The sequence below is a fragment of the Amblyraja radiata genome, chromosome 5 (genome assembly GCF_010909765.2).
Source record: "Amblyraja radiata isolate CabotCenter1 chromosome 5, sAmbRad1.1.pri, whole genome shotgun sequence".
In the NCBI taxonomy this organism is placed as follows: domain Eukaryota; kingdom Metazoa; phylum Chordata; class Chondrichthyes; order Rajiformes; family Rajidae; genus Amblyraja; species Amblyraja radiata.
Genome location: NC_045960.1, coordinates 36672878 through 36801423, shown reverse-complemented (window position 1 = coordinate 36801423; position 128546 = coordinate 36672878). Strand labels below are relative to the sequence as shown.

General features: G+C 42.4%; 2 protein-coding genes across 2 annotated transcripts; both read left to right on the top strand.

Moving 5' to 3' along the window:
• The first annotated feature begins 8159 nt into the window (after positions 1–8159).
• On the top strand, positions 8160–60452 carry LOC116973193 (desmin-like). The gene is made up of 11 exons (XM_033021028.1): positions 8160–8442; positions 16495–16639; positions 18869–19018; positions 20627–20746; positions 23586–23681; positions 27676–27807; positions 35478–35588; positions 41529–41639; positions 49559–49683; positions 56040–56183; positions 60180–60452. The coding sequence occupies exons 1-11, from the start codon at positions 8216–8218 to the stop codon at positions 60208–60210; spliced, it is 1392 nt and encodes a 463-aa protein (XP_032876919.1). The 5' UTR covers positions 8160–8215; the 3' UTR covers positions 60211–60452.
• A 16168-nt stretch (positions 60453–76620) lies between these two features.
• On the top strand, positions 76621–87551 carry prdm13 (PR/SET domain 13). Its single transcript, XM_033021027.1, has 4 exons — positions 76621–76892; positions 79069–79200; positions 79313–79433; positions 85239–87551. Exons 1-4 carry the CDS (start codon positions 76752–76754, stop codon positions 86723–86725), a joined length of 1881 nt encoding a protein of 626 aa, XP_032876918.1. The 5' UTR covers positions 76621–76751; the 3' UTR covers positions 86726–87551.
• Positions 87552–128546: the final 40995 nt, after the last annotated feature.

Below are 128546 nucleotides of genomic sequence, written 5' to 3'. Positions count from 1 at the left end.
TTCCCGTCTCCCATTATTCCAAATATATTCATTTCAGTATTAGGTTTCATTTTTATTTTAAATAGATTTGTGACAGATTTTTATCTTAAACACATTTATCACTTCTGAGACTTTTTAGATACCAAAGGAATCAAGAAAAACCACAAATAATGCCTTACTGTTGATGAAATGCAGTGAGCAAACGCAATAATTCCCAATATTTTCAATTCCGATATCTGCACAGCCAATGTTCGCCAAGCACTTTAGCTGTTGTTGTCCCTTCAGCTCTCGCTTCTCTTTACCTTAATTTCACTTCACTTTTGGAATTCTGAAGTTGGGTACATGTCTCTCACACTTACCCTGATTTCCACAATTTTTTACAGCGCAAAAATTCAACATTTTGGCGGTTTTTAACAGGTAGGAAAGTACGTATTTCTTGCATTAATAACATATACCGGAAGTTACGGATGTCCTCCAGATGGATTGAGCGGCTCCGTGCGTCAAGCCCTATGACCCAGTGACCTTACGTGCACACCCCGTATTGCAAGCATTACTTTTGATTGGAATATAGAACAGTATAGTACAGGAATAGCCAACCACGCAAATACCGTTTACATGCACATTATCTAGGTCCTCCAATCCCCTGCCAGTCAAGTCAAGAGTGTTTTATTGTCATATGTCCCAGATAGAACAAGGAAATTCTTGCTCGCTGCAGCACACAGAATATGTAAACATAGTACACTGTAAATAATATGATAAATGAGAGAGAGAGAAAAAAGTTCAGTGTGTATATAAACATGCACACATACTCAAAAAACAAACAATAACTGCAATAATAATAATAATCATCATCATAATAATGATAATATTAATAATAATAGTCTATTGTAGTTCAGAGCTTATGAGGTTGTAGTGTTTAATAGCCTGATGGCTGTTCATGAGTCTGGCTAAATGCCACTTAAATGTTATTATTGTATGTGCCTCCTCCACCTTACTTGGCAGCACATCCTTGGTTTCTACCACTATGTAAAAAAAACGTGCCTTGCAAATCTCTTTTATACTTTCCCCCCTCTCACCTTGAATCTATGCTTTCTAATATTTAACATTTCCACTGGAAAAAAGGCTCTGCCCAATGTATGCCAAATGCAATGCCAAATAATATGCTCCGTATTATGGAAGTATGCAAAGGCAGTTCAAGTCATATGCCTGTAGCTACCCCTGGTTCAGGGTTGGAATATTCCTCCCACTCGAAAGACTATCGGAGATGGTGTCACAAAATATGCTCCGAGTTATGGAAGCATGCACAGGCAGTCCAAGGCATACGCATGTGGCAACGCCTGGTTCGGGGTACAGTATTTCTCCCACTCTAAGAGAGTGTCAGAGATCAGTATGGAACTGACTCTGAACATGACTATGTGCCTGAATCCCATGCTTTAATGCATGATGTGCGAGAGTCGCATAAGGAAGAGCTGCCTGCTCTTGCCTCTAAATTTGCTGTTCCCTTGGGGACGGACAAGCTACTACAAGAGGAGTTGGCCAGCAGCATCAGCTATCTAACAGAAATGACAAGCATGACAGACAGGGTCTGCAAATGGAACCTCGCTGAAGCTCCAACAAGCAAATCGACCCGGGGTCAGAGATGCTGGCAAGTAAGGTCTCATTATTAACCTCCGTAAACTCCGAAATGGAGCAGTCTGTCAGCCCAGGTTTAGGTTTACTGGCAGCAAGGGCTGTCTAGTGGTTTTTCACTGTCTCTGGGGTAGATCAGGTTGATGTAGAAACATTGGCAGAGTGCCTTGCATAGTAACCTCTGTAAGTTCCAAGTAGGAACAGTTTGGTTACCCTGGTTCAGGGTAGACCATCATGGAACTGGCTAGCCATATGGGTCATATTGACCAGGAAAGCACTGCCTCATCATCTGTGATTGAGGTTATCAGACTGCTCAGTAGAATGAAGTAGTTGAAGTCTTCCTCAACACATGGTTTATTTTCTTCTCAGTTAGTAGAGTAGCCGGTTCATTGGAATCATCATTGCCATCATCTCTGGGATAGGTAGTTACCAGCAGAAAGCTGGTCTGGCATATAATATAATTTTTATCTGACCTGCAGGTTCATGTTGTGAATCAACAATGTATTTATAATAATCCATAGGCTCCCAATACCAGTATTCCTGATTGAGTGGCGGGTCAAAGAGATTGTGTTGTGCACTCTGGCGACTCAGACAAGTAGTTTCAGTCAAAGGACTGCGAGGCAATTCCTGATTCAGGCTTGCAATATATTAATTTCCACTCTGGGGAAAACGCTGAGTATTCGTGGTGACTCTTAGTCAAGAGTTGACAGGGAACTCGTATTCCCACATCTAAGGGAAACTGTGGTTTCAGCTCGTCATAAGGTTCTGATTATATGTTATCAGCGAAATGTATGAATAACTAGATAATGCATCTTCTGCGGCAAGAGAAGCCAAATATTTCCGTCTGTATGGTCAATAGAGGAACAGGGGTTCCGAGTGCAATCAGTGATAGCTCATCCGAGGATGAGTGGTCTGGCCAAGGACTAAAGGGGTATATTTCTGATACTTCTCAAGATTACTGAAACATGGTGCAGGCCGAATCAGGTTAGCATTTGGCTAATCTGATCATGTGTTTAGTTACCCAGTTTAAGATGGATGATTTGCTTTCAGCAATTTAACTGATTCAGAGAATCAATCTTGAAGTTGCATACTCCGCCATATCTATACACATGAGGCGAAGATTCTGGTGTTTTTTGATAACAAAGCTAGTGGTAGAAGCCAATGCTGCCCAACTCAGATTAAAGGGCATTGTGTCATCGAGTTTTAGGTAATATGCAAAATTTGCAGCTGATAAAATTAGGGGTTATCAGTAGATACCTTTTGCGATATTAAAAATGAGGCAACATGAAATTTAATAGTGCCAATTTTGCCTATTCATTCACACCATGGTAAGGTGGCTGAAGCAACTCTTATTTACTCAGTCACGAGTGATGGCTGGGGCAGCCTGTCTTCTTGGGCAGCTAGCTCTGCACGATTGTATGAGAAGCTTGTAAACAACATATGTGAGTTACTTTTAAACAGAAGTAACAGAGGTTTGTGTGGCTTTCAGTTTGAGCCTAGAGAAGCGTTTATGTGATAGCACAATTGACATTGCTTGTGCTGCTTTGTCATTCTCTATAGTACCATAAGTGGGACAATAAATGATTGGTTATTCACCCGCTGTTCACTAACATTATGCAGGGTGTCTTTTATTTGACCACTCTTATAGCCTGCACTCATTGTAGTGTGCGATGTATATCAGTAAATTATCATGCAAATATTCTTCTACTATATTCCTAATGGGAGCAGTATTTTTTAAATGATTATGCTTTCAGCAACTGATCTCAGCACAAAGAACACAGCCTTTACTCATTCTCTGGCTTGGTCTCTAGGTCATAACTGACATTAGGGTAGCTTGTTATGGGAATTATCTCATGAGCAACATGGGCAGGATTGCGTACATTTGAAGTTGACAGCATACCCACCAGAGCAGAGATCGGGGGTGTCATTAGGTATACAAGTGCACTGCGTTTGCTAGTACCTATGAGATGAAACATAGTTTCTTTTTTGTTATTCAATAGTCTCAAGATATTGCTGATGGCTCATTAGCAGCCAATAGAATGGATTTTCCCTTTCATCATACAGCAAGAGGCTTACATAGTGCGTGTTAATAAATTATAAAATTTGGTTGAATATGTCTGGATATTTGCAGATAGAATTCTGCACAGTGTTGCATGAGTTATTGTCTAACTCAACAGTCCATTTGGGACTATGGTCCAGTTAGAACAATGCAAGTTAGCATAATGATATTAATAACCCATGTTTTTTCTACCATTAATGATTTATCTGTTTAAGTGTTTCACACACAGTTTGGGTTACTGCATGAAACCACAGAGCTTTGAAGTCTTCACGTGATTCACATGACTTCAAAATAAAATAGAAAGATTAAACGAGAACTTACCGTTTGATCTTTATTTTATGAGAAGTTGAAGTGAGGGAATATGTGCCCTCCACTCCCAACCCTACTTCTCATAAAGACCATTCGGTAGTTTAAGCTCGTTAATCTTTCTATAGCTTAGGTCAGCAACTATTCTGTGGTTTCATACAGCTGCTCTAAAGATTGACGCGCATGCGGACAGGCGGGCTCTTCACGTATTCCCTCACTTCAACTTCTCATAAAATAAAGATCAAACTTCAAACGGTAAGTTCTCGTTTAATCTTTCTATTATCCCTGCCATTTACTTATTATGACATAGAAGTTAACCTCCAAAACCTCATACTGGTCTGGATTCAATTCTATCTGCCATTGTTCCATTTATCTTTGCAGTGGATCTCTGTCCAATTGTATCTTGAGGTACCCTTCTTTATTTTCAATGACTCCACCAATGTTTGCGTCATCTGCAAACATACTTATCATACCCCCTATATTCTCATCATAGTGATTTATATTGCAAACAACTAAGGTAACTGCACTGATCTTTGCAACACAACACTTACTACATATTGCTAGTCAGAGAAGTACCCATCCACCATGACCCTCTAACTTCTATCATCCACCCAGTTTTAGATACAGTTCACCAAAATATTTCAGCCTCTTGGTACCTAACCATGTATACTAACTGACCATGAGGGAACTTGTCAAAAACCTTAGTGTAGTCCATATAGACCATGTCCAGTGCCTTTTTGTAGACATAAAACTGCCAGTATACATATCAATTAAAATTTAATCTACATTGTATCCATTTATTTTCCATCAATATACCCACATATAAAAGTATAAAATCACAAATGCCAAAAGTTAAATATATTATTAAAATAATACAATGATATAATGATACACCAAACCAGGCTTGATGTACAGAAATATTAGCACAAGCACCAACCTCCACGACATTCTTACACATGAATACCAATGAAAAATGTTAATTTAAGACCTTGCCCATATCCCTTGGCTCCACACATTGATTTCATCTATGGTTCTTAAGGTGACATTCATTATTTAGCTATCTTCTCACTTCTAATATACTGATAAAAGACTTTACACTCTCCTTAATCCAACTTGTCAAGGTCACTTTGTGGTCCTTTTTGGCCCTCCGAATTTCTTTCTTGAGTTCTTTCTCCTATATTCCCTTATATCAGGCTCTTTCCTGTTGCCCTATGATTAAATTTACAAGCTGATATGTGTAACACACAGTCTCTTTAAAAGTACAGTAGTGCAGAGAAAGGCTGTTGGTACATCCATATCACCAACTTGCACCTCTTATACTCACATGCTGATGCCTCTTTTACTGGACTAAAGTTTTGTGTTTTGCCTCTTAACTCCGGGAATTTCAAAAACAAGGGTGGGTGCTTTATAACGTATATCAAACAGTATAGTTTTGGATTGGATTGGATTCAATTTATTGTCATTGCACTTTTCAGTGCAACGAAATTGTTTAGCCTGCAGTCATAACATAGAATAAATAACAAACACTCAACACAGTTTAAAGTCCCAAAGTCATTGTCTCTTCCCTCCTTGCTCTTCCTCTGCGCTGAGGCAATCCAGGCCTCCGATCGAAAAGTACGAGATCAGGCTCTTCAGCTCACTATGTCTGTGCCAAACATGATGACAAATTAAACTAATTTATTCTATTGATAAATATTTTATGATAGCTCTATTGAGGAGTATACCCATGATGCTATCAGTAGGATCTACAAAGAATGTATTTACATATTATACGTGCACAGAGTCTTTTGCTCAGAGTAAGGAAATCGAGAACCAGAGGGTTTAAGGTGAGGGGGGGGGGGGGGGAATTGTATAGAAATCTGAGGGGTAACTTTTTCACAGAAAGGATGGTGGGTGTATGGAACGAGCTGCCGGAGGAGGTAATTGAGGCAGGTATATTGCAACGTTCAAGAAACATTTAGACGGGTACATGGACAGGTTTGGAGGGGTATGGGGCTAAACACAAGCAGGTAGGACTAGTGTAGATGGGACATGTTGGTTGGTGTGGGCATGTTGGGCCAAAGGTCCTGTTTCCACACTGTATGACTAGGCCACTAGGGGCGCCGCATGAAGGCTGCCTCTGCCTACATTCTGTCTGTTTTTTCCATCTCTTTTTTATTTTTTAGTTTGTTTAAAAGTATGTTGAGGAGGTTTCTTTAGCTTTTCGATGTGGGAGAAGGGGGTAGGGCAAGGGGGAAACCGTCTCCCAGTCGCCTCCTGGCGAGGATGCGATTATTCGCCGAGTCGCGTCCTCGCCCCCCTCCTCGCGGCCTACCAACTGGATTGGCGCGGCCTTTGCAGCCTGGGACCGAACCAGAGCTCCAGCAGTGGCGGCGCAGCGCTGGATACATTGCAGAGCGGGCGATGCCTCACCTGGGATCGCCGTTTGAAGCTCCGGAGTGCTGGGCCTGCTACAACAACATCGCGGGGCTGTGGTTTGAAGAACATCCAGCGCGAGCGGCGCTGACTTCAACATCGTGGTGCCCTGGGGCCCTTTGTCGAGAGCCTCCAGCGTGGGTCTCCGCTCGGCGCAGCCTGTGGACTTCGGGAGCCGCAGACCCCGGAAGGAAGTGGGCGATTCGGAGGTCCAAGCGCTGAGGTTGTTCTCCCGTTCCGACATCGGAGTTCCATCATCCCGGCGAGAGGGCCTGAGCATCGGGCCGTCCGTAGCGGCGACTACGGAGGGCTGCGGAGGGCTCGGGAGGTCCCGACCATGGGTGTACATCAAAGAACATCAAAGAGGAGGATGACTGAACTTTAGGTCTTCCCTCACAGTAGGACAGGGGATGTTTATGTTAAAATACTATTGTGTTTTGTTATTTTTTTATTCATATGGTGACCCCAAATTTCACTGTAACAATTGGTGCATGTGACAATAAATGCCTCTTGAATCTCTCTTGAATCTATACATGATAGACACAAAATGCTGGAGTAACTCAGCGGGACAGGCAGCATCTCTGGATAGAAGGAATCGGTGATGTTTTGGGTCGAGACCCTTCTTCAGACTACACTCATCATGAACATACTGCACTGCATCCACTCGTTCCATTCAAGGTCTCAGCTGCCTCTCTTGTACTCCATCTCCATCTGGTAGCCATGCCCTCCTGTGCAGTGTTGGAAATACATCTTTTACCATGTCTTCCAGTAACTCTGGGGTGTATAAACGCATGGGGTGTATAAACTCTGGAACGAGTTTCAGTTCATATTTCATAGTCCTCTACTTGGCATGGCAACTTAGACTAGCTAGAGACAAAATTTAGCTTTTTGCAGATGCATAGAAGATAGCCTCGGCATGGCACATAAGAACTTAACGCGCATTCTGCACCTGATGGCACGGCATAGATAATCACAACATGATCCCAGGACTTATCAATTTTGCTCCCTATAGATTTTATGAAGATAGATTGCAAGTTATTGTTAGGCCTAATAACAAACGAAATCTTTCAATAGGCACAAATATTTAGTTATTTCAGGTCTGAGAGTCTGACGAAGTTCATAATTCATAAGTTCCAGGAGCAGAATTAGGCCATTCGGCCCATCAAATCTATGCCGCCATTCAATCATGGCTGATCTATCTTTCCATCGCAACTGCCTTCACCCCATAACCCCTGACATCCATACTAATCAAGAATCTGTCAATCTCCGTCATAAAATATCCATTGACTTGGTCTTCGCAGCCTTCTTTGGGTTCCTACCCAAAACGTGGTGGTCCATTCCTTCCACAGATGCTGACTGAGCCGCTGTATTCCTCCAGCACTTCGTGTTATGTTCAAGACTCCATTGTCCCTTCTGTCTGAATAGCGAAGTTTTTTATTTATTACAACGAATCAAGTACAGAAATCAAGTACGTTAATATCATACACGTGTGGCCTCAACTGTTAAAAATATATTTATAATAGGAAACATCTATAATAAATACCGTTCATGTTCCACTTTCTGAGCGATCACACTTCAATGCATGGTAATTACATCAACGTGGCGTCAATGTTTTATTTTAAGACCGTCGTTCTTTTGTGCTTTTTCACACAACTGTGGCACATATTAAAGGGGAGGCCAGCCCAAAAAATTGAGCATTGGTAAAACATTCCAAACAGTCCCATGTGCTGATCTGGCATCGCATGGGGTGTATAAAAAGCCGCTTCATGGAGATGCACATAGAGAGTCGTCGCCGCAGAAAGAAAGATCAGTCAGCAGATCGCCACGATGAGTCGCAGCCCGGAAAGGATGTCCTCGTACCGCCGCCACTTTGAGGAATGTACTGCCAGCAGTGCCTCATACCGCGGACGGCTGCCCAGCCTGTCGCCGCCCCGCCGCACAGTGCGGCCACGCTCCGCCAGTTGGAACCGCACCTCCGACCGAAATGTACCAGGAGACTGGACACGGGCAGGCAGGGGGACCGCCTCGGAACTGTTTGGACGTCGCATGACAAGGTGAGAACCAGAAACTGACTTATTTAATTCAGTTAAAAAAAAACCCCCACAAAGTGCTGTAGCAACTCAGCGGTTCAGGCAGCATCTCTGGGGATAGACACAAAAAGCTGGAGTAACTCAGCGAGACGGCAGCATCTCTGGAGATAAGGAATTGGTGACGCTTCGGGTCGAGACCCTTCTTCAGACTGGAAACATTGGATAGGTGTTTCAGGGCGGTACCTTCTTTTCAGACTGAAGAAACGTTGCCTATTCATGTTCTTCGGTGATGCTGCCTGAACCGTTGAGTTACTTCAGTACTTCACGTGATAAGAGCAGAATTAGGTCATTCGGCCCATCAAATCTACTTCGCCATTCAATCATGGCTGATCTTTCTTTCCCTCATAACCCCATTCTCCTGCTTTCTCCCCGTAGACCCTGACATCCGTACTAATCAAGAATCTATCTATCTCTGCCGTAAAAATACCCATTGACTTGCCTCCACAGCCACCTGTGGCAACGAATTCCACAGATTCACCACCCTCTGACTGAAGAAGTACCTCCTCATCTAAAGCAACGCCCTTTAATTCTGAGCTATGACCTTTGGTCCTAGACTCTCCCACTAGTGGAAACATCCTCTCCACATCCGCTCTTATTTTGTAAACCAGCATCTACAGTTCATTGCTTTTTATATTCTTTCTCGTTCGTGTGTAAACCAAATGGATTGCGGAAGATATTTAAAGAAATGATTTGCTGTGAAAGAAAGAAAACACACCAACATCAGTCAAACCAGAAAACATCTTCATACTAATGGACTGTACTTTACTAGTGTAGCGCTAGGAAAATTTCAGCAAAGTAAACAGCATTAAAATAAATAATTAGTCTGTTTTAATTTAAGGCATTAATATTGATAAGGACCTGGAGAGTATTCTCGTGTTTGACTAATTGCAAGGCACAGCATGGAAACAGGCCATTTTAGTTGAGAGATACAGTGCGGAAACGCCCTTCGGCCCAACGAGTCCGCGCCCACCAGCGATCTCCGTACACCAACACTATCCAACACATGGAAAGCCCACACAGTAACGGGGAGAACGTACAGACTCTGGACAGACAGCACCCATAGTCAGGATCGATTTATGGGTGATCTATACCCGTATGATGTATAGATCACCCATAAATGCTTGAGGGCTTCCTTTCTTTGATAAGACTGATGTTAAAAAATGGCAATCCATTAAAATAGCGTTATCTTTAGAAAGTTGAATTATGTACAGTATTTGAATATATCAGTGATAACTGTTTACAGGTCTTTGACAATCGAGAGGCCAACTGGGTCAAAACGTTCAAAAAATATACTAAGAGTTATTCTTGGGGACAGAGAATTGAGTGTGAATCGTAAAGATCCAACGTGAATACAATGCAGTGGTGGAGATGATGCGTTCATGCATTGGGTCTTTTCCACGGTTCATTTGCCCTGAGTTATATCACGCTAGCATTCTGGGACTGAGGAGGAGGGAGGGTGGAGCCAACTTCAATGCAAATTATAACAAAAGTATTTCATGAATAAAAGCATGAGAGGAATAGATTGGATAGATGCACAGAGTCTCTTGCCCTGAGTAGGTGAATCGAGGGCCAGTGGACATGGGGTTAAGGTGAAGGGGAGAATATTAAATCGTAAGGGGTATATTTTTCACACAAAGTGTGGTGGGTATATGGAACAAGCTGCCAGAGGAGGTCGTTGAGACTGGGACTATCCCAATGTTTAAGAAACAGTTAGACAAGTACATGGTTAGGGATATGGACCAAACATGCGCAGGTGGGACTAGTGCAGATTGGCCAGTGTGGGTAAGTTGGTCCCAAGGGCCTGTTTCCACACTGTATCACTTTATGACTCTAATAATTCCTAGATGATGGCACAGTGAAATCAAGAGTTGGTCCGTTTTTAAATGCAGATGTATTTTCAATTGCCAGTCTCTTTCTTGATTACGAGCAGATGGCTGGCCACATTTTACCCTCTAATATTGAAAGGAAGAAAGTATTTTGTATTTGATCCAGAAGGCTGTAAATTTTCTACATTTTGTACAAATACATATATACAAATTATATACATACAGCACATCTTTTGTGTCAGCCAATTAGGACTGCAGATTGTCATTTAACGGTTCAGTTTGATTCAAATATTAATTTAATGTAATTTCAAAATTACAATATGGATTCATTTTAAAGTGAACAAACACTGCAGTCAGAATTGAATTGTAATTTAGAGTGCATTTGTGTCACATGATGAGTACCTTGGTACCTTCCCTACGAACGTGGATTGTGGATTATGCCGGTCGATTGTCTTCCTCTCTCCACTAATGTCGATTGACGAGTGGAATCACCAACATGATCTTCCCACTCCCTCCCCACCATGGGAGTACACAAACTCCCATGCCCACACCACCCACCATTAAAGCTTGGACGTGAATGTGTGACCGCGTGGGTTTTCTCTGGGTGCTTCGATTTCCTCCCACACTCCAAAGGCATACTGGTTTGTACGGTAATTGGTTTATGTACATTTGTGCAGGAGAGCTGGCCGGCGCCGACTGTTGGACGAAGGGACTGTTTCCGCGCTGTATCTCTAAAGTCCAAAGGGTGATTTAAAATAAAAACAAGGCAGAATGAGGTGCATTCGAGGGTTACGGATTAATACATCCAAGTACATTCCATAAGGCTTTCTTTGATTACCACGTCTTAGGTTTCGGGAGGATTTAACTAGACTGATAATCGCAGAATTGTGGGAGAAGATGGAGGCAGAAGCATCGACAACGACTATATGATTGAGTTGAATGTCATGCAATATCGCAAGAACAATAATTTTACATACTCTGGAAAAAACATTCTAGGGGGTTATATTTTCCCACATTCGCACTTACTTCAAAAGTTATTTGAAAGCATCAATGAATAATTCTACCCTCCCTTGCACTGGGCAGAACTCTTGCTGCCAGAGCGCCAGCAGATACAACGGTGTGTGCCAGATTCCAACAGAGCAACAGGCAAAATATGTAGGAAGGAACTGCAGATGCTGGTCTGAAGAGGGGTCTTCCATTGCTTCTATCCAGAGGTGCTGCCTGTCCCGCTGAGTTACTCCAGCATTTTGTTCCTTTCTTCACAGCAACTGACAAACTGAGTGAACAAAGTATTTTCCTTAAAGCATGGGGCTAAGATGCGGAGGGCTGGTATCAAATACATCAACACTAAGCAGAGTACAAGTGCATTGATTTATTTTTAAGATGTATTAATGTTTTCACATAAGAACATAAGAAATAGGAGTAGGCCCTTGGGATCTATGAACTGCTTATGGATGATCTACCTCCGTACCATTTTCCAGCAGTATCCCCACATCCCTAAACTTCTTAAAGTTTAGAAATCTATGGATCCTTTTTGGGGTTGAAAGCAAAACTAAAAGCAGCTTTAAAGCCCTCAGGGGTAGATGATTGCAAAGATTCTCCGCGCTCAGAGTAAATAAATGTCTCCTCATCACAGTCTTAAATGTCCAAATCCTTATTCTGAAACCGTGCCCAAGACGTCCATGCCTTTGCCACGCACCCTACATGCAGCGCGGAGTCCTTTATGAATTATGTATACTTTGATGCTGGGGCGGAAATCCCGGGGGGGGCCACAGGTCCCTCCTCTGTTTTGAGAGGTGGGGGACATCCCTCCCCCCCCCCCCCCCAAGTTTTTGTAATCCGGATTTTAAAACCCGGTGAAATCTCCGCTTTCCGGGTGGGACTGCTGATCGAGGGCACTGTTTGGACGAGAGAGACGTCGGTCAGCAGGCAATGGGAGCGGGACATGATGATTCAGCATGATCATTGGAGGAGGGAGGAGTAGGGGGGGGGGTGGGACTGAGGATAGAGAGCGGTGATTGGAGGAGGAGACCTGCGCCTCATCCGAAGGCAGGATCGATCCCAGCTAACCGGCCCTGTCTCGTCCGGTCCCACCCGAGTGCCCCCCCCCCCCCACGTGTGGCCGGAGAGGTCGGGAGTCAGACAGAAGCTGTACCTCCAGGCCCACAGCCAGCGCAGAGAAGCAGCGCAAAACCCAGCTCAACTCTGCATGTTCCGCCAGGTTAACCTACAGCCCTGCCTGACTTGCGGGAAATATGGCTAGCGCGGAGAAGCAGAGCTGGTGTCCCATCAGTCCAGGCAGGGCTGTAGGTTAACCCGACAAGACAAGCAGAGTTGAGCTGCATTTAACACTGGATTGAGCCTCCGAAGCCTCGCGCGCATTCGTGTGTGCGCGTGCGCGCCCGGCCGCCAAAAAATTGTGTCCCCCCTGTTTTGATGAGATCTCCTAGCAGTCTTCTAAACTCTAGAGAATACAGATCCATTTTACTCAATCTGTCCTCAAACTTGTCATCTTTTTGAACCCATGTGATGAGTCTTTCCTACACTCACATTATGGGAAATATGATGTTTCTTGGACTAGAACTGCATACAATACTCCCCAGGAGTAGTTTCAGCAAGGCCTTGCGCAATTGCGATAGGACTTCATTACTATTGTAGTAATCAAGACGGCACGGACAAGTTGGACCGAAGTGCATGTTTCCTTGGTGTATGACACCATGACTCCAAGTTTTTACTACACGGGTGCTGGTTGTGCCAGGAACGGCTGTCGCGGCACGTTGTGTAGGCAGATGTGCAGTTTAGTTGTCATCATGGTCGGGACAAGCATCGTGGGCCAAACGGCCTGTTACCGTGCTCTACTGTACTTCTATGTTCACGTAGACCTTCATTAATTCTCTAATCATCTCGCAGGCGTTGTGTGCCTTCTTTCGGAAAGACACGGGGAAAGTAATTGATTAATTCTTCTGCCGCTTCTGCCTTCTCAATTACGGGCTATTAAAACATAAACTAGATTCTGTTGGAGAGATCTTCCGAACATTGGAAAAGGAATGGCGAGAATCTGTAGCAGAGATGTTAACTATAACGATTGACAATCTGACAGCACCTCGAAATTTGACATCTATTTATAATATCTTTGGTCACATGAGGAAGAGTCTTTGCAGGTATCCTCAATCTAAACTGGAATTCAATTGTAATGCTTTACTGTCACATGTACTCTTGAAATATCTCTATGATTACCGGCGCAAAAATACATTGTCAGTACTGACATGCGATTAGAACTGCTTCTTGCATGTTCAATGGTGGTTCGACTATGTCAAGAAATTTTTAAATTTTGGTATTTTAGTTCTGTTCATACTGCCATAAAAAAGGGAATTGATTTAGCAAGGAACCATCGGCTCGTACTGTTAATGATGTACATTGCCAGAAAGGACAGGAACATTAACTGTAGCTTTACATCATGCTGTCAAAACTATTGTCCTTTTCTAATTTAATGAGTGATTTGTGCACAGCTTTCTATTACTGTCACTTTTGGAATTTCTGGAATAGAGCCGAATGGCATTGTCTACAATCACACATCCGGACAGCATTGCCGTTACAGGTCATGGAACCTAAATTACATGTAGGATTGGAATTCTGCTTTGGCATTGATCACTTAAACCAGGAACCTCCTTCTGAAAATATATCAAATTCTTCCAGAAAATAATAATTAGTTAAGTAAACAGCTGCAAAAAACAGCTCAAATGATGCGAATTAAATCGGTAGTGCTAATATGACACAACCCTGAGTATTAGCTTATATCATATATGGTTTTACATGACAACCCAACCACATAACCATAATAAAGAAAAGTTCTCCTCATTGTTCGTTTTTCGTATATTGAAAATATTACGCACAAAACTGCAACAACATAATATATTGTAGGTAATGGATAGCTGCTTTAAAGGGTTGAAGTTGCCGTTTATTTAAGGCGAAACACAAACATTCCAGCTGATTTTATAATTGTGCCTATATTATTGTGCTGGGTAGTGTTGTAGATCAGAGGGTTCTATGAGTACAAGTGCATGGTTCCTTGAAGGTCGAGTTGCAGGTACATAAGGTGGTCAAAAAGGCTTTTGGCACTTTGGCCTTCATCAGTCATAGTATTGAGTATAGAAGTTGGGAGGTCACGTTGCAGTTGTACAAGACGTTGGTGAGACTGCATTTAGAATATTGTGTTCAGTTCTGGGCACCATGTTATAGGAAAGATATTGTCAAGCTTGAAAGGGTTCAGAAAAGATTTACGAGGATGTTGCCAGGATGAGAAGGTGTGAGCTATAGGGAGAGGTTGAGTAGGCTGGGTCTCTATTCCATGGAGCGCAGGAGGATGAGGGGAGATCTTATAGAGGTATACAAAATCATGAGAGGAATAGATCGGGTAGATGCACAGTCTGTTGCCCAGAGTAGGGGAATCGAGGACCAGAGGAGATAGGTTCAAGGTGAAGGGGAAAAGATTTAATAGGAATCCGAGGGGTAACCTTTTCGCACAAAGGGGGGTGGGTGTATGGAACAAGCTGCCAGAGGAGGTAGTTGAGGATGGGACTATCCCATCGTTTAAGAAACAGTTAGACAGGTACATGGATTGGACAGGTTTGGAGGGATATGGACCAAACACAGGCAAGTGGGACTAGTGTAGCCTCGACATTGTTGGCCGGTGTGGGCGAGTTAGGTCGAAGGGCATGTTTGCACATTGTATCACTCTATGACTAGGATTTTAAAGGCACATCGGAATGGCATTTTGGTTGGCATGGGCAAGTTGGGCTAAAGGGGCCTGTTTCTGTGTTATATTACTATTATTAAGGGGCGGCACAGTGGCGCAGCTGTAGAGTTGCTGCTCTACGGCGCCGGAGACCCGGGTTAGATCCCGATTACAGGTGCTGTCTGTAAGGTGTTTGTACGTTCTCCCCGTGAGCTTCTTCCCCACAGCCATCAGGCTATTAAAATCAACTCAAACAAAACTCTGAACATTAATAGCCCATTATCTGTTTATTTGCACCTTATCTGTTTTATTTATTCATGTGTGTATATATTTATATAATGGTATATAGACACACTGATCTGTTCTGCATTCATGCCTACTATATTCTGTTGTGCTGAAGCAAAGCAAGAATTTCATTGTCCTATCTGGGACTCATGACAATAAACTCTCTTGAATCTTGAATCTTGACCTCCGTGGGTTTTCTCCGAGATCTTCTGTTTCCTCCCACACTCCAAAGACGTACAGGTTTGCAGGTTAATTGGCTTGGTATAAGTATAAATTGTCCCTAGTGTGTGTAGGATAGTGTAAATGTGTGGGGATCGCTGGTCGGCGCGGACTCGGGGCGCTGAAGGGTCTGTTTCCACGCTGTATCACTAAACTAAACTAAACTAATAATGACTGTTACATATATGTGATATTTCTAGCACTTGCTTTTTTTTACAGTGAAGGATTATGCAATATTGCTTAACATAGAAACATAGAAACATAGAAAGTAGGTGCGAGAGTAGACCACCAGGTCCGTCGAGCCCGCACCACCATTCGCTCATGGCTGAACACTAAACAGACACACTTACCCACAAACAGTAGACACAAGACACAGAACACAAGACACTACCCTCCCCTTTATACCGCTATCACCCCTCTCCACCCCAAGAACCGCGTGATCTCCTGGGGGAGGCAAAAAAACGGATAAAAACCCAGGTCCAATTCGGGAAAAAAATCCGGGAAATTCCTCTCCGACCCCAATCCAGGCGATCGACACTTGTCCAGGAGATCACTCAGGTCTTACTATACTAACCATACCTAGGTCCATATCCCTGCCCTCTCCCCGTAGCCCCTTATCCCCTTGGCAGCTAAAAAACCATCTATTTTAGACTTAAATATATTTAACGTTTCTGCTTCCACTGCTCAAAGGGGGGTGGGTGTATGGAACGCCGATGTTGGTGCTCGTTTTCTTTCAGTATCACCCCATTCCATCCTGCCTCGCCTTCTCTCGAATATCTTATATGTACTGTAAACGTCTGAAATCCAAACGCCTGAAATCCAAATGTCCCAACTGCTGGAGAAGAGTTGGACAAAGCATTTATTGTTAAAGATAAAGAGATTGACTTGAGCCTCTTGTCAATAAGGTGCAATGGGAATGTTGTTAACCGCCTGGCCTTTTGTCTGTCACAGCTTGGGAACGATATACCTGGCTACAGGGCCTACTCTGGATCTGGACGCCGCCACCGCCAAAAATCAGGAATTCATGAGCACAAGAAGCAACGAAAGGAAGGAGATGGTGATTCTGAATGACAGGCTGGCTGCTTACATCGAGAGGGTAAGAAATGCTGAACGTGGTAGCTAGTGTCCGAAACACAAGTCAACTACTTAACAGCACTTTCCCACCAACACCCACTTCAGCCAATAACTCTTCTGCAACTTACATCTGCATGTTAAAGGAGAAATGTCAAACATCTTTTAAGAAAAATAACAGTTTTTACTCCACTAAACCTATGTCCAAATTTAAAGGTGCAAAGAACATAATCAGTCTGAAGAAGGGTCCCGATCCAGAGATGCTGCCTATCCCATTGAGTTGCTCCACAACTTTAAACCAGTTTCCGCTGTTCCTTATTTCTATGATCTTTATTAACTGTTCTTAGTTTAGTTTAGATTTAGAGATACGATGTGGAAACATATGTAGAATAGATCATTGTTAGCTAGGAGAAGGTGATAACAAAGCAAACAGAGATATACAGGAAGTTTTGGTATTATTGTGCCGGTCCTAATGGAACAATATCATGCGGTATTTGTGAAATACAAAGCAAATACTGGCATGCTTGGTCCCTGCATTGATTATAATTCAGCATTTTATTAAATTTAATTAACCTCCTTGCGACTATTTCCGTCGGCTGGTGCTTTGCTTATGAGAGGAAGCATGTTGTCTCATGCAGCATGGAAGTGCAATGGGAATGTTGTTAACCAGCTGACCTTTTGTCCTTCACAGCTTAGGAATGATATAACTGGCTACAGGGCCATGTCTCTGAAATAGCCAGGGAGCCAGTAGGGCCCGGTCTCATGTAGTAGACGGAATCAAGGGATGTGGGGAGAAAGCAGGAATGGGGTACTGATTTTGGATGATCATATTGAATGGCGGTGCTGGCTCAAGGGGCAGAGTGGCCTACTCCTGTGCCTATTTTCTACGTATGCAATGCATTTTATGCATCCTGTAACCCTGCATTTAATGCCGGGATGTTCAATCTTGCGTAAATGCAATCGTCGTTCATTCAGTTTAGTTGCAACAGTGGGACGCGTATGAACATTTTGGTCTCAGTACTTTTTTTAACAAAATGGAACAGATTGCTGGTGGTGATAGTTAAAGTTGCACAAGGTTTCACCCTGTACGTTTATCAATATATTTGCTTCTGCGATTAATAAGATCAGATATACATTACCACTCCGAGACAAATAACTATCGAAGAAGAGTCTTGACCCGAAACATCATCCATCCTTTCCATCCAGGCATTTTGTGCCTATCTGTGGAGTTCAAAGTACAGTCTGCGAGCCGAGGAGTTTAAGGTAGCACGCTACTTGGATTTAAGTTGATGGCTCTTTTTAAAAACAGCCGGACGGTGGTCGGCTGAATGAATGATTCCCTCTTGTGCTCCTACAGAGTTGGATCCAGTCGATCCTAATCAACTCTCATCGCTGGTTTCAGTGAAGTGAAAAGTGTACAATGCACGAAGAACCATTATCTCACAGCTTAACAATTACTTTGGGGGAGAGATCACCTCATTTATTAACAGTGTAGGAGCCAGCATTCATGTCCTCAAAATTTTAAAGAGAAACAATGCTATTATTTTAAAACTGGGAGAATTAAATTCCCTACCAACATTTTAAATGTCTTCTTTGCTCTGGTTTCAAATTGGTTTAGATAGTTTCTTAGCACTGCTGACTTGATTTGCTTCCGATTTAGATAATGATTGGGAGCTTACCCTTGCATTATAATACCAGGCTGATTATTTGACAAGTTGGGCTGAAGGGCTTGTTTCAATGCTGCATGACTCTATGTCCTCAGGAAAATTATTTTATATAATCTGGAAAATGGATGACAAGTTATCCGGGTTATGGTGTCGAAACAGGAACTGCAAGTGCTGGTTTATATCAAAGATAGACACAAAGTGCTGGAGTATCTCAGTAGGTCCTATCCTATCAAGATCATACCTCTTAACATTGATTTGTGTTACCACAATCTCATCAGCTGTCTGCTTTATATTGTAAAGCAATGCTAGGGGATTGTTCAATTCATCTCTACCGTATTGAGGACATTGTACTTTGTCTAAGGAACTGATGCCCTGCAATGCACTACAATGCTGAGAACTATATTCTGCACACACTATTTTTCCCTTTGCTTTATCTTTGTACTTGAGTTTGAACGGGTTGTAGCTATGTATGGTATAACTGATTTGTTGGGATAGCATGCAAAACAAAACTATTCACTTTACCTTGGCAGGTGTGAAAATAATAAACCTAAACCTCGACTTAAACCTAAATAATGTGTATTTTGCAGGTGCGGAACTTGGAACAGGACAATCGGATTCTGGAGGCAGAGGTGGAGACTCTGAAGAGTCAGTGTCTGCCTCCACAAGGCCTGAGGCTTCTGTATGAGGAAGAGCTCTGTGATCTACACCATTTAGCTGATCAGATGAAAGCTCAGAGGGTAACACGTAACTGATTCTTCACAATAAACACTTTACAGGTTCATTGTACAAAATTCAGTCAAATACAACCCACTTCTGTTGCTCACCCTTGATAAAGTCTGAAGAAGGATTTCAGCCCGAAACTTTGCCTATCTCCTTCGCTCCATAGATGCTGCTGCACCCGCTGAGTTTCTCCAGCATTTTTGTGTACCTTGATAAACAATTGCTCAGATGGGAAATTAATGTACAATTCCAGATCTAAAATCATTGATGATGCCTCTAATCCGCAACAGGTCCTACAGCTCATACATTCGGCCATGATAAGGTAGTGCTGGTGGGGAGGAGAGTGGAGGCTTCTGCAGGGACTGGAACAAGCCTCATTCATGAAAATACTTTAAAAAACTTTTGTTAGTTGGCTCAGATATGCCCGTTGTTTATGCCCAGTCAAACATTCAATACAATTCTGTAGTACTCTGGTCACAAGACTGTGCATCGACCTGATCTATTCCTCTCATAATTTTGTACACCTCTATAAGAACCCCCCCCTCATCCTTCTGCGCTCCATTGGATAGAGACCCAGCCTACTTAACCACTCCCTATAGCTCACACCCTCTAGTCCTGGCAACATGCTTGTAATTTTTTTCTGAACCCTTTCATGATTGACAATATCTTTCCTATAACATGGTGCCCAGAACTGAACACAATATTCTAAATTCGGTCTCTTCTTATAATTCTTACACAACTGCAACATGACCTCCCAACTTCTATACTGTGATTCAATACTGACTATTTCCCCTCTACTCATTCAGTCTAGAATCTAGATAAAGGATCTTGATATGAAACCTCGACTGCCCTTTTCCCTCCACATATGCTGTCTGACCCCAACTTTGTTTACAGCTTATGCCCATGGTCACCCCGATTTTACGCTACCAGATACATCCACTCTCTCCCACCCACGCAGCAGCTTTACAAGATTATTTTGTCTCCTTCTCAATTGTGATGAAGGGTCTTTGGCCTGAAATGTTGGCTCTGTTTCTTTCCCCACAGACTCGGCTTGACCTGCTGAGTATTACTAGCATTTTTCTTTCAGATTTCCAGAATCTGCTGATTTTTGATTTTTTCTCTTTTACATGGCACTTGAGGTGGCTAGCAGTATGAAGTCAGCATTGCCCTGGTCAGAAATAAATATATTGGACTCAGATATGTCTCAGATATGAAGCTATTGCAGCCACAATTTCTGCTTCCCCTTTAACTGCTGCAGGGACGGCTTCTGGATTGAAATGGTTACATTGTTTGGAGCTTTCTCTGTGGCTTAAATTGTTTATAACCTGGGGAAATAGGATAAATTAACGCAATATGAGATTATTACTCCTGAAGGCAAGTTCAAGTTAGAGGAAAATCCAGCCATGATAATATGATTATTTTATTCTTTTAGCAAGACCATGTTTTTTTTGGTATTAATTGTATGAATCCCGAATATTGTCATTCTGCAGAATATGCAACATTGTCATCACTTTATAAAGGTTAAAATGTAAACAATTTGTAGGATAGAATAATATGCGAATGATGTTATTCAGAAGAAATATTATTGCACGAGATAATAAAAAATATTGCTTTTATTGCCACAGGATATGACATTTGCTGCAAGAGATGCCATGACTGGTGAATTGGAGATCATAAAGACGAAATATGAAGAAACTGTTGTGGCTCGGAAGAAGGCCGATGATGAAATTGAGGCATTCCGCCCAGTAAGTAAATTGCCACTGTCCATCTTCCAACCTGCATGCTAAGCCAGAGTAAATACCTACTGATTGCATAACCATCCTAAACAGTGCTTTTAGAGTTGAAAGATACAGCAGGGAAACAGCCCCTTTGCCCACCATGTCTGCGCTGACCAGCGATCCCCGTTACACTAGCACAATCCCACACACTAGGGACAATTTACAATTAACCTACAATCCTGTGCATCTTTGGAGTGCGGGAGGAAACCTGAGCATCCAGGGAAAACCAACACAGATACGGGTAGAATGTACAATCTCCATACAGACAGCAGCGGTAGTCAGGATCGAAGCTGGGTCTTGCTGGGTGTAAGGCAGCAATACTACCGCAGTGCCACTGTAACTCCCCAAGGTGGCCTGTACTTGTTTACCCTTTTCAATCCAATAAGGCTCAGTATTCAGATATCTACATTTGAATCTGGTCAAAGAAACTTTAGTGGAAGAGTCAGTAGAAACCCCAGAAAGGTTGTGGCAATGGCATTTCCATTACACATTCACTGCAGTTCAAAAAAACTGCCCTTCAATAATTTATACAAGCATATTGATTAAAGTTTCTTCAACCGAGTTCTGAACTGGAGTTGCTAGCTCAGCCACAGGTGTTACCTCAGCAGTCTCTGGTCTTTGTCCACCCACCTGCCCATCATAATATTCCCCTCATCTGTATCCACTTTTCACTCGCCTGGCTTTGTCCTGCCCCCACCACTTTTCCAGCATTCTTCCCCCTAATACAATTAGTCTGACTGAGGGTCCCAACCCAAAATAGCATATATTTATCTGCTATCTATATTTTATTTATCTATATTTTATTTATTTATCTATCTATCTATCTGTCTGTCTGTCTGTCTGTCTGTCTGTCTGTCTGTCTGTCTGTCTGTCTGTCTGTCTGTCTGTCTGTCTATCTATCTATCTATCTTCTATCTTTATTCTTCTATATTTATTTTTTATTATTATTTTACATAACTAAAACTCTGATCTTGCTATCTTCCGGTTTGCACTGTTTATCTATTTGCACAAAAATGGTTCGCGATAGCGCTACGATTTTTGCCAGTTCACTCACCGTTCTTCTGTGCTGCAAGTTCACCAAGTTTCGTTCCAATTGGAATGTTGTAAAAGTTAGCGAGGTTTAAAAATCTTAAAAAACGCACGTATGCAAATCGATCTCTTCTCCAGTCAGTCAGCGCGCGCGGATTAGTCTCTTCCCCTGTCACTACCCGGGACAGTCTGCCCCTTCCTGCGCCATCGCGTCTTTACTGGAGCTGAGGGTGGCAGGTGGAGGTTTCCAACCAGACACAATTTTCGGAGGGACCCGAAGCAGCCCAGCCGCAAGCAGCCCAGCCCCAAGCAGCCCAGCCCCCAGCAGCCCAGCCCCAAGCAGCCCAGCCCCAAGCTGCCCAGCATCAGAGACCCGACCCAGTCCAGACTTGAGACCTTGCCAGCCAGAGTCTGAGACCTTGACCAGACCAAGAGTCTGAGACCCTGCCCAGACCAGAGTCTGAGACTCTGCCCAGACCAGAGTCGGAGATGTTGTCAATGTCGCAATGTCACCAAATGGAGAACGGAGACTCTGATCCGGTGGTGGAGTTCGACCAGCGACCAGTGGCCAGCACCTGCTGTGAGTCCCCATCGCACCGCCAATACCAGCCACTATCCCACTGGACCCTCTTGCTGGCTCCTCCCCCCTCCGCTGTGATGCCCCCCTCTCCCTCATGGCTCGTCCCCATCTTTTCTCCTTCCTCCTCCCCCTTCCACATCTCCCCCCTCCCCCTCTCCCCCCTCCACCCCACCCCCCACAACTCCGCCCCGCCGACACACCTCTCTCCCCCAACACACACCCCTCCCCCACACACCCCTCCCCCACAATCACCCCTGCCCACACCCCCCCCCCCGCCCACACACACATCGTCTAGTACTTATTAAAAGTCTGATCTTGTACGTGTGTATATGCATATATGTATGTGTGTGTGTATATGTGTGGTTGTCTTTACATCTTCGCAAAAACACTACACGGTAACGATTACATTTTTACATATTCCGATTGATATTTTTCCCGTCGAGGCCGGGATCACATCTGAACATTTCATGCTTTATTTCTCATTACTCATTACTGATTAAAAGCCTAAAAAAGTCAAAGACTTTGAAATTAAAACCACCATCTTCAAATGATGACGTCACAATGGCTCAGCTAGCAGAGACCAGCCTCAATGAAGATTTCATCTTTTATTTGACGTTATTCGCGATTAAAGCTTTGAAAATGCCAACTTTCACAAGATTTTTCATATTCTGATTCACATTTATCCCCTCAAGGCAGAGATCACATTCACTGAACATTTTATGTTTTGTTTCTCGACATTACTGATTAAAGTTTTTTTTAAATCAACATACCTTGAATTTCAAACTGACGAGCTTCAACTGATGATTCTTTGAATTTGACATCGACCAGCTTCAACTGATGATGTCACAATGGCTCAACTAGCAGGGGGAGGGCGAATTGCTATTGCAACACGCAAGGCAAGTGCAATTGGAATTTTTTTTAAAGATCACTGCTGAGGGATCAAGGGATGTTCTGGAATCTTACGTTCGGGAATGGCTTGAGTTGGAGGACCACGCCTCCCGTGGGGGCGACAGGTAGGGAACGGGTGCGTTGGGGCAGCAGACCAACGGGTCTGCACTTGGTCTAGTCACCTATAAATGTTTTTGTGTGATGTTGCCTGAGCCACTGATTTACTCGCTAGGTCACCGTGCGGCCCTATCTTCTTATACACATTTATTTATATCTAACAGATATTAACAGACATTATTTTTATTTTAGGTTGTTGATGCTACCACTACAACATGTATGGACCTTGAAAAGCAGCTGAACAACCTAGAAGCTGAACTAGAATTTCTGAAGAGATTGCACAAGGAGGTATATAATAAAATAATATAAAGTATGATTGATAAGTTCGGTATTCATGATAGTTTTGAGATTTCTATTTATAAGAGATAAAGAATTTGAAATGGAAAACTAGAAATTGAGTGATGTGGAAAATAGAATGCACAATGATAATTGTGATTAGTTGAACTGTTTTAATTCTGCAGCAATTGTAACACAATGTATGTCATGAAACTTAAACCGTTGTGTATCTATCTATATTACTAAAAGTCTGTTCTTGACCGGTTTTGGCCATCTGTGCTGCGATTTCCAAGAGTACGCCGCCACCTACGGCCGTTATTTTTGGCCACCTCGCTCAGAGCCCCCCTCCGCCGCATGTGTGCCGAGGATTTTTCCCGTCGATTAAAAATGACAGGGATATTAATGTTTTTACAAAATTCCCCATTCTCTCTACTGCCCCCGCTGGCGGCAGGGGGGAGGAACTATAAAACCAGGAAGTGGTGTGCCACACAGTCTCTTCAAGATGGAGGAAGGCAGAGGGTCACGTTTCTCTGAGCTGTGAATAACACTGAACACATGTCTACTCAAATGTAAATGCCCTTAGTGGTTCCAAAATGCTTGCAGAATGTGTCTATTGGATCTAAAGCTTGCAAAAAATGTCTATTGGTGCTAAAGCTAGCACAAAAATGTTTATTGGTTCTAAAGCTTGCAAAAAAATGTCTATTGGTTCCAAAGCTTGCAAAAAAAGTCTACCGGTTCTACAGCTTGCAAAAAAATGTCTATTGGTTCTAAAGCTTTCAAAAAGTGTCTCTATTGGTTCTAAAGCTTGCAAAAAATGTCTATTGGTTCTAAAGCTTGCAAAAAAATGTCTATTGGTTCTAAAGCTTGTAAAATAATGTCTACTGGTTCTAAAGCTTGCAAAAAATGTCTATTGGTTCTAAAGCTTGCAAAAAATGTCTATTGGTTCTAAAGCTTGCAAAAAATGTCTATTGGTTCTAAAGCTTGCAAAAAAATGTCTATTGGTTCTAAAGCTTGCAAAAATATGTCTATTGGTTCTAAAGCTTGCAAAAAATGTTTCTATTGGTTCTAAAGCTTGCAAAAAAATATCTCTATTGATTCTTAAGCTTGCAAAAAATGTCTATTGGTTCTAAAGCTTGCAAAAAATGTCTATTGGTTCTAAAACTTGCAAAAAGTGTTTCTATTGCTTCTAAAGCTTGCAAAAAGTGTCTATTGCTTCTAAAGCTTGCAAAACAATGTCTATTGCTTCTAAAGCTTGCAAAACAACGTCTATTGGTTATAAAGCTTGCAAAAAAGTGTCTCTATTGGTTCTAAAGCTTGCAAAATAAATGTCTATTGGTTCTAAAATGGTTCATACTAGCGCTCCAGAAAGCGCCCCCCCTCCCCGGGTTGGTTTGGCTTGGGTGTGTCTTGAAATTGAAAGGCACTACTTACTGCAAATGGTAGCATGAAGTTGAAAGGCACTACTTACTGCAAATGGTGGCTTGGGAACTTTGGCTTGAAGTTGAAAGGCACTACTTACTGCAAATGGTGGCTTGGGTGCTTTGGCTTGCAGTTGAAAGGCAGTACTTACTGCAAATGGTGGCTTGGTTGCTTTGGCTTGAAGTTGAAAGGCATTACTTACTGCAAATGGTGGCATGAAGTTGAAAGGCACTACTTACTGCAAATGGTGGCTTGGGAGCTTTGAAGTTGAAAGGCACTACTTCTTGCAAATGATGGCTCGGGTGTGGCTTGGAGTTGAAAGACACTGCAAATGGTGGCATGAAGTTGAAAGGCACTACTTACTGCAAATGGTGGCTTGGGAGCTTTGACGAAGTTGAAAGGCACTACTTACTGCAAATGGTGGCTTGGGTGCTTTGGCTTGCAGTTGAAAGAGTACTTACTGTAAATGGTGGCTTGGGTGCAATGGCTTGAAGTTGAAAGGCATTACTTACTGCAAATGGTGGCATGAAGTTGAAAGGCACTACTTACTGCAAATGGTGGCTTGGGAGCTTTGAAGATGAAAGGCACTACTTCCTGCAAATGATGGCTTGGGTGTGGCTTGGAGTTGAAAGACACTGCAAATGGTGGCATTAAGTTGAAAGGCACTACTTACTGCAAATGGTGGCTTGGGAGCTTTGACTTGAAGTTGAAAGGCACTACTTACTGCAAATGGTGACATGACGTTGAAAGGCTCTACTTACTGCAAATGGTGGCTTGGGTGCTTTGGCTTGCAGTTGAATGGCAGTACTTACTGCAAATGGTGGCTTGGGTGCTTTGAAGTTGAAAGGCACTACCTGCAAATGATGGCTTAGGTGTGGCTTGGGTGTGGCTTGAAGTTGAAAGACACCACTTACTGCAAATGGTGGCATAAAGTTGAAAGGCACTACTTACTGCAAATGGTGGCTTGGGAGCTTTGACTTGAAGTTGAAAGGCACTACTTACTGCAAATGGAGGCTTGGGAGCTTTGGCTTGAAGTTGAAAGGCACTATTACTGCGAATGGTGGCTTTGGTTGCTTTGGCTTGAAGTTGAAAGGCACTACTTACTGCAAATGGTGGCTTGGTTGCTTTGACTTGAAGTTGAAAGGCACTACTTACTGCAATAATGGCTTGGTGTGGCTTGAAGTTGAAAGGCACTACTTACTGCAAATGGTGGATTGGGTGTGACTTGAAGTTGAAAGGCACTACTTACTGCAGATGGTGGCTTGGGTGCAATGGCTTGAAGTTAAAATGCATTACTTACTGCAAATTGTGGCGTGGGTGCAGTGGCTTGAAGTTGAAAGGCACTACTTACTGCAAATTGTGGCTTGAAGTTGAAAGGCACTACTTACGGCAAGTGGTGGCTTGGGAGCTTTGGTTTGAAGTTGAAAGGCACTACTTACTGCAAATGGTGGCTTGGTTGCTTTGGCTTGAAGTTGAAAGGCACTACTTACTGCAAATTGTGGCTTGAAGTTGAAAGGCACTACTTACTGCAAGTGGTGGCTTGAAGCTTTGGTTTGAAGTTGAAAGGCACTACTTACTGCAAATGGTGGCTTGGTTACTTTGGCTTGAAGTTGAAAGGCACCTCTTACTGCTAATGGTGGCTTGGGTGTGGCTTGGGTGTGGTTTGAAGTTGAAAGCCACTACTTACTGCAAATGGTGGCTTGGATGCAATGGCTTGAAGTTAAAAGGCATTACTTACTGCAAATGTTGACGGGTGCATTGGCTTGAAGTTAAAAGGCATTACTTACTGCAAATGGTGGCGTTGGTGCATTGGCTTGAAGTTGAAAGGCACCATTTACTGCAAATGGTGGCATGAAGTTGAAAGGCACTACTTACAGCAAATGGTGGCTTGGGTGCTTTGGCTTGAAGTTAAAAGGCACTGCTAGAAGTGGTAAGAATCTGCACTTGAATTTGGTGGCCTTATACCCTGCTTGAAATAGAATTTCAAGGATTAGCCGTGAGTCAACTACCAGCCCACCAGCCGTGAGTAAGTGAGTTGCCAGCACAACAGGCTTGATTGACTGAGACGCCAGCCCAAGAATCCATTTGGCGCACAATTTGCATACTAGCCATCTGGAAACCAGTCCCTTCAGCCCACAACACCCATACTAGCGCTCCAGAAAGCCTCCCCCCCCCCCCCCCCCCAAACTGGCCACCAATATTAGAATTGGTGGAGAGGTGGAATATTGCGTTGGATGACCAGCCCTCCTGTGTGATGCTGGGACCCAACGGGTCCCACTTAGTCTAGTATAATATAGAAATCTCTGCAAGGCAGACACAGAGAGGTTTTGCGAAATGTTTGAATGAACTGTTGGAACAGGTGAATATTTCACCCCGTGAATTACTACTTTGTTAACACCATGCATACAGAGATTTATAAGATACATATTCTTAACACCATGCATACAGAAATTTATTAGAGTGAAATATTGGACCATAAGTAGGAAAATATTGACGGCAGGTTTTCTTTTCTGGTGCAGTAAGTAATTGAGCTGAATGATCTTGTTTGTGATATACCGTAAAATGTGAATCATTATCTGTTGAATAGGTAATTGAAGAACTAATGAAGCAGATCTATAACATTGCCAGTGTTGATGTGAGTTACACAATTCCAGATTTGGCTGCGACTCTTAAAGATATTCAACTTCAGTATGAAGAAATATCAGCAAAGAATTTGCAGGTATGAAAGTGTTACCAACCATTGTCTGGATGACCTTGCATGTTTTGCATACAGTATTTTTTTAGAACTTTAGTGAATCACATCTTTAATGAGATTCTTATAAAACACATATTTCAGTGAATTCATATATCTACTTTGCTCATATTTAATTTTTGAATATAAATCAGTTTTAATCTGACTTTCAGTGATTGAATCTCAAGTGCTAATAACAAATAATTTTTTGACTAAATGGGAAAAAAGGTGACACATAAGGTTAACCTTTCTGAATTGTCTGAAGCACTTTACGACAGATATCGAAAGGGCTTTGATCTGTAACGCTGACTTTTTTTCTCTTTCTGCAAAGGAAGCTTTAACTGTTGAGTCTTTCCAGCATTTTCTTCTTTTATTTCAGATTTGCCACATGTGCATTTTAGTTACAACTAATGGCATCCGTTTGAAGTGTGATCATCATATATAAAAAACAGCAAACAATGTATTCACAGCAAGGGCACACAAACAGCAATGTAATAATGAGTAGATAACATGTCTCAGTCAAGTTTACGTTGGATAAATATTGTTCAGGACCCTTAGGACCACACCCTAGTGTGGTAATGAAGTTGTTTCATGTCATTGGTACAATGAATCAAGTCTCTCTTTAATGTCCCATTGAAAGACAGTACAGTTGTGCTGGTGTCAGCACCATTTTAATGATCGAGTCAATGAAGTGGACTGCACACAAAACTTGTGGTAAGAATCCAAACTACTCAACCATTGCTGAGAACCAACTATATCATCTCATTTGAACACCTGCTCACATTGCCAGACATATATGGACCTAGAAATTATGAAAGTGGTGAATTGGAAAGTTGCATTTAAGATAAATGAAGAGACACATTCAATGGGGAATATCTGATGGGGGACAAATGTAGAAAGTATTGAGATGTGTGAGGAGGTCATTTCACCCATCAACAACTTAAGTTTGGATTTGAGTTTAATTTATTGTCACGTGTACCGAGGTACAGTGATAAGTTTTTGTTGTGTGCTAACAAGTCAGCGGAAAGACAATACATGATTACAATGAGCCATCCACAGTGTACAAGATACATGATAAAGGGAATAATGTGAATAATATTTTGTGCAAGATAAAGCCAGTAAAGTCTGTTCAAAAATAGTCCAAGGGTCTCCAATGATGTAGATAGTTCAGGACTGCTTTCAAGTTGTTGATAGAATGGTTCAGTTGCGTGATAACAGCAGTGAAGAAACTGTGACCTGAATCTGGAGGTGCACGTTTTCACACTTCTATACCTTTTGCCCGATGGGAGAGGGGAGAAGAGGGAGTGGCCATGGTGCGACTTGTCCTTGATTATGCTGGTAGCATTGCCAAGGCAGCAAGAGGTCAAGTGGGAGCATTGGTCGTTGGAAGTGCTAACTAAGAAGTGAAAGGCAAATATATGGAACCAATGATGGGAGTCAAAAAGTGAGTTTGTGGTAAATGATTGTTAATCAGATTGGAGACACTCAAGGATCAGTGCTAGAACCAACAATTTTTAATCCAACAAAATGTTAGATCAATGGGAGAGATAGCTGAATGGATAGAAATATGCTTCATGGAAGGAAGCAGAGGGTGATGGTGGAAAGATTGCTTCTCGGACTGGAGGTCTGTGACTAGTGGTGTGCCTCAAGGTTCGGTGCTGGGCCCATTACTGTTTGTCATCTATATCAATGATTTGGATGAGAATGTACAGGGCAAGATTAGCAAGTTTGCAGATGATACAAAAGTGGGGGATATTGCAGAGTGAAGATGGTTGTGAAAAATTGCAGCAGGATCTTGATCAGTCGGCCAGGTGGGATGAGGAAGGCTGATGGAATTTAATACAGAGCAATGTAAGGTGTTACATTTTTGGAAGTCTAACATGGGCAGGACCTACACAGTGAATTGTAGGGCTCTAGGGAGTGTTATAGAGCAGTGAGATCTCGGAGTGCAGGTGCATAATTCATTGAAGGTGGAGTCACAGGTAGACAGGGTAGTCAAAAAGGCTTTTGGCATATTGGCCTTCATCAGTCAGAGTATTGACTATAGAAATTGGGAGGTCATGTTGCATAAGACATTGGTGAGACCACATTTATGGTACTGTGTTCAGTTCTGGGCACCATGTTATAGGGAAGATGTTGTCAAGCTGGAAAAGGTACAGAGAAGATTTATGAGGATGTTGCCAGGACTAGATGGTCTGAGCTACAGGACGAGGTTGAGTAGGCTGGGACTCTGTTCCTTGAAGCGCAGGAGGATAAGTAGATTATCTTATAGAGATGTATAAAATCATGAGAGGAATAGATCGGGTAGATGCACAGAGTCTCTTGCCTAGAGTTGGGGGATTGAGGGCGTAGGGGAAAAGATTTAATTGGAAACTGAGGGGTAACTTTTTCCCACAAAGAGTGGTGGTGTATGGAATGAGCTGCCAAAGGAGGTAGTTGAGACAGGGACTATCACAATGTTTAAGAAACAGATAGACGGTACATGGATATGACAGGTTTAGAGGGATATGGACCAAATGCAGGCAGGTGGGACTAGTGTAGCTGGGACATTTTGGTCGTTGTGAGCGAGTTGGGCCGAAGGGCCTGTTTCCACACTGTATCACTCTATGACTATGACTCTAAGTGACTTGGATGTTGGATTATTGATGAAAATATCAATTTTGCAGATGGTACCACATCTGGAGATGTGGCAAATGGAATTTACAAGAGACAAGAGACATTTATTGTCACATGTACCAATTGGTACAGTGAAATGTGTGGTCACCATACAGCCATACAAATAAAAAAGAGCACAGAACACGATAGTCTTTAACATAGACATCCCCACACAGCGGAATCAAAGTTTCCCACTGTGAGGGAAGGCACCAGAGTTCAGTCATCCTCCTCTGTTGTCCTCTGTTGTTCACCCGTGGTTGGGGAGCTCCCGAACCCCTCACTGTTACCGCTACAGGCGGCCCGATGTTCAGGCCCGCTTGCCGGATGATGGAACTCCGACGTCGGAATGGTAGAACATTCTCAGCGTCTTGGACTTCCGAATCGGCCACTTCCTACCGGAGACCGCAGCTCCCGAAGTCCACAGGCTGAGCTGGGTGGAGATTCAACGCTGGCGGCCCTCGGCAAAGGGTCCCAGGACTCTGCGATGTTGAAGTCAGCGCCGCCTGCTCTGTAAGCTCCGCAAACCACAGCTCCGCGATGTTGAAGCAGCAGGCCCAACACTCCGGAGCTTCAAACGGCGATCCAGGTAAGGCACCGCCCGCTCCGTGGTGAATTCAGTGCTGCACCGCTGCTGCAGCTTTGGTCCGTTCCCCGGCAGGAAAGGCCGCGCCAATCCAGTTGGTAGGCCGCGAAGGGGGGCGAGGATGTGACTCGGAGAATAGTTGCATCCTCGCCAGGAAGTGACTGAGAAACTGTTTCCCCTTTACCCTACCCCCTCCCCCACATAGAAATACTAAATATATCCTCCAAAACATACTTTTAAACAAACTAAAAATTAAAAAAAGGTAGAAAAACAAACAGACTGTAGGCAGAGGCTGCCATCATGCGGCGCCCCTACAATTTAATGCACACATTGTGAGGTGATGCATGTTGGCAGAAGAATAGGGAGAAGCAATGGTACCCAAGAAGGCAGTTCTAAAGAGTGTGTGCAGGAATCTGGAGGTCCATGTGCATCGATCTTTGCAGGTGACTATCAAATTGAGAGAATATTGAACAAACTGTGCTTCATACGTACCAATTGCAAAATTAGTGAATGATATGGAACCTTTTTAAAGCTTTGTTCAGGCCAAGACACAAGTGCTGCATCCTGTTTTGATCATCACATTTAAGAAGGATATGATGGACAATGAAATGATGCAGAGGGACTTTGCAGAATTATTCCAAGAACAAGGGACTAGCTACATGATTAGGTTAGAGAAATTGGATTATATTCTTGGAGTAATGAGGATTGAGGGGAGATATGATAGTGGTGTATCAGATTGTGGTTGATTTGAACAAGATAGAGGATGAAACATATGGCAGTTGCATGGAATTATAAAATGGACTGTTTCATGTTTGATTCTGGGAGAATGGAGGAAGATATCCTTCATATTATTTCCCAAATCAGATAAGGCCGAGAGACATTCTTCGCAGGCTCGACTGTACTCATTGCATGGAAGAGAAAAACGGAACCAAAATTGCAGATAGATGGCAGGCAGAAATTAGCTCTTCTGAGATAAACAAAACATAAGACTGAGTTGTAGAAACAAGGAGCTGCAGATGCTCGTTTACACAAAAGAACACAAAGTGATGGAGTAACTCAGTAGGTCATGCAGCATCTCTGGAGAACATGAATAGGTGATGTTTCGGGTCAGAACCCTTCTTCAGATTCGGTGAGAGTTACCTGGTCAGAAAATTTGCTATTGTGTTTGGAAGATTGCAATTTATCCAGACAGAAGATGAGGCGATGTTCCCCAAACTTTGATCAGTTCTCAATGTGACTGTGCAGGAAGCCACGGGCAGATATGTCATAGTGGGAGTGGAATGGTGAGTTAAAGTGGCAAGCTGTCAAAAGCACCAAGTTGGCCCTGTAGATTAAATGCAGGTATGCAGCAGAAGCAGTGACCTAAACAGCATTTAGTTACTTGGTTTGCCTTTAGAGAGCACACTGACAACACTGAATGCAGTATATTGCATTGGTAATATGCAAATGTGCAAATGGATTGCTGCTTCATCTTGAAAGATTGTCTCCCTGGATGGTGAGAAGTGAAGAGGTGCAAGGATAGGTGTTGCATCTACTGCATTTGCATGGGGAAATGCTGTAAGGTGGGAAGTTGTTGGTGGGGACATGCATACGTTATTTCAGAAATGCAATCGGATACAGCAATATCACCCTTATTTGTTTACAAAACATTTAACACAAATATATTCTGCATCTTTATTAAATACTCACGCTGCCTCGGCAAGGCCAGCAGCATAATCAAGGATGAGTCGCACCCTAGCCTCTCCCTCGCATCGGTGATCATTTTCCAATGTTCTATAGATTCAGGATCATTTCTTGTGGATTGGAGGGTAGCTAATATTATCCTACTTTTTAAGAAATGTGGGAGAGAGAAAACAGGGAATTATAGACCAGTTAGCCTGACATCGGTGGTGGGGAAGATGCTGGAGTCAATCACAAAAGGTGAAATAGCGGCACATTTGGATAGCAGTAACAGGATCGGTCCGAGTCAGCATGCATTTACAAAGGGGAAATCATGCTTGACTAATCTTCTGGAACATTTTGAGGATGTAACTAGAAAAATGGACAAGGGAGAGCCAGTGGATGTAGTGTACCTGGACTTTCAGAAAGATTTGATAAGGTCCCACATAGGAGATTAGTGGGCAAAATTAGGGCACATGGTATTGGGGGTAGAGTGCTGACATGGATAGAAAATTGGTTGGCAGACAGGAAACAAAGAGTAGGGATTAATGGGTCCCTTTCAGAATGGCAGGCAGTGACTTGTGGAGTACTGCAAGGCTCGGTGCTGGGACCACACCTATTTACAATATACATCAATTATTTAGATGAAGGGATTCAAAGTAACATTAGCAAATTTGCAGATGACACAATACTGGGTGGCAGTGTGACCTGTGAGGAGGATGCTATGAGAATGCAGGGTGACTTGGACAGGTTGGGTGAGTGGGCAGATGCATGGCAGATGCAGTTTAATGTGGATAAATGTGAGGTTATCCACTTTGGTAGCAAAAACAGGAAGGCAAATTATAATGTAAATGGTGTCAAGTTGGGAAAGGGGGAAGTACAACGGGATCCGGTCCTTATTCATCAGTCAATGAAAGTAAGCTTGCAGGTACAGCAGGCAGTGAAGAAAGTGAATGGCATGTTGGTCTTCATAACAAGAAGAGTTGAGTATAGGAGCAAAGAGGTCCTTGTGCAGTTGTACAGGGCCCTAGTGAGACCACATCTGAAGTATTGTGTGCAGTTTTGGTCCCTTAATTTGAGGAAGGACATTCTTGGAATTGAGAGAGTGCAGCGTAGGTTTACAAGGTTAATTCCTGGGATGGGAGGACTGTCATATGCTGAGTGAATGGAGCGGCTGGGCTTGTATACTCTGGAATTTAGAAGGATGAGAGGGGATCTTATTGAAACATATAAGATTATTAAGGGTTTGGACACGCTAGAGACAGGAAACATGTTCCCGGTGTTGGGGGAGTCCAGAATCAGGGGCCACATTTTAAGAATAAGGGGTAAGCCATTGAGAACGGAGATGAGGAAATAGGTTTTCACACAGAGAGTTGTGAGTCTGGGGAATTCTCTGCCTCAGAGGGCTGGTGGAGGCTGGTGGAGGCCGGTGGAGGCCAGTTCTCTGGATACTTTCAAGAGAGAGCTAGATAGGGCTCTTAAAGATAGTGGAGTCAGGGAATATGGGGAGGAACAGGGTACTGATTGGGGATGATCAGCCATGATCACATTGAATGGCAGTGCTGATTCGAAGGGCCGAATGGCCACCTCCTGCACCCAAAGTCTATGATCTATTGCCTTCTCCCCTCTCCCATTTGACAAAAGGGTCAGTAGTGTGAAAACGCACACCTCCAGATTCAGGGACAGTTTCTTCTCAGCTGTCATCAGGCAACTGAATTATTCTACCCCAACCAGAGAGCAGTGCTGAACTACTATCTACCTCGTTGATGTCCCTCAGACTATCCTTGACCAGACTTTGCTGGCTTTACCATACACTAAACATTATTCCCTTATCACTATAAATGGATTGATTGTAATCATGGATTGTCTTTCCGCTGACTGGCTAGCACGCAACGAAAAGCTTTTCACTCTACCTCGGAGCATGGGGCAATAAACTAAACTGAACTGAACTGAAATAATTGTTTACGTGGACTGCTAAATGCATTGAAAGATTCCAAATGACATTGGCTCTCATCAAAATTCATTTTATTTTAACATGTTATTGAAACATAGATTAATACACAGTAAAGAAAGTAATGTTGTTAATAATGTTATTTATGAATGAAAGATATATATGAAGACCTACAGTCCATTTAAGTTTTCCACAGTTAAGTTGAAGAAATGCAAGCAATTCGAGGAGATCTTATACTTGGAATCACGCCCGTGCCATACCTGACGAGAATGTTGTTTTACTGTATACCATTAGGGAGTGTGAAGTAGAGAATGTTCCATTCTGCAGCTCTATCATTCCTGACCTTGAGGAACACAATAAACCATCTGGTTCTATTCAAGCGAATACAGTTACTTGTTAGGCTATTCACCGAGGCTTTGAATATATCTTTGCATTGCATTTGTTTGATGCACGTTCAAGGTCTTTCTAGGTGGTGTGCCAGGCTGACAAACTGTACATGCTGACAAACTGTGTATAAAAAATGAAAAGTATGAATAAAATTGTGAAAACATCTTTATTTCTAATAAAACAGCAATAGAATATATTTTTGATGAAATGGCCATGCTGTCAGCCTGCTCATTGCTTTGCAATTGTATTGTGTTTGACATCAACCTATTTTCTTATTTGTGACCATAAAATGCCTTAAAATCCAATCACTAATAGTAACTAAATATTATGAAAGGCACTGCAGTTATGAACATATTCGTATTTAATCATAATTGCTTATTTCCCTTTGTTTATATATTGTTCTTAATGTTTATTTCTTTTAAGGAAATGAATGAATGGTATAAAAGCAATTTTTTTGATCTGAATCAAACATCTGCCAAACACATAGGAAACATGCGAAGTTCACGGGAAGAACTTGCAAAATATAAAAAAAATGTAAGTAGGCATTAATGCAGCTATCCTTTCTTTTGCTGAAAAGTTTAAATAATTTCTTATGTACAGTATGCAAAATACCATGTATGATATACCTAAATGCTTACTATTGGAACCTACCCATGGAAGAGAAGGGAAATCACATGATCAATCACTTGCAGGCAATTGTAAAATGTATCCTCCCAGAAAATTACAGATTGAATTTAATGCAGAACATTTAATGGGAAATGGTCTGAAGAAGAGTCTCGATCCGAAATGTCACCTATTCCTTTTCCAGAGATGCTGTCTAACCCAGCTTTTTGTGTCTATCTTCAGTTTCTAATATACTCTCTTTCCAGCTGGAGATATACAGTAATGTGAAATAAAGGGAAATAAAAGTATGCTGGGGTATTAATGGGAATAACGTTCATTTATCTTGAAAATCTGTCAATGTTCAGAGCATCACAGATTATCAGTATTTTTCTGAAGATGGTCCAGATATTCAAATAAATCTTTAAGGATAAAAAGGAGTAAAATGATAGTCATTTAAGAAAGGGAATTCTAGTTTGAGCTGAGGGCATATCATCACAGGTGGAATGATGGAAATCAGGGTCGTATGAAGATCCAACATTGGAGGAGCACAGAGATTTTAGAATATGGTGGAACTCAGGGAGGTTATAGGGGAGGGTAAGGTCATGATTTATAAATTGATGTTTTGTTGTATCAGGATCTAATGTTGGTTAGTGATCGCAGGGGTAACAGAGATGGAAGTGGGTAGTTTCCCTTTGCTGGCTACGTAGGGCAGGCTATGCTGCTTGCATCTCCAATACTAGACTCCTGAAATAGGCATTCGGGTTCTTCAAAACATCATTGAAGAAGTCACTTGTTCAAAGCTCTTCAAAGCCTCCATGAAATCTTGAAGAGCTTTCATTGACAGGAGCCCTGCTCCATGACCATAATGGAGAAGGAATGTTTGGGATGGCATTGAGAACCTCATACCATGGATAGGGAAAGTAAGTAAGTAAGTTTATTGGCCAAGTATTCACATGCAAGGAATTTGCCTTGGTGCTCCGCCCACAAGTAACAACATGACATACAGTGACAGTTACGAATGACTCAGAAAACACTAAACATTAATAATAATAAAACATTAATGATAAAACACCATTGATCAAGCATGTGAACCAATAAACTACCAGATCAAAGGGAGGCTACAGATTTTTGGCTGTTGAGTAGAGCAACTACTCGTGGATAAAAACAGTTTTTATATCTGGTTGTAGCAGCTTTGACAGTCCGGAGTCGCCTTCCAGAGGGAAGTGATTCAAAGAGTTTGTGGCCAGGGTGAGAGGGGTCAGAGATGATCTTGCCCGCTCGCTTCCTGGCCCTTGCAGTGTACAGTTCATCAATGGAGGGAAGGTTGTAGCCAATAACCTTCTCAGCTGATCGGACGATTCGCTGCAGCCTCCAGGTGTCGTGCTTGGTGGCTGAGCCAAACCAGACCATGATGGAGAAGGTGAGAACAGACTCTACGATGGCTGTGTAGAATTGGACCATCATTGCCTGTGGCAGATTGTGCTTCCTCAGCTGCCGTAGGAAGTACATCCTCTGTAGTGCCTTTTTGACTGTGGAGTCGATGGTAGCCCCCCCACTTAAGGTCCTTGGAGATGATGGTTCCCAGGAACTTAAAAGACTCCATAGATGTGACTGTGGTGTTGTTGATGGTGAGTGGGGCGAGGAGAGGGGGAGCTCTCCTAAAGTCTACAATCAATTCCACTGTCTTAAGACCATTAAGCTCTCGGTTGTTGCAATGGCACCAGGACGCCAGCTGTGACACTTCCTGTCTGTAGGCAGATTCCTCTCCATCCTGGATCAGTCCAATCAGGGTTGTGTCGTCCGCAAACTTGAGAAGCTTGACAGAGGTGTCTGTGGAGGTGCAGTCGTTGGTGTGGAGAGAGTAGAGGAGAGGGGAGAGTACGCAGCCATGCGGTTCTCCTATGCTGAGGTTTGAGGATCCGAAATGTGCTTTCTCAGCCTCACATACTGCTTCCTGTCTGTCACGAAGCTGGTGATCCACCGACAGAGGGGTTCGGGCACATTCAACTCGTAAAGTTTTGAGTGTAGTCGCGCTGGCACAATGGTGTTGTATGCAGAGCTAAAATCAACAAACAGGATCCTCACATAGGTCCCCTGGTGGTCTAGGTGCTGTAGGATGAAGTTTCTGATGTTCAAACCTGCAGTAAAACTCATTCAGGTCGTTGGTCAGCTGACGATTGTCCAAAGAGCGGGGAGCTTTCCTCTTGTAGCTGGTAATTTCTTGCAAGCCCTTCCAAACTGAAGAGTCACTTGCTGAGAACTTGCTCCTCAAACTTCTCAGAGTACCTTTCCTTGACAGCTCTGATTCCTCTTCTCAGCTTGTCCTTGATCTGCATCGCCGTTCCTGTAGGCCTCCTCTTTAGACCATCGGAGCTGTCTGAGTTCTGCAGTGAACAAGGGCTTGTTGTTGTTGAACCATGTCCGGGCCTTAGTTGGAATGCAACTGTACTCGCAAAAGCTGACATATGATGAACACCACACTATAGCCCTGTGCAAGTGGTGGACAGAGTGAACCATCTCACAAACTACCCACCAATTTGCTCCTGGCAGCCGCCACCTGCCCCATCCATGGAAGAATCTGCAGTTCCTGTCTCATTAGATGTACCAGATCATACAAAACCATGGAGCAGTAAATCATTCTTGATCCCAGAGACTCCCTCAGAAGAACGAATGGATAAATGCGATGTGGTGTGACAGAGGAATTTATGGATGCTGGAGGTCAGCCAGATGAAACCCTCACAAAGTTCTGATGAGAGTTATTAACTGAGACATTAACTCTCTCCCTCTCTCTGCCCTGTTGAGATTGCCTAGAACTTTCTATTTTATTCAAGACTTTATTCACAGACTTTTGTTTTTGAAATAATTAGAATAATCAAGTATTAAGATAACAAATGCAATGATAAAATGGGGAAGAAAGGTAGAAACCATAGGTAGGAAGGATACAGATTCATTGCAATGTTAACCTGGATATCAATTTAGGCAAATCTACTTCCTTCTTTAAATGAAGGAAGGTGCAAAGGTACCCAATTCAGGGTTTTTTAAACCACAAGGTTTATAGATGGAATAGAAAGACTGAATTTATTCCTCTTGATGAACCGGTGGACAAAGTATGAAGTGATTAGCAAAAAGAGCAAAAAACAACATGAGGAGAAACATTTACACGGATAGTGTGTTGGAAAATGAAATGCATTACGAGGGGTAGTGATGAAGGCTAATTTAATTAAGGCATTCTAATGGAAGTTAGATAACTATGAAAGGAATACTAGGTTAACCATAATCATGCAAAGCCCAAGTCCATGGTGGAACGAAAGACACCGTTTAGAAAAGAACATTGGTTGCTGAGGTTAATGTTGTGTAGTGTTGAAGAGCATGATGGTTGCTGGGAAGAGGCTATTCTTGAACCTGGTGGTCAGTTTTCAGGTGCCTGAACCTTCATACTGATGGTAGTAATGAAATGGATGATATTGGCTCCTTTTTGAGGCAGTACCTCCTATAGATCCCTTTGAGAGTGGGGAGGTCTGTATCTGTGATGGACCGAGCAATGTCTACTACTCTCTAGTGTTTCCTTCACTCCTGAGCAGACAGGTTGTCAAACCAAGCTGTGATACAACCAGTCAACGTGTTCTCTATAGTACATCGATAGGGTATTCATTGACATAGCGAATCTCCTCAATCTTCGCAGAAAATAGAGCTATTGTTGAGCGTTCTTTGTGCTTGCATCAATAAGCTGGGCCCAGGATAGATATTCAGAGATGTGCATGCCCACAAACTTGAAGATGTTGACTTTCTCCTCCGTGGTCCTGTCGATGAGGACAGATTCGTGGATCCCCGGCTTTCCTCTCCTGATCAACGATCAGCTCATAGCTCAAAGTCTTCTCAATTTCGAGAGTAATATGTTCTTTTTGCATCTTCTAAACAATAGACAATAGACAATAGGTGCAGAAGTAGGCCATTCGGCCCATTGAGCCAATGTGATCATGGCTGATCATCCCCAATCAGTACCCCGTTCCGGCCTTCTCCCCATATTCCTTGACTCCGCTATTATTAAGAGCCCTATCTAGCTCTCTCTTAAAGCATCCAGAGAACCCGCCTCCACCGCCTTCTGAGGCAGAGAATTCCACAGACTCACCACCTGTACTCTGACTCATCATTACCCATTATTCATCCAACATGGGTGGAACACGTTTGGAGGGATATGGACCAAACGCATGCAGGTGGAACCAGTGTAGCTGGGACATGTTGGCCGGTGTGAGCAAATTGGGCCAAAGGGCTTGTTTCTACACTGTATCACTCTATGACTTTATGACTCTACGACAATGGTGGTAACATCATCAAATCTAAAAGATGGTGTTGGAGCTGTGGCAGGCTATACTGCTGTGTATAGAGAGAGTAGAGCATGGGACTGTGCACAGCAGTGAGGTGCATCTGTGTTGATAGTTATCGAGGAGGAAGTGTTGTTGACAATTCACATTAATTGTGGCCTGCCGATGAGAAAATCCAGGATCCAATTATACAGAGATGAGCAGAGACCCATTTCTCTGGGTTTGATAAATTTGGAGGGTTGGTGGTGTGAAACGCCAAGTTGTAGTCGATGAACAAAGCCTGATGTACTTGTTCTTATTGTCCAGGTGGTTCAATGCAGAGTGGAGAGCCAGCAAGATCACATCCCCTGTTGATCTATTGTAGTGGAGGCAAATTGTAGTGGTTCTTACTAAGGAAGGTGTTGATGTGCATTATATCCAACCTCTCAAAGCACTTCAGCACCTCCCATGGAGTAAAGGCAGCATTAAGAACTGTTTCCTTTCTAGTAAAACAGAACACAGTATCTCTTTTAACAAGAAATCCCCTTTCACCTTTTCTATACTCAGCAAAGGTTTTCTCATTCCGTTCACTAGGAGACATCCTTTTTCTCTCTATTTTTCTCTCACACAAACAGGGTTACATTTCCTCTGTGACTACTTGATCTGTCTACACTTAGCCTTGTGTTTCAAGGGGCTTTCGCAGCTCCTTATCCAGTGTGGACAGTTTCAGCAATGCAGTGTGCACTTCCTGAACATTTACAGAATAATATGGTTGTTATAGTCGACGATTTTAACTTCCCTCATATTGACTGCAAATCCCATCGTGTAAGGGACTTGGATGGGGAGAAAATTTCTTCAGGGTATTCAGGAAAGTCTTCTCAAACAATTAGAGGGCTCCTTGGGAGAGGCCATTATGCTGAACCTTCTGTGAAGGGACAAAAGCAAGTAAAGTGACTGAAGTGTCAGTCGGGGGATACTTTGGGACCAAGAGTCAAGAGTGATTAATTGTCATATGCACGAAGAATGGAATTATAAACTACTTACTTTTACTTGCACATGAACGCAACAACTCAACAATAAATATAAATTAACAATAATACAATAAATTATCAATTATACTAGATCATAATAATACAAGCCAGTGACCAAATTCTGTTAGTTTTTAAATAGTTATGGAATACTATAGAACTATAATCCTAAACAGGGAATATACCAATTTTGAAGGTATTAGACCCGAATTTGCCGATTGAATGGGGGATGTCAAGCAATTGGAAGACTTTTAAAAGTGAAATTGGGAGAGTTTCAGGACAGCATGTTATGAAGAACATTGATGAGGGCAGGGTGGTGAATGTTGTCCATAAGGCCTTTGGCAGGATCTTCAATGAGGCACCACATGATAGGCCGATTTAGAAGGTTAGATCACATGGAGTGTAAGCCAACTGGATTCAAACTGGGATCAAAAATGACTTGGAATTAGTGGTTTCATATATTTTCATGTTCTTTTCTCAGTGATTTTGTAAAAAATATGCATCTGTGCTAACATTTTCCAAATTCTTTCTGCCTCTTTTAGTTTCAACATAGTCGGATGGAATTGGATGCACTGAAGGCCCGAAGGGCATTACTGGAGGCTCAAAAAAAAGAGGCTGCAAATAAATATAACAAAGAGATTGAAGACCACGAGGTATTAAGCAAAGCATAATGCTTTTCTGTGGGGCAGTAAAAGCAGCACAAACCCAATATTTATAAGCATTTTCAAATAGTAGCGGTGAAAGGTTTAAAAAAAAAAAACTATTTTGAGTAAGCTCAAGAATTAATTAAATGGAAAAAAATGATTGAGGATGAATTTTCAACTTACCAAAATTAGTGGACCAGATTTGTAGACGGCAGTGAGGCAATGATTTCCACCATTCATTGCACTGACAGCAGCCACAGCCATTGTGGCTTTTGAGTGATAGTTAGTAATTGTAGCTGTGTCTGTAGCTGTGTCTGAACCAGCATCACCACATTTACAGTGGTCTAAGCTGTGTTTGAGCTGGACAATCAACAATGATGCTCATCAACCAGTTAGGCTGAAGGTTTTTCACTGAGTCGGTGAAGGAAATGACCTTCATAGAATATGCCATGCTGACACCACCAGAGAGCACGTTTACCTATACTGAGGTAGGGTGAATTTTTTGATTTAAAAAAATCGAAACTAGAATATTATCACTTAGTATATTTACTTCAATGTAAAATATAATGAAAGCCGAATAAAGAGAAGGGGAAAGAAGTTAGGATTGAGAGATAAAAGAGACAACAAAAGTAAAAACATTATTTTCAAACTTTTTCTTCAATCTCAAATGGTAATTACATTACGAACAATTACGATTCTACCCTAACAAAAATTAAATTTTCATAGTCAAAATTACATTTTCATGGAGAGGTTGGCTGACTGATTAAGACTTAGCAGATGTTAAAAATGAATTTACATCCACATGCACCCGCCCTAATTTTATCTGCTGTGTTTAAAGGCAAACTGGCTGAAATCTATCAGTAATGTTTTGTTATAGCAAATTTTTTGTAATCTTAAAGAGACTTAGATTGCAACTTTTGGATTTCCATACTTAACCGCATAGATTTGAATGCCAGATAGACACAAAAAGCTGGAGTAACTCAACGGGACAGACAGCATCTTTGGATGATCAGCCATGATCATATTGAATGGCAGTGCAGACTTGAAGGGCCGAATGGCCTACTCCTGCACCTATTTTCTATGTTTCTATGAATGGGTGACGTTTTGGGTCGAGGCCCTACTTCAGATTATGAATGCCGGATACTGGTTGATTTACAACATGATAACTAAGTACTGAGGAACTGCAGATGCTGGTTTACTGTAAACTGTCCACTGTAAAATCTGCTCAAGTAAACCAGCATCTGCAGTTCCTTCCTACACATTTGGTCTGTGAAATCTCAAGATATGCCTAATTTGAAGAAGTTCTCCTCCACCTATTCCTTCTCCCAAGCGATACTGCCTGACATGCTGAGTTACTCCAGCATTTTGTGTCTATCAACAACAAGTACTGATATTGCCTCAGCTACTCGTGTTGAAACAAAAATGCAATCATGCTGTTTCTATCAACTACTAGACTAAGTCGGACCCGTTGGGTCCCAGCATCACACAGGAGGGCTGGTCATCCAACGCAATATTCCACCTCTCCACCAATTCTAATATTGGTGGCCAGTTTGGGGGGGGGGGGGGGCGGCTTTCTGGAGCGCTAGTATGGGTGTTGTGGGCTGAAGGGACTGGTTTCCAGACGGCTAGTATGCAAATTGTGCGCCAAATGGATTCTTGGGCTGGCGTCTCAGTCAATCAAGCCTGTTGTGCTGGCAACTCACTACTCACGGCTGGTGGGCTGGTAGTTGACTCACGGCTAATCCTTGAAATTCTATTTCAAGCAGGGTATAAGGCCACCAAATTCAAGTGCAGTTTCTTACCACTTCTAGCAGGGTGCAAGGCCACCAAATTCAAGTGCAGTTTCATACCATTTGAAGTAGGGTGCAAAGCCACTAAAGACAGCGAGTCGTGACCTCTTCCCTCCTCCATCTTGCAGAGACTGAGCCACACCCACATTTCCGGGTTTTATAACCCCTCCCCCCCCCCCCCACCGGAAAAGGTGTGGCTTTCATGGAGTGATTGACAGGAGAGAGATTCTCAACATTTAAAAAAAACTAATAACACTTTTATTTTTCATTGATGGGAAGAATTCTCTGCACCTGCTCAGCGGAGGGGGACTGAGTAAGATGGCCAAAAATCACAGCCGTAAGTGGTAGCGTTTTATCTAAAATCAATATACAGTGCAAACAGGAAGTAAGTGCATTTACAGTAGTGCCTTTTAACTTCAAGCCAAAGCACCCAAGCCACCATTTGCAGTAAGTAGTGCCTTTCAACTTCATGCCACCATTTGCAGTAAGTGGTGCCTTTCAACTTCAAGCCAATGCACCCACGCCACCATTTACAGTAAGTAATGCCTTTTAACTTCAAGCCAATGCACCCAAGCCACCATTTGCAGTAAGTAGTGGCTTTCAACTTCAAACCACACCCAAGCCACACCCAAGCCACCATTTACAGTAAGTAATGCCTTTTAACTTCAAGCCAAAGCAACCAAGCCACCATTTGCAGTAATAGTGCCTTTCAACTTCAAACCAAAGCTCCCAAGCCACCATTTGCAGTAAGTAGTGCCTTTCAGCTTCAAGCCAAAGTAACCAAGCCACCATTTGCAGTAAGTAGTGCCTTTCAACTTCAAGCCACAATTTGCAGTAAGTAGTGCCTTTCAACTTCAAGCCACACCCAAGCCATCATTTGCAGGAAGTAGTGCCTTTCAACTTCAAAGCTCCCAAGCCACCATTTGCAGTAAGTAGTGCCTTTCAACTTCATGCCACCATTTGCAGTAAGTAATGCATTTCAACTTCAAGCCATTGCACCCAGCCACCATTTGCAGTAAGTACTGCCTTTCAACTGCAAGCCAAAGCATCAAGCCACAATTTGCTGTAAGTAGTGCCTTTCAACCTCATGCCACCATTTGCAGTAAGTAGTGCCTTTCAACTTCAAGTCAAAGCTCCCAAGCCACCATTTGCAGTAAGTAGTGCCTTTCAACTTAATGTCACCATTTGCAGTAAGTAGTGCCTTTCAACTTCAAGCCACACCCAAGCCATCATTTGCAGGAAGTAGTGCCTTTCAACTTCAAAGCTCCCAAGCCACCATTTGCAGTAAGTAGTGCCTTTCAACTTCATGCCACCATTTGCAGTAAGTAATGCCTTTCAACTTCAAGCCATTGCATCCAAGCCACCATTTGCAGTAAGTACTGCCTTTCAACTGCAAGCCAAAGCACCCAAGCCACCATTTGCAGTAAGTAGTGCCTTTCAACTTCAAGTCACACCCAAGCCATCATTTGCAGGAAGTAGTGCCTTTCAACTTCAAGTCAAAGCTCCCAAGCCACCATTTGCAGTAATAGTGCCTTTCAACTTCAAGTCAAAGCTCCCATGCCACCATTTGCAGTAAGTAGTGCCTTTCAACTTCATGCCACCATTTGCAGTAAGTGGTGTCTTTCAACTTCAAGCCACACCCAAGCCATCATTTGCAGGAAGTAGTGCCTTTCAACTTTAAAGCTCCCAAGCCACCATTTGCAGTAAGTAGTGCCTTTCAACTTCATGCCACCATTTGCAGTAAGTAATGCCTTTCAACTTCAAGCCATTGCACCCAAGCCACCATTTGCAGTAATAGTGCCTTTAAACTTCAAGTCAAAGCTCCCAAGCCACCATTTGCAGTAAGTAGTGCCTTTCAACTTCATGCCACCATTTGCAGTAAGTGATGTATTTCAACTTCAAGCCACACCCAAGCCACCATTTGCAGTAAGTAGTGCCTTTCAACTTCATGCCACCATTTGCAGTAAGTAATGCCTTTCAACTTCAAGCCATTGCATCCAATCCACCATTTGCAGTAAGTACTGCCTTTCAACTTCAAGCCAAAGCAACCAAGCCACCATTTGCAGTAAGTAGTGCCTTTCAACTTCAAGCCAAAGCAACCAAGCCACCATTTGCAGTAATAGTGCCTTTCAACTTCAAGCCAAAGCTCCCAAGCCACCATTTGCAGTAAGTAGTGCCTTTCAACTTCAAGCCAAAGCAACCAAGCCACCATTTGCAGTAAGTAGTGCCTTTCAACTTCAAGCCAAAGCTCCCAAGCCACCATTTGCAGTAAGTAGTGCCTTTCAACTTCAAGCCAAAGCAACCAAGCCACCATTTGCAGTAATAGTGCCTTTCAACTTCAAGCCAAAGCTCCCAAGCCACCATTTGCAGTAAGTAGTGCCTTTCAACTTCAAGCCAAAGCAACCAATCCACCATTTGCAGTAAGTAGTGCCTTTAAACGTCATGCCACCATTTGCAGTAAGTGGTGTCTTTCAACTTCAAGCCAAACCCAAGCCACACCCAAGCCACCATTTGCAGTAAGTAATGCCTTTCAACATTCAAGCCAAAGCAACCAAGCCACTATTTGCAGTAAGTAGTGCCTTTCAACTTCAAGCCAAAGCAACCAAGCCACCATTTGCAGTAAGTAGTGCCTTTCAACTTCATGCCACCATTTGCAGTAAGTGGTGCCTTTCAACTTCAAGCCAATGCACCCACGCCACCATTTACAGTAAGTAATGCCTTTTAACTTCAAGCCAATGCACCCAAGCCACCATTTGCAGTAAGTAGTGGCTTTCAACTTCAAACCACACCCAAGCCACACCCAAGCCACCATTAGCAGTAAGAGGTGCCTTTCAACTTCAAGTCAAAGCACCCAAGCCACCATTTGCAGTAAGTAGTGCCTTTCAACTTCAAGCCAAAGCAACCAAGCCACCATTTGCAGTAATAGTGCCTTTCAACTTCAAACCAAAGCTCCCAAGCCACCATTTGCAGTAAGTAGTGCCTTTCAACTTCAAGCCAAAGTAACCAAGCCACCATTTGCAGTAAGTAATGCCTTTCAACTCAAGCCACAATTTGCAGTAAGTAGTGCCTTTCAACTTCAAGCCACACCCAAGCCATCATTTGCAGGAAGTAGTGCCTTTCAACTTCAAAGCTCCCAAGCCACCATTTGCAGTAAGTAGTGCCTTTCAACTTCATGCCACCATTTGCAGTAAGTAATGCCTTTCAAATTCAAGCCATTGCACCCAGCCACCATTTGCAGTAAGTACTGCCTTTCAACTGCAAGCCAAAGCATCAAGCCACCATTTGCTGTAAGTAGTGCCTTTCAACTTCATGCCACCATTTGCAGTAAGTAGTGCCTTTCAACTTCAAGTCAAAGCTCCCAAGCCACCATTTGCAGTAAGTAGTGCCTTTCAACTTAATGCCACCATTTGCAGTAAGTAGTGCCTTTCAACTTCAAGCCACACCCAAGCCATCATTTGCAGGAAGTAGTGCCTTTCAACTTCAAAGCCCCCAAGCCACCATTTGCAGTAAGTAGTGCCTTTCAACTTCATGCCACCATTTGCAGTAAGTAATGCCTTTCAACTTCAAGCCATTGCATCCAAGCCACCATTTGCAGTAAGTATTGCCTTTCAACTGCAAGCCAAAGCACCCAAGCCACCATTTGCAGTAAGTAGTGCCTTTCAACTTCAAGTCACACCCAAGCCATCATTTGCAGGAAGTAGTGCCTTTCAACTTCAAGTCAAAGCTCCCAAGCCACCATTTGCAGTAATAGTGCCTTTCAACTTCAAGTCAAAGCTCCCAAGCCACCATTTGCAGTAAGTAGTGCCTTTCAACTTCATGCCACCATTTGCAGTAAGTGGTGTCTTTCAACTTCAAGCCACACCCAAGCAATCATTTGCAGGAAGTAGTGCCTTTCAACTTCAAAGCTCCCAAGCCACCATTTGCAGTAAGTAGTGCCTTTCAACTTCATGCCACCATTTGCAGTAAGTAATGCCTTTCAACTTCAAGCCATTGCACCCAAGCCACCATTTGCAGTAATAGTGCCTTTCAACTTCAAGTCAAAGCTCCCAAGCCACCATTTGCAGTAAGTAGTGCCTTTGAACTTCATGCCACCATTTGCAGTAAGTGATGTATTTCAACTTCAAGCCACACCCAAGCCACACCCAAGCCACCATTTGCAGTAAGTAGTGCCTTTCAACTTCATGCCACCATTTGCAGTAAGTAATGCCTTTCAACTTCAAGCCATTGCATCCAATCCACCATTTGCAGTAAGTACTGCCTTTCAACTTCAAGCCAAAGCAACCAAGCCACCATTTGCAGTAAGTAGTCCCTTTCAACTTCAAGCCAAAGCAACCAAGCCACCATTTGCAGTAATAGTGCCTTTCAACTTCAAGCCAAAGCACCCAAGCCACCATTTGCAGTAAGTAGTGCCTTTCAACTTCAAGCCAAAGCAACCAAGCCACCATTTGCAGTAAGTAGTGCCTTTCAACTTCAAGCCAAAGCAACCAAGCCACCATTTGCAGTAATAGTGCCTTTCAACTTCAAGCCGTAGTGCCTTTCAACTTCAAGCCAAAGCAACCAATCCACCATTTGCAGTAAATAGTGCCTTTAAACTTCATGCCACCATTTGCAGTAAGTGGTGTCTTTCAACTTCAAGCCACACCCAAGCCACACCCAAGCCACCATTTGCAGTAAGTAATGCCTTTCAACATTCAAGCCAAAGCAACCAAGCCACTATTTGCAGTAAGTAGTGCCTTTCAACTTCAAGCCAAAGCAACCAAGCCACCATTTGCAGTAAGTAGTGCCTTTCAACTTCAAGCCAAAGCAACCAAGCCACCATTTGCAGTAAGTAGTGCCTTTCAACTTCAAGCCAAAGCTCCCAAGCCACCATTTGCAGTAAGTAGTGCCTTTCAACTTCTAGCCACCATTTGCAGTAAGTAGTGCCTTTCAATTTCAAGACACACCCAAGCCAAACCAACCGGGGGGGGGGGGGGGCGCTTTCTGGAGCGCTAGTATGAACCATTTTAGAACCAATAGACTTTTTTTTGCAAGCTTTAGAACCAATAGAGACACTTTTTGCAATCTTTATAACCAATAGACATTGTTTTGCAAGCTTTAGAAGCAATAGACACTTTTTACAAGCTTTAGAACCAATAGAGACACTTTTTGCAAGCTTTATAACAAATAGACATTGTTTTGCAAGCTTTAGAAGCAATAGACACTTTTTGCAAGCTTTAGAAGCAATAGAGACACTTTTTGTAAGCTTTAGAACCAATAGACATTTTTTACAAGCTTAAGAACTAATAGAGATATTTTTTTGCAAGCTTTAGAACCAATAGAAACATTTTTTGCAAGCTTTAGAACCAATAGACATTTTTTTGCCAGCTTTAGAACCAATAGACATTTTTTTGCAAGCTTTAGAACCAATAGAGACATTTTTTGCAAGCTTTAGAACCAATAGACATTTTTTGCAAGCTTTGGAACCAATAGACATTTTTTGCAAGATTTGGAACCAATAGACATTTTTTGCAAGCTTTAGAACCAATAGACACTTTTTTTGCAAGTTTTAGAACCAATAGACATTTTTTGGAAGCTTTAGAACCAATAGACATTTTTTGCAAGCTTTAGAACCAATAGACACATTCTGCAAGCATTTTAGAACCACTAAGGGCATTTACATTTGAGTAGACATGTGTTCAGTGTTATTCACAGCTCAGAGAAACGTGACCCTCTGCCTTCCTCCATCTTGAAGAGACTGTGTGGCACACCACCTCCTGGTTTTATAGTTCCTCCCCCCTGCCGCCAGCGGGGGCAGCAGAGAGAATGGGGAATTTTGTAATAACATTAATATCTCTGTCATTTTTAATCGACGGGAAAGATCCTCGGCACACATGCAGCGGAGGGGGGCTCTGAGCGAGGTGGCCAAAAATGACGGCCGTAGGTGGCGGCGTTCTCTTGGAAATCGCAGCACAGATGGCCAAAACCGGTCAAGAACAGACTTTTAGTAATATAGATTTTGTGAAAATGAATCCATACAATAGCCGAGCATAAGATGTCATACCGAGCAGAAAGACAGGATTGAGTAAAATTGAATTTTGGCAAATTATTACAAAAATGGTACGTCAGTTGCCAAGTAATTTTAAAATATTACTTCTGCAGAACAAGGCTGAACACTTACGGCAAGAATTGGATGCCATTAAGGAAAAAATTGCCTTACATCTACGGGAATATCAGGACTTACTGAACATTAAGATGGCTCTGGAGGTTGAAATCACAACATACAGGTAAGGAATTTCTAATAGAGATGGAAACAACAAAATAAAATGCTGGAAACATACAAAAATGTCCATAATATGTGGGACGAGAAATCATTGGGGCCGCACAGTGACACAGCAGTAGTATTATGGGCCTGTCCCACTTAGGCGACTTTTTAGGCGACTGCAGGAGACTATGCAGTCGCCACATGTTCGCGCGTGATTGCCGGGGAGTCGCCTTCGTGAGGACTTCCCGCATTCTGTGAGCTAATCGCAGCCTCATTATGGTCGCCGTGAATTTTTCAACATGTTGAAAAATTAGCGGCGACAAGAATGAAGCCGCCATGGAGAGTAGTGAGAATTCTCGAGCTGTAGGTGGGTTGGCAGCAGGTCCAAGTGGGTTGCCAGGAGGATGAAGGTTCTCGGAGGTTCTCGTAGGTTGAAGCCGGTGCTGACCGGTGAATTTCATTGGCTCATTGGGGAAAAAAAAGGTAAGCAGTAGTTTTCAGAATTAAGGATAAACGACCGGTAATGTTAAATGTCCGCGGAGCTTCACAGCCGTGTATATCTGGCTTCTTAAAAGTTGCCTCCACTCCTTCTCCCCCCTTCTCCCCCCCCTCCCCCCTCTTTTAAAGGAGTTACCGTACACTGTGCTTTAGCCGTCTTTTTACAGCGCCAACCTTCCTGTTCATCGCGGTGTGTGTCTGTTTCACCTTGGCTTTGCACCGTGTGAATTTTTTAGACAGGGTACATGGGGGGAGCACAGTCTAAAAAATTCAAATGGGCTGGTGAAGGAAGCGATGTGTTTGTGTGCGTTCCACTCTGACAGTCGGCGTTCCAGTTCCCGGTTTTTCAGGCAATTGCCGGCAACTTGACAGTCACCGGCAGTCCGCTGAAAAATCGCCTAAGTGAGACGGGCCCATTACTGCCTTAGAGCACCAGAGACCCGAGATCGATCCTGACTACAGGCGCTCTCTGTACGGAGTTTGTACATTCTCCCAGTGACCGCGTGAGTTGTCTCTGGGTACTCTGGTTTCCACACTCCAAAGATGTACAGGTTTGTAGGTTAATTTGCTTTCAGTAAAAATTGTAAAATTGTCTCTCGTGTGTAGAATGGTGCAAGTGTATGGGATGATCACTGGTCGGCGCGGACTCGGTGGGCCAAATCCATGCTGTATCCATGGGCCGTTTCCATGGGCCGTTTCCTTGCTGTATCACTAAAACTAAAAATGAGAAATATGTTCATACTTCAGGTGGATTTTAAGAACTAGGTTGCACCCATCAGTGCCTGAATAAGTGCAACATAATCACAGGAATCCCAGCATAACACGGGAGGGCTGGTCCCCCAACGCAATATTCCACCTCACCACCAATTCCAATATTGGTGGTCAGTGGGAGGGGGGGGGGGGGGGGGCTTTCTGGAGCGCTAGTATGGGTGTTGTGGGCTGAAGGGACTGGTTTCCAGAGGGCTAGTATGGACATTGTGGCGACTGCATAATTTCCTCACCTCAATCCTAAATGGCCTACCTCTTATTCTTAAACTGTGACCCCTGGTTCTGGACTCCCCAACATCAGGACCATTTTTCCTGCATCTAGCGTGTTCCATCCCTTCAACCCCTGTCTCACGGTGCGAGTCCACCCACGAGTGATCCCGAGTTTAAAACAAATCAAACTCGTGGTAATCACGCAGAATTAATGTAGCGGGAATGTCGGAACTCGTGGACGTAACTTAGCGACTCGTAACGCTAATGGCGGTACACGGGAAACTTGTTAACTCGTGAAAATCTTTCAACATGATGAAAGATTTCCACGAGTCAAATTTACTCTTGAAGTGAAAATTTTAAACTTTTAAACTCATTGTAAGAACGTAGTAGCCCGTGAGTTTACCGTAGTGACTCGTGAGTCTACCGTGGGTTTGGCCTGAGTGCCAGAAGTGAAATGTTGAAGATTAGTCATCTCCGGAGAACTTGGATAGGTGACGTTTCGGGTCGGGACCCTTCTTCAAACTTTCGACCCTTCTTTCACCCGAAATGTCACCTGTCCATGTTCTCCACAGATACTGCCCGACACTTGAGTTTCTCCACAACTTTGTTTTTTTTCGTAAACCAGCTTCTGTAGGTCCTTGTGTTCCAAAATGTAATGCTTTATAAATGTCCAGAGATGCTGCCTGTCCCGCGGAGTTACTCCAGCACTTTGCGTCCGTCTCCCTGGAGACCTCGTTTCCCACGCAATGTGACATCTACCGTGCATACATTGCCAACTGTTATTTCGGCAGCAGCAACATAATCTCCCGGTTAGTACACTCAGTGTTGCTGAGGCCTAGTTTATGTAGAGACAAGAAACTGCAGATGCTGGAATCATGATCATAAAACACACACAAAGTGTTGTAGGAACTCACACAGCGTTGGAGTAACTCAGCAGGACAGGCAGCATCAGCGGAGGGAATGGACAGACGTTGATTCGGCTCGAAAAGAAGGGACTCGATCCGAAACGTTGCCTATCCATTCCCTCCACAGATGCTGCCTGACCCGCTGGCTTACTTCGACACTTCGTGAGTTCATGTCATAGGAGCAGAATTAGGCCATTCGGCCCATCGAGTTGCTCCAACACTTTGTGTTTCGCTCAACATGCCAGCACCTGTGGTCCCCCATGTCTCCATTTGACAGCTGGAAGAAATCAGCGGGTCATGGAGTCTGAAGAAGGACCCTGACCCGAAACCTCGCCTGCCCGTTTCCTTCCACCGATTTCATGTAGTCACTTTTCGATAAAACCCCTCTGCCCCAGTTATTCCAAGTCCATTTAATTCCACGTGTCTCCATTTCATTAATTAAGTCACTGGTACTGTCACATCGTTCGTTTTCGATCAATACAACGGAACAGTCTGAAGAAGGGCGACGATAGACACAAAAAGCTGGAGTAACTCAGCGGGACAGGTAGCATCTCTGGAGAGAAGGAATGGGTGATGTTTCGGGTCTAGACTCTTCGACAGATTGGTAAGGGAAACGAGAGATATAGATGATGATGTATTGTAGAGAGATAAAGAACAATGAATGCAAAAAAGTTACGATGATAAAGGAAACAGACCATTGTTCGCTGTTCGTTGGGTGAAAACGAGAAGCTGGTGCGACTTGGGTGGAGGAGGGATAGACAGAGAGGGAATGCCGGGGTTACTTGAAGTGAGAGAAATCAATATTCATACCACTAGGCTGTAAGCTGCCCAAGCGAAATATGAAATGCTGTTCCTTCAATTTGCATTTAGCCTCACTCTGACTGGAGGAGACCTCGGACAGAAAGGTCAGTGTGGGAATGGGAAGCGTTTGGCAACCGGGAGGGTCACAATCCTAAACGTCACCCATTCCTTCTCTCCCAAGATGCTGTCTGACCCTCTGAGTTACTCCAGCTTTTGGTGTCTATCGTCGGGGTAAACCAGCATCTTCAGTTCCTTCCTACACAACAGAACAGTACGAGGAGCGGTTAATGTTAGAGGCTGCTCACTAACCTCACTATGTTTACATCGTCCTCTCTAGCAATGAATAAATATCATTCGGTTACCGTATTATTGACTACAACTGCCCGTTTAAAATGACAGCTCTTTAATTCTCAACCACTGGATATTTGCCTGGAAACATATTGCATGTTTTCGTTCAGTGAGATAATTCAATTTTAATAGATGAGGTGTTAAATCCGGCGCCACTTCACAACAAACTAAACAACCTATAATTTAAATAGAGCATTTAGAATCGATAATAAAATTCCCAAGACTATTTCACATATATAATTCCAGCACCACTTCACACTGAGCTGTTCGTGATGTTTAAAGGGGGTGGCATCTGCCCTGATCCATTGTTCGGATAAAACACTGTTTGAAATAATTTGAAGCTAGCCCTGAACTAAACGTGTTCCAAAAGAATTTATTTAATTACGAGCTAATAACGGGAAAAAAGCTTATAGTCAAATTCTGGAAAAACGCTCCTATACCAACAATAAAAATGTGGATTTCAAATATGTTCGAAACATGACACCTGGAAGATATGAGACTCCTCCTCGCAGGCAAAGCAGACCACTTTCAAAAGACATGGTCTGCATTTATGGACTTACTACAAGCATAAGGTGCAACAGTAATTTAAAAAATAAATGGTGCAAGGATCTGGTAACGGGGATAAAAAATATGGTTGGTATATCCCTTTTTGCGTAGTTATTTTTATAATAGAGCAACTGTTTCTCTTTCTTTCTCTCTTTTCTAGGGTCTATTTCTTAACTTTCTTCTCTAACTCTTTTTCTAATGGGCTTTCTTTTTCCAACACTTTCTCGCACTATCACGACTCTTTCTCACTTTCCTTACTTCCTTTATTTCTATCTTTCTTAAAGCTCAAAAAATGAAGGGGTACAACAAATGTAATAAGATATATGTGGTGTGTATTACTGTAACTTATTGTACTTCTAATAAATAAAAAAAACAAATAAATAAATAAATAATAATTTGAAGTTTTGAAATTAATCCTTGCCGCCTAATGTACACTTTGGGCTAAGATTTGATCCCTGCACAAAGCGCAATGTAAACGGAATGGAATCTCTATTAACATTCTGAGACTCTCTACATAATGGAAGTGATCACGTTCGGCCCTTCTAGCCAGCATTGCCATTCAATATAATCATGGCTGATCATCCAAACTCAGTACCCAGTTTCTGCTTTCTCCCCATATCCGTTGATTCCGTAACCCTAAGAAATTTAAACATGGGAGGCTTTTTATAGTGAAAAAAAAACTGCATTACATCATTTTTATCCATGTGATGATTTTTCCACACGTCGGTAGTTGTTGCTGGCTCAAGAGTAACTCGGGAGAGGAACTTGGTAACTCGGGAGAGGAACTTGGTACATTGCAGAAATGAGAAGTAAACGGCAAACTTAGACATACACATGGGAACTCGTTTAAACCCGTGAACATAGACTTGGAATCTCGTAGAAAACCACGAGTTTGATTTTTTCTTTCACACGTGGGTGGACTCACACCGTGAGACAGGGGCTTTAAGAATTTTATATGATCACTGACTGATGAACACTTTGAGATTGAAGCTCCCCATTGTGTAGTAAGGGTGCTGCCTCACTGGTCAAAGGACGGCTGAATTCAAGATCAACAGGCCACGCTGCTAATCCAATCCCTGTTCTGACTAGGAAGTAGTAGTCACTCCGATCACCATCAATTAGTGGGTTGAATAATCTGACCCATTAAACCAAATCCACATGTGCAGGTGGGTGTAAGAGATACCAAAAGTTGTCATTGTCAACGGTTATCCACCAGCCAACAAAAGGATGGCTGGTCAGTGGCAGTATCTCCATTTCCATTTGTGGAACCTTTCTGAATGAAGATTGAATGCCGTGTCCAGTTTAGTTTAAGAATGTGTAGGAAGGAACTGCAGATGCTGCTTTAAACCAAAGATAGACACAAAAAGCTGGAGTAACTCAGCAGGACAGGCAGAATCTCTGGAGAGAAGGAATGGGTGATGTTTCGGGTCGAGACCCTGCTTCAGTCTGAACAAGGGTCTCAACCTGAAACGTCACCCATTCCTTCTCTCCAGAGATGCAACCTGTCCCGCTGAGTTACTCCAGCATTTTGTGTCCAGTTTAGTTTAGTTTAGAGATAAAGATAGAAACTGGCACGTCGGCCCACTGAGTCCATGCCGCCCATCGATCACCAGTTCATACTAGTTCTATGTTATCGCACTTTTACATCCACTCCCTATACACTAGGGACAATTTTTACAGAGACCAATTAACTTTTTCTATGACAAACTTAGAAGCATCTATATCTTTAATATCTGTGTACGTGTGTACCTTCGGTATAAACCAGCATCTGCAGTTCCTTGCTATACGCTTGTGTACCTTTATACTTTCTCTGTGGAAACATTGGGGTAAATACTCGGTGTGTACATGACAGCAGGAACCAGGTCTAGATAACGCCCTCCTTAATTTGTGCACTGTTTCATTCTACATTCCTCATCAGAACTGCCCCCACCATTGACTCCTTTAAGTCACGACTAAAAACCTATTTCTACTCCCTAGCGTTTTTGAGCCCCTCTGAGGGGGCGCTGTAAACAATTTATGTATGTATTGTTAGGTCTGTCTACCTTTGTATGTATCAAATTAGTACCTGCACTGATGTGAAGCACTTTGGTCAACGTGAGTTGTTTTTAAATGTGCTATACAAATACATTTATTATTATTATTAGGGTAACCTGGACAGACATTCGATACTGCCACCAGAAGAAGCTGGGTGCTTCATAGATCTATGCAGAAAGGGGTAGCCTGTCATTCCAGTATTTATTGGAGAACTGGCTTCCTTTAAGTTATGGCCAACGTGCCTGAACTTTTCTATCCATTCCCACAGGCAGTTGATTGAAGGAGAGGATTCTCGCCTGTCAACAGTGATGAGTGGGTTTTATGTGTTGGAGCATGGAAACCGCAATGCCACTGAGAACATTTCTAAGGAGCAGGCTGTCAAGATGACAGAAAGGAAAACTATACATATCAGGTAAAATAATTCACTCTTCCAATGACCTGAATAACATGGACCAAATTGTAAACTGAAATTCTCTTTAGGTATTGTGATAAGCATCAAAAGGAAACCTGAAGAAAGTAACAATATATTTTTGTTTTTCACATGAGTAACTCGCAAAATTTTATCCGTGTACAACATTAACTTCAATTTTCTCCACTTGGCAGAGGGGAAGAAATCAGGAATAATAATATTTAAGATAATGCACAATATTTCATTGACTTCCTCGGGTGTTAATTTTACAATGGTAATTTCAATCAAAGTTTATATCTCAATGAAGCAATGCCGAAAAACGAAGCAGGACAGAATCAGGTAAAGGTGAAGCAGCTTGTGTCTGCTTCCATCTGATATATTAGAATATTGAACAATTATTGAGATTTTTAATGAGTTTGTGTTACTTGTGTAGAACCTCACTGCTAAAGGCTTATGTTCATAACTTCATAATTCATGTGATAGGAGCAGAATTAAGCCTTTCAGCCCATCAAGTCTACTCCATCATTCAATCATGGCTGATATATCTTTCCCTCTTAACTTAATTCTCCTGCCTTCTCCCCATAACCCCTGTACTAATCAAAAATCTATCTCTGCCTTAACAATATGCATTGACTTGGCCTCTGTGGCAATGAATTCCACGGATCCACCACCCTCTGACTGAAGAAATGCCTCCTCATCTTCCTAAAGGAATGTCCTTTAATTCTGAGGCTACGGACTCTAGTCCTAGACTCTCCCACCAGTGGAAACATCCTCTCCACATCCGCTTTATCTGGGCTTTTCACTATTCAGTAAGTTTCAGTGAGGGGTTCCCTCATCCTTCTAAATTCCAGTGAGTAGTGGCCCAGCGCTATCAAACACTCATCATGTGTTAACCTACTCATTCCTGGGATCATTCTCGTAAACATCCTCTGGACCCTCTCTATCGCTCGCAATACTCCAAATGCGGTCTGACCAGCCCTTTATAAAGCCTCGGCATTACATCCCTGTTTTTGTATTCTAATCCTCTCGAACTATATGTTAGCATTGCATTTGCCTTCCATGTTGGGAATCTATGCACATCTTTCCACTATTTTCCAAGCATTCCCCGATTGGCATGGTTCTGCATCAGGATTAAGGGCTCATAAAATTACCTTTGAAAATTAAACAATATATAGTTCTTTCCTTGTTGCTGGCTTGGCTTGCAGCGCTAGCAGGGATCAGGGCGTGATGTTGCTAGTGGATATGCACCAATCAGTTACTTATCCACCAGTCCTTTCCATAAGCTGATGACTTAACATACGTTGAAAAGCCAGGGAAAAGATTTGACAGAAGCTTATTACATACAAGTATTATAGGATGAGCGACCTATTGCTTTTTTAGCGCAATAAAAAATATTAAAATGCATGCAGAAAATAGTAGGATTACTTTTCTTGGCTAAATAGACCATAGGAAATAGAATGGCACAGCAAACATAGAAACATAGAAACATAGAAAATAGGTGCAGGAGTAGGCCATTCGGCCCTTCGAGCCTGCACCGCCATTCAATATGATCATGGCTGATCATCCAACTCAGTATCCTGTACCTGCCTTCTCTCCATACCCCCTGATCCCTTTAGCCACAAGGGCCACATCTAACTCCCTCTTAAATATAGCCAATGAACTGGCCTCAACTACCTTCTGCGGGAGAGAATTCCAGAGATTCACCACTCTCTGTGTGAAAAAAGTTTTCCTCATCTCGGTCCTAAAAGATTTCCCCCTTATCCTTAAACTGTGACCCCTTGTTCTGGACTTCCCCAACATCGGGAACAATCTTCCTGCATCTAGCCTGTCCAACCCCTTAAGAATTTTGTAAGTTTCTATAAGATCCCCCCTCAATCTTCTAAATTCTAGCGAGTACAAACCGAGTCTATCCAGTCTTTCTTCATATGAAAGTCCTGACATCCCAGGAATCAGTCTGGTGAACCTTCTCTGTACTCCCTCTATGGCAAGAATGTCTTTCCTCAGATTAGGAGACCAAAACTGTACGCAATACTCCAGGTGTGGTCTCACCAAGACCCTGTACAACTGCAGTAGAACCTCCCTGCTCCTATACTCAAATCCTTTTGCTATGAATGCTAACATACCATTCGCCTTCTTCACTTCCTGCTGCACCTGCATGCCTACTTTTAATGACTGGTGTACCATGACACCCAGGTCTCGTTGCATCTCCCCCTTTCCTAATCGGCCACCATTCAGATAATAATTTACTTTCCTGTTTTCGCCACCAAAGTGGATAACCTCACATTTATCCACACTATACTGCATCTGCCATGCATTTGCCCACTCACCCAGCCTATCCAAGTCACCTTGCAGCCTCCTAGCATCCTCCTCACAGCTAACACTGCCCCCCAGCTTCGTGTCATCCGCAAACTTGGAGATGTTGCATTCAATTCCCTCGTCCAAATCATTAATATATATCGTAAATAGCTGGGGTCCCAGAACTGAGCCTTGCGGTACCCCACTAGTCACTACCTGCCATTGTGAAAAGGACCCGTTTACTCCTACTCTTTGCTTCCTGTCTGCCAGCCAGTTCTCTATCCACATCAATACTGAACCCCCAATACTGTGTGCAGGAACAGGTGTTTTGAGTTGGCATGGCTGTGTTGACCATGATGCAAATCTAACTAATGTCATCTGCCTGCATATGGTCCATATCCCTCAATTCCCTTCCATTTCATGTACCTGTCTAAATGACTTAAACATTACCACAATATCTGTTTATACCACCTCTCCTAGCTTTTGGCCCATATCACTCTTAATCTATCCTATCCATGTACCTATCAAAATGTTTCTCAAACATTGCAATAGTACCCGCACCAGACATGTCCAGCCTTGGAAAAAGGTTCTGACTGTCTGCACTATCTATGCCTCTCAAAATTGTATAAACTTCTATCAGGTGGTTCTTCAGCCTCTGATGCTCCAGAGGAAATAATCTTGCTTTGTCCAACCATATCTAGTACTCTCCAATCCAGGCAACATGCTGATTATCCTAATTTACACCCATTCCAAAATCTCCACATCCTTCCTGTAATGAGGCACCTAGAACAGCATATATTATTCCAAAGGTGACATGACTGAATTTTAAACATGACTCCACAACTTTTATACTCAATGCCCCGTCCGACAATGGCATTCATGCAGTGTTCATTCTTTACCACCCAATCCATCTGTGTTGCCACTTTCAGAGAGTTATGGTCTAGCATCTTAGGGTGCCTCTGCATATCAATACTCATTGGGATCCGCCGTTTACTGTATAATTTCTTCTTGTATTTGATTCCCAAAATGTAACACCTTATACTTCTCTGGAATGGACTCCATCACCTATTGCTCCACCTATATGTGTCCTTTAACAACCTTCCTCCATATCCACAACTCTGCCAATTTTTGTGGCGTCTAATTTCTTTACAGCAAAACAATGTGGTACTGGAGAAATCTGAAGCATAGGCAGTTAAAATTGTTTATGTTATTTATTTTGATATGGAAGCCCTACGGAATGAGTATAGTACTGATCTTCTGTACAAATGGCAAGGATATCTGTCGAAAATCAGTATGGTGCAGTATTCAGGACCCAAGTATAATTTTGACATTAATGGCAGAAAGCTACAGGCAAGCATAGACAAAGGGAAGAGGATTCAGGACAATGAGAGGACAAACAGTTACGTTTGGTTAGTTATTTATTTTTGGAGCTTGAACTTAATTTTTAAAACATCTTTTTTTCCTTTTACTTTTAAAGACCACTTCTGCTTCTTTATGGCATCATGAAATACTACAATAGTTTAAATAATGCCAGGTTTAGTCTTGATAAACTGCACAAATATTTATTTATGGTACTTTTACTTTCATACTCCGTAAGAAGATTTTCCTGTTCTTGAAACTGGGATCCTACATACCATGTAGTGATGGTATATAACAAGCACATTACCTGAGATTGTTAATTCTATAACTTTTTTTTCATCTTAGAACTGTTAAAACAGATGAAGATGTATTGTAAAAAGACACGCAAGAAAGAACCATTACAATCTCTGGTGCTGCAGATTATAGTGATGAAGAATAAGAACTTTAGAAACAATGATCAAATTGGTTTAAAATTCTGTGACATTTATTATAATGCTCTGAATTCCTTTATAAAAGTGCCATTGAATATTGAAAGAGTAGAATTTCAATAACATTGGCTTGAACGCAATGCCAACACTCTGTGATTTTGCTTCTTTAAATAAAAGTACCAGCATTAAATCATGTGTGTGGAAATTACATGTCTGCTATATAAAGAAGGAATTATTCAAACCAAGTTCAGTTGCACTTATTGATAATAATCATGAAAACTGATATGAATATATCATGCAGGTACAGCAGGCAGTGAAGAAAGCGAATGGCATGTTGGCCTTTATAACAAGAGGAGTCGAGTAAAGGAGCAAATATGTCCTTCTGCAATTGTACAGGGCCCTAGTGAGACCACACCTGGAGTATTGGGTGCAGTTTTGGTCCCCTAATTTGAGGAATGACATTCTTGCTATTGAGGGAGTGCAGCGCAGGTTTACAAGGGTAATTCCCGGGATGGCGGGACTGTCATATGCAGAGAGAATGGAGCGGCTGGGCTTGTACACTCTGGAGTTTAGAAGGTTGAGAGGGGATCTTATTGAAACATATAAGATTGTTAAGGGTTTGGACACACTAGAGGCAGGAAACATGTTCCCGATGTTGGGGGAGTCCAGAACCAGGGGCCACAGTTTAAGAATAAGGGGTAAGCCATTTAGAACGGAGACGAGGAAACACTTTTTCTCACAGAGAGTTGTGAGTCTGTAGAATTCTCTGCCTCAGAAGACGGTGGAGGCCGGCTCTCTGGATACGTTCAAGAGAGAGCTAGATAGGGCTCTTAAAGATAGCGGAGTCAGGGGATATGGGGTGAAGGCAGGAACAGGGTACTGATTGTGGATGATCAGCCATGATCACATTGAATGGCGGTCGGTGCTGGCTCGAAGGGCCGAATGGCCTACTCCTGCACCTATTGTCTATTGTCTATTCATTCACAAGTATACTGTAGGTACCAACCAACTATAACGGTTTCCTTGAGACTTGAATTTTGTTTTGGTATTTGTATCAACTGGATGATGTGCTGTACACATCTATCCTCAATGTTTTTGGAGCTGAACTTTACTCCTTTGGAACATTACACGTGACAATGCCTTGCTAACCCCTTAATAGTGCAATATGTGTATACTGCACCCTTCTATTTTGCCAATACATATGGAGAGCATATACATATCCTATGGAGAATTTCCGCTCCTTAATTAATATTTGCCTAGACATAGAAGAGGGTCATTTGGTCCATCAAGCCTGACTCATTCAGCATGTTTATCAATCCAGTCCCCTCCATTTAACTCAGGTGGCTTATTCTGTTTCATATCAACTTCTCCCAATTCTTCAGCTTCCCACCTGCACAAAGGGTAATTTTGCAGTCGCCAATTAATCAAAGAGTGTAAACACAAGATACGGCAGATGCTGGAATTCCTTGGTTTTGCTGGTGTTGAGAGCCAGGTTATTGTGCCGGCACCATTTGGTCAATCGGTCGATCTCACTTCTATACTCTGACTCGTCCCCATCAGTGATACGTCCCACAACAGTGGTGTCATCGGCGAACTTGATGATGGAGTTCACACTATGTCCGGCTACGCAGTCATGTGTATAGAGTGAGTACAGCAGGGGGCTAAGCACACAGCCTTGAGGTGCTCCCATGCTGATTGTTATCGAGGATGACACATTTCCACCAATACGGACAGACTGTGGTCTGTGAATGAGGAAGTCGAGGATCCAATTGCAGAAGGATGTGCTAAGACCCAGTTCTGCGAGTTTGGTAACCAGCTTGGAGGGGATGATGATATTAAATGCCGAGCTGTAGTCAATGAATAACAGCCTGCCATATGTTTTTGTTGTCCAAGTGGTTCACAGCGGAGTGGAGAGCCAGCGAGATCGCATCCACCGTTGATCTGTTGTGGCGGTAAGCGAACTGCAGAGGGTCCAGGTTTTTGTCGAGGTATGAGTTGATTTGCGCCATGATCAGCCTCTCAAAGCACTTAATCACCACAGACGTTAGTGCCACTGGTCGATAGTCATTGAGGCACGTCACCTTGCTCTTCTTGGGCACCGGTATAATTGATGCCCTTTTAAAGCAGGTGGGAACCTCAGACCTCAGAAGTGAGAGGTTGAAAATGTCCATTAAAAATTCCAGCCAGTTGGCCCGCACAGGTTTTTAAAACACGCCCTGGTATACCATCAGGTCCAGGCACTTTCCGAAGGTTCACCCCTCTGAAGGATCTTCTGACGTCGGCCTCTGTGACTGTGCTCGAAATACCATCACGGCGAATGGGGGCTTGTGAAGGCACATCGGTGTTCTCCCTATCAAAGCGTGCGTAAAACGCATTGAACTCGTCAGGGAGTGATGCTTCGCTGACATTTCAGCTGTCTCCTGATTTTGCCTTATAGGAGGTGATTGCATTCAGGCCCCACCACAGCTGCCGAACATCTGTCTCATCCTCCAGCTTGGAGCAGGTCCCTTTTGGCCTTTTTGATGGCCTCACCAAGGTCGTAACTGGACTTCTTGTAGACCTCTGTATCATCAGACCTGAATGCCCGGTGCCTGGTGGTAAATGCCTCGGGGTAAGTCGTCTGGTGCTTGTTAACCACGGCGTGCAGCTCCTCCAGTGCCAGACGGATGTCTGCCTGGGATGGGATGTGGACCGCGGTCAGGATGATGGAGGAGAATTCCCTTGGTAGGTAGAAGGGACGGCACTTCACCGCCAGATGTTCGAGGTGTGGAGAACAGGGGTTGGACAGGACTGCCACATCTGAGCACCACGCAGAGTTGACCATGAGGCAGACGCCTCCACCTCTCCCTTTCCCAGATGTCAGTGTATGGTCCATATGGTGGATGGAGAACCCTTCAGGCTAGACCGCTGAGTCTGGGGAGCTGGGGGTGAGCCATGCCTCTGTGAAACAGAAAACAATGCATTCCCTCAGCTCCCTTTGGTAAAGCAGCCTTGCCCTTAAGTCCTCCACTTTGTTTTCTAGTGACTGTACGTTGGCCAGTAGAATGGGAGGGAGAGGGGGCCGAAGTCCCCTATGCTTCAGTCTTACTTGTGGTCCTGTCCGACGGCCACGTTTCCGTACTCCATGAAGCCCTCCTCGGTGTTTAAAGAAACAGTACTTGACAGTCTATCCATTCTCTCCAGAGATGCTGCCTGACCTGTTGAGTTCCAGCACTTTATGTTTAAATCAAGATTCCAGCTTTATCTGTTTATTTATGTATGTATATATATATTCTATGGTATATGGACACACTGAACCGTTCTGTATTTATGCCTACAATATTCTATTGTGCTGCAGCAAGCAAGAATTTCATTGTCCTATCTGGGACACATGACAATAAACTCTCTTGACTCTTGACTTGACTCTTGATTATGTGACATTTCAGGTAAGGAACCTTCTCCAAGCGTTAATGAGTGTTCAGGGTCAATATCGTTGTGTAACGGTAAAGGGTAAGGTCGATAAGTCCAAGGAACCCTGTATATCAAGGGATAGTGAGGAATAGAAAAAGGGGAAAAGGTAGTTTGTGGCATGTTTCATGAACTGAAAACAGGGAAAGCACTAAGAGAGGAATTAAGTGCCATTCACAATGCCATAGGCAGACTGGGAAAGGCCAGCAGATTTTCTTAAGGACATTGTTGACCAGATAGATTTTTACATGAATAAAGCATTTTCAACATCACTATTATTGATACTCATTTTTTATTGTAGATATATTTAATCAACTGAACTTAAATCCATCATTGGCCATGTTGAGATACAAACTCAGATTGGTGGCTCATTAGTCTGGGCTGGTGCCATAGTAAAATCATTATGCTACCACATTGATAGTGATTGTTTTCCCTCTCTCTCTGTCCTTTCCCTATCCTAGTTCTCCGACTGATTTCACTGTCCTCCTGATTAAAATTTACTGATTGTATGCCTCGTTATCACATGTCCTTCAGCTAACAATTAACCATTCTACATTTTCCTTGATCATCGTCCCCTTTGTTCTATGTTTCCACACCTTACCCTTCCATATCTCTATGTCTCCCTCTCCCCTGACTCTCAGTCTGAAGAAGAATAGACAATAGACAATAGGCGCAGGAGTAGGCCATTCGGCCTTTCGAGCCAGCACCACCATTGGCTGATCATCCCCAATCAGTACCCCATTCCTGCCTTCTCCCCATATCCCCTGACTCCGCTATCTTTAAAAGCCCTATTTAGCTCTCTCTTGAAAGTATCCAGAGAACCGGCCTCCACTGTCTTCTGAGGCAGAGAATTCCACAGACTCGCAACTCTCTGTGAGAAAAAGTGTTTCCTCATCTCCGTTCTAAATGGCTTACCCCTTATTCTTAAACTGTGGCCCCTGGTTCTGGACTCCCCCAACATCGGGAACATGTTTCCTGCCTTTAACGTGTCCAAACCCTTAATAATCATACATGTTTCAATAAGATGTCCTCTCATCTTTCTAAACTTCAGAGTATACAAGCCCAGCCACTCCATTCTCTCAGCATATGACAGTCCCGCCATCCCGGGAATTAACCTTGTAAACCTACACTGCACTCCCTCAATAGCAAGAATGTCCTTCCTCAAATTTGGAGACCAAAACTGCACACAATATTCCAGGTGTGGTCTTACAGCCCCTGTACAACTGCAGAAGGACCTCTTTGCTCCTATACTCAACTCCTTTTGTTATAAAGGCCAACATGCCATTTGCTTTCTTCACTGCCTGCTGTACCTGCATGCTTATTTTAATTGACTGATGAACAAGGACCCCCGAGATCCCGTTGTACTCCCCCTTTTCCCAACTTGACACCATTTTGATAATAATCTGCCTTCCTGTTTTTGTTACTAAAGTGGATAACCCCACATTTATTCACATTGAACTGCATCTGCCTTGCATCTGCCCACTCACCCAACGTCCAAATCACCCTGCATTCTCATGGCATCCTCCTCACAGATCACACTGCCACCCAGCTTTGTGTCATCTCCAAATTTGCTAATGTTACTTTGAATCATTTCATCTAAATCATTGATGTATATGTCACCCATTACTTCTCTCCAGAGATGCTGCCTTTCCCAGCTGAGTTACTCAGGTATTTTCTGTCTACTTTCAGTGTGAACCAGCATCTGCAGTTCCTTCCTACACAGATAATAAACCAGGCAGAGATTGGAGAGACTCGGCTGTGTTCTGGAAACCTGTACTTGAAAGGTCAATGTGTGCACTGGAAAGCCTGCCAGTAACATCGAAAAAAATGGTGGTGACCTAGAGAGAGGGCTGAGAAAAGACATCCTGGGTTGCAATCAAGAACATAGAAAGTACCTGAGTTAAGACCTGGTTCACACTCAAATTATTCATTATCTGAATACAGGTGTACAACAATCAATTGCTTCCATGAACAGACCAGATTTCTTACCAACTTTTTCATTAAGACATTTAGGGATTTTAAAAATGACATACCACCAAGGGTGACACAATAACACGGCTGTTAGAGCTGCTGCCTCACAGTGCCAGAGACCCAGGTTCAATCCTGACCTCAGGTGATGACTGTGTGGGGTTTGTATATTCTCCCTGTGGGTTTCCTCCAGGTGCTCCAGTTTCATCCCATTTCCCAAAGGCAGGAAGGATTGTTGGTTAATTGGCCTCTATAAATTACCCCTGTAGGGAATGTATGCAGAAGTGTGTTAACATAGAACTAGTGTGAAAAGTTATTTGATGATCGGCGTGGACTCTGTGGGTTGAAGGGGCTGTTTTCCAGCTGTATCTCTAAACCAAACTAAACATCCTGCAACCTCATTGACGCTGTCGCAACTATTACTAGTCTGATTAACTAACTGGTACTGCAGTGTCAAATAAATTCTCATTAATCTTTATTTGTTAATGGCCATAACATTTGGATTGTGTGGGAAGATGGAAAGTAAATAATGCCCCTGTCCCACTGAGGAAACCTGAATGGAAACCTCTGGAGACTTTGCGCTCCACCCAAGGTTTCCGTGCAGTTCCCGGAGGTTCCCGGAGGTTTTTGTCAGTCTCCCTATCTGCTTCCACTACCTGCAACCTCCGGCAACCACCTGCAACCTCCGGGAACCGCTCGGAAACCTTGGGTGGGGCGCAAAGTCTCCAGGGGTTTCCTTTCAGGTTTCTTAAGTGGGACAGGGACATAAAAAGGGTTAGACAATTAAGTAGCTAAACGGTAAATCATACCCGTGTACTGTTAACTGTGATAAAAATATATGATTCTGTTATTATTTGTGGAGCTGCTGCACAATTAAGACACTGTGCAGATTTTTTAACATAGCTTTTCAATGCAGTAATCATTCAAGTTGCCCGTTTGCTGTTTAAAAAGATTGCGAAGTAAGATGAACCAGTCCAAAATTTGTGGTGATTGATATGTCAGAAACTTGGAGGTATGAACAGTGTGTGAGATCAGATCCAGAACGAGTCGGATTGGAATAGGGTGTGAATAGGGCATCAGAAAAATCAAAAGAAATGAAGAGAGATAGCAAGCAGAGCAATTTGTGGATTGTCAGGGAAATTCCACAGAAACTTTGCAGATCAATAACCGAAAGTCTGAACAAGTGTACAAAATGCTGGAGAAATTCAGCATGTCAGGCAGCATCTCTGGAGAAAAGGAATTGGTGACGTTTAGTGTCGAGGCCCGTCTGAAGAATGGTCTTGACCCGAAATATTACCTATTCCTCAGAGATGCTGCCTGACCAATTGTCACTCCAGCATTTTGTCTGTCTCTAGTTCATGGTTACACAAAAATGCTGGAGAAACTCAGCGGGTGCAGCAGCATCTATGGAGCGAAGGAAATAGGTGACGTTTCGGGCCGAAACCCTTCTTCAGTCTGAAGAAGGGTTTCGGCCCGAAACGTCACCTATTTCCTTCGCTCCATAGATGCTGCTGCACCCGCTGAGTTTCTCCAGCATTTTTGTGTACCTTCGATTTTCCAGCATCTGCAGTTCCTTATTGAACACTCTAGTTCATGGTTGCCTGATTATGAGACTTAGCCAACCTTGTATGTCTATCTCTACTATGCCCTTGTATATCTATTACTTCCCTAGATGCTGCCTGATCCGCCGAGTTCTTCCAGCACTTTGTACTTTGCACACGATTCCAGCATCTGCTGTCAATTGTGTCTGCACTGACTTCATGGAGCTGGACTCCGCATCGGTGGCTGAGAAAGTTGTTCCACGGGCTTGCCTTTCAGACGAGAAAGAACAAAATACTGTAAAGATTACCTAAATTCATGCTAACAATCCGATGTCCTGATTAAAGCAATGGTCGCCAACAATATTTGGAAATTAATATTGTGAACAATATTGGCTGAAGAAGGGTCTTTTTCTTTTTCTCCAGAAATACTGCCTGTCCCGCTGACTTACATCAGCATTTTGTGTCTATATTCAGTGTAAGCCAGCATCTGCAGGTCCTTCATACACAATATTTGGAAGTATCTGCATGCTTGCGCTTGTTATTGGACAACATCGATGGAATACAGTTTAGCACCAGAACAGTTTATACAATCAGATCGCAATAAATCGAAAGGTTGCAAGGTGAAATCCCACTTCATACATTCAACTGATTATCTTTGCCCTTTATGTTTATATTAATTTACCCTTAGAATTGACGTTCCATACAATTCAGCATATCCGTTTACGACACTCTCTCTTGTTTCCCCGCACCGTTAACAAGTTGGATGATCAGCCATGATCATATTGAATGGCGGTGCAGGCTCGAAGGGCTGAATGGCCTACTCCTGCACCTATTTTCTATGTTTCTATGTTAATTTTGTACGTGCGATTGGCTAGTGGAAGCGAGTCGGATTCCAAAGGGTGAATAATTCCAACCTGTTTGTTGGAAATTGACAGATGCGGGATATTCTCTTCAGAGCAGGAAGAGATGAATCTATCAAATCATATCTGGCGTCATGTAGCTTACCACAATTTTTTTTGAGGGAGGAACAGGGGGAGAAATGGGGAATAAATGTCATAGAGTGATACAGCGTGGAAACAGGCCCATCGGTCCAACTTGCCCACACCGGCCAACATGTCCCAGCTACACTAGTCCCACCTGACCGCGTTTGGTCCATATCCCTCCAAACCTGTCGTATCCATGTACCTGTCTAACTATTTCTTAAATGTTGGGATGGTCCCGTACTCAACTACCTCCTGTGGCATCTTGTTCCATACACCCACCACCCTTTGTGTGTAAAAGTTACCCATCAGATTCCTATTAAATATTTTCCCCTTCATCTTAAAACTGTGTCCTCTAGTCCTCGATTCACCTACTCTGGGCAAGAACTATGCGTCTACCCGCTCTATTCCTTGTCTCTTTAGTTTTCTGGCCGTCAAGAAATCTGATATTTTTACTAAAACCTAAAAGCATTTTTTTTTAGATTATTATTCTATTTCACGTGCACCAGCTGAGTAGATTGATTAGAAAGGCTACTTTATATAGATTTTCTTTACTTAAGAATAAATCGCCCCTGCAATGGAAGAGCGAACACATTTACGAATCTATGACAATCGCTTCTGATTTTACATTGCCCAGGATGAGATTCCCTCCGGAAATAAATCGATTCCCAAATGGGCAATATATAAAGGAAACGGGCTGTTTCTTGTCTGATCCAACACCAACTGATAACTTCGGCTGTCTGCATTCACGGATTTACCAGCTACGACCTGGAATAAAATTCGTGTTTTGAAGAACATTTACAATTTATCATTGATCTCAGAAAGCATTGTGTTCTGAAATAACCTTCGTGTTGACGCTACTTTCATCTGATTTTCCAGATGTGGAACCGGTCAGATTTTTGATAAAGACGACGATAAACTCCTCCCATTCTGACACTTAAAAAAAAAATTCTTAACTACGTTTTTCGATAAAACCATCGACTTTTAAATCCTTCCAATTTGTTTTGTTTTTTAAATTAATATTGTTTGTTATATTTCCAGTCTTTATGAATAAAATCTTATCCACGTTCTCCGGAGATGCTGCCCGACCCGCTGGGTTACTGCAGTACTTTCAATCCTTTTTTTTAAACCAGCATCTGCAATTCCTTGTGTCTATTGAATAAAATACGGGCAAGCCAATAAAGGAAATAAAAATTGAAAGTTTTAATCTGAAGGTAAAAGAAAGAACCTCGGAAATGTTCATCGGATTAAATTTGTTTTTAAAACTCTCGGTCGAATAAGCCACTCAGAAACGCTTATCATTCTATCCCCGAAACAAATGTAACCAAACAGAATATGCACTGCTCACGTAACTCGATGCATTGGCTAACAAAATTATATACATCTTCATCAAGTCATTCGGCTTTTGGATGCATCCTTTTGATTGTACTTCAATGCTCTAATGTAAGAATGATTCAAGATAAGTCAGTGGTTTATTTATTCTCGCCAAAAAGGAGCGTTTCTATACAATAAGTGAAAAACATTTATTTTTTAAACTGCAATGATGAGAACATGATTAATAGAACTATGGTAACCTGAGTGACACATAAACAAATCAATGCAGCGCACGTTTTATAAATTAACACGGAGTCCATGGACATATATACCTGATGCGTAGATACTTCTGATTCAAACATGGAATTCAAATGTGCAAAGCCACTTCGGCCAGCTTGAATGGAATTCCTGATCCAAGCACAATATAAATTAAGTACAAAATCCTTGCCCAAGCATAAAATCCCCGCAAATTATCCGATGTTCTGCTCAACGCTCTGAAAATGATCTCTGCCTTGGCAAATTCCACCCGCAGTCAGTCGGATGTTTTAGAGATGTAATTCCTTCGCTTTAACAATAAGGTTTTATTTTGTTGGGCGACTCGGCAGATAGGGTTAAATTGGCAGATAGTTTATTAAATGGGCAATGACTCAGCTTTGACGGCGTATTGTTTTTGTCCGTATTTTAGGGAAATCCTTGCCCATTTCTTGCAAAACAAATCACGACTTTATTAGAATTCAGTGTGCAACGAACAGCGGCGACATTACACACATTTAAGTAGTAATCTCCTAGAGTTTGTGATGGTGCCTAATTCTGTTAGTACTATTTGCCCTGCGAGTATCGACAATCATATTTAAACACTTAAAGTTTAGTTTAGTTTAGAGATACAGCACGGAAACAGCCCATTCAGCCCACCGATTCCGTGCCCACCAGAAATCCCCGCAATCTTACACTGTCCTGCACACACTAGGGTCAATTTACCATTATACCAGGCCAATTAATTTACAAACCTGTACGTCATTGGAGTGTAGGAGGAAACCGGAGCACCCGGCGAAAACCCACGCAGATCACGGGGAGAACGTACAAACGCGAAACAGCCAAGCACCCGTTGTCAGGATCGAACCCGGGTCTCTGGTGCTGCAAGACAGCAACTCGATCGCTGCGTCACCATGCCGCCCTTAACCAGCTAGTTAACCACTTTTAATAAGCAACTAAATAACCATAGATTTCAAGTCCGTTTTTACAGGTGCCTCCAAGTAATAACTTATTGTCCTGCTTTTGAAACTTTCCAAGAAACTGGAAGCACTGTGTTAACAAGCAAGCGAGCCTGGCCTATGTCCATCCCTTTTCCATCTTCATACGGCACGATCCTATCCGATTGCTTGTGTGATTTTCAAGTGTTTGGGTCATTAACTGACAACGTTTTGGGGGCGATGAACCATAGGGTTCCATGAAATCCACAAGCTCGATATATAGTCGCGCATAGTAAGGTTCTATATATTATTTTGCAGATACGACGCGGAAATAGGCCCTTCGGCCCACCGAGTCCAAGCCAACCAGCGACCCCCACCCTCCCCCCATACCATGGAACTATCCTACAAACAACAGGGACAATTTACATTTTTACCGAAGCCAATTAACCTACAAACGCCCTCTTTGGAGGGTGGGGAGACCGGAGCACCCGGAGAAAGCTCACGTGGTCACAGAGAGAACGTACAAACTCCGTACAGACAGCACCCATAGTCATGGTCAAACCCGGATCTCTGCACTACTGTGCCGCACTAACATTTAGTATAATGCTAGCGGTGCTAAATATTGGTTGGAGGTGAACTGGCGTATCATGTTGGTGAGTTTGCGATGTAGTTGTGAACTCCGGAGATGATGAACCAGTCTGCTTAGTAGATCACATAATTAACTAAGAGCAAAAGAAAAATGTTTGAATGAATTTGACCGCATCTTTGATGCATGCATCATCTTCATCTATACTATTGCTGACACGATATGTACAAGGTGGTATATTATACATTTTGAGTCAAGCCTCACAATTTTCCAAGTTGCTTCCTGGCAGAACAACTAGGCCCCATTTTATGGAGCTTCGTGTCATTCGAGTTGGAGGGTGAAATCAGATTTGTTTATTGGTCTACAACCTCCTGACATTTAAACGGCTGCAGCGTCTTTTGTCCGTCGTCTCAGACATGTGCTACTCAAAGCACAGCTTTGAAATAAAATCTTTCTGTTCTGAACGGTTTTGCCAATAACAAACTTTTTAGACGGGAGCAACATAAAATGACACAGTTCCCATCTTCTTTCACGTCTCCTTCATCGATGGTATATCTGGGAGGAGGGGGGGGTGGGGGTCGGGGGGGGGGGGGGGGGCGGTCGGTGGAGAGCAGAATACTCTATTTTAAGTCTTAATCACTACCCATTTCAAGCAAACGTAGGCATTGTCCGTGTAATTTTAAAGATAGGCTTTGAGCACGTGGAATAATTTGACAGGGAATTACTTTTTAAGGCCACTATATTAAAATATTTCCGGCGTGCTGTTTTGGCGAAATGGAGTGATAATGGAAGAACAAAAAGTGATGCGTATCTTTTTATTGAAAAGACGATGTTTTAGATTCACCATAGAGTTGAAAAACGGCATAGGTAAGGTAACAAATAAGCCTTAGACGGTATTGTAAGGCGCTGTGTTATTCGGAACGATGGCTGGAAATTGGCTGGTAACTGATCTTGTCGTGTTATACAATGAGACCTGAGAATTTCTGTCACTCTGTGCATATGGTCCCGAGTGCTTTAATCCCAATTAGGGGCGGCTGACACACGGTCCTATTCATTGGGTTCAGGCTCTGAATTCATTTGCCTAGAAATGAACTTCATAAATAGGGTCTCTCCTAAATGTGCCCATCAGCAAGGAAAATCGAATTGAGTGGAGATCTCATTCTAATGCGATCGAGTGAGAAAAGGTATGAATTTATAAGGTACACCGAAACATTGCAATTCAGCCACAAATCTCCAGCCTTTTATCTTCAACACGTCAACCGAAAAACGACGTAAACGTTAAAGAGTTTTGTTTAAAAAAAAGACAGTTGACTTCTTGCATACTGAAATCAGGACATAAAGACATCTTCAAACTTAGGAGGGAGGGAGTGGGGGGGGGGGGGGGGGGGGGGGGGGGGTAGGAGGTGGGTTTAAACCTTAATTTTAGACTACTTATCGTGCATGGGAAGAGAAAACTTGCGCAAACCGACGTGAACATTTAGATTAATTCGTGTTAAACCGTAAGTAGGTCATGTGGCGGGATCCACAAATGACTTTAACTATTGACAAAACATAGAAACATAGAAAGTTGAATAAAGGGCCATCATAGCCTTAGGTTTTTTTGGGGGTTTTTTTTTTTGCCTTATTGTCGGATTACTAATTTAACGTTTATCTCGACGAATTTGCCTCCCGTGCCTTAGGTCAGGAAACAACGAGAAAGGATTTTCCATACAGTAGACGTTCTTTTCCGATACTTGCCACGTTGAATGCCTTCGATATGTTACAGAAATTTCCTTCATTGGAAAATAGCCAGCGAAGTCAAAATATTTAACGGCTAATAAAATTTAGGTTCTTTAAAACATTAAAAGTCGAGACACATCTATTGCCGCAAAACTGCACTGGGATTAAATCAATAATGGGGGAAAAAATCCCTTGTACTTGTACACGGAAGTTTGCGAGAAGTTCGGATTTAGTCCACTGTTTTTGCCTCTAATTAAGTTGGCTCTATATACAGGCATTCATGCTGGCTTTGAATGTAATGCTGAATCTTCCCTAGCCAGAAGCATTTTGATGTGCTGAATGGAGCTCCCTGGTGGGAGATTGGCCCAAGCTGCTGTGGTTCTGGACGGCTGTTGTTCCTCAACATTCATGGCAGATTATCCGGCAACCTGTTAAATCAAAAAGAACATTACGCCAAAAATGTTGCTTGATGGCGATGACAGTTGAGCGGCACGCGCAAAAGAGGCTCAAGCTGCTGCAGAATCTCTTATCAAACTATATTTTGGACTAAACCCTATCAACTTTCGCCGCTGCTTGGAAAATATGGTTTAGTCGCCAGTTAGAAAGCTGTGACAGCAAGCCCTGGAATGTTTTGATTATCCCCCAGTCCACAACATTGTCCTGGAATAAAGCTGAAACCATGTAATTAATGTGTCCTTTTATAAGACACAATACAGTCGTTCAAGCTATTTAATTTCATTTAATTTTCCATCCCATTTGCTTCGAACACTGCTTTACTTTTAACACCCTGGCTTTCATTCTGCGCCTGGTCCAATGGGCACATTAGATTGGTTTCACCCTTGCTTTTTTTCAGGAGGGAAATATAAAAGGAAACGTGTTCCTTCCCTCTCTTCTGGCCAATTTATTTTACTTGGAATAGTTCATCTTTGAGTCCGAGTTGAAAAAAAAAATTGCAGGGCTGGTGTGAATGATTTCAGAGCAGGCCCTTTTATTTTTTCCCTGGCTGGGAACCAGTCACAATTGGCGAACATTAATAAATAACTTTCCTCCCAGTCAGAGTTTACATGGTTCTATTGATAAAATTGTTCGCGTGTCGTTCACGCTTTGAGATCATTAAATAAAGTATGGAAAGGCTCCACAAATAGAGCAGTGGGGTACCTTGCAGTCCAAAGCCATCTACCTCCGCTTGTCCAATTTAGCTTGGTGTCATCTTAAAGTCGCCAGGCCAGAGGTTACAGGGACATGTTCATGGCTTAAATTTATTGCCCCCTAACTTCTTGTTTCTTTTTTTTTTTGCGCCTTTGAGAGAAATACTACTGGAGAGTTATCGGAAAGGTCAGATCCTACCTTAAAAAAAAATCTGTTGCACGCACCCGGAACAGTGGCTGATCCTTATTTCATGTTAATAATGATTATATAACAAGGGATACATTAAATAAAATGAAATAATTATATATAAGAGTTTGATTTACCGATATGCAAACCCATGTGATTTGCAGTCTATTTTATGCTTTTCAACATTAATGAAATCTGTGGAAACATTGATGTCACTTATTTTTGGATTATATTTTGACGAATTGTTGATGTTTGGGTATAACAGATACAAACGTGGCTCTTGAGGAATATCTCTATTAGTAAAATGTTTAGTGACGCTGACACTTAATATACTTGTTTACGGCCCAACGGCAGGCAAGGAAACGATAGCTGTGTACAATAGCAAATAAGCCTTTGTTAAATAGCCTACCCTAATAATTAAAGTTTTTTTGCAGCATGGCGAATTGGCTCTATGTGGTCTCCCGGCCGATTTCACAGCGCGTTTGAGAGGATTGTTAACCGTTTTGCTATCATTTCACAATAAAAAATATACATACCTCGTGGCAACAAATGGAAATATTAAATATATAATATGTGACAATATTTGACAATGTTTAAACTTAACAAACAGTCGTGTGATCACAATCGTGGACATTCGGCGAAGATTTATACATCGGGCGGAGATGTGAAAATGCACTATTTCGCTATTGAATTGTTTTATATGATACATTGTGACCTGATGTGTAACGCGCATGGTGAAAGGTAAATCAGACGGTTGCTGTCAACACCTTTCAGTGCCGCGCAATGCCAGATTTTTGGAAAGTCTCTTTATCAACAAGAGACCTTTGATGCGACATTGAATGTTAGTCTAAAGATTGTTTTTAAAAAAACAGACAGAATTTAAACAAAACACACCGAAAGCTGGAACTTTCGAAGTACTGCACAAGAACTCATTCTGCGATTAAAGTGTCCAAACTCATTTAAATGGAAATAGGAAAAAACATGCAACTCGGTATGAATAAAGAAAGGATCTAATATTTAATTTACGTCCTAAGCGATAGAAAGTATATTAACTTAAATAAAAGATCGAACAGTTGAAATATTTTACTTCAGCAAACATTTAACTTATTCCAATACCCCGTGACAGTCAAAGGATGGAAGCATTGAAATGATATCGTCTTCCTTTACCCTTCGATGAAAAACAGATACATAATTACAGTTCATTTTACTTCACGCATAAAACATCCGACCCAAAGCAATTCCCAAGTAAAAATAATCTTTAAAAAAATATCGAGATGATTATGCCAAGGCAGAAACATCCGTTCTTAAATCTGTTTGGCAAATATAAGATGGAAGAGAAAATAAATCACTATTTTATTTTTTAAATTTACACGAATACTTTTTTTTTGTGTATGTGTTTAATTGAAAGAGCGGTTAAAATTGTCCCCCTCCCCTCAAAAACCTACTCAGGGAAAGCTGAATGCGCGAAGTCACTGTTTGTTTTACAGCGTGATCCAATCTGAACTCCCCAACTATCGTCCCAATTATTTTCTGAACAGGTTCAACGTTGGCAAAGCCTATATGGAATCACTGAGTTAAAATAATTCGGTCAACTGGACAGGCAACAGTTTAACGGAAGAGGTGGACAAATATAGATGGTAGTTATCCCGAGACGATTGCTACTTTTCTGGTGTTCTACCATCAAGTACCTGCCCCGTTTCTATGCGGCACACGCCGAGTCAATAGAAGTTAACAAGCCCTCCAAACATTCCTGCTCTCTTTGTTTAACTGAGATCCACTCCTCTGAGAAAATAAAAAAAACAAGGGGGAGAGAAAAATCTTTGAAGTATATTTAACCTGAAAGGAATCAGCCAAGTAGACTTAACTTTAGTCACTTATTTTCCCAAAGTTTTGTTGGTCGCAATAAAAGAAGGTAAAATTTATGGAGAAATTATACAGTGAATTTGTCACTTAAAATATCGTAACTGTCTGCTGGACAATAACACAAGCTGACGATTAATGGTCCCGCCAGACCTTTGATTCACAATCGCCTTTCTTGCGCTCTTGACAAATTGGATTTTAGGAATGGGAAGGTCGCCTGGGCCATTGTTCTTGGCTATTTCGAGCACTTTATTATGCAGTTGGGTAGGGAAAGTCTCCATGTGTGTCTCTCTGACCCTCTTGGCTGTGGCTCGCAGCTGTGATCGCACCAAAACTCTCTCACCAAACTGAGCCACTCTGTGCACTCCGTTCAAACGCCGCCGTCCCCCCTTTGGATAGAAAAAGCGCAGCGCACGGGCTCCAACGCGTCATTTCGCAGGCGGAGACCAGTCTGTGTCCATCTCTTTCTCTCTCATCTGTCTCATCTTGCTGTCAATCCATCCCTCTTCCTTCGCTCCTTCTTCCCCCCCTCCCTGCATCCCCGGAGCCATGCAAAACCCCCGGAGTTCGGCGATCACCGTGACCGCGGGAAGCATCATTCCAGCCGGGCTCCGTCTAGGTCCCGTTCAGGGCATTTTTAGGCTGGGGAAATATATGTCCGATCGCAAGGAGCATTGCAACAAGAAAAAGGTAATAGATTTGTTGCACGGGTAGAAATATTTGAAATATAATTTTCCTTTTGCTTTATAATTTCTCGAGAGCGTGAGAGGCAGACATTTAACTTCTGCGTGATGGTCGGTAGCTCAGCAGAAGCTTCAATGGGTAATTAGAAAATGTTCTTCACTGAGCCTGAGAAAACTATATTTCAAGTAACTTATCTACACCTATATAAAACACTGGAGAAAGAATCAGTGACCTATGTTCTTCAGGTATTGTTTTCGGTTGGCTATTGTCATGGAGCCGCTTAGTCGTTAATTGTTAATTACTTGTATTTTCCTGCAAATTACCAGACTGTGTGAACTTCTGTTAACGTTATTGTCAGATTACTTTAATTGGACCCAATTCCTACAATGGTGTGCGGCTAAAGGGATCAATTTTATGGCCTGCGGTTAACCGGACGGTTAGGTTTCAATTAATTTATTTTGCCTCGTTGAGATCCATAATCCGTATCGAAATGTCATTTGCAAGACACTTCGTTTTTATTTACTATTGCAATTGGTTGTTAGCTTTGAACATGTCCCCGACTGCACGTTTTCCTTTATCTTCATTAAAGTAATATTTAGATAAATTCAGTTTATGCCTTTGCTGAGCAGATTTAGCGGAACAATTATTAGTAGCTGGACACTACCCATTCCATAAACCCCTGTTTATTTTCACTGGTTGTGTTGTTTGACACTACGCTGTGAATCGCAATTGATGAACCTCAGCTAGTCTCCTTGTGTGTATATTAAGGACTATGCACGGGGCATGTATTTACATATACATATAGAGGGAAGATTATTCGGGCTTGTTTCCAATATTGCCACGGGCTTCCTTAAACAGGTGCAGATGCCGTGTCGTCTGTCACGGTCAGATTCTTAATTTGTTAAATCCTTATTAAACGGTCTGACAAACAATGTTATTTATTTCTCGTCTGTTTCGATTTTGTTTCTTGCGGAAGAATCATTCTGCCTAATTAATAGCTTAACTTTTTCCCAAGCAATTATAAATGACAGCATTTGCTCCACCCCATTCCACCATATTTTGGTAATATCTTCCTTTCACGGAGAATGATGAAGGGGGCTATTTTCAACGCCTGTTCGTTGAATTTCTCTGTTCGTCAAGTCGGGATATTTCAGTTGTCGAGATGCAGAATATAAACTCGGAGACAAACTTTAAGTGCACAGCAAAATTCGATTACACCATCGGTCAAATGCCAGATGTGAACAGGTGCCACTACAATCTCGGCCTATGGAAATTCTTGATTTGCAAGTCCATATTTCTAGGACTGAACTAAGTTAACATGATCTGACATTTATAAAACTTATATACCGAAGATCGGGTTCATGATTGGGTAGTGACTAATAACAAATCGGATTTGTTTGCGTATTGTTTTATTAGTAATTCAAATTTTAAATAAGGCATTACAATTACAAATACCGAGAGATGCGAATTTTAATTATGTGAAAAAGCGTTCGAAGAATCAACGCATATATTTGAAACAGACAGACTGCAGAAATCCTACTTGAAATTAACGGGATTTGTATGCGTGTAAGGTGTTTAGAGTCTGAAGAAGGGTCTCGACCCGAAACGTCACCCATTCCTTCTGTCCAGAGATGCTGCCCGACCCGCTGAGTTGCTCCAGCATTTTGTGTCTATCTTTGGTGTAAGGTACAACATTTCCAAAGTTTACCTCGCCCGGTGTATACTGGCCCGGACACACACACACACACACACACACACACACACACACACACACACACACGTGCGCGCGCAAACACCAACCCTTAGTCACTCCTAGTTTAAGGCCCGGTCAGCAAGTATTTTCAGATTACATTTCATTTGGTGTACAACGTTGGAAAATTCGTTCGATTACAAATTTCTGTTGACCGACACACCTAGCAGATATACCGTTGCTACAACAACTTTAAAATAATACCATTGCAAGTTTGGGTTCAAATTGTCAGCCCATACATTTTACTTTTCCCTTTAATCGTGTGTTTTTATGCGAAATCTTGCGGGAACGATTCTATACATTTTACGATGGGAATTGAGTTTGTTGCAAATAAACTAACGTAGTGAAATGAATCTTAGAGATCGTTGTTGGGATAAATCGAGAACCTGAATGTGCCCTTCCTTAAATCGCGATGCTGGGGATATGTTTCAGGTGCGCTTTGTTCGAGGGGATTTGGTTGACGAAGCCGGCGAAACCGACCCGGAATGGACAGAGTTAATCCGCCCAGCCAGACATATCCAAGAGCAGAACCTGGAAGCAATCACCGACCTTCCAGGGGGACAGGTACCTCACATCATTGTATATGTAGCCATCATCACTTTTAAGGCGAGAAAATAATCCCAACATACTTGGGAATCACTAAACTTTAACGATCTTTCTCTGTTTCTTTTGGCAGATCTTTTACAGAACACTGAGGGATATCCAACCCGGAGAGGAGTTAACAGCTTGGTACTCCAGCTCCTTGGCTCAGTGGTTCGATATACCAACCACCGCCACACCGACTCACGATGAAAAAGGTAAGGCCAATCAACTCAGGTCTCGCTGGAAAGTGCTATCAACGACGGCGAGACTAGAAATAGCTGCCATGTCAAAAGTATTTCTGGAGAATTTCTCCACAAATGTTTAAAACTACGTTTCCGTACAAATATTCAACAGGATATTTCCGAACAAATGTCTGAACGCGTGTTACTGTTGCACAGCTCGTCTGCATGCATAAACACATGTCCGTAAACTATCAGTAACTAGCTGTGAGCAGCGTTATGATGTTTGCCTAAAACTGCATCAGAACTGATGCGGACTCAAGTTTCCGCTCAAACCTTTAAGAGTTTGTCACCCGTGCTTCATCGGTGTTTTCCAATACAACTGAAAACATTACAACGTGGTTAAAATTAAAACGATAGCCTGAATAGAAAAACATCTCATATGTGTAGGAGGAGGAACTGCAGATGCTGGTCTGATTATAGGAAATGGCTGATTTCCGTTTGTTTTAACATTCGGAATAGCCGTAATTATTCAAAGACGAGTGAAACGGTGTCATCTTAATTATTTTACTCTGTATTCAATTCATATCTCGATGACACATAGAGAGGAATATGGTAAAAAAAAAAGAAACATTTTTTGTTGAAACGGTGTCACCCATTTACAGGTTCGAGGCAAATGTAACACCCATCCCCTTGAAACGAAGTGAAAGTATCAGCGTTTTCCAGAAGCATGTGTGCATTAAGATAGGATTTGATAAGATAGCCCGTAGTTTTTGTCGTAGTATTCAACTCTTGTGAATAAGTTAGGCCATAAAACACCGCATTTTGCTTCTGAATAAGTACTCATTGATTGCAATAAGTTAATACATTTAGAAGGCAAATTAATTCCATGGTCGAACTGTTCTTCTCTGTTGCTGTATTGGAGTCAACATCGATGCCCAATGAACTCGTTTGGATTCGATTATGCTATGTTGCTTTATTAAACAGTATGTTCGGTTTCATTTAGCAATACTTGAACTTTCAATTGTACTGTACTTTTTTAATTGCGCTTCTTTTGACAATGTTTTAATGTGCACGGCAGAATAAAGCCGTCGTTGTGAATATTATTATAATCATCTTCAGCAGCAAAACGCAGACATGTTAAGTGTAGGAAGGAACTGCAGGTGCTGGTTTACACCGAAGATAGACACAAAATGCTGGAGTAACTCGGCGGGACAGGCAGCATCTCTGGAGAGAAGGAATGGGTGATGTTTCGGGTCGAGACCCTTTTTCAGACATATTAATATACCCTCGAATCTCCACAATGGCTGAACTCTCAGTTCTAATGAGCTCACAGTAAACACGAGTTAGTAAGAAACTACATCCACTTATCAGCTTAGAAATGAATTCAAGGATCGACTGAACATTTTCGCTCATTTTTCTTTCTAGAAAATGCATGTTTAAATATTCGCGATTTCGGTGTAGTCTAATTGAATTGTTCTGTTCAGGTCCGGGGAGAGGGAGGGGGATGGGGACGGGGGGGGGGGGGGGGGGGGGGGGGGTGCTTGGGTGCGGGGCGGGGCTGGGACAGGGACACGATGGGGACAAGTATTTAGGAATCCACCAAAATTAAAGCAGATATTTTTTGGAAATACTGAACAGATCAAGCTGAGTATTTGCCTAACTCGCTGATTGTTTTTTTTGGATGTCAGATCTACAATCTTCGTGGTTTTCATTTATTTAGGAAACATTGATTGATAGACGAGACTGAACAACGAACCACCAGAGAACAGTATGACTGATTCTAATAGCAAAATATGCTGACATTGTCATGGTGGGATTTTTGTCAGTAGCATTTTCTCTATATGATAAACCCATTCATTATTCTCTACTGATATTTTTTAACCGAAAAAATGGTGATAGGTCTATTTTAACACAACTTATCCACGTCTGCAACATGTACATATATGATAGTCACTCGCACACTAAAGGAAAAGATACATAGTTACATGGTCGTTAAATTAAAAATATAATTACATATTTGTTGGTCTGTGGTCAGAACATTTCAACTTTCCCCCTACACGATCCCCCTCCACCGGTCGCTGGCTCTTTCATTTACGGCTCATGATAATTTTCAACAGGTAAATATCAGTTCGAGGCCAAGTCATGGATTCCTAAACACTTGTCCCTGCCAATTATTAATTTCATAAATTCATATGATATAATTTCAAATGTTCATAAGATAATTTGTACATTAGATTGTACATTAGAGCATGTAACGGATTTGTCCAATGCAAAGGAAAAATGAAATAACTATTTGTACCAGGTTCCGGGATGGGGCAGGGTTGGAGTTCAGGTGGAATAACCGGAAGGCACAATTGTCTCCAAATTGCATACGAGCATATTGTTCTCTTCAAAGAATTAATAGCACTAATCTATATCGAATTCGGCTATTAAATCTCAATTTTCAGACGAGTATTGTACTGGTGATTTCTGATGGGGGTTGGGTGGGGGGGGGGGGGGGGGGGGTGGGGGGGGGGGGGGGGGGGGAGTTGAGATACTTCTGTAATCTCTAATACAGGTTTCTGTTAAAGGTCAAAGTAAATGGGACAACTGATTTAGTTTTGGTTTGGACCACGTTAACGCATCGGCTTGGTAATTATAAGGAAGGTTTGCAGGATATTTCAAAAATGAATATACAGTCCTTCTCTTGAGGCCTCCAGTCCAATCCCCACACAAGACCACCGATTATAATCCAATGTGCATCGGTTGTGCATGAGGGACCATGAATAATAATATACGAATCGCACAGCAGTGTAAAACTAATGCTGTATTTATCCTTCCGTAATAATACAATGTAAATATATGATAATAATAAATTCCACGCTTTTGAGGAGATACGATCAATTGCAAAATGTAACAATCTTCTCGTAAGAATGAATCAAGTGTAGTTAAAATAATCCAACGCATCCTTGACAGTGAAATGAATCAATGTTTTAGTCAATAATGCACTGATGCGCTATACTGAAATTATAAATATCGTCTGCTTTCCTTAAGGATTTCTGCCGTTAGAACCCGGGTAAATGAAATGATCATATAAAACATCGGTCAAAACAACGTGCAGAGGTGGGGGCTCCGTGGATCAGGCATCATCTCTGGAGGACGTTGTCAGGCGATGTTTCGGTTCAATTTACCACCCGAAACGTCGCCTGTGCATGTCTTCCAGAGATGCTGCCTGACCCGATGAATTGCTCAAGCACTTAGCGTTTTGTTCGGGATTCCAGCATCTGCAGTTACTTGTCATCTCTGGGTGCCCACTCTATCACCCACCAAATGGAGCTCAGGGCCTGGGAGACATTGACGCAGAGCCAACAACCTGGCTGCTCAACACCGGCTTGAGATCTAACTATTCCTTTGGTTTATGTTTCATTCGCAAGAAGAAGAGTTACTTGTGTCTACGTATACTGGATTGTGCTCTCTACATAGTAATTGTCAATCCAGGCTGCAGATGGAATTCATGCTCCAACTTTTTTTCAGCCATGTGAACACAGGGAAAATAGCTCAATCAGCTGCATTCTGTACAATTTAAATTCCCGTGAAATGTCCTGCTTCACTGGATTTTGCACACAATTCAGCGTCCGATTTTATTATAAAAGGGGGTTTCAGATAATAACGACTCATTGTGCATAAAACCTTTGAGTTTGGGTTCCTGATGTCATAATTCCATCTTGCATTATGTATTTGTTTTGCAAGGCAATGTTCGACGAACAGATAATTAGTTAATCCTGTTCCTTGTAATCGCATTTGTTTCAACATTTTACAATATATAGCGTTAACATTCATTTTACCACACAACACGCCAGTTCAAAAGCTGGACACAAAAAGCTGGAGTAACTCAGCGGGTCAGACAGCATCTCTGGTGAAAATGAATAGGTGATGTTTTGGGTCGAGATTCGTCTTCAGACTGAGAGTCAACGGACAGGGAAACGAGAGAGATATGGTGATAAAGAGAGATTGAGAACAAATGAATGAAAGATGTGCCTAAAGTAACGACGATTAAGGAAATGTGGAGCCCACAATGGTCCATTGTTGGCTGTGGGCTAGGTGCTAACGTGTTATACGGACAGTGAAACTCAACAGTCTACTGTCTGACTACACGTCAGTTAAAAATCATTTTCGTAACAGCTTCAAATGGGAGTTTCTCCAAACTCGTAAGATTACATCTTTATAGGTAGTTAAATTAAAAATGTATTCTGTAACCATATCGCAACGGACCGTCTGAACATTTTGTAAGAATAAAATGCACATATTTTTGGATTTTACGCCATTGTTGCCCACTTGCCCGAGTAACTTTTAAAGCGTGCATTTGAAATGCGTAAGGAAACATCCTCTGAAAGTCGCCATTACACCTTACGTTGATGATATTAAAGTCGCCGAATTTCTGACGTGATATCAACATTACAAGATCATGAACTGAATGAACTAGTGTCGTGCAGCTGAAAGGAATCGTTTATCTGGGAGAATCAAGGCCGACTGTAGTGACTCTAATTTTCTTGGTGCCCTCCATGGGACACACTCAGAACAGAAATGTCAGCGAGCTAGGACTAATTTTCAGCAAACTGGCAGAGGGCAAATATATTCTGATTTTAAACAGTATTTTGCGCTTTAAAACACCAGGACAAAGTTCGATGTAACTGTTTAATCTGTATTGACTTATTGTTGTCACGAAATACAGTGAACAACGTTGTCGGTAGGAAGTCCACATTGTTAAGGTCAATGTCGGAAAGGCGTCAGTTTAATTTTAATTATACCTGCAAGAACAGGTTTGGCGATTAAAAAAAAAAAAATCAAACATAGATGCGGGAATGGGGGAAGAAGGACGTTTATTGTGAAGAAGCATTAAATGGGACTGCATCTCAGAAAGAAAAATGAAATGAAATGAAAGAAAAAACGAAACAAACACTAAAGGGGAAATAGGCAACAAGACTTAAAAAAGTGACACAAATGAAAGACAAAAAAGGGAAGGTAAAAGCAAAATTGAAATATTGGGAAACGAAGTAACCGATAAAATAATGAACAGATAGTGCGAGACGGAGAACCATGATTTATATTCTACAATGAACAGTTTGATTCCCATTCTTTCCTTGCGGTATCTACAAATGAGGTAACCTCGTGGAATTGTTTCTCTTTGAATAGCAATGTTAATATTCTAGGCATTGTTCCCACTTAAATGAGAAGCTTATGATACATAGATTGCTCTTTGGGCTGTTTGTCCAACTCCTTGCCATACGCCTCCTTTCTTCAACATCAACAGATGGGCTAAGGGCATTGTTTCAAGCGCCCCATGATTTCAAGGAACAGCTGTTATCACCTCCAAGGCTAGTAAAGGCCGCAACATTAACTGCCTAGATTGTATATATCTGCTCAGGCTTGTTTTTTCTTCCTTAGAGAAGGGTACAATTACATAACCGGACTAAGAATTGCACATGCATTACCCCACCAAGCGATTTGCCTCATTAACTTCCCTTTACACGTATTATCATTTAATTTGTAAAATTGTTGGGTTGGTCACAGAAACTGCCCTAGCGAAGTCATTAGATTCTATAACACGTGAGCAAGTATTGCAAGCCCACACGTAGATTAGTTTTGATAAGCACCAGACTTTTTTATACTGCAACATTTAACTAATTTTATGTAAGACTGGCGTAATAGTTGTAACACGAGTCACAATTTGAAAGCCGTCACATATTTATGTTGTTAAATAAATCTTGTGCTTAATGAATCTCATTTCTATTTGTCGATGTAGTGGAAAAATACTTGCAATCTCACTCCAAAACTTAGTGTTCTCTTTCTGTTCTTTAGGCGAGGAGCGTTATATTTGTTGGTACTGCTGGAGAACATTCAAGTATCCGAACACATTAAAAGCTCACATCCACTTCCACTGTAGTCTGAGTAACGGCAGGGGCTTCATCAACAACGGCGAGTGCAGAATCTCCGAAACGTTCAGCAGATCGCCGAAGGCTGCAGACATATCTAGTTCGTCCACTCTGAGGAATGGCCATCAAAGCTCGTCCGTCTCCACAGAAGAGGTGAAACGATCACTTTCGCCATTTCTGACAAAAATGGCCATGAGCAAGAAAACTGCGGGAGCTGAGGATGAGCAGGACAGGGCCTTGGACATGAGTGTTAATTCAGCCAGAAGCCACGTCCCTCTGATGACTATCAGCGGGAGTTCTTCAATAGTCAATGCAATGGGCTTTCACCCCGGGATTAGATCCGCGTTCAAACCTACAGGATTAACAAAATTAATATCTTCTGAGGCAAGCGGAGACAGCAGCAGCAAAATTAACGGAATGGGCTTCAATAAACTTCTGAGCAGCATGAAGCCACCGCGTTCTAGCAGCGAGACTATAGTAGGCAATCACCCTTCCAAATGTCTCCATTCAATAGAGCCCCCAGCCCCGGCACAACCCTGCAGCAATACAACGAGAGGGTTTCCTTTATTTACTAACTTCGACCAGACGTCTGCATTCAAACACGTCGAAAGAGGACTTCACACAAGTTTGTCTCCTAATCGTTGCACTCCGATTTCAACCGGCGTTCATTTTGAGAGGTTCTCCATTCCTCCATTTGAAGGAGTTAAGCCATTCTCAGGGGAATGCAACATCCCCATAATGCCATTGACAGTGTATAATGGCGAATTTCTCTACAGCCCCCCATATTACCCCTTAAAATTCCACTTCAGTAACATGATCAAGTACCCTGAGACTGTCACCTACTTTGGCACTCCATCCCTCAACCCGGAACTTGGTTCCATCACCAACATTGACCGAGAAATTGCAATGCACACGCAACAACTGACTAGCATCGCTGCAGAAAAGAACAGATCCAGACTGGAATCCATGTCAACCACCACCACATCAAATGGCAAGCCCAAAAAGGGCCACCTCTGCTTATACTGTGGCAAACTTTATTCTCGTAAATACGGCTTGAAAATTCATATGCGGACACACACGGGGTATAAACCTTTAAAATGCAAAGTCTGCCTTCGACCCTTTGGAGATCCCAGCAATCTCAACAAACATATCCGTTTACACGCGGAGGGAAACACGCCTTACAGGTGCGAATTCTGTGGCAAGGTGCTAGTGCGTCGCAGAGACTTAGAGAGGCATGTCAAATCGAGACACCCAGGGCAGAGTATGCACAAAACGGAACGAACAGAGAGCAAAATGGAACGTTCCCTGGACGAGACCGAGCAGAAAAGTGACCACAGCAATGAGAGCGACGTGGATGTGTGTTTTACTGACGATCAGAGCGACCAAGATTCTGGAAGGAACAATGATCAGTGAATAGAACTGTTGCGAGTAAACACCGAATTGCCAAAACACGAACACGCTTGAAGCATCTAAAAATGCCTGTTTATTTTGTACATAAGATGATAGGAATTGTGCCTTTCGGTTACTGTTATCGTGTAGGGTATTTATTAGGTTTCAGTGCAATTTCTGAATGCCAAGAGACCGCCGTTTATTAATTAGCGAACTTCAAAAACATCTGTAAAACCGAGCAAATTGAATATCACAAACATGATTAAAAATCTATATACTTCCTATCAGATTTTAGCTGTCGTTGTAATATTCTCATAGCGTAAATGTTAACATTGTAGCTACACTGCAATAAATGGAACAATCCTCATCTGTAAGTCACGATGATAAATAAGGCTTCAGGAGGGGGAGGATATCAATGGTTTAGGGAAATGTGTAAAGGTTAAAGTACTTTATTAGCAGACAAGGCTAAAAGTGACATACGATGCAGAGCTGGAATCGATTATACAATTTTGTGTGAACTCGCGTCCTTAAACGGACAAACATTAAAGCACTATAAGATGGGAGCGAATCGTGACAAAGGAACTGTTATGAGGCCACGCTGTTTAAAATAGGGCAAACGGTTATTTGGAACATTTTTATGTATACATAATATCTGAAAATCTATTAAAAGCATGGATCGTGACAATGCTATATATAATTTTAAAGAGAATATACTTTTTCGTGATGTCGAAAAACATGTTGTGTATTTGTTTTTTTATATATATTAAATGATGTACAGTGCACTTAATATTCGCCTCTTCGTTACAATGCATTGTGCGCAAATTTTCAAATAAACTTTTAAATTCCGAAATAAGTGCTTTGACTTTGAACTTGTTGTTGAAATAAAAAAACAATGCGTCAATTGATATTATCTTTCATGGACAGAATCAAATAAATGGCATCTTCTGTTTTAGTTTTCTAAATATACATTAAATGGAAGTCATTAGCGATTTCCCCGCCAATTCGGAGCAAAGGTGCGTGGATGCGATTTATGTGATGATGCCTTTTAGATTTTGTCAATGAACTTGTTCTGATTAGACCGTTCTTTTGCACCGCTCGTACAATTATTATGGCCTGGCTTATTTCCCCAATCGATCTAAAATGTCAAATGGAATAGCAGGGCTTTTGACGAATAACTGACAACATTAATTTATTGAAGAAACAAGGAACTGCAGATGCTGGTTTACAAACAAAAGATGCAAAGGTCTGGAATAACAAGGGGCCAGGCAGCATCTATGGAGAACGTAGATAGGTGACGTTTCGGCTTGATTTATTTATGCAATAATTGTTTATGATTTCATGGAAAACCTCAATATTAAAAATAAATACAACATACATTGACATTAACTTTGTGCAGCGGGAAACAATGTGCTCTTATGTGCAGTTTGATAAGGAATAACAGTTACTGAAGAGTAGGTATTAAATGGGAGGCACAGTGATGCAGCGCCAGAGACCCGGATTCGATCCTGACTACGGTGCTGTCTGTACGGAGTTTGCACGTTGTCCCTGTGATTGCGTGAGTTTTCTCCGGGTGCTCCGGTTTCCTCCCACATTCCAAAGCCGTACGTGTTTGTAGGTTAATTGGCTTCTGAAATTTATTCCGAGAGTGCACGATATAACTTGTCCATGAGGTGATTGTAGGTCGGCGCGGACTCGGTAGGCTGAAGGGCCTGTTTTCACGCCATAACAAAACTATATTCTAAATAATTTCCCATACCACTCTCTAAAGCTATTAACATTAACGGCCCACAGAAGTGACAGATATGACTTCTACGATTAGATATGATTAATACGGGTGTCAAGTGTTATGGGGAGAAGGCATGAGAATGGGTTTGCGAGGGAAAGATAGATCAGCCATGATTGGATGAGGGAGTAGACTCGATGGGCCGAATAGTCTAATTCTGCTACTATGAATTATGATCATGAACTTATGACCGGTGTTTTTGTAGCAATTTCTGTTTTAGTTACAGGTCTTCTGCAGTTAAACAGTTTGGCCTCACCAATATTCGATATTAGATTTGGTCAGATACGTCGCGTTACATCATTCTGAGGATGTTATTTTTTTTTTTTTGCGTGTGTTCGGAGAGGGACAGAGAATAGCTGGTATGGCTGGTTTGATTGTCAGTCTGTCTCTCCATGGGAATAATGCACAGCTTCCGAATGCCACTCCTGATCAGACCACTGCCCCGGTATGCAGTTAAATAGATTGGAAAAAACTTGCATCCTTTTCAATATAGCGCGGTCTTTATTATGATTTAGTGAAGTGAGATAAATCTAGGGAAAGGCGTTAAAATAGGGCGTGATTACTCACAGACTGAATGGTTGTGAAGGCCAGTGTATGTTTGGTAAGCCATTGTTCGCTGAAAAACACGGCGAATTATTTGGTATAGAGCGAGCCTGATTTCGGACAGTATGCCCAAATGTTATGAAAATGCAATTAATCCAAACATTGTTGGTAATCGACCACATTTTAAATTCAATGTAACTTTCATGAAGGTTTTTTTTTGTGATTTTGATATTTTGCCTTGTTTGCGTGGAATATCTGGTAGCATTCTGCGAGCTGCAATCAGGGACGATGTGATTTTGAAAGCAACAGAAGGTGCAGGTCTGACCAAGTAAAATGCACATCTGTAGGGAACCTGCAATGGAGATGATTTGCAGAGGTTAATTTAATAAACAGACAGGAGCTTATGTTCAAATGTGTGTGTGTGAGAGAGAGAGAGAGAGAGAGTCACAAGGGAGGTTAAATGGAAAGCAAAGCTTTTGACTTCTGTTCAGTTTAAGTTTCTGTTAATTGTGCTTTGGAGTTTAAAATAATGGAGATTTCACAATTCAGGCACAGACATGTTTAAGTGAGTTGGTATCACGTCTCAGAAGCATAAAGTTTAAGGTTTCCTGGAAAGTATTAAAACAAATCCAACACAATATTCATACATTATACGCAGGTTGGGTTGATTGGACATTTCAACTAATGATAGAGAATGTTAAATCTCCCTTCACAGGATAGCCAATTTATCTGTATCCACCTATGATTTTGCAAGCTTTCTCCCATCCCATTTCTCTTTTACAGCTATCTGACATTGATGACCTCATCATCCTCCTTAATTTATCTGTAGATTTAGCAGATAAGTGTGATTACATTCACCGGAGGCTCCATTCTTCATCATCTTAGACAGGGTTTGAGAACCATCTGCTGCTTTGCCCCTTCCTGTGGCTGCACTTTCACCCTGGTGTTCTTCAGCAATTAATCCTTTGGTCCCCTCCTACTCTTTGTTGAAAGCAAAAAATATTCGCAAATGTCACCTCTTCTACCACATGTACTTGGATGGTTCTCGCTCATCATTACTTCTCATCGTCCCACCAATGCCTTTAAGCTTTCTGATTTACATTATTGGCAAGCATAGATTTCCTTCAGCTAAATACTGGAAAGACTCAAGACAATGTTTTTTGGCCTTTAAAGTGGTGGTAAATATCAGATCATATTTAACCTCGAGTAAATCTTCAGACCACACGGAGAGTCTCATCAGCACCACACATTTACACTTTCTTAATGTGGAAATTATGAAATTTATTTAGATGGCGCGGCACAGGGGTGCTGCAGCAGAGTTGATGCCTTTCAGTACCAGAGACCCGGGTTCAATCCTGGCTACGGGTGCCGTCTGTACGGAGTTTGTACGTTTTCCCCGTGACCACGTGGGGTTTTCTCCGGTTGTTCCCACACATCAAGGACGTACAGGTTTGTAGGTTAATTGACTTTGGTAAAAATTGTAAATTGTCCCTTCAGTGTAGGATAGTGTACAGGGATCACTGGTCAGTGCTGACTTGCCCACCAAATTCCCATTGATTATTGTTTTGCCACTTACCTGCAGGAAGTGTTTAATTTGTGGCAGACAAGTAATCTACCAGCGCTACTTTGGGCAATGGAAGAGAACTAGAGCACCCGGCAGATACACGTGCTGTCACAGGGAGAATCTGCAAACTCCTCACAGAAAGCACCCGAGGTCAGGATCGAACTTGCGGCCCAGGAGCTGTGAGGCCACAAAGCTTCCTGCAGCTTCACCATGCCGACACCTGCTCAGGCAGTCAGCGAACAATTGTTTTCATAAATTGCACTACGTAGTGTTATGAGAGATCACATGAAACACAATCAGACTGTATTTGGATTTTAGAATCTCTCTGTGTGCCCTGTTTATGATAACAAGCATACACATTAATGTAATCTTTCACAGTGCTGCTGATAGTGTGTAAAATGAAAATCAGTAGAGGAACGCCGATCAAATCCTGTCTTTTATTTTCTACCAGTTGTGTGAATTCCATGGAATCAGGAATTCCATGTAATGAACATATAACTATCATCACCATAAGGAAGCTCATACATGTGCATTATGGTAACTAACAAAGGTTAATAAAAGGCCGCCAGCTTTGAACAGAACAAGATTGTCAGACGCTGTAAGTATCATCGGACTGCAAGCAGCTGTGAAAGGAACTCCAAACTCTGTAGCTGGAATGTAGTTAATCTCTGAGTGCAGGATCAGGGAGCTACTGCACTGAGCCAACATTGAGCTTAGTTGGAGGGAAAGATTGTTAACATCTTCTAAAACTTCAGCCTTGCAACATCCCTTGCACTGTGAATGGGTTGGAAAACATTCCATTTTATGGATGGGAAGGTTCCAGGATCATCCACAGGCTCAGTGATGCAGGAGCCTTTATGTCAGAAGTGCCAAGTGGATGATAAATACTGGCTTCCTTCTCTGGTTTACCTGAGATAAATTTGCAGCCGACCTGATGCACTCCACATGTAGAAAAGGATACAGCAGCAGTTAAGGGTACCAATTTCACCCTAGCTGATGTGTTCTGGAATTAGCTGTATTTTTTTTAGTTAAGTGACAATGATGGAATCTATTTGACAAGGGCGAAATTGCTAAGTTTGTTTAATACACCAAAAGCACTGTAAAGCCATTTTTTTTCCAATGCCCACCCCCTCTGTCCACTCTCAATCATAAGAAAAGTGGTGGAACATGTTTTAGACAGTGCTATCATGTCACTTACTAACTAATAGCCTTCTTATTGATGCTAAGCTTAGAGTTTGCCTTTTGCTGAAACATTCACAATTGCCTTGAATTAAACGTAGACAAAACTGTTGAATTGCAGAGGTGAGGTGAGAGTAATTGATTTGATAGAAAGGGAGCATTGAATAAAAATGAAGAAGCACTGGTAAAACAAAAATAGTTAAAATCCTCTCCAGAGGGAAACTGGAGGTATGAAAAAGTTCAGATAGGCTCGGATTTGTTCTGAACTTTTCGTACCTCTAGTTTCCCTCTCCCCTAGCTCTCAGGCCGAAGAAGTGTTTTGACCCAAAATATCACCTACCCCTTTTCTCCAAGGACGCTGTCTGACCTGCAGAGTTACTCCAGCATTTTCTGTCTACCCATTGGATTGGCATGCAAACCTCAAGTTAAACATTTCTTCATATTATTACCAACGCCATAGCTGCTGTGTGTACAGTTTAAAAGATTTATTTAATGTCTTCAACAACACTTCCAGTACTGCCTAGAAGAACACAAGCAGCATTTGGTTGCAAGCATCAACACTGGTCAATCCCTTTAGGTCCGTTAGGCACCGTCTCTCTTGGATATTAATGTATATATCGCCATCACTTCAAAGGCCTGGAACATCCCACCTAACATTGCTGTGACTCACCTTCGTGTCATGCTCTGTATGGATTGAGAAAGGAGTCACCATCACATTCTCAAAGTTAGTGAGAAATGGGTTAGAAATACTAGCCCCATCAGTAACTCTTACATCATACGAAGGAATAATAATATAAACTATTTACTGTTTACAATAAACTATTTGCTCCATTTACTGTACTTTGCCCGTGAGGCAAAAGTCAGAAGGCTCCATATTTGCAATGAACTAAAGAAATATTTCATGTCCAATTTCCATGTCTTTTTTTTACAACCCAGGAACATTCTGTTGCACAACATAGAAACATTATAAAAATTGGTGTTGAATGCAGTTATTTACAGTCATTAACATTAAAATTCAAGGTAAGCATGAGATTTCAATGATTAAATCACTCAGTCAATCTGCTTTCTAAGGATCAGGAATGATTGCTTGGCAAAATGTGATCAGGTTGATCATCTATTTAGTTTTTATTAATATGGTGTATTCAGGAAGAATGCACTGTTCTGGTATACACATGTTTTATGAGAAAGCAAACAGCATAATGATACAGTATAATGATACTGGCTGATTCATAATGTAATGTAAGTATAACTATTTAATGAGACTTTTATGCAATTGGCACAAAATTCAGTGAATGTAAATAGTTTTTTCAACTTGTTCTTTGCTGACATTCCTTCAACCAGTAAAGCAGTAAATGGAAATACAGGGAAATGTCAGAGGTGCAGACACAATTGTTTTTTTCCTCTCTATCATATAGTTAAATGCTACCTTACCAAAACTTACTTTCAGCAAAGAGATTTGTACAAAAAAAACGTAAGATAGGGAGAGAATTAGATTTTTTTTTCTGATTTTGCAGCAGCTGTTGGCAGGAGTGTCATTGAGAGGTGAGGCTTGGGTCAAGGATCACCTTAACTTCTTTCTTTGTTAAAGTGACAGACATTATTATCTTAAACTTGACTGAGGAGATGCTTCCTGGATCATTGTCTTTAAGTAAACAACAACATTTCATGGTCAGGTTCAAGCTTATCTAAGGTCAAAATGATGCATGAAAGGAATGCTCCAGTGAGCAAGAATTAAATGAATCTTCATATATAACTTTACACTCATTGTTATATCCAGATTGTTGTACCTTCTTTGTTTCAAGAATTATCTGATCCAAGTTTACTTTCCGGTGGACGTTGTAAAACATTGGTCGATTTGAAAGATGGTTTGAAAAATAAACCATTATATCTAAAGAGAATGAGATGACAGACAGCATAACAATAAAAAGTAGGGATTATTTCATTAATGCAATAAATAAAAGGAAATATTTACCAACAATAAATACTAATATTATCATTCCTAAGCTGAATTGTTGAGCACTTCACTCCAACTTCAGCTGAAAAGTTATTGAATCATTCCATGTTGTGTAGTAAATATAAGATATGTACCAAAGTAAGTATCAGATTAAAAAAAATACTCCTTATAATGTTGGGAGATATCCGTTTATTTGAGTTGCATAAAGAGACTGTGGAACTTGGAAGCACATGCTGTCAATCCTACTGAATGTATTGTAAATAATAATGCACTTGCTTCGATGCTACCCATAGAAAGCTAGAGGACCCTAAACAGGAGCATTATATCATGTATTAGTTAGACTCTCAGGTGCAGCTGTGTGCAACCTGGTATGGCATAAACAACATTTTTCTTTTAATGAATTCACCAAAGCATTTTGAAATGATCATTCATCTTATTGTCCCATGTAGGACGGAAGCCGTTTTAATTGACGTAGACCATCACTACTCTTTAAAGTAAGTAATTGCTTGCTTGTGAGGAGGCATTTTGGATGTTCTGATCAGGCACTGTACAAATCCAAGCGCATCTTTGTAAAATTGTTCTGTCTTTCAAAAGACAATTAGAATCTAGTCAAAAACAGAAGGAAATTACAGGTTTCCAACGTAATATATTTTAAAAATGAGATGCAGCAATTAGGATGTGTTACAAAGCATGTCAACTGGTTGGGTAGAGTGAGATGGGTAGGTCTATTAAATATGGCACAATTATGACTGCATGGGTGTGGCACCTGTACATTAGTGCTGCAGTAAGACCCAACATCTTGAGGCTTGTACTTAAAGATATTGGGTCTGGCAGGCATCTACGGATGTTATTTGGAAGCTCAGAAGAAGGATTGACCCACCAAAAAATGAAGGAAGTTTCTTTGTGAAATCACAGTGTTTGGGAACAGCTCCATCCAAGACCGCAGCGAATTGTGGACATAACCCAGATTATCACACAAACCAACCTCCCTTCTATTGAGTAGAAAGGAACTGCAGATGCTGGTTCAAACCGAAGATAGACACAAAATGCTGGAGTAACTCAGCGGAACAGGCAGCATCTCTGGAGAAAAGAAATGGGTGATGTTTCGGGTCGAGACCCTTCTTCAGACTAAGTGTCTCGACCTGAAACATCACCCATTCCTTCTCCCCAGAGATGCTGCCTGACCCACGGAGTTACTCCAGCATTTGATATAATTGATTGATATAATTTAATTGCCACACAACCAAGGTCGGTGGTATTTGGGTTGCCAGCAGCGGTACAATAATAAAGAACACAACTACAATAAAATTTTTACACAAACATCCACCACAGCATTCATCACTGTGGTGGAAGGCACAGAGCTTGGCCAGTCCTCCTCCATTTTCCCCCGTGGTCGGGACCACCACCCTCCACAGCCGTTGCTGCGGGCGTCCAGATGGTAAGGGACAAAGTCAGTCAAGGTGAGTCCAGGATCGGCTCTTCCCAACCAGCTTCAGGCTGGTGAAGGCCGCAGGCGGCGGTCAAAGTTTTAAAGTACCTGCCGTGCCGCAGCCGGAAGCACCGCAGTCTGCAGGGCCGGCGGTCGAAGCTCCCCTCCAGGGGAGATGGTAAGTCCATGCCGGCCCCGCGGTAGAAGATGGCCGCGGGCCGGCGGTGGAAGCTTCTTCTTCCCCCCGGGTCCTCCACGAGGGATCCCGGGCTGTAGACGCCGCACCAGCTGGAGTTCTGCAGACCGCGGCTTCAGGCTGCCAGCTGCCGCGGGCCAGCGTAACGGAGCGCTCCCCTCCAGCGAGGTCTCACCCGCCCCGCACCGAGAGTCCACGCTGCGCCCGCCGCTGAAGCTCCGGGCACGTCTCCGGGAAAGTCCGCGCCGATCCTTGCTGTTAGGCCACGGGGGAGGCGACCTGAAAAAATCGCCTCTCCATGGAAGAGGCGGCCGAAACGGTTTCCCCCTTACCCCCCCACACCACCCCCCACACATAACACACAAAGAAACATTAAAAACAGACTTTTAAACATACTAAAAAAATAAAAAAAGTTGAAAAAAAACGGACACGCTGCCGACAGGCTGCTGCCAGTGCAGCGCCCCCTTTTTGTGTCTATCTCCCTTCTATTGACTCCATTTATACCCCACACTGCCTCGGCAAAGCCAGCAGCATAATCAAGGATGGATCGCATCCTGGCCACTCCCTCTTCTCCCCTCTCCTATAAGGCAAAAGGTATAGAAGTGTGAAAACGCCCACCTCCAGATTACGCCGTCAACGCCACATCTGCACCCAGGATGAGATGTTCCAGACCAGGGCATCGGAGATGTCCTCATTCTTTAGGGAACGGGGGTTCGCCTCTTCTATTATAGATGATGCTCTCACCAGGGTCTCCTCTATATCCCGCAGCTCCACTCTTACTCCCCATCCCCCTACTCGTAACAAGGACAGAGGCCCCCATGTCCTCACCTTCAACCCATCAGCCGTCGCATACAACATATAATCCTCCGACATTTTCGCCACCTCCAACGGGATCCTAGCACTGGCCACATCTTCCCATCTCCTCCCCTTTCTGTTTTCCGCAGAGACCGCTCCCTCCGTAACTCCCTGGTCAATTCGTCCCTTCCCACCCAAACCACCCACTCCCCGGGTACTTTCCCTTGCAACCGCAGGAAATGCTACACTTGTCGCTTTACCTCCCCCCTCGCCTCCATCCAAGGACCCAAGCAGTCTTTCCAGATGAGGCAGAGGTTCACCTGCACCTCCTCCAACCTCATCTACTGCTTCCGCTGCTCCTGGTGTCAACTTCTCTACATCGGCGAGACCAGACGAAGGCTCGGCGATCGCTTCGCCCAACACCTCCGCTCAGTTTGCATTAACCAACCTGATCTCTCGGTGGCTCAGCACTTCAACTCCCCCTCCCATTCCGAATCTGACCTTTCTGTCCTGGGTCTTTTCCATTGTCAGAGTAAGGCCCAAAGCAAATTGGAGGAAGAACACCTCATATTTTGCTTGGGTAGTTTACACCCCAGCGGTATGAACAGTGACTTCTCCAATTTCAGGTAGTCCTTGCTTTCTCCCTCCTTCCCCTCCCCCTTCCCAGCTCTCCCACAAGCCTACTGCCTCCTCCTCTTCCTTTCTTTTTCCCGCACCCACCCCTCCCCCCCGACATCAGTCTGAAGAAGGGTCTTGACGCGAAACATCACCTATTCCTTCTCCCCATAGAATGCTTTACCTTGCACTTAACGTTATTCCCTTATCATGTATCTACACACCATTAAAGACTCATCATGTTTTGTTTATCTGGTGTCTGGATAGCACGCAACAAAAGCTTTTCACTGTACCTTGCTACACATGACAATAAATTAAATTGAAACTGAAAACTGCCATATATTAGGACAACTGGTTTAAAATTCAATGCATGTCTACCACAAATGGGCAGAGAGTGCACATTTCCATCTATTTAAATCTCAAAGTTCAATATATTCTAATATTAATCCTCCTCCTACATTCTTCAGATGGGCAGTAATCATCTGTATATGTGTTCACTGATTCAATGAAAATGCTAATACTATTTTTTTCAGATAAGTACAAAGATATAATTATTATGAATACAAATTTAATAACCAAATGCTTGCATGTGGTTATTTCCTCAAGGAAAAGACCAGAACATAATTTTCATCATGCTTTGCATGTAGATAATTCAGTTCTCCAGTAGGATTTCAATCTCTCTCCCTTCATTGCCATGGGATAATGTGGCAGACAGCAAATTCTGGATGTTTGCCACTTTGAGTAAATAAATTTCTCCTGAATGTACTATTGTATTGATCAGAAACTATCTTAAATTCATGGCTTTCAGTTCTGGCCTTTGCTATAAGTTGAAATTAATTTTCTGTTTCTGTCCAATGAAATTATGTAATTATATTGAAACCTTCTATCTGCTCACCCCTCATTTCTAGAGAAAAGAATCGCAGTTTGTTCAGTCTTATACCGTATATCCTCTCAGCTCTGATATAATCATCATGACCATTGTTTGTACTTTCTCTATTTCCTCCAGCCAATTTTTTGATTATGGGAACCAGAATTCCTCTCATTGTTCATGTGGCGGAATAAGACATTTTAGATTTTACCATTTAACTGTGCATATACATACTCCAGAACATGTTATCGGATGTTCTCAATAATAACATTGATCGTTTCCGGGTCTGAGGTTTCTTGTGCTGCACCAGAGCCTATTATAACTGCAATTACAATGCATTGATTTTTCTGAAGCTATGATACCAACTTCAGTTCAGTTGATGTTATCTGGTGCTGTTTCTTCCAGTTGTAAAAGTTACTATAAACTAGGGTCTGAACAAGCCCTCCCCCCCGCCAGAAGTGTTTTGATAGGCTAAACCATATCATTAAGCTAAATTTGCTTTCAAAGCTGCCGACTAATTTAAATTTTGAGTGTCTCTGATTTCTAAAACAAATAAAAATTGAATTACCCTATTAGAATTATAACATTTATTCAGTTATTAATTTATTTGCAGACTGTTCAAAGTCAAATCAATACTTCAGAAAGCATTATGCCCTCAACCTTTGTATTCCAAACTTTTCCTCCCTTTTGTATAAATCAACATTACGTTTTCTATTTTTGTACTTAAGCTATAGTTTTTTACCATTTCTATTACTAGGATATCCAAGCCCATTGTTCCTCCGCATCTCATACTCTACAAAGAAAATAAGATGATTTCTCTTTTAAAAGATTTCACATTTCTCCAGATGAAAAATGACCTGCCATGGTCTTTCTCACTCATTTGATTTATACGTCCCCTTGTACAAGGTCTTGTTCCAAACTACATAAGCTTTTCAATTCTATTGGCCGAAAATGTGAAAATACATTACTTTTACTATCATTTATATGCATTGCAAAAAACAGACACACCAACCGCCATCATAGTCTATTGTCTTTTTCCAACTGCCTTCCATCTAAATTACCAGGCCATCTCTCAGCATTTCCTGTATGTTTTCATTTTGGCTAATAATCTCTTCTACAGAATTGTAACAAGTTATGTAAGTTCATACAACCTAGGTCTAGATTTTTTAAATAAGTACTCCAGTCACTTAATTGAAATTTCAAGTAGATTGTTCTGACGACCAATTCTGATGAAGACCCGAAACATCACCCATTCCTTCTCTCCAGAGGTGCTGCCTGTCCCGCAGAGTTACTCCAGCTTTTTATGTCTATCTCCAAAAATCTATGCTGACTTCCATATTGATCATATCGTAATTGTTCCCACAAAAACAAAGTGCTGGAGGAACTCAATGGGTCAGGCATCATCTGTGAAAGGAATGGATAGGCACTGTTTCCGGTAGGGACCCTTCTTCCGACCTCAATCATCATCTGTCCATACAATTCACAAATGCTACATGGCCCAATGTATCTCTCCAGCACTTTGTTTTTTGCTGAAGATTCCAGCATTTATATTCTCATGTGTCTCCACAAATGTTCCAGCGTTTGGCCACTATGTCTGTTTTTAGATATTCACCATAATAATGGTAAACATAGAAACATAGAAACATAGAAAATAGGTGCAGGAGAAGGCCATTCGGCCCATCGAGCCTGCACCGCCATTCAATATGATCATGGCTGATCATCCAACTCAGTATCCTGTACCTGCTTTCTCTCCATACCCCCTGATCCCTTTAGCCACAAGGGCCATATATAACTCCCTCTAAAATATAGCCAATGAACTGGCCTCAACTGGCAGAGAATTCCAGGGATTCACCACTCTCTGTGTCAAAAATGTTTTTCTCATCTCGGTCCTAAAAGACTTCCCCCTTATCCTTAAACTGTGACGCCTTGTTCTGGACTTCCCCAACATCGGGAACAATTTTCCTGCACCTAGCCTGTCCAACCCCTTAAGAATTTTGTACGTTTCTATAAGATCCCCCCTCAATCTTCTAAATTCTAGCGAGTACAAGCCGAGTCTATCCAGTCTTTCTTCATATGAAAGTCCTGACACCCCAGGAATCAGTCTGGTGAACCTTCTCTGTACTCCCTCTATGGCAAGAATGTCCTTCCTCAGATTAGAAGACCAAAACTGTACGCAATACTCCAGGTGTGGTCTCACCAAGACCCTGTACAACTGCAGTAGAACCTCCCTGCTCCTATACTCAAATCCTTTTGCTATGAATGCTAACATACCATTCGCTTTCTTCACTGCCTGCTGCACCTGCATGCCTACTTTCAATGACTGGTGTACCATGACACCCAGGTCTCGTTGCATCTCCCCTTTTCCTAATCAGCCACCATTCAGATAATAGTCTACTTTCCTGTTTTTGCCACCAAACTGATGGAGCTGCAGATATCTGGGCTCTCTTTCCTATTTTCTTCAATATATTTATGTAAATTTACAACTTTCCAATGCATGGCCATAATTCCTAAATTCTAGCCCATCGTTTTATCTTAAATCGGATAATTTTCTCTGCTACCGTTTTCTTTTGTGCTTATCTTCCTCCTCCTGAGTTTGGTATTGTTTGTGCTTCACGACATTGAGACACTGTCCCTTTGATCTAGGACAAGCTGGATGCTTATATTGACCAAGAAAGTAAACCAACTATTGTTTGCAACAGGAAAGTTAAGGTTCAAGTCTTTAGTAAAGAAATTAAAAGCTTTTGCAAATGGCAAATGACCTGCAGGTTTTTATCTTATAAAGGTTTTACGTTGGATCTTCCGCAAGCATTTGATTTTATTTTCAGTTTGATCTTGCTTTAGAACTCTGGACAAGTTCAACATCCTGCCAGACCTATAAATTCCCCTCAACAGCATTCAACTTGTAGTGCATGGTGAGGTTTTCATGATGACAACTCTGCAATGATAGAATTGTTGCCTTCCATCTATTAGCACTTGAAGGAAGCAAGGTTGTTTTGATGCTGTAAATCTGTGGCAAAAGAAAACAATGAAAATGACTCAGAGTGAGGAACTAATGAAGCTGAAATAAAAATTATGTCCAAGATTTTCAACAACTTCAATTCCAACAATAGTTTCACTCAAAACAAAGGCTACCTACTTGGGTGGGTTTGTGTTCTTGATGAAAACGTACTGTAGGCAGTAAGGCCAGGTTTCTGACTTCCACTATGGCTTTTGTTCTGGGACATGATGCACAATCTGCACAAGCAAGAGGTGAAGATGGATGTTTCAGGAGAGGTAGCTCATGTTTCAGATAATGGAACCAACGATTCGTAAACTCCAAGAGGCATTCTACGAGGTGAGGATGAAACCAGTCGCTAATCATCTTGTGACAGGTATAGATTAACGGTTACAGGTCACAAAACAGCACTCAGGAGTTTCAAGTCCTTTAAGTCACTGTGCACTAAATGCACATTGCATGACCATTTAGCATTATTGTTTCCTCTAGGGACTATATGAAGGCAAAGGGGAATTCCAATAAATGTTGACATGTTACATTAATTTGCTTCAGCAACTACAACAATATTCAATTATCTTTTTTTGGTCATGTATGGGAGGTGTGCATTAGGGGTAAAGGCAGCATTTATTGCCTACCTCTGGTTACACATGAGAGGGTGGTGATCAGGTGCCTTTCTGCTTTCTGCAATCCATGTTACCTGCTATGCTGCCTGCTTGGGGGCTTCAGGATTGTAACCCAGTGGCAATCAAATAAAAGTTGTATATATCCAGGATAGGATGCTGTGTGTCTCAGAAGTCAACATATAATTGTGGGCAATTTCATGTCCCTGCTCTCCTTAATCTTCTAAATGCTATAAGTTACAGTCAAACAGTCCTTACAATTTTGCAAATTATAATATGATGCTTCAAGTGTCTAGTTTATGGGGTTTTTTCCATGTGTAGAAATAACTTACTCTGCAGAGATAATATTAGAATTAAATTCTGCTAATTGGTTTGGATTTCCTCTGAACATTTTATTGTGAAAACATTCATCCTCGAAACAAGATAATTGACTGATAGTTACTGAACTGAAAGTTCGATTTGTCCTGAACTTCCACAAATAATTCAAATATGAAATACAATTTATTTATTTGAGCAAGACCGAGGAGTTGATTGTTGACTTCAGGAAATGAGAGTCAAGGATCTAGGAACGGCTTCACCAATAGGATGGCAGTAGAGAGAATCAACAACATGGGTTCGTGGGTGGTGCATATCTCTAAAGATCTGTACAGGGCCCAGCACATTGATGTAATCACAAAGAAAGTTCATCAAAGCCTCAATTTCCTTAGAAGACAGAGGAGTTTTGGTATATTGTCGAATACCCTATTGAACATCTCCAGGTGTATGATAGGGAACATATTGACTGGTTGCATCACAGCCTGGTTCAGTGAGAAGTAGGCTGCAGAAAGTAGTGGACATTGCTTAGTCCATCACAGATATTGACCGCCACACCATCAAAAGGATCTACAGGGAGTGTTGCCTCAAAAGGCAGCTAATATCATTAAAGACCCACACCATCCTAGCAATGCTCTCATCTCACTGCTACCATTGGAAACAAGGTACAGGAGCATCAAAACCATGATGTCCAGGTTTCAAGAACAGATTCTTCCCAATGACCATCAGGTTCTTGAACTACACTGCGCAACCCTATCGTCACTCGTACTTAAGCATCAATCTACTATGGACCCTCTTTTTGTTACACTACCTAGTTCAGTTTTGCATTAATATGGTCAGGTTACCTAGTATTATTGATTATTAATTTATTATATTATTCATGATTGTGTATTAATTTGTTGTGATACAGATCCACCACTGATTTTAAGGCAATGTGTGGACCAGTACCTCCTTTAATCTGGATAAAATTACGAGAGCACCCCTGGAAGTCCCCCAAAAAACATGGCGCCTAGGCTTTGGTGAGGCGGTCGATCCCCAACTCATTGGGATTTACACTCGCCAATCACCGGGTCGAGTGTACACTCAGAACTTTGGTGGAGACAAAATGGTGCATTTTCCAGATTTTTGGATCTGATTCCTATCAATACTCCAAGTAAAATTAATGCTATATTCCATTGCTTGATTGCACTTGTGAGCAGAGGATTAATGTTTATGCAGAAACCTGAAACTTAATCTGGCCATCCCAATTTCATGCACGTTTTGGTTATAATATCCTGATTGTACCCAGGGTGGAAGTGTTTTATATCTGAACAGAGACAGATATGTGCTGAAATTCTCTTTGCAGCAGATTGGTTCAGGTCTGACATTGTCACCAGCAGCATTATGCAAGGCCTCATTAATGTAGAATGTTAGTTTAGATATTACTTTGCAATCTTTTGATTTTGGAGATTTTGGAGATTTTGGAGATTTTGGAGATTTTGGCCCTTTGGCCCACCGAGTTCATGCTGACCAGTGATCGCCCCACTGTCCTATGCACTGGGGACAATTTACAATTTTCTAGAAGCCAATTAACCTACAAACCTGTACGACTTTGGAGTGGGGGGGGACACCGGAGCAGCTGGAGAAAACCCACACAGTCACAGTTAGAATGTACAAACTCTGTATGGACAGCACCCATAGTCAGGATCAAACCTGGGTCTCTGGCATTGTAAGACAGCAGCTCTACCGCTACGCCACTGTGGCGCCCACATAATCTGTATGAATTACTTTGAAGGTACAATATTTATTTTTAAATTGCCCTCGGGGAGACTAAATGGAATATTCAAACTGAAGAGATTGCTTCTGGCTTTTAAAGCAAATGGTCAAATTGATGGACGTCTTTTCTCAATTACATACTTGATCACCAATGACTACCTTAGCACGTGCATTGTAGTGATCATGATTAACCAGCCGCCATAGAAAGGAGGAGCAGCTTCTGAGACCAACAAATCATCCTCTTTCTCCTTTGCCTTCTCGCTTGGTCACTTGGTAAACACTGCAGCACTTCAAACAATAGCAACAGGGAAGTAAAGATGGTTTGTAAATAAAAAGGCTAGATGTTAAAATACCCAGGTCTGCATAAAACTTAGACCAGTTCTTTTTTATATTTAGCAAGCCATAGATTGGTCAAAATAACAGTATTAAAATCCCTCTCACAGTCTATATTCTCTTAGATATGTGTTCTATTTGTTTCAGGTAAACTGTCTGTAAATGAATCTTCTCTCTACACAAGCACCTACAGTATGTAACAACAGTGACTGCACCTTAAGAAGTACTTCAGGTATTGTAAGGTTGCCCTGAGTCATGAAAGGCAAAGATTCCTTCTTTGGATTTATTAAGACTGACTAGTTATCAAGTATCGGATGGTCTGGTAAGCAGCAGGTACTAAGTACAGCCCACACCAGATGAGGAACACTGGTAGGTACTTTAACAGTGCAACAAACACATGTAAATGAGATCCACTTTGCAACTTATCCGGAATGAATGTACATTCATTTGTAAATGAGTTTTTATCTCTGTTTGATGTAAGAATAAGACAAAACATTTTAGTTGAGCTCCCAATAGATTCATAGGCTTTTGTTAATGCACCTTATTACAAAACCTATGTATGCAACATGCCTTTTTGTTGAGTGTACCTGCAATTAATTTATTTCTGTATTTTATTCAAAACTATATTTTGTTATTATTAACTGTTTTGAGTTATGAACAAATAACATTGCAACGTACGCCTATCTCAGAATAAAATTGACCAGCTTTTAATTTTTGTTCAGAATGCAATAACATTGAGTTTCAGACTCTTGCAGAGCAGGCCCTGAACAAAAAATAATTTGAGTACCATTGTTTCACAAGGTAGGCTCAAAACTGATAAATTGAATAGAAAATTATTTCCTTTATCTCTACTTGTTCAGTTTAGTTTGAGATACAGCGCAGAAACAGGCCCTTCAGCCCACCAAGTCCACACCGACCAATGATTCCCTTGTATTAATACACAATAGGGACAATTCTACATTAATAGCAAGCAAATTAAACAAGATACCTGTTCGTCTTTGGCGTGTGGAAGAAAACCGAAGATCTCGGAGAAAGCCCACGCGGTTACGAGGGAAACGTACAAACTTCGTACAGACAGCACCCGTAGTCAAGATTGAACCTGGGTCTCTGGCGCTGTAAGGCAGTAGCTCTATTGCTATGGCATCGTGCCGCCCAGGTAAACTTTTTATTATAATTTCACCTAGGGTCAAAAATTCTAAGAAAAAGTTTGAAGAAAAGAAATGATCAGTAAATCCTCAGGAATCGATGACCTACATTCCAAGTTTATGATAATTGTAGCATTGGTAATAGTGGATGCACTTGCTATCATCTTCCAAAATACCATTCTAATTGGAAGATAACAAATATAACCCCACTACTTGAAAAAGGATGGAGAAAGAAAGCAAGCAGCTGCAGAGAAGTTAGCCCGAGAAGAATAATTAATTGGAGCATTAAATGGCGCATTGGCATTTATTCAATTAGGATATGAATGCACGAATAAAGATGCAATTATATTGAGCCCTAATGAGTGCATCTGGAATATAAAGTAAAAGTCTTCTTTTCTATCTTACTGAAGACACATTTGTGATAGAGGGAGTACAACAAAAGTTCACCTGTTTAGTTTAGTTTGGAGATATAGCGTGGAAACAGGCCCTACTGCTCACCAAGTCTGCGCTGACCAGTGATCACCCATTCACTACTTCTATCCTACATGCTAGGGACAATTTACAGAAGCCAATTAGCCTACAAACCGGCATGTATTTGGAATGTGGGAGGAAACCGGAGCACCCGGAGAAAACCCATGTGGTCACAGGGAGAACGTACAAACTCCATAGACAGTACCTGTGTCAGGATTGAACCCAGGCCTTTGCCGCTGTAAGGCAGCAACTCTACCATTGCACCACTGTGCCGCCTGTAGTTTGATTCCTAATGTGGTAGGAGGAGAGATTATGTAGACTGAGCCTATATTCTGTACAATTGAGAAAATGAAACATACAGAATATTTAGGAGTTTGATATAGTGTTGTTGTTTTCCTTAGCTGAGGCATCTGGAACCAAGGGTCATAAATCTGAAAATAACGGAATTAATTTCCTTCAACCTAGTGCTCATAAATCTCTGGAATTCTCCATTTATGCTGTGGAAAAGCAGTCATTGATAGATATTGAATGGAGTGAATATTAAGGAAGTCTAGGGAGACATAGTGCAGGATGATTCAGAAGATGAGACAAATATAAAGTGTAATATAATTTAAAATATATATTTTTTCAGAAAGCACGTGCTCTTAAACTCCATGAGGATTCAAGTAGGGACAATCATGCAGGATGTTTAAATAGAAAATGCATAAATTAATTCTTGCACCCAGTTCACACCAAGAGCCTGTTCATAACAATGTGTTATGTTGGCACCAAAACAAGAACCATGATGTGGCTATGGTGTTGGCTGGAGATTTTAAAAGGCAAATCTCAAATAGGTCATGCCTATTTCTGCCAACACATCACGTGTGTCACCATGGGGGAAAGAACTTTGGACCACTGCTACACGACGTTCAGGAAAGGCTACAAGGCCGTTTCTCTCCCTCCTTTTGGAAAATCTGACCATGCTGCCAATTTCCTGCTGCCGGAGTATAAACAACGGATAGTACGGGAAGTGGCATTGATGAGGGATGTAAAGCACCCTTCAGAGGACATGCTGAATGATGCATTGAGCGATGTCGACTGGAATATGTACCAAGCAAGTTCCCGAGACGTCAGTGAGTTCGTGGAAGCGGTCACGAGTTTCATTGCAGCAATAGCCGATAACATCGTCCCCACGGAAAGGGTTAGCATCTTTCCTAATCAAAAACCCAGGGTGGACAGGTCCATTTGCGTTGCCTTGAATGCTCGCACCGCTGCTTACATCTCCGGCCTGGCATCTGGCAATATGGACGACTACAAGGCAGATTCCTACAGACTGCGAAGGGAGGTGAAGGATGCAAAAAGGAGGTACAGAGACAAGATAGAGTCGCAGATGGAACAGCCGGACACCAGACGCCTTTGGCAGGGACTACGGACTATAACTAACTACCAGAGCAACCCCTCCTAACCGGGAGTGCCGGCACATCCTTAGCTGATGACCTGAACTTTTTACGCATGATTCAAGATGTGCAACATCACCCCTAGCTCGCCAGTTAACAACAACACCGTCAGCGCGCTGGCTAGCGAGGCTGGAGGGAGGACCACCGCTGGGGATGTGCACACATTCTCCATGTCCGAGCACGACATGAGGAGGGCTCTGATGCGTGTGAACATGATGAAAGCTGTAGGCCCAGATGGTATATCTGGGCGAGTACTAAAGTCTTGTGCTACTCAGCTTGCTCCTGTGCTCACCACAATATTCAACATCTCCCTGGCCAAGTCCGTGGTCCCTGCCTGCTTCAAAAGATCCACCATTGTAGCACTGCCAAAGAATGCCTCTCCAGCTTGCTTGAATGACTTCCAACCAGAGGCCACCACATTCAATTTCACAGCATTTCAGGCAGAGTGCAGGTCACCACATTCAATTTCACAGCATTTCAGGCAGAGTGCAGGTCACCACATTCAATTTCACAGCATTTCAGACAGAGTGCATGCCACCACATTCAATTTCACAGCATTTCAGGCAGAGTGCATGCCACCACATTCAATTTCACAGCATTTCAGGCAGAGTGCAGGCCACCAAATTGCCAAACAACTCATTGGATTGTCATTAAGGGCAAACAAATCATTTATCGCAAGTACATTGCAGACTCACAGTTCAGTTGATTCATCTTTGAATGACAGCTGCGGCCTCTCCCTCGCGATCTTCCAGAATGACTGACTCACGTCCAGGCATCCGGGGTTTTATAGTCCCGGTAGGGGCGTTACCTTCATCATGGTGATTGACAGGCGAGAGGACCAATCAGCTGATCTCAAGATTTTTTAAACATTCCTAACTTTTTTTATTTATCATCGATTGGTAAAATCCTCGGGGCTGCCCAGCGGAGGAGGACTGTGAGGAAGATGGCCAAAAATCATAGCGATATAGGGTAGCATTTTATCTAAAATCAATATACAGTGCCGACAGGAAGTGGTCAAGATGAGACTTTTAGTTATATAGATATAAGCTTCATTGTTGTGAATGCACATAAATGCAAGCACAGGCTAAATTGCGCTAAAATCTGGTTGACAGGTTGGGCTAGCTGACTATCAGTACCTCCAACATATGCATCAACACTCTCCAGACTTCTATGCCTGGAAATGTAACATTGCTGGAGGTCATATCCGCCTCTCAGCTTTACACCAGACAAAGCTGGTGTATCCAGCAGGGCCCCATTATACGGGTCATTGACTTTAACTAAAGAGATGTTGTTTATTTTCTTATTTATTTTTCTTAAAGTCTAGGTATTTTAATGTTGTCATTAATTAAAATTAGTTTGACTTGTTAGGACCAGTTTTATTATTTTGCCTTTTTAAATTTTATTTTTAAAAGTGTAGTTTTTAAATCATTACAACTATTTTTAAATGCTTATGATTAACAGGAACATTTAAAGGCAGTGAAATAGCCTCTGGCACCATTGGCTGCTAAAGGTCATACGGGGTATGTTGGGGCAGCTTCATAGTGTCATGCAGCATGGAAACATGCCCTTTGGCCCAACTCATCCATGAAGACTCGTTGGAGTTTAGAAGAATGAGGGAGGACCTCATTGAAACTTATCGAACAGTAAAAGGCTTGGATAGGGTGGACATGGAAAGGATATTTTCACTAGTGGGAAAGTCTAGAGGTCATAGCCTCAGAATTAAAGGACGTTCCACCAGGTGGCGCCGTCAGCCATGGCAGTCTCGCCAACAGTCTGTCTGTCTTTTTGTCTATTTTGTTATTTTTAGTGTGTTTTAAAAGTATGTGTTAATGTTCTCTGGTTTGTTTTATGTGCGGGGTGGAGGAGGGGATCGGGGGAAACTTTTTTCAATCTCTTACCTTGCCGGAGATGCAATTTTTTTCAGGATCGTTTCTCCGGTCGCTCTGCGGCCTAACATCATGGAGCTGGCGGCCTTGCTCGACTTTGAGCCCCATCGCGGTGCCGTGGACTTACTATTGGAGCTGGCGATCCCTTGCCTGGGATTGACACTCCAACTGCGGTCTGCGGATTTCAACATCGAGGAGCTCACAGTCTCAGGTAGAGACTGATGTCGTAAACGCTCCAAAGACGCAGGAGATTCGACCAGCCCCGACCCGGGGTCCGATCGCCTGGTGCGGGGGAGCTGAGATCCCCCCCGATGTGCGAGCTTGATCGCTCCACGATGCGGAGGGCTTGACCGCTGGCTGCGGGAGCCAAGATCGCCGTGACAACGGAAGGTTTGAGTGCGGGAGAACAAAGAAGGGAAGAAGATAGAACTTTTTTTGCCTTCCATCACAGTGAGAAATGTGGGTGAGCGGTGCGGTGGATGTTCATGTTAAAATGTATTTGGGTGTCTTGTTGCTCTTTGTTAGTACGACTGTATGGCAAATCAAATTCCTCGTATGTTGCAAAACATACTTGGCTAATAAAGTACGATTATGATTATTATTATGATCATGATTTAGGAAGGAGATGAGTCAGCGGGTAGTGAATCTGTGGAATTCTTTGCCACAGGAGGCTGTAGAGGCCAAGTCAAAGGATATTTTTAAGATAGAGATAGATAGATTCTTGATTAGTGCGTGTGTCAGGGGTTATGGGGAGAAGGCAGGAGAATGGGGTTAAGAGGGAGAGATAGATTAGCCATGAATGAATGGCAGATTAGACTTGATGGGCCAAATGGCCTAATTCCGCTCCTATCACTTGTGACCATATGACCTTATGAGTCATACCACTAAAGATTTTTGTGACCAAGGGGCTACAGCACAGGAGTGACCATGACCACAGATGTTGAGTTAGAGAGAGTACAGTTCTGCTCAATCAAAGCACTATTGTGCCTCCTTGCTCTTGATAATAAACAGTTCAATGAGAAAACGTGTGAAGAAGGGTCCTGTGTCCTTCATTGAGAGAGAAAAGTAATTGCGTGGTTAACAATCTTAAAGGAATTCCCTGCAAGATTTCTCTTACTCAACCATATCTGACGTTATTAAACTACTTTCCCCACTGTATTCAATTATAGAATCATAGTCATAATATAGCATGGAAACAGGCCCTTCAGCTCAACTTGCCCACGCTGACCAACATGCCCTATCTACACTAGTCTCACCTAACCACATTTAGCCCATGGTCCTGTGCATGGCTGCCCAGCCAGCAGCTGTCTGTCTCTTCGTCTTTTTTTTTTTTTTTTAGTTAGTTAGTTAAAGTGTTTTGTTGGAAGTCTAAGCTTTTTTATGTGGGGGGTGGGGGGGGGTGGAAGGGGGAAACTACCTTTCAGGGTCCCTACCTGGTCGGAGAGGCAGCTTTTCTCCGGGCTGCAGTTTCGACCCGTCCTCGCGGCCTACCAGCGGGCCTGGAGCGGCGTTTCCTGTCGGGGACCGCCCAGTACCACGGCTTCAGCGGCGGCACAGCACTGGAGCGCTATCGCGGAGTGGGCGATGCCTTGCCCGGGTCGCCGCGCTGGAACTCCGGTATGCTGGGACCGGCTATAAAAAACATCGCGGAGCTGCGGGTCTGTGGAGCGGCCAGCTGCGGGCGGCGGCGCTGACTTTACATCGGGAGCCTGGGATCTCTCGACGAGATCACCACTTGTGGAGCTCCATCCAGCGTGGCCTTGTTGGCTTCGGAAGCCGCGGTCTCCAGTAAGGAAGCGGCCGTTCCAGGTGTCCCAGGCCGCTGAGAGGACTCTCCCGACGCCGGAGCACCATCACCCGGCGAGAACGGCCTGGAACATCGGGCCTCCATGGAGGCAACTGTGGAGGCCTCAATAGGCCCGACTATGGGTGAACTGGGGATGGGGACTGGACTTTGTGCCTTCCCTCATAATGGAACCATTGTGGGGGGATGTTTTTATGTTTAAATGTCTTTATTATTGTTATGTCTGTATTCTTTCTTTATGTGCTGCACGGAGAGGACGCTGGCGCTGTTTGTTCGCCGCTTCTCCGTTTGCTATTGTCTGTTACTATTGTAAAGCGACTTTGAGTCTTAGAAAAGCGCTATAAAAATTAAATTTATTATTATTATTATTATAACCCTCTAAACCTATCCTATCCATGCACCTGTCAAAATGTCTCTTGTATGTTATGTTATGATATGTATATATGTATAAAATTATGAATGTGAAATTTGCGTTCCCACCAGAAACAGGAGAGACATCATGAACACCATTGGTCAGAGGCCTCCAGCCCGAAAAACAATCTTTCACCACTACCCTCTGCATCCTTCTGTGAAGCCAATTCTGTATCCAGGCAGCTAGCTCTTCCTGGATGTCTTGTGATCCCAACTTCCAGAGCAGTATACCATGCGGAACCTTATCAAAGGTACGTCACGCATTCCTTCTATCCAGACATACTGAGTTACTCCAGCATTTTTCGTCTATCTTCGGTGTAAACCAGTATCTGCAGTTCCTTCCTACACTTATCAAAGGCCATGCTGGTGTACATAGACAATGTCTACAGGCTTTCTCTTGTTAACCTTGGTTGTTACTTCTTTGAAAAAGTTACTTGCTTTGAAAAAGCAAGAATGTCATTGTCCTATCTGGGACATGACAATAAACTCTCTTGAATCTTGAATCAGATTTGTGAGGCATGATCGCCCATGTACAAAATCATGCTGGCTATCCCTAACCAACCTTTGCCTATCCAAATGGATAATCCCTTAGAGTCCTCTCCAGTAACTTACCCACTACCACAGATGTTAGGCTCTAAACCTTTCCTATCTATATACCTGCCCATACTTACCACTGTTCAGTAAACAACAAGCTTACTTTTATGCGATTTAGATATGACTTCCTATACACAGCTAAAAAGACAAAGCAGATAGTTCTGCATCATCAAATAGATTTTTATATTATTACCCAGTTACTTAGAAACATAGAAACATACAAAATAGGTGCAGGAGTAGGCCATTCGGCCCTTCGTGCCTGCACCGCCATTCAATATGATCATGGCTGATCATCCAACTCAGTATCCTGTACCTGCCTTCTCTCCATACCCCCTGATCCCTTTCGCCTCAAGGGCCACATCTAACTCCCTCTTAAATATAGCCAATGAACTGGCCTCAACTACCTTCTGTGGCAGAGAATTCTAGAGATTCACCACTCTCTGTGTGAAAAATGTTTTCCTCATCTCGGTCCTAAAAGATTTCCCCCTTATCCTTAAACTGTGACCCCTTGTTCTGGACTTCCCCAACATCGGGAATAATCTTCCTGCATCTAGCCTGTCCAACCCCTTAAGAATTTTGTACGTTTCTATAAGATCCCCCCTCAATCTTCTAAATTCTACTTGACAGAGATGCTTCCTTCTGCAACTCGAGTCTGGAATGAAATGAGAATTGGACACTGAGGTAGGCTCACCTGAGATGTACCACAAAGATGGATGAAATCAACAAAAAATTATGTTTTTTAACTTTTGTAACCATGATGTTTCTTCCAGTTGCGTCTTCCTGCCACGATGGCTTCTTGAATGGTAAAGTGTGAATCAGATCTCTTTGTCATTTACAACTGTTTGTGCCCAAGATGTCTGAATGTGATACAGTATATCTCATTCTCTTTGCCTCAACTAGAAAATGTTTTTGTGACCAAGGCCATTTTCTGAGGAAAGAAGCAGCTTCTCTGCCAAGTTTTTTCAAGAAGAGATGCCGTTAATTATGTCTCCACTGGACTCCTTCCATTGTTGGCGGATAGCTATTTAGTTTCTGGTTACAGAGACTTCCTATCAACCCGCTTCATTTAAAAAACACTTGCATCTGAATCAGCTCTCGTTGCAGCTCTGTTGCCAAATCTGTCACATTTATATCGCAGGTCTGACCTATAAAGGCTAGTAGTAAGGAAATTCAACATTGCCGGGGTGCATGAGCAGGCGGAGTAGTAACATTGTTTGTAAAGCAGAGAGGATGTAAGACATGTGGAGATGCCCGAAAAATATTGCACCCAGGGTGACGTTTTGCTTTCTCAGGAATACCAGTACTGTTACTGCATTGATTCACTGACTTGCCTCCCAAGGTTTATTTGGCTTAATGAAAAGCAACAAAGTACAACATTGGCACATTGTAAACTTAGATTTATTATAAACATTTTATGTGGAGGCTTGGTTTCTTCATCTATAAAAGGGGTAAATAACATAATTAATATAAATTCTGATGCAGGGCTATTATATTTATTCTTGAATTGATCAACTTTACATCAGTTTCAAATCATTTTACCTAATGTGAAAGCACTGTTAACACAGATGGATGAAAATAGATGTTGGGGAACACGAGCATGGGGAAGAACGTTTACATGAAAGGACTCACTATGTTTATGATAACATAGATTTAGGGGGATGTGTACCTAAAACAGGCATATGGGATATGTGTAGATGGGACATGTTGGCCTGTGTGGTCAAGTTCGGCTGATGGGCATGTTTTCACACTGTATGACTCTATGACTCTATATATTTGTTAAATTATTGAAAGCTACTTTATAGGAAACTCTGGTGATGTTTTGCGTAGTGTACCATCAGGGTGGAGAAGACCTGATGGACCAAATAGCCTAAAGGGCCTGTCCCACTTACTCGACTTTTTCGGTGACTGCCGGCACCCGTCATAGGTCGCCAAAAATTTTCAACGTTGAAAGTTCAGCAGCGATCAGAAAGACGCTATGACTCTTTGGGTGACTAGGAGACTTCTCACGACCATATAGGCGACACCCTGGCGACATGTCGCTGGGTGAAGCCTGCATGGCTGTGAGCAGTCGCCCAAAGAGTCGTACCATGTTCTGGTCGCCGCTGGATTTTCAACATGTTGAACATTTTCGGCAACCTGTAATGACCTATGACGGGTGCTGGCAGTCGCCGAAAAAGTCGCGTAAGTGGGACAGTAATTCAGCTCCTATAACTTATGCACTTAGACTGAACTGAAAGGAAGGCAGAAATTAGTTAAGAAGTGAACCTTAGACACAAATTGGCACTGATTAATTGGCTAACATGAGGAGGTGGATGAAAATCGGGTGGAAAGTGGAGTGGCCGTTCAAGTAGATAGGATGATAAATAAGGCATTTGGTATGCTTAAATTCATTGCTATGGGCATTGAGTTCAAGAGTCAGGAAGTCATGATGTAGCTCTATGGGACTTTGGTCAGGCCACATTTGGAGCATTGCATGCAGTCCTGCTCGCCCCATTACTGAAAGCTGTGGAGGCTTTGGAGGTTTACTAGAATGCTGCCAGGATTAAACGGTTTCATCTACAGGGAAAGGTTCATAAAAACATAGAAACATAGAAAATAGGTGCAGGAGTAGGCCATTCGGCCCTTCGAGCCTGCACCGCCATTCAATATGATCATGGCTGATCATCCAACTCAGTATCCTTACCTGCCTTCTCTCCATACCCCCTGATCCCCTTAGCAACAAGGGCCACATCTAACTCCCTCTTAAATATAGCCAATGAACTGGCCTCAACTACCTTCTGTGGCAGAGAATTCCACAGATTCACCACTCTCTGTGTGAAAAATATTTTTCTCATCTCGGTCCTAAAAGACTTCCCCCTTATCCTTAAACTGTGACCCCTTGTTCTGGACTTCCCCAACATCGGGAACAATCTTCCTGCATTTAGCCTGTCCAACCCCTTAAGAATTTTGTAAGTTTCTATAAGATCCCCCCTCAATCTTCTAAATTCTAGCGAGTACAAATCGAGTCTATCCAGTCTTTCTTCATCCGAAAGTCCTGACATCCCAGGAATCAGTCTGGTGAACCTTCTCTGTACTCCCTCTATGGCAAGAATGTCTTTCCTCAGATTAGGAGACAAAACTGTACGCAATACTCCAGGTGTGGTCTCACCAAGACCCTGTACAACTGCAGTAGAACCTCCCTGCTCCTATACTCAAATCCTTTTGCTATGAATGCTAACATACCATTCGCTTTCTTCACTGCCTGCTGCACCTGCATGCCTACTTTCAATGACTGGTGTACCATGACACCCAGGTCTCGTTGCATCTCCCCTTTTCCTAATCGGCCACCATTCAGATAATAGTCTACTTTCCTGTTTTTGCCACCAAAGTGGATAACCTCATATTTATCCACATTATACTGCATCTGCCATGCATTTGCTCACTCACCCAACTTATCCAAGTAACCCTGCAGTCTCCTAGCATCCTCCTCACAGCTAACACTGCCCCCCAGCTTCGTGTCATCCGCAAACTTGGAGATGTTGCATTCAATTCCCTCGTCCAAATCATTAATATATATTGTAAATAGTTAGGGTCCCAGCACCGAGCCTTGCGGTACCCCACTAGTCACTGCCTGCCATTGTGAAAAGGACCCGTTTACTCCTACTCTTTGCTTCCTGTCTGCCAGCCAGTTCTCTATCCACATCAATACCGAACCCCTAATACCGTGTGCTTTAAGTTTGCATACTAATCTCTTATGTGGGACCTTGTCGAAAGCCTTCTGAATGTCCAGATATAACACATCCGCTGGTTCTCCCTTATCCACTCTACTAGTTACATCCTCGAAAAATCTATAAGATTCGTCAGACATGATTTACCTTTCAAAAATTCATGCTGACTTTGTCCAATGATTTCACCACTTTCCAAATGTGCTGCTATCCCATCTTTAATAACTGACTCTAGCAGTTTTCCCACTACCGATGTTAGACTAACTGGTCTGTAATTCCCCGTTTTCTCTCTCCCTCCCTTTTTAAAAAGTGGGGTTACATTAGCTACCCTCCAATTGATATACTTGGATTGGTTTCTCTGGAACATCCGAGGTTGAGGGGAGATTTGATAGAAGTATATAAAATTATGAGAGAGGCATAGATAGGGTAGACAGTCAGAACCTATTTCCCAGGGTGGAAATGTCCAAAACTAGAAGACATAGCTATAAGGTGAGAGGAGGAATATTTAATGGAGATGTGTGCTGCATGCTTTTTACATAGCGTGGGGGCCTGAAATGCGGTGGGGGCCTGAAATGCACTGCCAGGGGTGGTCGTTAAGACAGACACATTAGTGGCATTTAAGAGGCGTTTAGATAGACACATGGGGATGAAAGGAAGCGAGGGATATGGGGATATGAAGCAGATGAGATCAGTGTAGCTTGGCGTCATGTTCGGCACAAAACATTGTGGGCTGAAGGGCCCATTCATGTGCTGTATAACAGTACCAATCTATGTTCTATGTTTTATAAAGTGCTTGGGAGGCTACCAATATCTGAGGCATTTTGCATTTTGTACCTTGAATCGACTTGGAAATTATGTACAATCACGTGCACTGTAAATGTTTGCAATCAGGGGAGAGCATCGCGGGTAGGTATCCCGGAGGAGGTCTGTTGCTGCTGACCCACGATGAACAAGAGGCAGGTGTGGTGGCAGCAGCTGCCGGACTCCTGAGAGATGGACACAGTTGGCAAATTTTCATGGATGAATACAAAGCTGTCCCATGGAATTCTCAGTACATCAAGATTTGCCTCCTCTCCACGGGCTGCATAGAGTCCAGGCTAAAGCCCCTAGGAGCTTGAATATGGAAGTGATAACTTGCATTTTGCCATATGCTCCTTGCCAAGCTGATTATGCAACCTGAGGTGCATTTGCAAAGAGTTGACGGAATGCCATCTTGCCTCTGTTAGGAGGACACCACCTTTGAGAATCACTCACTAGCTTATTTGCAATGGGACAACAAGCCTCCTGGGTTTAGAAAGATGAGGTGGGTAAGTGGTTGTCAGTACAGCTGGAGGCTCCACAATCCTATTTTTAATCTGCGGCCGCATAGATGATAAATATTGGATAGGGATACAGAATTCTTAGCTTGGGTGAATTACAAAGAAATAAGTTGCTACAAAGTGATGGAAGAATGTGAAAAAGACATATGTGTTCCCGGGAATCAATTAATGACACAGAGACTTAAAAAACCCCTTGAATGCACAAACACTTGCAAATGTCCTTTCTCATCTCTGAGTTCCAAGTCTGAATAAAAACCATTGTTACCCCTTCATATGATGTTCCCCATTTTACAACTGTGCGGCTAAATTTGGCTCTAACCTTATCTACAACTTTGCAGATGACACCACTCTAATTCGCTGGATCACGAACAATGACGAGATTGGGTTTGGGAAGGAGATGGAGACTAGTAAGATGGTGTAGGGACACCAACCTCTCCCTCAATGTTAGCAAGCCGAGGGAGCAAGTTATTGACTTCAGGAAGTGTGGTGGAGTACATGCCCCAATCAGCATCAATGGTGCCGAAGTGGAAATGGTTGAGGGCTTCAAGTTCCTTGGCATAAATATTATCAATGATCTGTCGTAGACCAACTACATTGAAGTGGCAGTCAAGAAGGCACACTGACACTTTGACTTCCTCAGGAGACTGAGAAAATTCAGCATGTCTCCACTGACCTTACAAAACTTCTACAAATACACCATAAAAAGCATCCTGTGTAGGAAGGAAGTGCAGATGCAGGTTTAAACCAAAGATAGACACAAAATGCTGGAGTAACTCAGCGGGACAGGCAGCATCTCTGGAGAGAAAGAATGGGTGACGGATAGGTCTCTATTCCATGGAGGATATTGCCAGCACTAGAGGGTGTGAGCAATAGGGAGAGTTTGAGTAGGCTTGATCTCTATTCCATGGAGCACAAGAGGATGAGGAGGAGATCTTATAGAGGTTCTGGTCAATTGTGAGTTTGCACCAAAAATAAATTCTCTACAAAAACTCAATTGGCATTAAAGCATTCAACTAGCTCATCTAATGGAAAAGGATTGTGCCATCACACACCATTCAGGCCCACACATGGCTCTGCTCCTACATTATGCAATCAATTCCTTTTGGCCCTTGAGGATGTTTTGTGGCCATAAATCACCTAAAGCCCCTGTCAATACCCAACCTGTAAATTTTCTCAGCTACCTTAAGACAGCAAAGTTTATCAAAAATATTCTCAGTATTGAAATAGAAGCCATCCAAATGTTTACCATTATGCATTATTTTAGTTTCACCAAAAAATCCCATTAATGTGACATAATGGTTTTTAAAGTCCTTTGTGACCTATTTTAAAATACAATGTTGAGGCCCTAAAAAGTCTGCAGACTTGGTCTTAAGAATTAATTACGGAATTGTTCCTCAGTTGTAATCTGAAATTAACTTGTCTTTAGTTCTCTTAATTCCCAGATTATTATAGACAATATTTTTATTTCTCTTTTCTATTTGAGCTCCACAGGTTTTCAACAATAGTTCTATCTGCCCAACCTTGAATGACTGCGCAATATTCTAAAGCTATAATTAAAAGTCTCTCTTTCGATGTATCACATCCCACTCCACCGCATCTAATTAGCAGATCTTGCTGCTACTTTACCAGCTTCTCATTAAGTCACCCGTGGTAAGAAAAGCATTTTTTTTTTCACCGAGTGTGTTTTACTAAAACACTTCTAATTGAGGTGGTTTATCAGAATAACAAAGTACAGTTTATACGGTAATGTCGTTAAAAACCCCAAGATACTTCAAAGGAATGTTATCAAACACAAGCAGCTGTGGCAGTTGCTGCTGCTAGTGATGTGGGTTGAATCCTGTCGTTGGATAGTGTCTATGGAGGGTTTGAGCATTTTACTTGAGATGACATGGGTTTCTCCGGGTGCTCCAGTTTCCTCCCACATACCGAGGATGTGTTTACGTTAACTACTGATGAAAATTGTCACTAGAGTAAGTGGGTGCCAAGTAAACCGGGGGAGATGTTGAGCATGTAGAGTGTAATAGGATTCAGGGATATTTGGAGGGGAATAGTTCTCCATTTGTTCTCCATCTTTGTTCATTAGGTCATAAATGATAGGAGCATAATTAGTCCATTCAGCACATAACGTCTACTCTTCCATTCAATCACGGCTGATCTATCTTTCCCTCTTAACCCCATTCTCCTGTCTTCACCCCATAACCCCTGAAACCCATACTAATGAAGAATCTATCTATCTCTGCCATTAAAAATATCAATTGACGGCCTCCACAGCCTTTTATGGCAATGAATTCCATAGATTCACCACCTGATGGATTTAGTGTTGGAAAGTACTGCAGATCTAAGATGGGTGAGTTCATGGCAGGGATGAGAAAGCAAGGGTGAGAATTTAAAATGGATTAGTACGGGTGTCAGGGGTTATGGGGAGAAGGCGGGAGAATGAGGGTAGGAGGGAGAGATAGATCAGCCATGATTGAACGATGGAGTAAACTTGATGGGCTGAATGGCCTAATTCTGCTCCTATCATTTTGAACTTATGAACTTTAACCTCGAGTCAATTTGTGACTAATCTCTCTCCTACAAAAACAGCTCTAGGGCATTTTACAAACTTAAAAGTGCACTTAAAAGTTATTGTTGAAATAACCCGATATCATTATAAAATGAAAAATAACAACAAATACTCTGTCAGTTTGCTTTTTCAGAGTATTTTGTTGAATAAAGTTCTCTCCTGCTTTGTGGGTATGCACAGAAACCTTCCTGACTGGACCATAGTAATGAACACGGCTTGATAATTGTTGGCTCATGGCTTGTCTTTAATTGTTGAATAGCTGATGTAGATTTGATTGCAGAGATTATTTCACTTGTTTAGCTTAGCTCCCGCATTTCCAGTACATTTAATGGTCAGTGTAGTTACTAAGAGTTGGTCACAGCATTTATTTTTCTCAAACTTAATAGAAAGTTGTTGTTTTTTTCAAATATCTCACTGCAAGAGCTCTCTCCTGGTCTGAACAATGCAGCTTGCCATTTAAAAGTGCTTTATTTACTTTTAACAAAGAACCATGCTTAAGCTCTGCATTCATAAGTCAAGCTGGAGGCTAACTGAAAAGAACATTCTGTTTTTCACAAATTAAGATCGAAATCTACAATCGGCAATGTGACTAGTTCTATCCTGCCTAATCTAAGCCAAATGGAGGTGTGACAATGGATTCTTATCTGTATTTTTGTAAGTAATAAGAAAAATAGCAACAATGTGATTTTTTTCTCTGATGGAGTGGTTTTATCTATTTGCCTCGTAAAGAAATAAATTTGATCACCAGGACATTTCATTTTACATTGATCGGTCACACACAGATACAAGAATCCATTGAATGGCATTTTGGAAAACAATGAACTGGAAGAAGTTTACAAAGAAGAAAAAAATACTCTTAACTCCAAAATACACTTATTTGTCTGAAGAAGGGTCTCGACCCAAAACGTTACCCATTCCTTCTCTCCAGAGATGCTGCCTGTCCAGCTGAGTAAATCCAGCTTTTTGTGTCTTTCTTCGGTTTAAACCACCATCTGCAGTTCCTTCCGACACACTTATAAATATCCCTGATAATGGCTGCAATGATTGTAGCATTGCATTCACTAGCATTTGCAAGCAAATGCAGGCCATTTGGTCCTTGAGACTGCTTCTCCATTCAACATCATTGCAGAGGATCATTTATCTCAATGCACACTCCCCTTAGTTTTTGAGTCCAGAAATCTATCTATCTCCTTTTCAAGTATAGACGAAAAATGCTGGAGTAACTCAGCGGGACTGTCAGCATCTCTGGAGTGAAGGAATGGGTGACGTTTCGGGTCGAGACCCTTATCGGTGAGACTGAGCACAGACAGGGCAATTGGTTCACTGAACACTTTGGCTCAGTCTGCCTGGACCCATGTGATCTCCCAGTTGCTAAACACTTTAACTGCCATGCTGACCTTTCTGTGCTGGCCTCATCCACTGTGGAATGGGAGGGAGAGATAAAGAAACAGAAATTAGTGGTCCTGCCCCATAATTTCGGGTCCTGTGCAAGGCCTTGACCTTGAGTTCTGTCTGTGGGTTCTTTAGACTTTACTTTGACTTCAGCGATACAGTACTGAAACAGGCCCTTCGGCCAAACCGAGTCTGTGCCGACGAGCGATCACCCTGTACACTAGCACAATCCATCCTACACACAGGGACAATTTACAATTTCTTTACCAAAGCAAATTAAACTACAAACCTGCATGTCTTTGCCGTGTGGGAGGAAACCGGAGCAACTGTTGAAAACTCATGCGGTCACAGGGAGAATGTAGAAACTCCGTACAGACAGCACCCATAGTTAGTATTGGTGCTGTAAGGCAGCAACTCCACCACGGCACCACTCTTTCCTTTGGGTAACCCAGCTTCCTCCCACATCCCAGAGACTAGCCGATTTGTTAATTGTCTACTCTAAGTTATCCCTCAATAACTTCAAGTTCAAGGCAATAGGGAATTGATGGGCATCTGAAATTGAAGAAGTTACAAAGGTGCAGCGAAATTAAGAAAAAGTGAATGGGACCAAATGGATTGCTCTCCGACAGCCGGCAAGCGCCCAATCTGCCGAACGGTCTCTTTATTGTGTTGTTATAATACAAACTAAGATTAGATAATGCATTCACTATTTTCATGACCACCTCTTTCAGTACTCTGGACTGCAGATTATCAGGGGTTGTGGCTTTCAAGCAGTTGTATTAATTTATCTAACAATTTTTTTTAACTTAATTTTTTTCTTCTCTCTTTCTCTTTTCTTTGGTTCCGTTGAATGTCTTGGAAGTTATTTGTGTCCTTATCGAAGAACAATAGACAAAATAGGTGCAGGAATAGGCCATTCGGCCCTTTGAGCCAGCATCGCCATTCACTGTGATCATGGCTGATCATCCACAATCAGTACCCCGTTCCTGCCTTCTCTCTATATCCCTTAACTCCTCTATCCCTAAGAGCTCTATCTAACTCTCTTTTGAAAGCATCCAGAGAACCAGACTCCACTGCCCTCTGAGGCAGAGAATTCCACACACTCTCTGTGTGAAAAAGTTTTTCCTCATCTCCATTCTAAATGGCTTACCACTTATTCTTAAACCATGGCCCCTGGATCTGGTCTCCGCCAACATTGGGAACATGTTTCCTGCCTCAAGCTTCCGAACCCTTAATAATCTTGTATGTTTCAATAAGATCCCCTCTCATCCTTCTATATTTCAGAGTATACAAGCCCAGCCGCTCCTATCTATCAACATATGTCAGTCCCACCATCCCGGGAATTAACCTTGTGAACCTACGCTGCACTCCCTCAATGGCAAGAATGTCCTTTCTCAAGTTTGGAGACCAAAACTGCACACAATACTCCAGGTGTGGTCTCACAGGGCCCTGTACAACTGCAGGAGGACCTCTTTGCCCCTATACTCAACTACTCTTGTTATGAAGGCCAACATGCCATTCGCTTTCTTCATTGCCTGCTGTACCTGCATGCTTACTTTCAGTGACTGATGAACAAGGACCCCCCAGATCCCGTTGTACTTCCCCTTTTCCCAACTTGACACCATTTAGAATGAAAATACTCCTTTAAATCCTCTGCCCCACTTCTTTTTCCCTCATTATAAATTCCCCTGATTCTGACTGCAAGAAAGTTATATTTATATTCGCATATTGTTTAGTTTATATTCTTGCAGGAGTTTTTACAATCCATTCGTAGGTTCCTTACAAGTTTACTATCACTTTCTATTTTTCCTTTCTTAATCAAATTATTGGTTGTAATTTGCTGTATCTGCTCCCTATCATCAGGTTTGCTACTTTTCTTGGTAACATTGCATGACTCCTCTTTGGATCGAATATGATCCTTATCTTCTTTTATCAGGCATAGTCGGATTGCTTTTACATTTGTGTTTTTGATCTGTTTTCCTTGATAGTCATTGCCTATCAATTTCATGCCCATGATAAGCTGCCTAATCTAACATAGTCAATTAATTCCTCATACCTTCATGCTTTTCATTTGTGTACATTTGAGATTGAGTTTCAGACTGAATTATTTGCTTCCCATCTTGATGAAGAATTATGTGAGGTTATGGTCACCATTCATCCTTCCACTTCTACCAAATATGATTTAGTACTGCCAGTATCTTTTTCATGGTCTGTGCCATTTTCTGGAAAGTTGAGGTAATTTCTTCATTTTGAAAGAGTCCAGTTTGCTGGGGATCTTTCAGGGCCAGAACTAGAATCTTTGGCCCAGATCTTTCCATAAACTATCAACTCCATTTGAGCAGTGCTAAAATAAAAGCCATGGTGCTATCAGGACAATAGTAGGGAATGGCACTGCCTGTTCAAACTGTCTTTACCATCCAGGTCCGCATTACTGCACCTGCCAAAACAGGTCTTCATACTTTATCACTGTTTGTTGCATCCGGTATATCATGGCCATGGGAGAACAGTCTTCGCTTGAAGGATCACATCAAGGTGAGGAGCTGAAGGAGAAAAATGTTAAGACTGAGAAGCAATATTGCATTAATGGCCGTGTAAAGCTGCAGCATGTGAGAATTCCATTGTCCCGTTGCCAGTACAAATGACAATTAAACTCTCTTGCCTCCTGACAGTAGAAACTGAGTTTGAATGAAGTGCTGAAAATCCCAATGTATGAGGATCATGTGATGCACTCTCGGTTGTATTTACCCCTTCAATGTGGAATCAGATCAGTTCCAGGATGAGACTTGCCCTTGATTATGCTGGTGAATTGCTGAGGCAGTGTGAAGTGCAGATGGAATCAATGGAAGTGAGGTTGGTTTGCATGATGGTCTGGGCTGTGTCCACTGTGTTCCCTGCAATACCTTGCGTTCTTGGATGGAGCAGTTCCCAAACCATGCTGTGATGCGACCCGATAAAATGCTTTCTACAGTGCATCTGTAGAAGTTGGTGAGAGTTGTTGGGGACACGCCAAACTTCTGAAACCTTCTAAGAGGCTAGAGGATCAAGTTAATCTCTTGAGGTGGAATTGGGATGTAGGAGTGTATGAGTGTAAGTCATGATTGTATGGCAGATTTTCACATCTTTCGAGAAATTAACACCCTAGCCGCTAACTGGATGAGCATGGTTAAGGGGAATATCTTCGATGCGCATGCGAGCTGGCTCACAGAGACCTTCAGAGCTTCTTCACAGATATAGCTTCAAAACACAGTCTTTTGATGAATAAATGCTTAATTGTTGATAGAAAACAGTAAGATACATCCAAATTTCTTCCGACTCGTTACTAAAATCTTCATCGAACTCCAGCTTATTACTTCAAACATTAGAAACCTCCTTGTGTCTCCATAACAAAACTTTGGAACCCGCATGATCTCCTCGTGACCTCGCATGTTCGAAGGGTTAACCTTCTGCCTATTCGCTCCAAACTGCACTAAAAACTAAACTTCTGCGCAAACATCTTAGCTCCAAACACGCCCCAAAACACGTCATAAATCCCACCCACAATATAACGGGCAGTCTAAAATTTAAAGACACATGCCATCATCAATGACATGCAAAACAGGCCAAATGGCCACTACAAGGAGTACACTGAATATGGAAATCAAAAGGGGAAAAGGGGAACTTGAGATATTCTTGGCAGATACGGTAATTGAGAATCTTAAGAGATTCCACAAGTAAGAGCATTAAGCTGACAAAGAGAGAAAAGGTCACTTTAAGGAACAGTGTGGTGATCCATATGGGGAGCCACAGGAGATGGCCACATGGTCGTAAATTCAATTCAACTTTAATGTCATTGCACAAATACTGAGTATGGGTACAACGAAATGCAGTTTTGCGTCAGTCCGTAGTAGTAGTGCATATAGAAATTTAAAAAAAAAGAAGATACAGAATAATCAAAAATACAGAATAATTAAACAATGGGGACGGAGGGACCGGAGAAATCTATTGGCGGGACTCCGAGTTCAGCAATGTGATGGTATAATTGTAGAAGCTGTTCCTCATCCTACTGGTACGAGACCTGAGGCTCCTGTACCGCCTCCCTGATGGGAGGAGGGCAAACAGTCCATGGTTGGGGTGGGAGGGGTCTTTAATGATCTTCCCAGCCCGTCTCAGACACCGCTTTCGGTGGAGGGCATCCATGGCAGGGAGCGGGGCACCGATGATGTGCTGCGCGGTTTTCACCACCCGTTGTAGTGCCTTCCTGTCCGCAACAGTGCAGCTGCTGTACCATACCGTGAAGCAGGTGGTCAGGATGCTCTTGATGGTACAGTGGTAGAAGTTGGTCAGGATCTGGGGGGACAGGTGGGCTTTCTTGAGCCTCCTCAGGAAGTAAAGGCGCTGCTGTGCACACTTTTGATCAGTATTTACCATTGAGAAGGTCATGGAAGTAGGGAATTCAGGAAAGAAACCAGTGATGCCCTGAAACACGAAAGACGAGATGTTAAGACCATAAGACATTGGAGCAGAATTAGGCCATTCAGCCCATCGGGTTCACTACACCATTCAATCACGGCTGATCTATTTTTCTCGCTCAACCCCATTCTCCTGCCTTTGCCCCGCAAACTTAAACAATGTTACTAATCAAGAATCTATCAATCTCTGCTTTAAAAATGCCCTATTACTTGGCCATCACAGCCGTCTATGGCTATAAATTACCCAAATCCACCACCCTCTGGCTAAAGAAATTCCTCCTCATCTCCATTCTGAAGGTGTGTCCTTTTATTCAGAGGCTGTGACCTCTGGTTATATACTCTCCCATTACTGGACACTTTCTTTCCATGTCTAGGCCTTTCATTATCAGGTAGATTTCAGTAAGATCTCAGCATTACATCCATGCTTTTATATTCTAATCCCCTTGAAATGAATGCTAACATTGCATTTCCCTTCCTTACTGCCGACTCAACCTACAGAGTAACCTTCTGGGAATCCTGCACCATCACTCTCATCCCTTTGCATCTACAATGTTGGGGTGGAAGATTGCAACCTTCCTGTTTCGACAAATGCAATCAACCCGGCGTGCACAATCAAATAAGATCAAATAGAACAAGTTGTCCTACAACTTTAGGCTGTGCACGCTATACGCAAGAAGAAGAAGATCTCCGATGTCTGAATCCTCTCCCCATTTAGAAAGTAGTCTATGTCTTTGTTCCTTCGACCAAAATTCCATGACCATACATTATGCTACACTATATTCCATTTGCCATGTCTTTGCCCACTCTCCCAATGTGTCCTTCTGCAGCCTCCACGCTTCCTCACCACCACCTGGTTATGTTTTTTTTTCCAAGGTAGATAAAAATGCTGGAGAAACTCAGCGGGTGAGGCAGCATCTATGGAGCCTTTTTCGACCTGAAACTTTGCCTATTTCCTTACCTCCATAGATGCTGCCTCACCCGCTGAGTTTCTCCAGCATTTTTGTCCACCTTCGATTTTCCAGCATCTGCAGTTCCTTCTTAAACATATGTTTTTTTCCATATGAAATTGCTTAATGTTGCTCTGAAGTCCAACACTGGTATCCATGTCTTGAGCTTCAAGGGTATCTAACAGAAATCTCATATGATATTGGATCCGGCCATTTCATGGGCATTTAATGCTTTTGGTAGTGCTGATAGGGGAGAGAGAGGTCAGTGCGGGTCCTATAGGTTGACTGATGTGGGACCTGTGCAAAGCAGACATAAGGACTCCTTTTCCACTGTAGATGTCGAATGTTTGGCTGATTCACTCACTGTTGCGCTATCTTCGATTATCCTTCATCCCAACGTTCCTCACCAAGACTTACCTTCAAATTGGTGCTGGCACAACAAGCTGTTGGATAATGTTCATGCTTATAAGGTGGGCAAACACCTACAGAGGACAGGGTAGCTGAAAAATGGCAACTGCAAATGCTGCGAATGTAAAGTAAAAACAGAAGGTGCTGGAAATACTCAGCAGGTCAGGCAGCATCTGTGGGAAGAGAAACAGGGCTAACATTTTAGGTTAAACTGAAACGTAGGATATAGAATGGTACAGCACGGGAACAGGCCCATCAGCTCCTGATGCCTGTGACAAACATGATGCCTACTTAAACTTATCCCTTCTGCCTGCACGTTCTCCATATCCTTCCATACCCAGCACATCCATGGTGTCTGAAAGCCTCATAAACATCAGGATCGGGTCTTCTTCCACCACCTCCCCTGACAGTGCGGTCCAGGCTGTTTAAAAAAATACTTGCCTTGGACAACTCCTTTAGACTTTCCCCCTCTAGCCTTGTGGTTCTGCCCACCAATATTTAACATTTCCACCCTGTAGAAAAGGTTTTGACTGTTTATTCTGTCTATGCCTCTCATCATTTTATACATTTCTTAGGTTTCCCATTATCTTTCAATGCCCAGAGAAAACAATCCAATTTTGCTCAACCTAATAGCCATGTAGAAAGGAACTGCAGATGCTGGTTTATACCGAAGATAGGCACAACGTGCTGGAGTAATTCAGCTGGTCAGGCAGCATCCCTGGAGAAAAAGGATGAGCAACATTTCGGGTCGAGACCGTTCTTCAGACTGAAAGTAGAGAGGAGGGAACTGGATATAAGAAATGGCCAGAACAAAACAGGGCCGGCAACAGATGACCAAGGAACGGTGGACCCCATTATGGCCCATTGTTGGCTGGGGAAGAGATGTTAACAAAGGGATACAAGAATGAAAACAGTGAAAAACAGAAACATAGAAACATAGAAAATAGGTGCAGGTGTAGGCCATTTGGCCCTTCGAGCCATTCAATATGATCATGGCTGATCATCCTAAATCAGTACCCCATTCCCGCTTTCTCCCCATATCCCTTGATTCTATTAACCCTATGAGCTACATCTACCTCTCTCTTGAAAACATCCAGTGAATTGGCCTCCACTGCCTTTTGTGACAGAGAATTCCACAGATTCACAACTCTCTGGGTGAAAACGTTTTTCAAAGGTTTCAAAAGTTTCAAAGGATTCAAAGGACATGCAACAAGATAAAAGTTAACATAAACATCTACCACAGCGGATTTCCCACATTCCTCACTGCGATGGAAGGCAATAAAGTCTAATCTTCTTCCCTCATCGTTCTCCAGCAAAGGCTGCCAACTCCTCTATGTTAGGCCGCAGTGCGGACGGAGAAACGATATGGAAAAAATTGCATCTCCGTTGAGGTAAGAGATTAGAGAAAGTTTTTCCCAATCCCCTCCCCCACACCCACATAAAACAAGCTAAATTACACTAAAAACATACATTTAACACATACTAAAAAACAAGGAAGAAGAAAGGGACAGACAGATTGATGGCGAGGCAGCAATTACTGGCTCCAACCAGTGCTATCTCATCTCAGTCCTAAATGGCAATTCCCTTATTCTTAAGCTGTGACCCCTGGTTCTGGACTCCCCTAACATCGGGAACATTTTTCCTACATCTAGCCTGTCCAATACCTTAAGAATTGTATATGTTTCTATAAGATCCCCTCTCATCTTTCTAAATTCCAGTGAATTCCAGTGACCCATTCGATCCATTCTCTCATCATATATCAGTCCCACCATCCTGGGAATTTACCTGATGAACCTACGCTGCACTCCCTCAATAGCAAGAATGTCCTTCCTCAAATTAGGAGACCAAAGCTGCACCCAATGGGATCTCCTTGCTCCTATACTCAAATTCTCTTGCTATGAAGGCCAACATACTATTTGCTTTCTTCACTGAACTAGTAGGGCGACTAGGATGGTGGAGGGGGGAAAGAGGTAATGCAGGGGTTACTTGAAATTAGACAAATCAATGTTCATACCGCTGGGTTGTCAGCTGCTCAAGTGAAATAAGAGATGCTGTTCTTCCAATTTGACAGTGGAGGAGGCCCAGGACAGAAAGGTCCCAATACCTTCTAATCCAGACAACATCCTTCTGCACTCTCTATAAAGCCTCCACATGCTTCCTGTAATGGAGCGACCAGATGTTCTCCGTTTCTCTTTGCACAGATGTGTCCTAAACTGCTGAGTATTTCTAGCATTTTCTGTTTTTATTAAGGTTGAAAACTGTCCCTGAAATGTTATTCGTATAAACATGATTAACTTATAAACATTTTTTGTCTGCAACTCCAAATGAGAGAGGTAATCATACAAGTCAGCACAAGAAATCCATTACGTTTTT

Bases quoted from the DNA above. Each gene is read 5' to 3' on its own strand.
- prdm13 (XM_033021027.1), top strand. From the start codon at position 76,752: ATGCAAAACCCCCGGAGTTCGGCGATCACCGTGACCGCGGGAAGCATC. The intron at 76,893-79,068 runs GTAATAGATTTG...GATATGTTTCAG, and splicing joins AGCATTGCAACAAGAAAAAG to GTGCGCTTTGTTCGAGGGGA. The intron at 79,434-85,238 runs GTAAGGCCAATC...TCTGTTCTTTAG, and splicing joins ACCGACTCACGATGAAAAAG to GCGAGGAGCGTTATATTTGT.
- LOC116973193 (XM_033021028.1), top strand. From the start codon at position 8,216: ATGAGTCGCAGCCCGGAAAGGATGTCCTCGTACCGCCGCCACTTTGAG. The intron at 27,808-35,477 runs GTATGAAAGTGT...ATTTCTTTTAAG, and splicing joins TATCAGCAAAGAATTTGCAG to GAAATGAATGAATGGTATAA. The intron at 41,640-49,558 runs GTATTAAGCAAA...TTACTTCTGCAG, and splicing joins AAGAGATTGAAGACCACGAG to AACAAGGCTGAACACTTACG.